Source organism: Nerophis ophidion, linkage group LG16 (assembly GCF_033978795.1).
Source record: "Nerophis ophidion isolate RoL-2023_Sa linkage group LG16, RoL_Noph_v1.0, whole genome shotgun sequence".
NCBI lineage: Eukaryota > Metazoa > Chordata > Actinopteri > Syngnathiformes > Syngnathidae > Nerophis > Nerophis ophidion.
The window spans coordinates 14,973,617-15,117,795 of NC_084626.1; the positions used below are offsets into that span (position 1 = coordinate 14,973,617).

At 41.0% G+C, this 144,179-nt stretch overlaps 5 protein-coding genes across 13 annotated transcripts; 2 read left to right on the forward strand and 3 right to left on the reverse strand.

The window, feature by feature from the left end:
• Positions 1-16,986: 16,986 nt before the first annotated feature.
• LOC133535009 (protransforming growth factor alpha-like) lies at positions 16,987-37,598 on the forward strand. Of its 2 annotated transcripts, none has more exons than XM_061874405.1 (7): positions 16,987-17,249; positions 17,916-18,047; positions 25,140-25,289; positions 26,622-26,736; positions 31,411-31,560; positions 31,626-31,738; positions 36,480-37,598. In XM_061874405.1, exons 1-7 carry the CDS (start codon positions 17,210-17,212, stop codon positions 36,485-36,487), a joined length of 708 nt encoding a protein of 235 aa, XP_061730389.1. In that variant the 5' UTR covers positions 16,987-17,209; the 3' UTR covers positions 36,488-37,598. The 2 variants fall into 2 exon arrangements, with proteins under 2 accessions (XP_061730389.1, XP_061730390.1); XM_061874406.1 differs by having other exon boundaries at positions 25,158-25,289.
• Positions 33,396-52,654, reverse strand: LOC133535008 (haloacid dehalogenase-like hydrolase domain-containing protein 3). Of its 3 annotated transcripts, XM_061874404.1 has the most exons (5): positions 52,366-52,487; positions 51,516-52,248; positions 49,194-49,528; positions 48,703-49,113; positions 33,396-33,780 (listed from the first exon to the last, which is right to left on the reverse strand). In XM_061874404.1, exons 3-4 carry the CDS (start codon positions 49,521-49,523, stop codon positions 48,712-48,714), a joined length of 732 nt encoding a protein of 243 aa, XP_061730388.1. In that variant the 5' UTR covers positions 49,524-49,528; positions 51,516-52,248; positions 52,366-52,487; the 3' UTR covers positions 33,396-33,780; positions 48,703-48,711. The 3 variants fall into 3 exon arrangements, with proteins under 3 accessions (XP_061730388.1, XP_061730385.1, XP_061730386.1); XM_061874401.1 differs by lacking the exons at positions 51,516-52,248; positions 52,366-52,487 and adding an exon at positions 52,499-52,654; XM_061874402.1 differs by lacking the exons at positions 33,396-33,780; positions 51,516-52,248; positions 52,366-52,487 and adding exons at positions 36,881-38,109; positions 52,499-52,654.
• Positions 52,095-70,534, forward strand: trub2 (TruB pseudouridine (psi) synthase family member 2). The gene is made up of 9 exons (XM_061874400.1): positions 52,095-52,597; positions 52,751-53,068; positions 55,769-55,897; positions 62,179-62,253; positions 63,130-63,191; positions 63,261-63,342; positions 66,612-66,684; positions 66,766-66,902; positions 69,130-70,534. The coding sequence occupies exons 2-9, from the start codon at positions 52,951-52,953 to the stop codon at positions 69,402-69,404; spliced, it is 951 nt and encodes a 316-aa protein (XP_061730384.1). The 5' UTR covers positions 52,095-52,597; positions 52,751-52,950; the 3' UTR covers positions 69,405-70,534.
• rab44 (RAB44, member RAS oncogene family) lies at positions 67,119-96,943 on the reverse strand. 4 transcript variants are annotated; one of them, XM_061874397.1, is made up of 10 exons: positions 96,656-96,943; positions 91,960-96,541; positions 88,121-88,176; positions 87,863-87,951; positions 85,974-86,099; positions 85,807-85,888; positions 76,223-76,337; positions 74,339-74,440; positions 74,206-74,282; positions 67,119-74,130 (listed from the first exon to the last, which is right to left on the reverse strand). In XM_061874397.1, exons 2-10 carry the CDS (start codon positions 96,508-96,510, stop codon positions 74,046-74,048), a joined length of 5,283 nt encoding a protein of 1,760 aa, XP_061730381.1. In that variant the 5' UTR covers positions 96,511-96,541; positions 96,656-96,943; the 3' UTR covers positions 67,119-74,045. The 4 variants fall into 4 exon arrangements, with proteins under 4 accessions (XP_061730381.1, XP_061730380.1, XP_061730382.1 ...); XM_061874396.1 differs by having other exon boundaries at positions 91,948-96,541; XM_061874398.1 differs by lacking the exon at positions 76,223-76,337 and having other exon boundaries at positions 91,948-96,541.
• A 153-nt stretch (positions 96,944-97,096) lies between these two features.
• Positions 97,097-117,333, reverse strand: LOC133535010 (serine/arginine-rich splicing factor 3-like). Of its 3 annotated transcripts, XM_061874408.1 has the most exons (8): positions 117,196-117,333; positions 114,007-114,109; positions 105,520-105,573; positions 99,278-99,488; positions 99,060-99,194; positions 97,521-97,559; positions 97,365-97,451; positions 97,097-97,278 (listed from the first exon to the last, which is right to left on the reverse strand). In XM_061874408.1, exons 1-8 carry the CDS (start codon positions 117,202-117,204, stop codon positions 97,251-97,253), a joined length of 666 nt encoding a protein of 221 aa, XP_061730392.1. In that variant the 5' UTR covers positions 117,205-117,333; the 3' UTR covers positions 97,097-97,250. The 3 variants fall into 3 exon arrangements, 2 of the variants coding, with proteins under 2 accessions (XP_061730392.1, XP_061730391.1); XM_061874407.1 differs by lacking the exons at positions 114,007-114,109; positions 117,196-117,333 and adding an exon at positions 106,250-106,403; XR_009802122.1 differs by lacking the exons at positions 97,097-97,278; positions 97,365-97,451 and adding an exon at positions 98,211-98,660 and having other exon boundaries at positions 97,519-97,559; positions 117,196-117,219.
• Between the last annotated feature and the right edge of the window lie 26,846 nt (positions 117,334-144,179).

Genomic DNA, 144,179 nt, shown 5'->3' on the forward strand with positions numbered 1-144,179 from the left:
CTGGATCGGTTCGCAGCTGAGTGTGAAGCGACCGGAATGAGAATCAGCACCTCCAAGTCCGAGTCCATGGTTCTTGCCCGGAAAAGGGTGGAATGCCATCTCCGGGTTGGGGAGGAGACCCTGCCCCAGTGGAGGAGTTCAAATACCTAGGAGTCTTGTTCACGAGTGAGGGAAGAGTGGATCGTGAGATCGACAGGCGGATCGGTGCGGCGTCTTCAGTAATGCGGACGTTGTACCGATCCGTTGTGGTGAAGAAGGAGCTGAGCCGGAATGCCAAGCTCTCAATTTACCGGTCGATCTACGTTCCCATCCTCACCTATGGTCATGAGCTTTGGGTCATGACCGAAAGGATAAGATCACGGGTACAAGCGGCCGAAATTAGTTTCCTCCCCCGTGTGGCGGGGCTCTCCCTTAGGGATAGGGTGAGAAGCTCTGCCATCCGGGAGGGACTCAAAGTAAAGCCGCTGCTCCTTCACATCGAGAGGAGCCAGATGAGGTGGTCCGGGCATCTGGTCAGGATGCCACCCGAACGCCTCCCTAGGGAGGTGTTTAGGGCACGTCCAACCGGTAGGAGGCCACGGGGAAGACCCAGGACACGTTGGGAAGACTATGTCTCCCGGCTGGCCTGGGAACGCCTCGGGATCCCCCGGGAAGAGCTAGACGAAGTGGCTGGGGAGAGGGAAGTCTGGGTTTCCCTGCTTAGGCTGCTGCCCCCGCGACCCGACCTCGGATAAGCGGAAGATGATGGATGGATGGGCTCAGGAACACTTCATAAAACCACTGTCAGTAACTACAGTTGGTTGCTACATCTGTAATTGCAAGTTAAAACTCTGCTATACAAAGCAAAACCCGTTCATCAACAACACCAAGGAACTCCGCTGGCTTCGCTGGGCCCGAGCTCATCTAAGATGGACTGATGCAAAGTGGAAAAGTGTTCTGTGGTCTGACGAGTCCACATTTCAAATCATATTTGGAAACTGTTGATGTGGTGTCCTCCAGAACAAAGAGGAAAATAACCATCCGGATTGTTGTAGGCGCAAAGTTGAAAAGCCAGCATCTGTGATGGTATGGGCGTGTATTAGTGCCCAAAGCACTAGTAACTTACACATCTGTGAAAGCACCATTAATGTTGAAAGGTTTATACAGGTTTTGGAGAAACATATGTTGTCATCCAAGCAACGTTATCATGGACCCCCCTGCTTTTTTCAGAAAGACAATGCCATGCCATGTGTTATAACAGCGTGGTTTCGTAGAAAAAGAGTGTGGGTACTTTCCTGGCCTGCCTGTAGTCCAGACCTGTCTCCCATTGAAAATGTGTGGCGCATTATGAAGCGTAAAATACGAAAGCGGAGACCCCGGACTGTTGAACAACTAAAGCTCTACATAAAACAAGAATGGGAAAGCATTCCACTTTCAAAGCTTCAACAATTAGTTTCCTCAGTTCCCAAACATTTATTGAGTGTTGTTAAAAGAAAAGGTGATGTAACACAGTGGTGAACATGCCCTTTCCCAACTACTTTGGCACGTGTTGCAGCCATGAAATTCTAAGTTAATTATTATTTTCCAAAAAGAAAAAAAGTTTATGAGTTTGAACATCAAATATCTTGTCTTTGTAGTGCATTCAATTGAATATGAGTTGAAAATGATTTGCAAATCATTGTATTCCGTTTATATTTACATCTAACACAATTTCCCAACTTATATGGAAATGGGGCTTGTAGAAAAACACGTGCAAACTTGTTAGGACACAGAAAGCTGATCTATAGGGACAGCATGGCGAAGTGGAAGAGTGGCCGTGCGCAACCCGAGCGTCCCTGGTTCAATCCCCACCTAGTACCAACCTCGTCATGTCCGTTGTGTCCTGAGCAAGATACTTCACCCTTGCTCCTGATGGGTGCTGGTTAGCGCATTGCACGGCAGCTCCCTCCATCAGTGTGTGAGTGTGAATGTGTGTGTGAATGGGTAAATGTGGAAGTAGTGTCAAAGCGCTTTGAGTACTTTGAAGGTAGAAAAGCGCTATACAAGTACAACCCATTTATCATTTATTAAACGTATGCCAAGTGGATCATGTCTCTTAGGTGAGCAGAATAAGGTGTGCAATCCATTTTGCGCCCACAATACTGGGAGTAGAACAGGTAAATATAATTATTTATATGCAATGTGATTTGTTGACACTCCGTTTTGTGAGCATAATTGTAGGTTTTATTTAGTTCATTCTGCAAACTGACAGTTAACCACACGCTGCAGGTTCAAGGCTCGCAATGCATAGACACATGATGGACAGACGAGATTCCTGTGATGACTCTTCTTCGGCATGGTAATGCCGGTGTGGTTTTCCCGTGGATGCGTCGAAGCAGAACACAGCATAGGTAAGATAAAGGGTATTTATTTAATAACAAAAGTCTATGAACAAAAATACTGGTGTAAAGAGAAAAAAGTAAACAAAAGACGCTAGCGTGAAAAGCTAGGATAAAACAAGGAAAACTAAAACTTGGTACGAGGACACAAAAGAGTAAACAAAACATTTAGCATGAAAGCTAGACAATAAAGTGGCTTGGCGTGAGAGCTAGCGAGAAAATACATACGAATGATGAGAGTCGTCACTGATGCGCGTGGGCAAATTAGGATCCGAGAATGAGTAAACAGAAAAGGTGAGCTTAAATAGGAGGGTGAAAATTAGTAGCAGGTGTGCGGGGCGAGACTAACAGGTGGACTGATGTGTAACCATAGTGATGGACAAAAACAGGAAATAAACGGGTCAGACTGAGAATGAAAAAACAAACACGTGAAGATCTGAGCAGCAGATCGCAACAGTATTCCCCCCCAACAAAAGACAGATACCAGATGTCTTAAAAAACAAACAAAAACTTGAACCCCCCTCCCCAAAACCAGAAAGTTCACAAACGAAGGGAGGGCGGAGGGAGGCCACGGTGGAGGGTCGCCAGATCGCATGTCCCCGAATCCACCGAGGACACATCATGTGGCGGCGGCGGGTGGAACGCTGCTGCCGAAAAAGTTTTGGCGGGCGACCTCGAAAAGGCCACATTAGTGGCCGCATCGCAGGAAGAGGTGCCCGGCGAGGCGGACGACCCGGGCACGGCCACATCCGTGGCCGACATGGAGGAGGGAGTGTCTGGCGAGGAGGATGACCTCGCAGAGGCCACGCCCGTGATCGACGTGGTGGACGACGCCTCAGCACCGAAATCCCAGCAGGCTTGGAAGCAGCAGACGAGGGTGCGGGGACTGCAGCCAAAGCAGGCCCGAGTGCAGCTGGCGAGGATGATGCGGGTGCTGCAGCCGAAGAAGGCGTCGGAGGCGGCCTGGGAGCCGCAGGAGTCGTCGGAGGCGGCCTGGGAGCCGCAGGAGTCGTCGGAGGCGGCCTGGGAGCCGCAGGAGTCGTCATCGACGTGAATGCAGGCGTAGTCGTCGGTGGTGCTGGTGTGGGTTCCAGCCCCGTCGTCGGCGCTGGTGTGGGCTCCAGCCCCGTCGTCGGTGCTGGTGTGGGCTCCAGCCCCGTCGTCGGCGGTGCTTGGCGGCGCGGAGCTGGCACCGGTGCTTGGCGGCGCGGAGCTGGCACCGGTACCTGTCGTGGTGCTGGTACCGGAGTGGGCTCCAGCCTTGGAGTTTGTGCTGGCGTGAGAACCAGTTTAGAGTCTGAAACTGGCGTGAGAACAAGGCTAGAAACATTTTCTGGTGTGAAACCAGGCGAGAGTCTAATTCTGGCGTGAAAACCAGGCGAGAGTCTAATTCTGGCGTGAAAACCAGGCCAGAGTCTAATTCTGGCGTGAAAACCAGGTCAGAGTCTAATTCTGGCGTGAAAACCAGGTCAGAGTCTAATTCTGGCGTGAAAACCAGGTCAGAGTCTAATTCTGGCGTGAAAACCAGGTCAGAGTCTAATTCTGGCGTGAAAACCAGGTCAGAGTCTAATTCTGGCGTGAAAACCAGGTCAGAGTCTAATTCTGGCGTGAAAACCAGGTCAGAGTCTAATTCTGGCGTGAAAACCAGGTCAGAGTCTAATTCTGGCGTGAAAACCAGGTCAGAGTCTAATTCTGGCGTGAAAACCAGGTCAGGAGCAGGTGTCGGCTTCAGCCGAGGAGCAGGTGTCGGCTTCAGCCGAGGAGCAGGTGTCGGCTTCAGCCGAGGAGCAGGTGTCGGCTTCAGCCGAGGAGCAGGTGTCGGCTTCAGCCGAGGAGCAGGTGTCGGCTTCAGCCGAGGAGCAGGTGTCGGCTTCAGCCGAGGAGCAGGTGTCGGCTTCAGCCGAGGAGCAGGTGTCGGCTTCAGCCGAGGAGCAGGTGTCGGCTTCAGCCGAGGAGCAGGAGTCGGCTTCAGCCGAGGAGCAGGAGTCGGCTTCAGCCGAGGAGCAGGAGTCGGCTTCAGCCGAGGAGCAGGCACAGGGGTCTGCCGAGGAGAACTAGGGGACTGGCTGTGAGCAGGACTAGGACTATGATGAGTGATAAGACAAACACTAGGACTCGGGCAAGGACTTGAGAGAGGACCAGGACTTACAATCACACTAGTGCTTTGAGAAGGGCTTGGGCAATGACCAGGACTTACAGTCATACCAGGGCTTGGGCAAGAACTAGGACAAACGGTCAAACTAGGGCTTGGGCAAGGACTGGGACTAACAATCAAACTGGTGCTCGGGCAAGGACTAGGACAAAGACTAGGACTTACAGTAACACTGGGGCTCGGACAAGAACTTGGGTAAGGACTAGGGTTCGGACTAAGACCACGAGGGGAATCAGTACTAATATTACAAAGGCAAGAAACAAGACTCGGGACCGGACTCGAAACAGGACTCGGACTACGGATCAGTCTACGAGTGGAACTAGGACTACGACGACTACGAGAAAGACTAGGACTACAACTAGAATCAGAACGGAAACTCGGACCAGGACTTGGACTACGACTCAGTCTACAAGTCGGTCTACGAGTAGGACTAGAGCATGGGCTACGAAGAAGGCTGGGACTCGAACTCTGAGAGAGACTGTGACTAAAACTAGAACTAGGGCACGGACGGAACACAGGTGGAGGCGGTCTAAGAGGGCGTGACTTGACCGGGGAGAACACCGGTGGAGGAGGTCTAGGAGGCCGTAGTGGCTTAACAGGTGTAAACACCGGTGGTGGAGGTCTAGGAGGCTTAGTAGTAATACTGGCCCTCCCCTCGAGACCCGGATTCCAGACGGGGTCCCGTTGGATAGAGGCTGACCGTAAGGGCGGGCGGTGGGAGGTTTGGAGGAGGGCAGACTCCACCCCATTAGTCTGTATGAGGAGAGGATTGTTCTGAGCAGCAAGAAATTTCTCCTCCAGCTCCAGTTCAATCAAAACTCTCCTGTACCACTCGTCCATCCAGGCAGGACTATATTTTTCTAGGTCAGTTTCAAAATCAGGTGACGTAGGGGTAGGACGTGAAATAGGCTGAGATGTGGGCGGGGCCAAAGTAATGGGAGGCTGATCTTGACAATTAACAATATACTGAGGGTGACTAGAATCAATATAAATGTCCTGATACTGTGTGAAAGTATTATTACTGTCCAAGTCTTTGGAAAATGGCTGAGATATATCGTCCACAATAAAAAAATCTTCTGAAAAAATGTCATCAACAGAGGCCGGTGTTGCGACACCGGTGGGCGTTCCCCAAATGACGTCATCGCTTGTGTCAGAAAAAGTGTCATGGCAGCTTAAAGAATGATTTGAAAAAAAACAAGCAGGATTACCGGTAATGACGGGTGAATCCTGGACGGGGTGAAACTTGCTGTGTCCATGGGGAGGAATAAGTGGTGCTGGAACATTACTGCCGCGCGGGGGACCTCTCCACTGGACCCCCCGCTTCTTCGGGGCAGCGCGAACGGCTTCGGAGGAGACTTCAGGCCCACAGTCGAGTCTTTCCTGCTCCCAAGCCACGAGCTCCAACCACAACCCTAAGTCGAAGGGTTCCTCCCGTGGTTTCGACGCGGAAAAACAACTTGATGCTCGGATCCTACTGTGATGACTCTTCTTCGGCATGGTAATGCCGGTGTGGTTTTCCCGTGGATGCGTCGAAGCAGAACACAGCATAGGTAAGATAAAGGGTATTTATTTAATAACAAAAGTCTATGAACAAAAATACTGGTGTAAAGAGAAAAAAGTAAACAAAAGACGCTAGCGTGAAAAGCTAGGATAAAACAAGGAAAACTAAAACTTGGTACGAGGACACAAAAGAGTAAACAAAACATTTAGCATGAAAGCTAGACAATAAAGTGGCTTGGCGTGAGAGCTAGCGAGAAAATACATACGAATGATGAGAGTCGTCACTGATGCGCGTGGGCAAATTAGGATCCGAGAATGAGTAAACAGAAAAGGTGAGCTTAAATAGGAGGGTGAAAATTAGTAGCAGGTGTGCGGGGCGAGACTAACAGGTGGACTGATGTGTAACCATAGTGATGGACAAAAACAGGAAATAAACGGGTCAGACTGAGAATGAAAAAACAAACACGTGAAGATCTGAGCAGCAGATCGCAACAATTCCCCCATCATATTTGTGTGTGTATCAACGTTTTTGGATGATCAGAAATTTAGTTTATTCAGCAACATATTTTATAGCTGCTAGAGGACTGATTAAAACAAATTCAATTGATATGTTTTGGTGTCCTTTAGTATTTTTTTTTTAAAATGATGTTAATTTTTTTTCCACATAGAATATATGTTATTGAAATATTTTCTTATACAAAAAAAAATATTGAAGTATGCATTTTTGTGTATTGAGCGGAGTACGTGCAGCCTCCCTCCCATACACCTTCAGCAGTAAAAAAACAAAAAAAGAAAACAAAAATGGGATCAATGTAGATACACTGCACAACTGCTTCTAAAATGTCCATAAAAAGTAGTCAATGTCTCGTGCATGTTTGACAACATCGCAAAACGCCACAGGTAAATGTGCATTAAATGATAGCGTCTCTGTAGTGATGCACCGTTTAGTACATGCAAAATCCTCATTTAAATAAGGCAGTCTGCAACACTTTACAATTGCACACCCAGTCTTAGTAAATCACACGCAAAACGCCCACTAATAGTACACGCTATTTTATAGATTGATCACTCCGTTTAGTGACTGGTATTTGGTTCTTAATAAATCAGGCCCATATTGGAGCTAACAACCAAAACCTATGAAGAAGACAATGTTACTACTGTGTTAGCCATACTTGCCAACCCTTCCGATTTTCCCGGGAGACTCCCAAAATTCAGTGCCCCTCCCGGAAGTCTCCCGGGGCAAACATTCTCCCGAATTTCTCCCGATTTACACCCGGGCAACAATATTGAGGGCGTGCCTTAGAGGCACTGCCTTGGACGTCCTCTACAACATGTCGTCACATCCGCTTTTCCTCCATACAAACAGCGTGACGGCCCAGTCACACAATATATGCGGCTTCAACACACACACACAAGCGAATGCAAGGCATAATTGGTCAACAGCCATACAGGTCACACTGAGGGAGGCCGTATAAACAATTTGAACACTGCAATATGCGCCACACTCTGAACCCACACCAAAAAAGAATGTCAAACCCATTTCGTGAGAACATCCGCACCGTAACAAAACACAAACACAACAGAACAAATAACCAGAATCCCTTGCAATAATACCTCTTCCGGGACGCTTCCATCTCCTGAATTCGGAGGTCTCAAGGTTGGCAAGTATGGCTGGAGAGTGATGGATCTGCGTGTACACATGATGTCCGTTTCTCATTTCTGACTGGCCCCTTATATGTGCCTGCCTATGGAACCGCCTAAAAATAGAAACCGTTATTGACTGCCACAATTTATATTCCTGGTTTATTTTAGTGTATCTTAAAGCCCCAAAGTTGCCATTTAAAACTACTACAGTTGTGCGTCATGTCTCCTCGCTGCTTTTTTGTACAAAATTAAACTACTGAATAAACAACCTGTAAGTTTGTTGATTTCATCATTTTTGTCCAGGGCTGTATCATGCAATGCTTCAGATCCATATGGAGGAAAACGTGGTATGAAGCGTGAAAATATGCCCCCTGGTGGCCACAAGCAACACAGCGATGTCAGTGCAGCAATCAGAGAGGATGACTTTGTTAGTTATTTTCCTACTTACTATGTAACTTTATTGTCTCATCCCAATACGATGACTCTTCACAATTACATTGTGTAGATCTTGGTGGGGCAGTACAGATCGGTTGGTAGAGCGGCCGTGCCAGCAACTTGAGGGTTGCAGGTTCGATCCCCGTTTCCACCATCCTAGTCTCTGAGGTTGTGTCCTTAGGCAAGACACTTTACCCACCTGCTCCCAGTGCCACCCACACTGGTTTAAATGTAACTTAGATATTGGGTTTCACAATGTAAAAGCGCTTTGAGGCACTTGAGAAAAGCGCTATATAAATATAATTCACTTCACTTCAATTCTCATCGTTCACCTGGGCGGAGCAGAGAAAGACTAAAGGCTGAGAAGACATTGCTATGAAAAACGAGTTGAAGGATCATCAATAGGAGTTCTATTGTGACTATACCAGCAAAGCCTTCTCTGCTGGCCTAACATAAACAGAATTCATGATCATAATTAAAGTGATTTTTAATTTACTTTCCCTTAATATCTAGAAGTATTCATATACTCCTCATGTCATATTATGCTCCTTCCAGTGCTGCTGTTTTTAGGTTATAGTTTTTAGAGTTAGAGTTTGCCATGCTGTACGAAATCTGCCCGGAGCTTTTAGAATCAACAATGTGCACTGTAGGTGAACGGACACAAACAGCTGATAGACTATTGTGATAACCAATCAGATCACAAGTTGTTGTCAGTAAGGTCTTCTTGATAGCCTCATGTTCAACGTGACATTTACGCGTCCTGTGATTGGATACTCACTTGTGAGTATCCAATCACAAGTTGCGAAAACAGGAAGTGGCACCGGAGCCATACGAGCCACAGAAAACTCACCGGTACTCACAAAGAGGGAGAGCAAAATGTTATTACGTGGCAGATATATATTTGCAAGACCATTTTCAAGAAGGACACTTAAGAGAAACTACATCTTGTGAGATGAGGTCGGCCGACACCGGACGCTATCCCGGCGGTGAAATAGTTTGCCCGCCACTTTCACACGAATCAGCCGACTACGACTGGTTTTTACGGCGTCAGATGGGTGCTACAAATTGTAAGTTCAAATGTTTTATTTCTTCCATTTTTTCATGTTTCATTTGTTTTATACACTTCTTTTAATTGTGACAGTACCACGTAAGATATGTTTTAATTGCTGAAGCGGATTTATTGAATTTTTAATGTGCCGAAATATAGGCCGTTTTGTACACTGTTGAGGGGATGCAATGCGCAGTAATGTGCAAGTGTGTTTTAGTATAGTATCTCCAGCTGTGTGTATGGGGTGACATCAATTGTGGTATTTTGAGAGGTGAAGTCAGACAAAGTAGGACATCACTGAAGGCCTAGGTGAGAAACGCACGGCCGGCCACTGAACTATGCACATTGTAATGTGTATGCTGATTGTGTGTGTATACACCAAAGAATCTACCGTTGGAGCCCAAAAAGGTCAAAAGACTGTGAGAGCCAATTTTGCATGAAATAATATGTGTGCTTGTTATTCACCTGTTTAACCAGCGCAGTGGCCTTGTGGTTAGAGTGTCCGCCCAGAGACTGGGAGGTTGTGAGTTGAAACCCCAACCAAGTCATACCTCCTGCTTGGCACTCAGCATCAAGGGTTGGAATTGGGGGTTAAATCACCAAATGATTCCTAAGCACGGAGCAGGCTGTTGCTCACTGCTCCCCTCACCTCCCAGGGAGTGAACATGGGGATGGGTCAAATGCAGAGGACAAATTTCACCACAATCGTTGGGACTTTAACTTTTAACTTTAAAAAAAAAAAGGGACTTTTTTCTGATCTTTAAAAGCAATGATGATGGTTCTCTGCCACTGGGAGGCATCTATATATATATATATTTTTTAGATTTTTGTGATTTTATGTCCTGTGCTTTTGTTTACTTTTTAAATAATGTATGTCCTGTTTTGTTAACATTTTAAGCACCTCGTGGAGTTGCACTAATAATTTTGTTGTTTGTAAAACAATGACAATGAAGTTATTCCATTCTGTTCCTTGCGTTAAGCATATCTCATGGTTGATGACAATAATGAATTCTATAAGCAATCTCAGCTATTAAATAAGATAAATGTGTTCACATTAAAAAATATAGACTAAAATACTAGAATGGTTTTCACTTTATTTACAATTGTATGAATAGTATAAACTGTGCATTCTACCTTTATTACTGACTTTACATCAGGTGTGTCAATTTGACATTTTTAAACAAAAGAAACAGCTGTTCTAAATGTGTCCACCGGATGTCGCAATAACAATTCTTTGTATCTTTGTAGACCAGTGGTTCTCAACCTTTTTTCAGTGATGTACCCCCTGTGAACATTTTTTTTAATTCATGTACCCCCTAATCAGAGCAAAGCATTTTTGTTTGAAAAAAAGAGATAAAGAAGTAAAATACAGCACTATGTCATCAGTTTCTGATTTAATAAATTGTATAACAGTGCAAAATATTGCTGACAGCCGTTGTCCTTGGACAGGATACAAACCGTACTTTACCAACCTGCTCCCGGTGCAATCCATACTGGTTTGAATGCAATTTAGATAATGGGTTTCATTATGTAGAGCGCTTTGAGTCACTAGAGAAAAGCGCTATATAAATATAATTCACTTCACTTCACTTCACTTCATTTGTTGTGGTCTTTCTTGAACTATTTGGAAAAAAAGACATAAAAATAACTAAAAACGTGTTGAAAAATAAACAAGTGATTCAATTATAAATAACAATTTCTACACATAGAAGTAATCATCAACTTAAAGTGCCCTCTTTGGGGATTGTAATAGAGATCCATCTGGATTCATGGACTTAATTCAAAACATTTCTTCACAAAAAAATAAATCTCTAACAACAATATTTATGGAACATGTCGACAAAAAATCTAGCTGTCAACACTGAAAACTGCATTGTTGCATTTCTTTTTACAGTTTATGAACTTACATTCATATTTTGTGGAAGTATTATTTAATAAATATATTTATAAAGGATGTTTTGATTGTTGCTTTTTTTTAGAATATTTAAAAAAAATCTCACGTACCCCTTGGCATACCTTCAAGTGCCCCCAGTGGTACGCGTATCACCATTTGAGAACCTTTGTTGTAAATGATGCTACATATGTACAAAATAATCCATATGAATTTAGTACATCAGTAGAGGAAAATGATCAATCTACATAAATAACACACTGTAATTTTATTTTGACATCATTTTTTATCTTGATAAATTGAAAATTAACACCAATGAGAACTGATGAACACATAATTTATTCAGAAAACATTAATAACTACAAATAAAGTATGTATACTGTTAACCGCACAGGAAATTATAAAAATAACCCAACAACATTATGATTTGTACAATTTCAAAATGTGCGTGTTCTAATTTTAAACAGATAAAACAATCTAAAGTTGTCTTTATTTTAAAGTTATCATGCCGTGATTTAACTAGTCTGGCCCACTTGGGAGTAGATTTTTCTCTATGTGGCCCCCGATCTAAAATAAGTTTGACACCCTTGCTTTTCATGAAGTCAGTCAGCAGTGACTGCATTAGTTTGTTGCAGTTTACCACTTAATCCAGTAGAGGTCCCTGTTTTTCTTTATTTGTTTCTCCCATTCCATGGTAGTTAAATCGTATGTGTTTGTATACATATCGAAATGTTGTGGTGTCGTTTCTCGAGTATGTTCCTTATTGTGTTTTACTGAAATATTTCCGTCACTCAATCCTTAGTTTGACATTAAGGCAGCCTAGTGGGCGTGACGACATATGATGCATTTTCTCATTGGCTAATATAGGAAGCAACACGTGGCCAACCAAGGAAAAGAAACAGCTAGTTTGCTAGCTTTTTATGGTAGATTCCTGGAAACAGCAGTACACTCCTGTTATACACAAAAAGTATATTATTTCAAAACAGTCCTGTCATATAGTGGCTTTTTAAATATTTTTTTGCAGTAGGTCCTTTAAACAACGTAGCGCTCTTGTCATATATGAGGATCTTTTAGTTTAGTTTAGTTTAGTTTTTCTGCGGTCAGTAGTCAACAAAATAAACAAACAATTTTACATAAACAAACAGTTGTACATTCATAAATTGACAATTTTACAGACCGAAAGGGTTTAGGCTGAAGTTGAGCACTTATTTCGCCTAACCGTATTAACAATCCCAAATACAAGATGAGCTTCCTAGAGATTTGAAATTTCCTTTACACAACATATTTGAATAGCGTTTTTACAGTAGGTTCTTAAAACAACATAACACTACTATCATATAGAGCAGGGGTTCCCATTACGTCGATCGCGAGCTACCGGTCGACCGCAGAGGTTGTGTCAGTCGATCGCCAGCCAGGCTTTTAAAAAAATAGACCTAAAAATTAGCGATTATCAATCTTCACCAAGACGTCACTTGATTGGCATTCACGGCACCCAAGGGTTTTGTGAGATGATGCTGGCTGTTGCGAGATCATTATCAAGAAAAAATGACCGAGAAGAAGGCGAGAAACACTTTTTATTTCAACAGACTCACGCGCCGTACCTTCCGTCAAAACTCTAAAGGCCGACTGCACGTTTCCTATCTTCACAATAAAAGCCCTGCTTCATGCTGCCTGAGCTAACAAAATAAAGAGTCTCGGAAAGCTGGCGTGCACAAGCGATCGCTCGGAAAGCTGGCGTGCACAAGCGCTCGGAAAGCTTTCCGAGACTCTTATTTTGTTAGCGCAGGCAGCATGAAGCAGCGCTTTTATTGTGAAGAGGAAATGTGCAGTCGGCCTTTAGTGTTTTGACGGAAGGTACGGCGTGAGAGTTTGTTGAAATAAAAAGTTTTTCTTGCCTTCCTCTCTGTCATTTTTTCATAATAATGATCTCGCAGCAGCCAGGGTCATCTCACAAGACCTTCGGGTGCCGTGAATGTCAATCAAGCAAGCTAAAGAATTTGCCGCCAATGTTTTTCTTGTAAAGTGTATGGAAGCTGGATAAATAAGATGCCAAAATCCAACCACTTTCATGTGGTAATGTACGGAAAGGAGGACTTTTTTCTCCTCTATTCGAAAATGTGGGCGTTATCATCACCACTGTCTGATTCCAATCAATGCAAGTCATCAGAATCAGGTAATACACCAAAGTCTATTCTTGTCTACGTGAAAGAAAGACATCTGTATGTGTTACACATGCTTGTATTATCATTAAACACATTTCATTTGTTAACAAAAATGTCTCTTTCATAAATAAATAAATATAAATGATATATATGAATGAGGTAGATCCCCTCGAGTTGGTCAATTGAAAAGTAGCTCGCCTGCAGAAAAAGTGTGGGAACCCCTGATATAAAGTATTTCACTCTTTGAGAAGCATTTTTACAGTAGGTCCTTAAAAACAGAAGAACGCTTTTGTCATATAGATTAGAGGTTCTTAACCTTTTTGACCTCGGGGCCAAACTTTTGTTACGACACAGGGGCCCAATCAAACATTAATACTGAATTAGTACTCTTAAAATACAATCGATATGTATATCTAACCTATATGTACAATATACAACCTTGTCAAAGGGTAAAGAAAGCATCTTTTGATCACAAATTGTATTTTTTTCTATAACACCTAAATGTTAGGCTTCGTACTAAAGAAATATACTGCATAAGAAGGGACTTATAAATATCTGACAAAAAGACAAACATTTACATAAACTTAATCTGTGCTAAAATAACTACACTAAATTAATAATTAATGTTTATGAACTAAACTGTCAATGAAATTTTAGTGCAAATGAAAATACAGTTTTACCACTTAAATCATCATTTTTTAACTTAAACTTCTCTATGACTTAAACTCCAGTTTAATATGGTCATTACTGCCACCATGGTGGAAAAGTGTATCACTGAGTTCCTCTGCGGACCCTCCAGACCACAGGTGTCTTGTGGCCCAACAACGGCCCTATGGTTAAGAACCACTATATAGAGGATCTTTGACAAGTGTTTACAGTCCATCCATCCATCCATTTTCTACCGCGTGTCCCTCTCGGTGTCGCAGGGGTGACTGGGGCCTTTACCAGCTGCAATGAGGCAGAAGTAAGTTCTTAAAAACTAGAGCAGCGGTTCTCAAATGGGGGTACGCGTACCCATGAGGGTACTTGAAGGTATGCCAAGGGGTATGTGAGATTTTTCAAAAATATTCTAAAAATATAGCAACAATTCAGAAATCCTTTATAAATATATTTATTGAATAGTATTTCAAGAAAATATGAGTGTAAGTTCATAAACTGTGAAATAGAAATGCAACAATGCAATATTCAGTGTTGACAGCTAGATGTTTTGTGGACATGATGCATAAATATTGATGTTAAAGATTTATTTTTTTGTGAAGAAATGTTTAGAATGAAGTTCATGATTCCAGATGGATCTCTATTACAATCCCCAAAGAGGGCACTTTAAGTTGATGATTGCTTCTATGTGTAGAAATTTGTATTTATAATTGAATCACTTGTTTATTATTCAACAAGTTTTTAGTTATTTTTATATCTTTTTTTTCTAATAGTTCAAGAAAGACCACTACAAATGAGCAATACTTTGCACTGTTATACACTTTGATAAATCAGAAACTGGTGACATAGTGCTGTATTTTAGTTCTTTATCTCTTTTTTTTCAACCAAAAATGCTTTGCTCTGATTAGGAGGTACTTGAATTAAAAACATGTTCCCAGGGGGTACATCACTGAAAAAAGGTTGAGAACCACTGCCCTAGAGGATTTTTCACAAGCGTTTTTACAGTAAGTCTTTAAAAGCAGAAGAACGCTACTTTGTTATAGAGGATGTTTGACCAGCGTTTTTACAGTAAATGTAAATGGGTTATACTTGTAAAACGCTTTTCTACTTTCAAACTACGGCTTCCTCCCACCGCCAAAAACATGCAACTGGGGATAGGTTGATTGGCAAAACTAAATTGGCCCCAGTGTGTGAATATGAGTGTGAATGTGAGTGTAAATATTGTCTGTCTATCTGTGTTGGCCCTGTGATGACGTGGCGACTTGTGTGGGGTGTACCCCGCCTTCCGTCCGAATGCAGCTGAGATAGGCTCCAGCTCCCCCTGCAACCCCAAAAGGGACAGGCGGTATAAAATGGATGGATGGAAGTACTCACAGAGCTTTGACACTATTTCCACAGTCACCCATTAAGACACTGATGGCAGGAGCTGCCATGAAAGGCCCTAAACACGACCCATCAGGACCAAGGATGAAGTGTCTTACTCAAGGACACCACCGACGTGAATGGGGGAAGCTGGGGATCGAACCAGGAACCCTTAAGTTGCTGGCACGGCCGCTATACCACGTGAGCCACAACGTCCCAAGTAGGTTTTTAAAAACAGCAGAATGCTTCTGTCATATAGAGCAGTGGTTCTCAACCCTTCTTCAGTGATGTTCCCCCTGTGAAGATGTTTTTAATTCAAGTACCTCCTAATCAGAGCAAAGCATTTTTGGTTGAAAAAAAGAGATAAAGAAGTAAAATACAGCACTATGTCATCAGTTTCTGATTTATTAAAGTGTATAACAGTGTAAAATATTGCTCATTTGTAGTGGTCTTTCTTGAACTATTTGGGGAAAAAAAGATATAAAAATACCGTATTTCCTTGAATTGCCGCAGGGCATATAGTATGTGCCTGCCTTGAATTACTGCCGGGTCACGAGTGACACTTCCCCTGTCATCATTTTCAAAATGGAAGAGGCTAATTTCAATACCGGTAATTTGAAATCCCATAAAGGGAAGAAGATTAAGAGCTATTCAGTAGGATTTAAGGTCTAAGCTTACATCAAAATCAAATTAAGTGCCGGAGTGAGAAGAGGTTTTAAAATATTTAGCGCATGCTTACTTTTACCGCATGCCTTTGGTAAGTGCCGGAGTGAGAAGAGGTTTTAAATTAATTAGCGCGACGGCGGCAATTCAAGGAAATACGGTAACTAAAAACTTGTTAAAAAATAAACAAGTAATTCAATTATAAAAAAAGATTTCTACACATAGAAGTAACCATTAAGTTAAAGTGCCCTCTTTGGGGATTGTAATAGAGATCCATCTGGATTCATCAACTTCATCCTAAAGATTTCTTCACAAAAAAGGAAATCTTTAACGTCAATATTTATGGAACATGTCCACAAAAAATCTATCTGTCAACACTGAATATTGCATTGTTGCATTTCTTTTAACAGTTTATAAACTTACATTCATATTTGGTTGAAGTATTATTCAATAAACATAATCTATAAAGGATTTTGGAATTGTTGCTCTTTTTAGAATATTAAAAAAAAATCTCACGTACCCCTTGGCATACCTTCAAGTACCCCCTGGGGTATGCGTACCCCCATTTGAGAACCACTGATATAGAGGATCTTTAACAATATTTTTTGCTGTTGGTCCTTAAAAACAACAGCATAGTCCTGTTTTATAGAGAATCTTTGACAAGCGTGTTCATAGTAGGTCCTTAAAAACAGCAGTGCGCTTTTGGCATATAGAGATTCTTTGTGTGGGTCCTTAAAAGCAACACAAAACAAACAAGCAAGCAACAAAAACAGTGCACTCCTCTCATATAGAAGATCTTTGAAAAGTGGTAAACAACCTGAGCATATTTTCCCAAAATGATGACTTTAGCGTGGTTTTATCTTATCCAATCTTTGGAGATGCCTCTGTTGATTCCAATCAAGACAAATTTTGCAGGTTAAATAAAAGTAACTTTGAGTAAAAAAAAAAATAGTTGCATGAATAATGTACATAGGCTTGACAGTATTTATTATTAGACAATAGGAACAAACAGAGTAATGCTCTTTTACTGCTGGTTAAGATGGGCGGGGCTTGGAAAACTCCGCCTGTACAACAAGGTGACTTAAGGAAGTCCCAGTGAAGTCCCGCCCCTCCCAATATCCTCTCCTGTGATTGGTCATCCTCTGAGGGCATTTCCTTGCTGTCCAGAGTTGCCCACACTCTTAAAGAAACGTCCCGTTGAACAAACTTACTATATGAAGTGTATGTCGCCAGCAGGTTTAAATGTTGACCCGCGCCAGCTTACGTGCACCTTCTAAACACCTTTGCCTTTCAAAGTGGCCGACCAATTGCCTCAGTTGACGCCACTAAGTGGTCACAATGATTCGGATATTATGGGATGCCATTTTCCTCATTAGCGGTGAGTGAGCTATTTTGCTTTGTGGCTTTTGTTTTAATGTCGTTTTTTTTAGGTCCAACATTTTACCACGTACTTTAAAAAGTAACATGAAACGTTTTGGACTTGAATTTTTAATTAAACATCCCCTGTCAACTTTTGCCATACACATTTGAGCTTTTGTATTAAAAATATATATCTGTCACTGAGGTTGTTGACCTTTGTCAATCACACTGAAAACGTAATATTTTCTTTGTCATGTAATGTAATACAAGTATTAACAAACACCTCTCATAAATGATACAAATAATAAAACAATACCCCTCTGAAAGTGCCAATCAAAACAGAGCTGTATTATAGCTTGGAAATAATAACAATGTATTTTTTGTTATGGGTCAAGTTGTTGTCCCCATGTGATGGTTTAACTTGATGGCGTGTCAGGCACTCCAGTATTTTTAGTACTTTGCTCTCATCCTTTTAGTGGATTCTTGACCTTGTTTGTTATATTGTTAGGATCCTAAATAAAGCTTACTATCACACACAAATACCAGCTCACAGGCTCATAAACAGCACAATACAGTAATACAGCCTTTTTATATTTCATCAGTGACACTCAATGTTAAGTTTTGATTGCACTTTGTGTTGTGATAACAGTATTGTGTTTCACATTGGGGCTTTTCTTCCCTAAAGGATCGCTGTTTACAATCGGAGCAGGACAAAGCAACTTGACAAGTTTTGAAGGTAATATCACAGTCCATGATGACGCTGGCGCAGCTCTTAACGCCTCGGCGAGCCGTCGTGCGGCCGCCTCCTCTATTGCAAGTAAGTCTGGCAACAACTTAGAGAGTTAAGAAAAAAACCTCTGCATTAACATCAAAAGTGTCAGAGGCCCCACTATAGTGTAATGGAAGTGTGTTAGTCTTCGTGCTAGAATTTAGACTTTTAGTTAAGTCCTACTAGGAACATGTCATTTTTGTGTGTCTTTTGCTTTAATGCTAATGAGCTGCGTTTTTTCTTTGTACAAATGACATTGTTTACAGTAATTGTAGACTTCTCCAGGCTACATATCACATATAACAACATAACATTAAGAGCGGGTCAGGAGGACACAAACGTTAGCAACACTAGCATAGCCGTGCGACCCACATGCGTACATTACGTTTTAACCATGAATTGATTAACGTGGACCCCGACTTAAACAAGTTGAAAAACTTATTCGGGTGTTACCATTTAGGGGTCAATTGTACGGAATATGTACTGTACTGTGCAATCTACTAATAAAAGTATCAATCAATCAATCAATCAATCAATCAACGTCATGCTGGGTTAGCATATTTGTTGAAGAGAAACAACATCATCTCCCACATCTACAGACGACTCGTGGAGAGCTTTATTTTAAGACACGTAGCGAAGCCTGCTTCTTTTTTTTTTTAATTAATGGGGAAAGCTAATCTAGCAGAGGGTTAGAGGAGAGAGGTTTTCTTCACTCAAAGTGGAACAAACGTAAGGTAGATGATACATTTTTCTCATTTTTGTTCCTCATAAATAGGCTTAATTTTCGCATGCCTCACTTTTCATATGATTTGGTTTTTGACCAAAAACTTTTGACAAAATATGCACTAGTTTTCCTACATCTTCTTTCTTATAGTGCGACCAAACATTGCGCATAACAAATTAGTCTGTTTGCTAGCGTATCATTTCGTTAAATGAAATGCCCAAACAAAGAATCCATGCGTTGGTGACTAAAGCATACTTGCCAAACCTCCCGATTTTCCCGTGAGACTCCCGAATTTCAGTACCCCTCCCAAAAATCTCCCATGGCAACCATTCTCCAGAATTTCTCCCTTTTTCCAAACAAACAACAATATTCCGGGGCAACCATTCTCCCGAATTTCTCCCGATTTCCACCCGGGCAACAATATTGGGGGCGTGCCGTAAAGGCACTGCCTTTAGCGTCCTCTCTCGGCTGATACCTTCACCCCTTAACAGCCGCATGCTGTCCTGGCGTCTGCTTTTCCTCCATATGAACAGCATGCCGGCCCAGTCACATAATAATGTAGCGTTGGACTGGTTTAACAATGGTCTTTACGCGAAGATGTCAAGAAATGAAGACACATTGTATGATCTTTTAACTGGTTTAATGATAACGTTAATTTCAAGCACACACACATGTATGTAGCGTCTCGGAAGAGTTAGTGCTGCAAGGGGTTGTGGGTATTTCTTCTGTTGTGTTTATGTTGTCTTACGGTGCGAAAGTTCTCCCGAAATGTGTTTGTCATTCTTGTTTGGTGTGGGTTCACAGTGTGGGGCATATTTGTAACAGTGTTAAAGTTGTTTATACGGCCACCCCCAGTGTGACCTGTATGGCTGTTGATCAAGTATGCTGTGCCTTCACTCGTGTGTGTGTAAAAGCCGCATATGTAAGGTGACTGTGCCGGCACGCTGATAGTATGGAGAAAAAGTGGACGTGACGACAGGTTGTAGAGGACGCTAAAGGCAGTGCCTTAAGGCACGCCCCCAATATTGTTGTCCGGGTGGAAATCGGGAGAAATTTGGGAGTGGTTGCCCCTGGAAATTTTCGGGAGGGGCACTGAAATTCTTGAGTCTCCCGGGAAAATCGGGAGGGTTGGCAAGTATGGTCTCAAGGTTGGCAAGTATGGACTAAAGCCTAACACATGGTGTATACTCTCCAGTCATGTAACTTGCATTAAGCAACACCGTCGTACCTTCCCGCAAGTCTTGTGTGCACCTCCCAAAAATCTTAGCTTCACGTCAGTTGCAACGCAGACTGCAGAGTTGTGATCGGTGTAGACAAAGATGTCAATGTTTTGGTTGTCATCATTCTTCAAAAGAAGGTAATATCTAGTCAAGGACAGCTGCGATTTCTCCTTCAGGAGACACTGCCCCATTGTGTTTTGGAAGACAATTACAAGTCTGGCGCCACCCTCCATGGAATAACTATAAATAAAAGAAGACGCTGTCAAATATATTTGAAGCCACCAAAGCTAAACATCAGTTTGTAAGGTATTACATTATTAAACGGTAAATTGTTCGGTACATTTTCTGAGAAATAGCATATTCCAGACTGATATAAACATGTCCACTTGGGAGAACACTGCTTCTCAGAAATTAAAAGTTGAAAGACACTAAAGTGAACATTTTTGTTTTACACTGGATGTTTAAATATGTGCTTGACACAGTGGATGTTCCTGCACAATTATTTGCACTCAAAAATAAATATTTGTAGTAATAAATATGATTAGAACATTTTTAGCACTATATTTGTGTTAAATTACAATAAGTGTGTTTATCCTAAGCATTCCTGCTCCTCTCTGAGCTGCCACCTTATCGTGGTAGAGGAGTTTGCGTGTCCCAATGATCCTAGGAGCTATGTTGTCCGGGGGCTTTATGCCCCCTGGTAGGGTCTCCCAAGGCAAACAGGTTTTAGGTGAGGGATCAGACAAAGAGCAGCTCGAAGACCGTTATGAAGAAGACAAAACATGGACCCAGATTTCCCTCGCCCGGACACGGGTCACCGGGGCCCCCCTCTGGAGCCAGGCCCGGAGGTTGGGCACGATGGCGGGTGCCTGGTGGCCGGGCCTGTTCCCATGGGGCCCGGCCGGGCACAGCCCGAAGAGGCAATGTGGGTCACCCCTCCAATGGGCTCACCACCCATAGCAGGGGCCATAGAAGTCGGGTGCAATGTGAGCTGGGCGGCAGCCAAAGGCAGGGCACTTGGCGGTCCGATCCTCTGCTACAGAAGCTAGCTCTTGGGACGGGGAACGTCACCTCACTGGGGGGGAAAGAGCCTGAGCTAGTGCGCGAAGTGGAGAAGTTCCGGCTGGATATAGTCGGACTCACTTCGACGCACAACAAGGGCTCTGGAACCACTTCTCTCGAGAGAGACTAGACCCTCTTCCACTCTGGCGTTGCCGGCAGTGAGAGGCGACGGGCTGGGGTGGCAATTCTGGTTGCCCCCCGGCTCAAAGCCTGCACGTTGGAGTTCAACCCGGTGGACGAAAGGGTTACCTCCCCCCGCCTTCGGGTGGGGGGCGGGTCCTGACTGTTGTTTGTGCTTACGCACCAAACAGCAGTTCAGACTACCCACCCTTTTTGGGTACACTCGAGGGAGTACTGGAAAGTGCTCCCCCGGGTGATTCCCTTGTCCTACTGGGGGAATTCAACGCTCATGTTGGCAATGACAGTGAAACCTGGAGAGGCGTGATTGGGTAGAATGGCCGCCCGGATCTGAACCCGAGTGGTGTTTTGTTATTGGACTTTTGTGCTCGTCACAGTTTGTCCATAACAAACACCATGTTTAAATATAAGGGTGTCCATATGTGCACTTGGCACCAGGACACCCTAGGCCGCAGTTCCATGATCAACTTTGTAGTTGTGTCATCGGATTTGCGGCCTTATGTTTTGGACACTCGGGTGAACAGAGGGGCGGAGCTTTCTACCGATCACCACCTGGTGGTGAGTTGGCTGCGATGGTGGGGGAGGATGCCGGACAGACCTGGCAGGCCCAAACGCATTGTGAGGGTCTGCTGGGAACGTCTGGCAGAGTCTCCTGTCCGAGAAAGTTTCAATTCCCACCTCCGGAAGCACTTCGAACATGTCACGAGGGAGGTGCTGGACATTGAGTCCGAGTGGACCATGTTCCGCACCTCTATTGTCGAGGCGGCTGATCGGAGCTGTGGCCGCTAAGTAGTTGGTGCCTGTCGGGGCGGCAATCCTATTACCCCCTGGTGGACACCAGCGGTGAGGGATGCTGTCAAGCTGAAGAAGGAGTCCTATCGGGTCCTTTTGGCTCATAGGACTCCGGAGGGAGTGGACAGGTACCGACAGGCCAAGCGGTGTGCAGCTTCAGCGGTCGCGGAGGCAAAAACTCGGACATGGGAGGAGTTCGGGGAAGCCATGAAAAACGACTTCCGGACGGCTTCGAAGCGATTCTGGACCACCGTCCGCCGCCTCAGGAAGGGGAAGCAGTGCACTATCAACACCGTGTATGGTGCGGATGGTGTTCTGCTGACCTCAACTGCGGATGTTGTGGATAGGTGAAAGGAATACTTCGAAGACCTCCTCAATCCCACCAACACGTCTTCCTATGAGGAAGCAGTGCCTGGGGAATCTGTGGTGGACTCTCCTATTTCTGGGGCTGAGGTCGCTGAGGTAGTTAAAAAGCTCCTCGGTGGCAAGGCCCCAGGGGTGGATGAGATCCGGCCGGAGTTCCTTCAGGCTCTGTATGCTGTGGGGCTGTCTTGGTTGACAAGACTCTGCAGCATCGGGGGCGGTACCTCTGGATTGGCAGACCGGGGTGGTGGTTCCTCTCTTTAAGAAGGGGGACTGGAGGGTGTGTTCCAACTATCGTGGGATCACACTCCTCTGCCTTCCCGGTAAGGTTTATTCAAGTGTACTGGAGAGGAGGCTATGCCGGATAGTCGAACCTCGGATTCAGGAGGAACAGTGTGGTTTTCGTCCTGGTCGTGGAACTGTGGATTAGCTCTATACTTTCGGCAGGGCTCTTGAGGGTGCATGGGAGTTTGCCCAGTCTACATGTGCTTTGTGGACTTGGAGAAGGCATTCGACCGTGTCCCTCGGGAAGTCCTGTGGGGAGTGGTCAGAGAGTATGGGGTATCGGACTGTCTTATTGTGGCGGTGCGCTCCCTGTACGATCAGTGCCAGAGCTTGGTCCGCATTGCTGGCAGTAAGTCGAACACATTTCCAGTGAGGGTTGGACTCCGCCAAGGCTGTCCTTTGTCACCGATTCTGTTCATAACTTTTATGGACAGAATTTCTAGGCGCAGTCAAGGCATTGAGGGGTTCCGGTTTGGTGACCACAGGATTAGATCTCTGCTTTTTGCAGATGATGTGGTCCTATTGGCTTCATCTGACCGGGATCTTCAGCTCTCACTGGATCGGTTTGCAGCCGAGTGTGAAGCGACCGGAATGAGAATCAGCACCTCCAAGTCCGAGTCCATGGTTCTCGCTCGGAAAAGGGTGGAATGCCATCTCCGGGTTGGGGAGGAAACCCTGCCCCAAGTGGAGGAGTTCAAGTACCTAGGAGTGTTGTTCACAAGTGAGGGAAGAGTGGATCGTGAGATCGGCAGGCGGATCGGTGCGGCGTCTTCAGTAATACGGACGTTGTACCGATCCGTTGTGGTGAAGAAGGAGCTGAGCCAGAAGGCAAAGCTCTCAATTTACCGGTCGATCTACGTTCCCATCCTCACCTATGGTCATGAGCTTTTGGTCATGACTGAAAGGATAAGATCACGGGTACAAGCAGCCGAAATGACTTTCCTCCGCCGTGTGGCGGGGCTCTCCCTTAGAGATAGGGTGAGAAGCTCTGCCATCCGGGAGGAACTCAAAGTAAAGCCGCTGTTCCTCCACATTGAGAGGAGCCAGATGAGGTGGTTCGGGCATCTGGTCAGGATGCCACCCTAACGCCTCCCGAGGGAGGTGTTTAGGTCACGTCCAACCGGTAGGAGGCCACGGGGAAGACCCAGGACACGTTGGGAAGACTGTCTCCCGGCTGGCCTGGGAACGCCTCGGGATCCCCCGGGAAGAGCTAGACGAAGTGGCTGCGGAGAGGGAGGTCTGGGTTTCCCTGCCTAGGCTGTTGCCCCCGCGACCCGACCTCGGATAAGCGGAAGAAGATGGATGGATGGATTCCTGCAACTTAATTTTACACACTGTATTATTTTGAAGTCTTCATTTTTGTTAACATTTACAACAAAAATATTGTAGCGTTGTCCTAATACCATGATAACATCGTACCATGAGATTTTGATACTGTTACATCCTTAGTGCATGTCATTGAAAGTCAAAATCTAGAGCATCTAACACACTAAGATCTATTTAAAGTTTGCGTGTAAAAAAACATGTGCAAACTTGATAAAACACACAAAGCAGATGTGAACAAAATAGAACATTTTTGTTTCATCACATGGACAAATATAAGACCTTCTGGAGGAAAGTCCTGTGGTCAAATGAAACAATAAATTGAGCTCTTTGGCCACAATATCCAGTAATATGTTTGGAGGGGAAAAGGTGAGGCCTTTGATGCCAGGAACACCAAACCTACCGTCAAGCATGATGATGGTAGGATTATGCTCTGGGCCTGTTTTGCTGCCTATGGAACTGATGCTTTACAGAGAGTAAATGGGACAATGAAAAAGGAGGATTACCTCCAAATTCTTCAGGACAACCTAAAATCCTCAGCCCAGAGGTTGGGTCTTGGGTGCAGTTGGATGTTCCAACAAAACGATGACCCCAAACACATGTCAAAAGTGGTAAAGGATTGGATAAATCAGGCTCAAATTAAGGTTTTGGAATGGCCTTCCCAAAGTAGGACCGCTAAACAGAGTAGGATGCATATTTCCGCCAGAAATAACAATTGAGAATAGATTTTATTTATTTTACTTTTCATTTCAATACAAACCAATATTCCAAACAATAAAAATATTGCCATCAGACCAGATAAAACACTAAGACTACAACAGTGAAGCAAAAAAAAACAACACAAATTATGTAAAATAGTGTGTCTATTTATTTTAGTAACTTGGTCAAAAGATTTCAGTGTGTGTGTAAATACGTTTTGAGCACATTACTGCGATAATAATGATAACCATGATATGACAGTTTCACATGGTTATATCCCTAATAGATGCAAAAGCCTCATTTAAATAAGGCCGTTTGCACCACTTGTGTGCTTGTTATCAATTGCCCTCGTAGTCTTAGTAGATGTCCCCCAACACAGCCACTAATAATACACGTAATTTCATAGTTTATGTAGACTATTTAGCATGTGTTATTTGGATCCTAGTAGATCCTAATTGTTAAGCATTGTTGGAGGTAGACTGGGTGTTGTTGTTCTACTGATATTTTCCATCTGACACTCACTCCTCTTGACAGGTTCTACCTTCTTATTAGGAACAGACCGTCGTGGTTCTGGCAGCGCTATCACCACCCCTACTAGGTCGGCTGCTTGGACCAGCGGCTCAACAGCGACCGCAACAATCACTGCGACAACAAGGACCACTTCTAACGTCCCCCCAGTGAAAAGTAGGTTTCCGAACAGTCCCGGGCTCTCGGTTTAGTTTAGACTTGTGCTCGTCCACACAGACAATGTGTGACACGCTGATAATCAATTGATCCTCTTAGCCTTGTGGTGTGTCAACAATGATGTGGCATTAATATGAGCTGCTTTTTCCACACAAAAGCTGTTGCAACGCGAGCCGTACAACACCTTGAGTATCCCCAAATGATTGATGGATCCTGTCCCAGTGCTCCTCTTCTGTCTCTGTGAAAGGTGGAAGAGGAGAGGGGCGGGGAGGCCGATGGCTCCCAGACAACAGCGGGCTTTCACAGAGCCCGACAGCAGCAGACAATGATGCAGGCTGCGCTCCTAGACTATTTAGCCCTGGAATGGAATGGGAGCCAGACGTGTCATGCTGCTATCATGCTAACCTGAATGCCACACTGTTGACATTGTGGTTTGAGTCAGCCGTGTGGGAATTTGTCTGACTGTACGGCTAACTTGGAAAAATGTCGCCCTTTTCAAATCATGTAATCACTTTTCTTTGTCCCATTGTTTGGGTGAAAACCGAAGCTCCTCTTATTTGTGCCTCTCCTCACCCCACATACTCTTTCTTATTGTCTTCTTTGACTTCTCTCTGCTCCTGTTGTCCCTCCCAGGTAGTGCGGTGGATCTAAACCAGCACAAATCCACACGCAACTGAGAACCAAAGGCTTCAGTGGGTGGGCTAGGTGTCGGCTTTAGGGTTTAGGACAATGTTCCAGGCTAAAGCTATTTTTACATTTATGACAGTCACCTGTGCCCCATCTCTTCAAGTTACCCACACGTTCTGTATAATTAATCAAATCTGTCCCTGCATCGTCACACTCACGTCCTCACTTCTTCCTTTACATTGACCAACATGTTAAAGTGTGATCATAATCTCTCATTGTCCAGCCAAAATCACCGCTACAGATCGCAGAAAACGGTTTGCTAAACTTTACGATGGAGAAGAAAATTTCAACCTGGTAATATCAGCGTAACACATCCTGTAGCCTTTTAAATAAAAGCCTTGTACGTCAGGCCTGTTGACGGATTATGTGTGGTCCTGGAAAACAGACATCTTATGGGGGGGGTCCTCAATTTTTTTAATACCCCCCCCCATAATTTTTCCACAACAGTGTGTAATAACTTTTTTGCTCCCCTCCCGCATAGCTCAAACCTACATACTGGTTCTATCAACAGCGCCAAGTAAAGACAAAAACATAACTACACTAAAATAACCACAAAGTATCTTTTTTTTTGTATAAACTACAAGTATAATCTCATTTGAAAAACAGACATTGTGTTGTTTTTTGTTTTTTTTAATCACCTCTCAGAGTTCGTGGCAGCGGCTGTTCGCTCTCATTTCGACGACTGTCCGGACTCACATCGCCACTTTTGTTTCCATGGAACTTGTCGCTTCCTGATATTGGAGGAGACGCCAGCATGCATGTAAGTTCATGAAAAAACAATATTCAAAAAAACCTACTGACTTATTGATCCTATATGACAATATTTGAGGTTCATATGTGCCAAGGCTTGGTGTCAAACAACTGCTCCTGAAGCGAGTCAGAGCGTTTATTTTTGTCACACACACACGCACACGCACGCACACACACACACACACACATGCACACACACACACACACACACACACACACACACACTCTTGTATTTGTTACCTTCTTAAGACCTCCGAAAATGCCCTACTTCTTTAGGACAACCCCATGTAGATTTTTGAATATTTGTATTTGTATTATATTTAGAAATATATACATATTATGCAAATATATAAAAGCTTGTAGTGAAAAATGAGTTGGAATTTTACAAGAAAAAGATAACACTCTCAAAAGAAAAACTTAAAATTTTGGTAGTAATATAATAAAAGTTGGAATTTTACTCAACGCAAGTCAAAATTTTACAAGAAAAACTGAACATTTGTGCAATATTATGATACAAGTTGGAATTTTACTCGACAAAAGTCACAAGTTTATAAGAAAATTAAAAAAATTTGGCAATATTATTATAATAATCGGAATTTTACTTGACAAAAAATGTCAGTATTTTACAAGAACCACAGAACTGACCATATTGTGATAAAAGTCAGAATTGGATATGACAAATGTCACCTTTTTGCATTAATATATAAAAATTTTACATTAAAAAAGTAATTATTTTAAGAGAAAATATTGCAGAAATGGAAAGAATATGGGAAATTGTTCCCAATGTTATAAGAAAGAAGTCGACACATCGTGAGTAAATAAAAGACTGCTTTTAAATAATTATTTTTGGGGGAAGTTTTTGTTTCTAGTTTGTTTTTAATCTTCATTATTTACTTCAAGTTCTTGCAGTATGTCTTTATGTACATATTTATTGTATTTACATTTTTGTTATTTTGGCCAAAGGGGACGCATTTCAATGTTTTACACACACTTGTTATTTTATTTGTTGACCAGAGGGGGAGCACTTTTAAAACCGACACACAGTCAATTTGAAAAATCTCTCCTTTTTGGGACCACTCTCATTTTGATAGATTTCACCACCGGGGCTGCAAATGAGACATTCTCTATTGGATGCAATGGTTTTCCATATTGAGACCATGATTTCGGTCCTAACTTGTTCACCAGTCCTTATGTGGACAGTACCTTTCCTTGTTGATGTCTCAAGAAGGGTAGCAATACAAGAACACACACACACACATACACAGCCACACACAACACACACAATTCAGTGGAGATGGAAAAAAAAATCAGCCCTGAACTGCTGAAAAATGGATGAAAAACTATTAAACAGAAAAGGAGTTATAATGCTAATTTGAAAATAATACTGATAATTAGGCATAGTCATTAAACAACTTAAAAGTAAGACCAGCTGTTATTCACCGATATTGAAAACACATTGTAAAAACAAGAAACATGAACACAAGATTCCTTTTGTCTTAAAGCTTTTCCCCCTAAACAGGTCTTGAATATTACTTCTATTCAGGGTCATGTTTTTGTATTGTGGTCAGTGAGATGTGTCATATGTATACATATACCTTTTTTCCCCATGTGTTGCATGAATGCTGAAAGCATTCACACGAACTGTAGTCTTTTTTTGTCTGCCTTCTTCTTCCACATTTTTCATCCGATTCAAACAATTCCACTTTCAAAATCGTCTGCTTAATCTCTGCATGCAGACAACCATTCCTGCCCCCAAATTTCCATATTATCAGGACATTTTTCATGTCCAAAATATTTTTTTTCCCCTCCATTTCCCATTTTTCTCTCACTTGTTTTACTACTGAAATGTATCACTACTTCCACATTTCTCAACCAATTCCAAAGTCAAATGGTTCCTTGCTAATGTTAATTAACTGCTAGCATGCTCAAAAAGTTTTGATTCTGAAGTGTATACCTACAAAATTTGCCAAAATACTAGAATCCTAATATTAGTATCCTAGTATTTTGACAGTAATTTATTACCTGACACATGCTGTTAGCATGCCACACTTTATTTGGGTAGCTTGAAAAAAATGTTCACATTTAAACTTATAATTTAAAAATTATTTAAATTTTTTTATTGTAAAAATAATTTTTTTAGACCATCTCTGTCCTTATGGCTGCGTGTATATTTCACACATTAGCAGCCTAGGCGAGGCTTTGTAACCTGTAATCGGTTTTGAAAAAGTTTTATATTTTTTTTATACCATTTAATATATTGCAAGAATCTGTTGCAATCAAATTGTGTTGAATCGCGAATCCATTCTGATTTAAGTTGTCTTCTCAAGAATCAAAATCGTGAGTTGTTGTAAGAATCACAACCATTAATTATTACAGCTTACAGAGTCAAACATTGCGTTACCTCATGCTCGTTAACTGTTAGCATGCTAACTTTTTTTACTCATTTTATACTGTATTTATATGATGCCAACAGAGGGTTTGATGATTTGTTTTTTTTTACAAGGACAACAAAGATATTCAATATAATCTACAAACCCCGTTTCCATATGAGTTGGGAAATTGTGTTATATGTTAATATAAACGGAATACAATGATTTGCAAATCATTTTCAACCCATATTCAGTTGAATATGCTACAAAGACAAGATATTTGATGTTCAAACTCATAAACTTTATTTTTTTTTGCAAATGATAATTAACTTAGAATTTCATGGCTGCAACACGTGCCAAAGTAGTTGGGAAAGGGCATGTTCACCACTGTGTTACATCACCTTTTCTTTTAACAACATTCAATAAACGTTTGGGAACTGAGGAAACTAATTGTTGAAGCTTTGAAAGTGGAATCCTTTTCCATTCTTGTTTTATGTAGAGCTTCAGTCGTTCAACAGTCCGGGGTCTCCGCTGTCGTATTTTACGCTTCATAATGCGGCAGACATTTTCGATGGGAGACAGGTCTGGACTGCAGGCGGGCCAGTAAAGTACCCGCACTCCTTTTTAACGAAGCCACGCTGTTGTAACACATACCGAATGTGGCTTGGCATTGTCTTGCTGAAATAAGCAGGGGCGTCCATTAAAAAGATGGCGCTTAGATGGCAGCATATGTTGTTCCAAAACCTGTACGTACCTTTCAGCATTAATGGTGCCTTCACAGATGTGTAAGAGACCCATCCTTTGGGCACTAATGCACCCCCATACCATCACAGATGCTGGCTTTTGAACGTTGCGTCAATAACCGTCTGGATGGTTCGCTTACCCTTTGGTCCAGATGACACGATGTCGAATATTTCCAAAAACAATTTGAAATATAGACTTGTCAGACCACAGAACACTTTTCATCAGTCCATCTTAGAGGATTTCGGGCCCAGAGAAGCCGGCGGCGATTCTGGATGTTGTTGATAAATGGCTTTCGCTTTGCATAGTAGTGCTTTAACTTACACTTACATATGTAGCGACGAACTGTATTTAGTGACAGTGGTTTTCCGAAGTGTTCCTGAGCCCATGTGCTGATATCCCTTAGAGATTGATGTCAGTTTTTGATACAGTCTGAGGGATCGAAGGTCATGGTCATTCAATGTTGGTTTCCAGCCGTGCCGCATACGTGGAGTGATTTCTCCAGATTCTCTGAACCTTTTGATGATATTATAGACCGTAGATGTTGAAATCCCAAAATTTCCTGCAATTGCACTTTGAGAAACATTGTTCTTAAACTATTGGACTATTTGCTCACGCAGTTGTGACAAAAGGGTGTACCTCTCTCCATCTTTTCTTGTGAAAGACTGAGCATTTTTCGGAAGCTGTTTTTATACCCAATCATGGCATCCACCTGTTCCCAATTAGCCTGCACACCTGTGGGATGTTCCAAATAAGTGTTTAATGAGCATTCCTCAACTTTATCAGTATTTATAGCCACTTTTCCCACGTTTCTCACGTGTTGCTGGCATCAAATTCTAGAGTTATTATTTGCAAAAAAAAAATGTTTATCGGTTTGATCATCAAATATGTTGTCTTTGTAGCATATTCAACTGAATATGGGTTGAAAAGGATTTGCAAATCATTGTATTCTGTTTATATTTACATCTATCACAATCTCCCAACTCATATGGAAACGGTGTTTGTAATACACAGAAGAGTCATATATTTTGTTACTTAAAGCTATCTGTAGAATGCCAACATTTCAGTTCAGCTTTTCAGCATTCACATGCAATTGAGGGCTGTGTGGCTCGGTTGGTAGAGCAGCCGTGCCAGCAACTTCAGTGCTCCAGGTTCGATCCCCACTTCTGCCATCCTTGTCACAGCCGTTGTGTCCTTGGGCAAGACACTTCACCCAACCTTCTCCCAGTTCCACCTATACTGGTTTGAATGTAACTTAGAGAATGGGTTCCACTATGGAAAGCGCTTTTAGTCACTAGAGAAAAGTGCTATATGAACATAATTCACTTCACTTTCTACTAAAATTGCTTTTTATGGTTTATTTTTAGTTGTGACTTTTTCATACTTTATTCACTCATATTACTTGCTTATGCATTTGTATTTCTCACTTAAAAAAGAGGATTGTTTAGTAAAAATTATTGGATCTTAATAATTTCAATAAAACCTTTTCACTAACTAAAACTAAATTCACATATTAGACGAAATCATCAGTCAGGCGGAAGCGAGTGAGTCTAATCCATCCTCTCATCTTGCAGATGCCATTCTGGCTTCGTTGGGATGAGGTGCGAGCATGCAGACCTGCTGGCCGTTGTTGCGACCAACCACCGTCAGCAGAATGTCGCCACAGTGCTGGTGATATGTGTGATCGGTTGTGTCCTCATTATCGTCCTGTGCACACTTTTAAAGTGAGTGACGGAAAAATACAAAACACAATTTGGGTGCACTGACTGCTTTCTTGGATGTGCTGCAGTTGCTGGTGGAGGCATGAATGTCGCAGGAGGAGACGTCCTCACCACTTCATCCCGGAAGAAAAATCAGTTTACATGCTGAAGCATGGACCGCCATGCTACCCTTCTGAGAGTGGTACGTCCTTTCTGTTTTTGTTTACGCGTGCATACTGGTGTTATCCCGGTACCAGTTATTTTTGGTGCTAGTACTAAAATTATTTTGACACTTTTCTAAGAAAAGGGGACCACAATTTTTTTTTATTATTGACTTTATTTCAACCAAAAAACTTAGGGTACATTAAACGTTTCTTTTTGCAAGTGTTTCCTTAAATAAAATAGTGAACATACAAGACAACTATTCTTTTAGTAGTAAGTAAACAAACAAAGGCACCTAATTAGTCTGTCATTTTCCATGTTATTATTTTTTCAAAATTTTTAAGGACCAATGGTAGAAAACGGATTATTAATCTACTTGTTCATTCACTGTTAATATCTGCTACTTTCTCTTTTAACATGTTCTATCTACACTTCTGTTAAAATTTAATAATCATTTATTGTTCTGTTGTTTGATGTTTTGCATTAGTTTTGGATGATACCACAAATTTGGGTATCAATCCGATACAAAGTCGTTACAGGATCATACATTGGTGATATTCAAAGTCCCTGTGTCCAGGAACATATTTCCTGAGTTTATAAATGTAATATAAATAAATAAAATAAAAAAACGAAAGAAGATGTTGTGATGCCAAAAAATATTGACGTAATCATAGTTGTATCCACTAGATACGCTCCTGTACTTGGTATCATTACAGTGGATGTCAGGTGTAGATCCACCAATGGCGTTTGTTTACATTTTGATGCCGGTGAGCTACGGTGTGTAGTGAAGCATGTTTAGCTATTCCTCGTCCTGCATTGATGATACTTGTAAGAAACTTACTTTATTTGTTGCCATGGAGGCGAGAATTAGTGGTTTAGAAGTAGCTACAACACTGCTGACAGCGGCTGGACTTTAGCTGCAAGCTCACTAGCCATGTCTTAAAGTACCTCTTCCTGAGGGCGTTTCAGTGTTTTAACTTCACCTTTATTGTTAGTTTTTAAGCCAAAATGCATCCGTTCTCCCTTTTCTGTCTACACACTGTGTCTGCTTGTAAGTACTCCGTGATTGCGCGCTACCGAGCAAGCTTGTCTGCTCGTAAACCAGCAATGACACGACGTGACGACGACGGGGGGGTGGTAGACCAGTACTTTTCAAAAGCGGTATAGTACCGAATATGATTCATTAGTATCGCGGTACTATATTAATACCGGTAAACCGTACAACCTTAGTGCATACACTAGACTAGAGAAGCGATCGATGATACTTGCAATTAAGAATGACTGGCCATGTCATTAGGTACACCCGCACAACCTCAGAAGCTACAAAACAATCAAGCCACAGTTTTAAAAATGGACCTTTGTGTAAATCTTCAAAAATAAATCAAAACAGAAATGTCCACAATGTTATGTTGCATACCAAAAAACATTTGAATTTAAAAGTTATTTCTGCCATTGACGAAAATAAAAATCTGACCCAGTGTCAAACGGTCATCACCATAAAAGCTTTTCATACATGTGTAAAAAAAGATGACCTCTATTCACCATTACTTTGGTTGACATGTGACAGACACTTAGAAGTGCCCAGGGCAAGTGACACATTCTCTACTGTCTTTCAAGTGTAAAAAGCGTGTAGTTAAACTTATAAAAAAGTTTGTACTCACTATGAGATGACCTGAGAAGACGAAAAGGCATTTCAATTTGCGGTGTACATTTTGTTCTTTTATTATTGAAGTTGTCTTGTTGTAACTGCACTGCACTGAGCAGCCGCAAATGTTCTATGATTATCTTCACTGGCATACAACACAGCTAGCCATAGAAAAAAGCAAAAACACACATAGTTGACTGTGTAGATCCAGGTTATGGTAATCTGCAAAGGGTGAAGTCGAGGCAACCGAGTTCTCTTTGTTTGTTGAAAAGGTTTAATCTTTAAGTCCAAAAAGGCTTCTGCAGTTCTAAACTTGAGGTGTGGCGCCTTCTCATTGATGTCTTAGGTGGGGGGATCACCGTGGGGTTGTTGTTGTTGATACAGCTCCATGTGCGAGACAATCAACCGTCCCGCATGCCAATAGGTTGTTCTCCTACCTGGTGGCAAAATAACTTGTTAGTGGGCTCTCTTCCTGTAGAATGAGACTATATTTGGGGGACACACGTCAGGTCGTTATTGTTGTTCCTAACATTACCTCTTTACGACAATGTCCTGACAACTCTGACATCCAACTTTGTGGAACACAAAAGCCTAAATTCATTCAACGAAAGCTCACTGATTTGAAGTCCCGGAATATAAGTTTTAGTGCGCCTTTTAATGCACTTTTTGTCTCCAAGGGCCAAAGTGAATATGTGTGGGCCAAACAGTGATTTTAAGCGTACAGCAGCCATGAATTGATTAACGTGGACCACGACTTAAAAAAGTTGAAAAACTTATTGGGGTGTTACCATTTAGTGGTCAATTGAACGGAATATGTACTGTACTGTGCAATCTACTATTAAAAGTTTCAATCAATCAATCAATCAAAGATGGCATGGCTCGGCTGGTAGAGTCTCCGCGCAAGCAACTTGAGGGTTCCGGGTTTGATCCCCGCTTCCGCCAGCTTAGTCACTGCCGTTGTGTCCTTGGGCAAGTCACTTTACCCACCTGCTCACAGTACCACCCACACTGGTTTAAATGCAACTTAATGTAGATATCCCTATTCAAAGCACATTGATTTTCTGGAGAAAAGTGCTACATACAGTTGTGGTTAAAAGTATACATACACTTGTAAAGAACATAATGTCATGGCTGTCTTGAGTTACCGATAATTTCTACAACTCTTATTTTTTTGTGATACAGTGATTGGAGCACACATTTGTTGGTCACAAAAAAACATTTGTGAAATTTGGTTCTTTTATGAATTGATTATGGGTCTACTGAAAATGTGACCAAATCTGTTGGGTCAAAAGTATAAATACAGCAGTGTTAATATTTGGTTACATGTCCCTTGGCAAGTTTAGCTGCAAGAAGGCGCTTTTGGTAGCCATCCACAAGCTTCCGGCAAGCTTCTGGTTTAATTTTTGACCACTCCTCTTGACAAAATTGGTGCAGTTCAGCTATATGTGTTGGTTTTCTGACATGGACTTGTTTTTTTGGCATTGTCCAAATGTTTAAGTCAGGACTTTGGGAAGGCCATTCTAAAACCTTCATTCTAGCCTGATTTAGCCATTCGTTTACCACTTTTGACGAGTGTTTGGGGTCATTGTCCTGTTGGAACACCCAACTGCGCTCAAGACATCACATTGACAAAGATAAGACCTTCTGGAGGAAAGTTCTGTGGTCAGATGAAACAATAAATTGAGCTGTTTGTCCACAATACCCAGCAATATGTTTGGAGGAGAAAAGGTGAGGTTTTTAATCCTAGTTAACACCATCCCTACCGGCAAGCATGGTGGTGGTAGTATTACGCTCTGGGCCTCTTTTGCTGCCAATGGAACTGGTGCTTTACAGAGAGTAAATGGGACAATGAAAAAGGAATTACCTCAAAATCCTTCAGGACAACTTAAAATCATCAGCCCAGAGGTTGGGGCTTGTGCGCAATTGGGTGTTCCAACAGGACAATGACCCCAAACACACGTCAAAAGTGGTAAAGGAATGGCTAAATTAGGCTAGAATTAAGGTTTTAGAATGGCCTTCCCAAAGTCCTGACTTCAATGTGTGGACAATGCTGAAGAAACAAGTCCATGTCAGAAAACCAACACATATAGCTGAACAGCACCAATTTTGTCAAGAGGAGTGGTCAAAAATTCAATCAGAAGCTTGTGGGTGGCTACCAAAGGCTCCTTATTGCAGTGAAACTTGCCAATGGGTCTGTTACCAAATATTAACATTGCTGTATGTATACTTTTGACCCAGCAGATTTGGCCACATTTTCAGTAGAATCATAATAAATTCATAAAAGAACCAACGCCAATCACATTTTTTACAAGTGTATGTAAACTTTTGACCACGACTGTAGATATAATTCACTTCACATGAGTGAGGAGTTTAATCTAATATTAACAACTGTGTCAGGTAGTGGACATTGTCACGTTCAAAAAATTACAACTACCATCAATAATTGTGTGAGCTTTAAAGAAGTCCATTTGAATATTTGTTACAATTCGGAAGCCAAAAGAAACAACTTTAGGCTCCACTTTGAACACCCCAGTCTTCTCGGCGCTCTATCAGATCCGAGGACCTCACCAAACTATCCAATCTCTGCCATGTTTATTTCTTCATCTGAGTGTTTTTGAGCTGGAAAAAGTAGCAAATGAGATTTTTATTTGTTGACATTTGTATTAGCTCAGCTCTTGCTATCATACATGCTAGCTTACAAATAAATCATTTTGCCTACAGTTGACTGATGGGTAGAGGTGGGTAGAGTAGACAAAAATTGTACTCAAGGAAGAGTACCATTACTTCAATATCAACACGGACACTTTATAAACTCATACTTATCAGTGCATTGTCCACACGCAAATGCATAATTTTGTCTTTAAAAATGTACACTTTTGCAAACGCTGGCCAAGGTGAAGAGTAAATTTAGCACCTTACTACTACCCACAAATCGAAAAAATAGACAATGAAAATCATTAAACAAAGACAGCATTAATGTCTTGATTTTTTTTTATTCATTCTAAATCATTTGACTTAGAAGACGAAACAAACTGCTCGGGCAGCATTGCAGAACAGTATTTAGACAACGTTGGGGGAGTTTTCCTCTTGCTGACATTACGATCATCATGAGACAGAATGTTTGTTTCCCTTTCAGTGGTGTGAAAAAAGCAACATTGCAGAGCGTCATCCCAGGGCTGACTTTGACAATTGGGCCTCAATAGAGTCTTAAGACTGCATTCAAAGAGATACAAAAGGAGACCCAGTGTCTTCAGTGGGACTGATGCAGGACTTCGAAAAAATAAGGTAGGCCGTTCCTTCCACTTTTTCCACTGACTTTGTGCAACGCAGCAACGTGGAAATAAACACTGAACTGTGAAGACATAAGACATCTTCTACAAGGACATCCTTTGCGGATTTGGGAGAAAAAAATGAAAGACTACTTGACTTAACCTCCGTCCCATGAACCCCCAATTCCTATTTACATCTTTTATGAACATTGTGCACTTTCCAGAGCACAGAAGATGCTGAAGTTTTAGTGTCTGTTTTTAAACACAATTCACGTGACAGAAATGGGAATTGATGGACTGAACAGCTGAAGATCCCTGGATGTCCGTCAAACAGAGCGTGTTTCATTTCCAACGCCATGTTTCCAGTTATGATAAGAGTAAAATATCTGTCAGTTTTAGTTCTGTAATGTTGGCCAGAGGTTTTTAAATGGAAGAGCCGGAGAGGGAAAACACACCACTGGTGCACATCGGGTGTTTGGTCCTCCACTACGTTTAGTTCACATGGCACTTTTCTGCAAGCTTGCTCAATGCTTCCTAAAATCTGCACTTTTCTTGTAAATCACAGATTTTATCTTTTTTGGTGCACCTATTTCATCTAAATCCACTATTGGTGTGTTTTGGAATTGCCTCTTAATTTCAGATCTGTCAGAAAAAGACAAAAGAAATGCTCCTCCAAAATTGGCAAAGCAGCAAAGAATGTTAAAACTGACAGTTAAAACGCGGCAGCTTCTACCATTTAAAAATTGATGTGGTGGTAAGCCGATGCCAAAGGAGAGGCACGGAGCGATACACAAACTTTCTGTGTCTGATGTTTACAGAGTAATGTTCCTCCGTCTCCTATTACAGCTTTGATGTGTGTAAACACACACACAATGTTGTGTATTTACATGTATTTCCAATACAAAAGAGGGTCCAACTGATGCTTAACCTGTCTTTTGGACGGACTCTTGGTCTATATTTCTTTTCAAATGAAGAATTAAATTAAACAGTCTGTGTGGCCTTTTTTTTGCTTACTATAGGGAAAATTAATGATCATTTAACTAAATTATTTTCTCTTACAGTTTGGGAGGCAAAACAAAGGGTGCACGTCCGGTTTATGTGACGTCACACGGGTTCACTTCCTGTTTATGTCTCTTAATATCACAGCCTGTTGGTTCAATGTGCACAAATTAATATTTTAGTTCAGAGTTGTTCGAAGTGCAGTCCAAAGTTTGTTTTATATTGGCTTGCGACAGAGGCAATAAAACACATGTTGGATTAGAACATTACACAACTAAGAAAAAATGTAACTGGTGTTCAAGCAAGACAAGCTCCCTTTGGAATTCCTTCATTCTGTGTGTGAATGTGAGTGAATGTTGTCTGTCTGTGTTGGCGCTGCGATGAGGTGGCGACTTGTCCAGGGTGTACATCGCCTTCTGCCTGAGTGCAGCTGGGATAGGCTCCAGCAGCCCGAAGAGGGACAAACGGTAGGGAATGGATGGATGGAAGTGCATCAATCTAGAATGCGGAAATTTAAAAGCACATTGAAGGAATGTTTCACAAGACTACAAGCATGAGACTTGAACTGCTTTTATTCAAACTCCCTTTTATTTGAGTCATTTTTTTAAGATCATATTTTATCAGATATTTTTATTCCTGAATACAGTTTATACTTTACTTTTGTTTTTAAATTATACTGTATGTGAACGTGGGTTTTATGTCTTTGCTTTTATGCTTTCCTATATTTTTAATTGATTGTACAAAACCCCAAACCAGTAAAGTTGGCACGTTGTTTAAATCGTAAATAAAAACAGAATACAATGATTTGCAAATCCTTTTCAACCTATATTCAATTGAATAGACTGCAAAGAAAATTTCTTAATGTTCGAACTGGAAAACTTTATTTTTTGCAAATATTAGCTCATTTGGAATATGATGCCTGAAACAGGTTTAAAAAAAGCTGGCACAAGGGGCAAAAACGAATGAGGAAGTTGAGGAATGCTTATTGAAGACTTTCTGCTACTTCCCACAGGTGCAGAAGCAAATTGGGAACATGTGGGTGCCATGATTGGATACAAAAGAGACTTGCATGAAAAGCTCAGTCATTCACAAACAAGGATGGGGCGAGGGTCACCACTTTATGAACAAATGCGTGAGCAAATTGTCGAACAGATTAAGAACAACATTTCTTAACCAGCTATTGCAAGGAATTGAGGGATTACACCATCTACGGTCCGTAATATCATCAAAAAGTTGAGAGAATTTGGAGAAATCACTGCACGCGAGCGATGATATTACGGACCTTCAATCCCTCATCAAAAAGCGACATCAGTATGTAAAGGATATCACCACATGGGCTCAGGAATACTTCAGAAAACCACTGTCAGTAACTACAGTTTGTCGCTACATCTGTAAGTGGAAGTTATGCAAAGCGAAAGCCATTTATCAACAACACTCAAACACCGCTGGCTTTGCTGGGTCCGAGCTCATCTAAGATGTTTTGATGCAAAGTGGAAAAGTGTTCTGTGGTCTGAGGAATCCACATTTCAATTTGTTTTTGGAAACTGTGGACATCGTGTTCTCCGGAACAAAGAGGAAAATAACCATCCGGATTGTTATAGGCGCAAAGTTCAAGAGCCAGCATCTGTGATGGTATGGGGGTGTATTAGTGCCCAAGGCATGGGTAAATTACACATCTGTGAAGGCACCATTAATGTTGAAAGGTACATACAGGTTTTGGAGAAACATATGTTGCCATCCCAACAACGTTATCATGGACGCCCCTGCTTTTTTTAGCAAGACAATGACAAGCCACATGTTACAACATCATGGCTTCAGAGTAAAAGAGTGCGGGCGCTAGACTGGCCAGCCTGTTTTTCCAGACCTGTCTCCCATTGAAAATATGTGGCGCGTTATTAAACGTCAAATACCACAACAGAGACCCTGGACTGTTGAACAACTTAAGCTGTACATCGAGCAAGAACAGGAAATAATTCCACCTGAAAAGCTTCAAAAATTGGTCTTCCCATTTCCCAAACGTTTACTGAGTGTTGTTAAAAGGAAAGGCCATGTAACACAGAGGTAAAAATGCTCCTGTGCCAACTTTTTTGTAATTTGTTACAGTCATTAATTTCTAAGTTAATAAGTACTATTTGCAAAAAAAAGGGCGGCTCTATAAAATTGATATGGTACAATATTTACACGAAATAACACTTTATTTTGTCATTTAATATGCATTATAAACATACATACACATACACAGTCCAGACACAGGATCTCAATCTATTATGTTTGTAATCTATTCCTATTAACGTAAAATATTTATAATCTACTCTATAACCTATTGTATTTAATTTATCATTAAAATAATATTGTTCTTGTGATACTCATGTGGCTAAATCTGGGACCTCAGGTACCAAATTTAGTGTTGTCTTATTTGTGCTGTATGACAAAGCTCCTTAAATATTTCACACAAACTATTGATGTAATGTACGATTCATTAGATTATGGATTCATGTAGGAATGTACAAATATGAAAATGTCATATCCCTGTTATCATGACCAAAATCATCCCGGTTATTATTATTATGGTAATGTTGAATGTACTCAGAAAATAGACGCTAAAATTTTTTGACCAAGTTTTTTTTTTGTATTAAACAAATACTTTAAACTAAATAGAAACTAAAACAAAACAAAACAAAACACTATTTTGGATGTTTTGGGTTTTTTATGCTTCACTGATTGTGTTTTAGTCTCAGTGAAGTGAATAATATTTACATAATGCTTTTTCTTTAATGACTCAAAAGTCTTTACATTGAGAAACCCATTATCTACATTTCAGCTACATACTGTATGCAGACACTGGGAGCAAGGTGGGTGAAGTGTCTTGCCCAAGGACACAACAGCGATGACTAGGACAGCGGAAGCTGGATTCACAAACCAGGAACCCTCAACTTTCTAAACGGCCACTCTCCCATCTGAGCAACGCCACCAAAGTACTTCATGTGGTTTAATGGTTAAGCTTTTATTATTTTAAATATAGGCTTGTTTTGTAGCACTTTAAGATTTAAATGAAAAGTGCTTCGCACATTTAATCTATTATTATTATTTGTGGCGAGCATTGTGGCGTCCTGTGTGAAAACACCGCCGTCTCGTATTCCTCTGGGTATAGTCAAAGTTTATTTCTATAGCCCTTAATCACAAGTGTCTCAAAGGGCTGCACAAGCCACAGCGACATCCTCTGCTCAGATCCCACACCAGGGCAATAAAAAACTCAACCCAATAGGATACAATGAGAAAACCTTGGAGGGGACCGCAGATGTGGGGGCTGGGCGACCGGTGCAATGGACGTCGAGTGGATCTAGTTAATAGTATGGGAGTCCAGCATGATCACTCTGTACTAAGAGAGCACAGCTTTAGGTTCTGTGTGCACAATTGAATATATTTGTTGCTCAGAAAGCAATGTGTTTATACAGTTTTATATTGGGGCATGTTGTTTCCTAATGGGGAAAGGCATCAATGTCTTATTTTCATGTTAGCACTTATGCTAGCAAGCTAGTGGCAGTCGGTCTGTGTCTTAATCAAAGTGCAGTTATCAATCACGTTTTTTCTACCATTTCATTTTAAAACTGTAATACTGTCCAGAGTTTTACTAGGGTTAACATTAATAGTGTTTATTGTTACATCCCTAATTTCACATTCGCATGCTGGCAGTGCTTTCAATTTGCCAGAAAAAAACCCCATCTTCTTCCGCTTATCAGAGGTCGGGTCTCGGGGGTAGCAGCCTAAGCAGGGAAGTACAGACTTTCCTCTCCCCAGCCACTCCGTGTAGCTCTTCCAGGGGGATCCCGAGGCGTTCCCAGGCCAGCCGGGAGACATAGTCTTCCCAACGTGTCCTGGGTCTTCCCCGTGGCCTCCTACCGGTTGGATGTGCCCTAAACACCTCCCTCGGGAGGCGTTAGGGTGGCCTCCTGACCAGATGCCCGAACCACCTCATCTGGCTCCTCTTGATGTGGAGGAGCAGCGGCTTTACTTTGAGTTCTTCCCGAATGACAGAGCTTCTCACCCTATCTCTAAGGGAGAGCCCCGCACCCCGACTCAGGGAACTCATTTCGGCCGCTTGTACCCGTGATCTTATCCTTTCGGTCATGACCCAAAGCTCATGACCATAGGTGAGGATGGGAATGTAGATCGACCGGTAAATTGAGAGCTTTGCCTTCCGGCTCAGCTCCTTCTGCACAACAACGGATCGGTACAACGTCCACATTACTGAAGACGCCGCACCGATCCGCCTGTCGATCTCACGATCCACTCTTCCCCCACTCGTGAACAAGACTCCTAGGTACTTGAACTCCTCCACTTGGGGCAGGGTTTCCTCCCCAACCCGGAGATGGAACTTCACCCTTTTCTAGGCGAGAACCATGGACTCTGATTTGGAGGTGCTGATTCTCATTCCGGCCACTTCACACTCGGCTGCGAACAGATCCAGTGAGAGCTGAAGATCCCGGCCAGATGAAGCCATCAGGACCACGTCATCTGCAAAAAGCAGAAACCTAATCCCGCGGCCACCAAACCGGAACCCCTCAACACCTTGACTGCGCCTAGAAATTCTGTCCATAAAAGTTATGAACAGAATCGGTGACAAAGGACAACCTTGGGGGAGTCCAACCCTCACTGGAAACGTGTCCGACTTACTGCCGGCAATGCGGACCAAGCGCTGACACTGATCGTACAGGGAGCGGACTGCCACAATAAGACAGTCTGATAAAAAAAAACATAACCTAATAAATCATACATATTGTTCATAGTGTGAAATGTGCACCATATATTAAATGACACAATACAAAAATGGTGTTATGTAGTGTAAAGATTGTACTTGCGTGAAATATTACTTCAATGTGCAATTCCGTTTTCGCATTGGGATTTACTAAAATTCATACACATGCGCAGATGCAGGGGGTTCATGAATTCCAACTGGAAGCAGATCTCACCAGAAAACCGTCAAATGCGACCGTAAAACTAAAACGACTGACGAGCTGTGAGTGTTACTGTTTATGGTCATTGATGTTATTCATGCGTCCTAGCACCATGAATATTTGCATATTTCTTGCAAGATTTGTTACGTTTTTGAGTGTGCAAAAGCCCTTAAAAAAGGTTTTAGTTGGTGGAATCGTGTTAGTAAAGAAGAAGAAAAGGAAATATGTCATTGGTGTTAGATTAGATGTTAAACTCATTTTCTCTGTCAGCTATAACACAAAGCTGAGTTGCTTTGTTTTGTTCAGATAGTTTAACATTTATTGACTGACATTGTATTGGTTGTAGCATCTTCAATGTACAAAATGTATTAATGTGGCCCCCACTGAAAAAGGTTTGAGCACCCTTGACTTAGTTGCTGAGACAGTACAGTGTTTACACAAGTTTAGATTGGGGTCTGTAGTTTGTAATACGTTCTCTTGTATTCATGTAGCATTTAAGCTAGATAGCGATTCGCGCGCTGGCTTGCTTCTACATTAAATGAGCAGTCTCACCATTCTCGGAGTTAATCAAAGTGCGGTAATCAATCAAGGTTTTACGCCCATTTGATTTTGAAACAATTTAATACTGGTAATCGTTAAAACCCTAGTTCTGAACTCCTGCTTTGATGCTAGTGGTCAATAGCACAACAACATTAATTTTAGGGATTGACAAACCTCCTGAGGAAATTGACAAGTCAATTAGTTGAGAAAATTGTTCAATAAATTCAAAAAGCACAGACATGTCCTCTCATAACAAACTCTGTCCACAAATGTGCCTCATTTCAGCACGCGTGAGCTTTTATTCCCCGCTTTTACAATCCCATTATGTGCACAATTGGATTTCTGCGGAGCCTTTTAGAGCCGTCTGGCTGAGCTACTAAACCAGCTTTGAAGTAAGCAGCTCTTCCCCAGAGATCGGTAACATCCTTTAACATACAAATGTCAAGAGGTGAAAATTCAGGTGGAGAAAACAAATCAAGGAAAAGCCTCAACAGTGTTTGAGAAGTCACATTTAAAAGCTCTGAGTTAAAGTTTGTAGTAAACTACAGTGCTTTCCTCTTGAACTCTTTCAATCAGATTTTGGACTCTTGTCAATCCCCATTCCCCATAAGAGGCTCTGCTCTCAACCAAACAGCCATTATGGTCTGTTCTTTTCCCTGCCAGTTTGATCCTCACAGTCCAACACTCGCACTATCTACTCAGGACCAGATGGCTTCAAATACGAGTGTTTACAAAGCTATTAAGCTGAAGAAACGCTGCCTCGCTAACTACTAGCACAAACATTTGGCACGAGAACAGACCGCAACCATTTGTCACAAATGTGAAGGGAAAAGAAAACCCAGCAAGACATCCAGGACAACGAATGCTGGAGGATATTTAAATTTTGAGTGACCCCTTGTTACCGAAACTGTCATTTAATTAGTTGGTTAAGGCTAACATTTTGATCAAAGTTTTAGTAAATGTCAGGAATTGGATAAGAAACAAGTGATCCTTTCCATTAAGTTATTTTATGTTAATGTTACCAGGCTTAAGACTTCTAAGTGTATATGCCAGCAGCTCCACCTACAGAGACAAAGACAGTAGAGAAATGACAAGAGGGTTCGTCTCCGGGTGTGGGAAATATGGACTAAAATAAATATGGTGTACAGTTGTGATCAAAATTATTCAACCCCCACAAAATTTTGGTGTTTTAGCAAGTTGGACATTTATTCCGTATTTTGTTTATAGTCATATCAAATAAAGATGTGTCAAATAGACAAATGCAACTTAAATTGTAACACTGTATTTTACAAAATACCAAAAAAGGACATTTTTCTTATCTCATTGACAAAATTATTCAACCCCCTAGTTACATGCATCTTTAGTACTTAGAAGAACACCCTTTGGCAGTAATTACATTCTTCAAACGTGATACATAACCGGACACAAGCTTCTTGCAACGATCTACAGGTATTTTAGCCCATTCCTCTTGGGCAAAGGCCTCCAGTTCATTCATATTATTGGGCTTGCATGCTGCAATTGCCTTCTTCAAGTCCCACCACAGGTTTTCTATGGGATTTAGGTCTGGCGACGTTGAAGGCCGCTCCAGAGTCTTCCAGCCCTTCTTCTGCAACCACTCTGATGTTGATTTGGAGGTATGCTTGGGATCGTTGTCCTGTTGGAAGGTCCAACGTCTCCCAAGCCTCAGCTTCGTCACTGACTTCATGACATTTGCAGCTAATATATCCTGGTAGGAAATAGATATCATAATGCCTTGAACGTGCTGGAGATTCCCGGTACCTGAGGCAGAGAAACAGCCCCAGAGCATGTTTGATCCCCCACCATGCTTAACAGTAGGGAAGGTATTCTTCTCTTTGTAAGCTTCAATTTTTCTCCTCCAGACATAACATTGATTCATAGGCCCAAAGAGTTCCAGTTTTGTCTCATCACTCCATAGAACAGTTTCCCAAAACCTTTGGGGTTTGTCCAGATGATTTTTGGCATATTGGAGTCTATTTCTCTTGTTCCTGGTAGTCAGAAGTGGGGTGCGCCTGGGAGTTCTGGCATGGAGGCCTTCATCTCGTAGTGCGCGCCTTATTGTCTGGGACGAAACCTGCGTTCCCCCCTCTGCAATGTCCTGTTGTAGTTCCTCAGCTGTTACCCGGGGGTTTTTCACCACTGTATGCTTTAAATACCGGACAGTAGTTGCACACAGCATCCTCTTTCTACCACGCCCAGGTAGTGTTTCCACTATGCCTTTTGTGCCTTTAGCTTTAAACTTGCGAATTATGCTCCCAACTGTGTCTCTTGGAATGTGTAATGTCTTTACTATTTTCTTATATCCATATCCTTTCTTATGAAGAGAAATTACCTCCTCTCTTGACTTCTTTGACCACTCCCTGGACTTCTACATGTTGCAAATACACCATTGACCATCTACAAGAAGCTGAGCATCACAGTCTTTTTCAATCAGTTTAATTGTTGCTCGTTATGGTTCTAATCACATCTACAGGTGTTTTCAACACCTGATTGAAAAGACCTTATTCAAATTCTGTTCTTAAGAGTTATGATCTTCAAGGGGTTAAATAATTTTGTCAATGAGATATTAAGAGAAATGACACTGTTTGGTATGTTACAAAATATAATGTTGTAATCCAAGTTGCATTTGTCTATTTAATGCATCTTTATTTGATATGACTATGAACAAAATACGGAATAATTGTCCAACTTGCTAAAACACCAAAATTGTGTGGGTGTTGAATAATTTTTATCACAACTGTACATATTGCAGCCTCCAGCGGTAACAAAATATATATCACATTATTTTACTTGGTATATACATAGAAGCAATTAAAAATGGGTTACAAAGGCTACTAAATTAGCTGCTGGGGTATTACATCAATTCCGGTTGTATTTTCTCAAAACTATTATTAATAGAATGGTTAATTTACTGTTTGTATTAGGTTACTTTATGTTGTATCTACACTTCTCTTAAAATCTAAAATCACTTATTCTTCTGTTGTTTGGATAATTTACTTTAGTTTTGGAAGATACCATAAATGTGGGTATTGATCCATTACCAACTAGTTACTGGGGCAGTATTGGTCATACCAATGCTGATACTTCAAATTTTTAGGATCGCTGAATGATTGCAATTTTGATTAGAAAAAAACACAGGATGGTGGTGTAGGAATATCAAAACCCTTTTTTTTAAATTTATGACCACCTATTGGCCTTGACTTAAATAGTTAATTTTTTGTTCTTAAAGCCCTCTTACTTACCAGTATTTCCTGAGTTTGTATACAATAACAACAACAACAAAATAACTTTTGATTGTAAGTAATATCAATCAAACACTGTGGTATCAATCTGGTACTATGTTTGGTGTTGTTACTCTGATATTTGTATCAATTCACCCACTTAACATATCCTCTTAATGTTTAGTTATTCCTCGTCCTCAAGAGATGATGTTTATATGAAAATTTACTTTATTTGCCGCCATGGAGGCGAGGATTACTGACTTAGATAGTGCTTTGCAGTTGAACTGTGGACAAACATTAGCCCCCAGCAAGAATGCTTCATTGCTTTGAGGACGCGGTCATTTACTTGTGCTAATGTGTCAGCATAAGGGATGTGGGAAAAAATCGATTCGAATTTGAATCGCGATTCTCACATTGTGCGATTCAGAATTGATTCTCATTTTTAAAAAATCTAATTTTTTTATTTTTATTCAATCCAACAAAACAATACATAGCAATACCATAACAATGCAATCCAATTCCAAAACCAAACCTGACCCAGCAAAACTCAGCACTGCAATAAACAGAGCAATTGAGGGAAGACACAAACACGGCACAGAGCAAACCAAAAGTAGTGAAACAAAAATGATTATCAACAACAGTATCAATATTAGTTATAATTTCATTTTAGCAGTGATTAAAAATCCCTCATTGACATTATCATTAGACATTCATAAAAATAAAAAAAAAAGGACATTAGTATCACAGTGGCTTACACTTGCATCGCATCTCATAAGCTTGACAACACACTGTGTCCAATATTTTCACAAAAATAAAATAAGTCATATTTTTGGTTCGATTAAGTTAAAACAAAAGTACATTATTTTAATCAGTTGATAAAACATTGTCCTTTACAATTACAAAAGCTTTTTACAAAAATCTACTATTCTGCTTGCATGTCAGCAGACTGGGGTAGATCCTGCTGTAATCCTATGTATTGAATGAATAGAGAATCCTTTTATATCGGGAAACTAATTGTTTTTTAATCAAGAATCGTGTTGAATTGGGAAAAAAAATCGATTTTGAATCGCATTGTGACCCCAAGAATCGATATTGAATCGAATCGTGGGACACCCAAATATTCGCAGCCCTGGTCAGCATGCATTATCACAATATAACGATACTATTAAAAGCTCTAAATGTATTTCATCTCGTCCATGTCACGCATCAATAGTTCATTCTGTTTATTTCATTGCGCGACTGAAGGAAATTAAGGTGCTGAGATCGATGCAAAGAGTGAACCCTCTTGCAGCTTGTTTGGTGGAATTTGGTGAAAACTTTCAGGAAATGTTTTTGAAGTAAAATATTGTGATTAGATTGTGCAGGTAACAGATCACTGTCTGAATTCAGTATTTTTAAAAGGATTCTTCACCATTGAGAGGTAGGGCCTGGCGGTGGTCTGCGCTCTCAGAGTGCTTTTCTAGTTGTCTTTGTTTTTCATTGAAAATGTTCCCACATACTGTAGTTATGAATTGTAATATCCTCCTATAAACCCATGTCTTCTGCAGTAGTTTTTGGTCTATTTATTTTGTCAGAAATACACATTTTCTGGGGAAAAACAGCCCAGTTGTGCAAAACACAATTGTCCATAGCAGAGGACGCTAGTTCCCATAAGGATACATAAACCACAAATGAACCTTAGTTATTTTTGTTTGTTATCAAATATCTCTCATTGTGTGAAAGTAAAAAGTACTACGGCAGGTGAAAAGAAAAAATAAGTCTTGAGAAAAATGTTGCAATGCTTGGAGAATAACATTGTGATACCACAAGAATAAAGTTGTATTTTCCGTGGACAATGGAATACAACATTTAAATGACTACAGCAGGGATAAATAAAAATGGGCTTCCACAAATGTTTTAATATAAATTAACAGGTCTGGAATACGGTAAATATAATTCATATGACGTGTAGTAAAAATGGCATAAAAAGACTTATTGGAAAATGGATACAGTAAATAATTTCATTTTTCCTTCAACAAACTGCAGCTCTCCAGTTCCGGCAGTACTTGTGTAACCCAAGACCATGCTTGACTGAGGGCAAGACCGTTTTCGTCACTTTATACTGTTATACAAGCTGTACACTGATTATTCTTAAGTATATTTGTTTTCTATATTTTACTGCCCCGTTTGGAAAGTATACTGTAATAATAAGGCCTGCTAAATGTGAGTGTGCTCACTTTTGTCACATACTGTACTTCTTAATTTGCGAAAGGCTCAGTAGCGGACTGGAGATGCTGCAGGTCCAATGAGTAGGGGACAGAAATTCCACCACTGTGTTCTCTACAGGTGTGAAAGCACTGCGTGACACGTATACTTACAAAATGATGCTATTGTGCGTCCATGTGCTGTTTAAGTCGCACAGGCAGCTCATCCAGCGATGACAGCCGATGCTCTTTAGGGACATCACGTCGCTCAAAGGGGCTTTTTCGGTCCAAAAGGAAGCCATGGATACCGACCGAGCGTGACGCCAGGTAATCGTTCACGTAGTGGTCCCCGACGTGCGCTACGCTGGCAGCCGGCACGCCGCACTTCTGCAGTGCCTGGTTAAAAATGGCCGCCTCGGGCTTCTCTACACCTGCTCCTTCTGACGTCACCAGGAAGCTGAAGTGAGACAGCAGCCCACAACTGTGTAGGATGGCTTCAAGGCGGTTGTCAAAGTTGGAAACCACTCCCAGCTGCAGTCCCAGCAAGGAGCAGTTCTCCAAAGCCACCTTTGAGTCTGGAAATACCTCAAATGAGACAACACGAATTGTCTTTTGGGCCCTGTAACTTGCATATGGATGGAAGAATCACATCATACTTCATTTACCTCCCAGTTCTCTGCTTTGCTGAAGTTCTGGTATAGATGGTGGGCCATCGTATTCAGTATGGCCGGGTCCCGCACCTTGCACAGGGAGAAGGTGGCTTTCACCACTGCCTTCCACCAAGACTGTCCATCCAGTCCGTGAGTGATGCCGTAGTTTGGGAATGTGCTGGAATGATGTCGATACGCCTGACTGAAAGCAGCATTGACCTCCGCAGGGTTGAGGCTGAGGCCCATTCGTTTAGCCTCATCACAGTATTGTTCTCCGACAGAGGAACGCACCTTCAGCAGAGTGTCTTTTACATCCCACAGCACCCACCGCAGAGGAGCGCGCATGACACCTGCAGAGGTGTGACACAAGACAACTTAATCGATGGAAATCCAATGTCACTGAGAATCCTGCACTGTGGAGAAATGAAATAGCAGGAAAACTCTCAAACAACCCAAACACTTAGGGTAAAACTATTTAGGAAAATAATTACATTTGCTGCCATGACGTCTTAAAAAGTCTAATATGAAAATGTAGAATGAGGGTCTGTATTAGATGCATAGTACTTTATTGATTCCTTCAGGAGAGTTCCTTTAGGAAAATTGTTTATATATGTATTGTTTATGGGCAACTGTCTCTACAATGAGTAATAGACCGAGAATGATGGCATGAAGACTGAATCACGTAAATGGTCTAAGTGGACAACTATTCTAGTTCCCTGCACTGAGAACATGCTTGTTATTCCGTGGAAATTCAATTAAACTTGAGTGTGGGAACATGCAGAACTTTTATTAACTGACAAGCATCCTCAAGTGGGTTGATGAATAACACTATTGATGCATCTTCCATCTGTAACAATTAATTAAAGCACACATATGTTATTTTTACCTTAAGTGTTTATTTATCTAAATCAGGGGTGTTAAACATACGGCCAAAGGGCCGGATCAGGCCAGCGAACAGGTTTTATCCGGCCCGCGGGATGAGTTTGCTAAGTATAAAAATTAACCTAAAATTTTGGAAGGAATGAAACAACTGTTCTAAATGTGTCCACTGAATGTCGCAATAACAATTTTTTGTATCTTTGTAGATGATGCTACATATGTACAAAATAAACCACATGATGACAGGGGTCGGGAGCCTTTTTGGCTGAGAGAGCCATGAAAGCCAAATATTTTAAAATGTATTTCCGTGAGAGCCGTATAATATTGTTAACCCTGAATACATCTGTCAGGTTCAAACACTGATGACATATTAAACAGACAAGAAGCAAGGAATTAAACAGAGACAGGATTCAGTTTAGCTCAATGAGGAGAAACGCTTAGACCTGTACTCTTGTACAGTGTCGCCCCACGCTCTGACAAGAGAATTCTACGCCTCCTCTTTTATTTGGACTTTCCCTGATTACAACAACTAAATGTGTGCATCTCGTATTCTTTTTAATAACATTGTTATTCTGAAGCTGACCAATTATAAATAAAATACATTTGACCATTAATGCGACTTCTTGAACAGGTGCGATAGAAACGGATGGATGGATTAAAATGCATGAGAATGTTTTATATTTTGAACTTTATTTTTGACACTGTGATTACTAGCAGACATATTCATTACTTATCGTGTTAAACAATGTCAGCTAAGATTTATCTGACAGCCAGACGCAATCATCAAAAGAGCCACATCTGGCTCTAGAGCCATAGGTTCCCTACCCCTGTGTTAGTACATCAGTCGAGGAAAATTATCAAACTACACAAATAACGCTCGACATCTATTACTTTCGGTCCCCCCTGGGGGTGCGGGGGGGTTGCCCACATATGCGGTCCTCTCCAAGATTTCTCATAGTCACTTTAACCGACGTCCCACTGGGGTGAGTTTTTCCTTGCCCTTATGTGGGCTCTGTACCGCAGATGTCGTTGTGGCTTGTGCAGCCCTTTGAGATACTTGTGATTTAGGGCTATATAAATAAACATTGTTTGATTGATAATTTGATTATATATAATTTTTTATCTTGATAGGTTGAAAATGAACACCAATGAGTTGACTGATGACATTATCACAGAATTTATTCAAAAAATATCTATAACGACAAATAAAGTATATATATACTATTGACTGAACAGGTAATTGTAAAAAAAAAAAAACATGATTTGTACAATTTCAGAATGTGCTTGTTTTATTTTTTAACAAAGAAAACAATCTGAAGTTGTCTTTATTTTTAAGTTCTCGTGCCGTGATTTCAGCAATCCGGCCCACTTGGGTGTAGATTTTTCTCTATGTGGCCCCCCACTCTAAAATGAGTTAGACGACCCTGATCTAAATGCTTAATATTTATTTGAACTCACAATAAATGTTGGCCCTGCGATGAGATGGTGACTTGTCCAGGCAGGGTGTACCCTCGCCTTCCGCCCGAATGCAGCTGAGAAAAGCTCCAGCGACCCCAAAGGGGACAAGCGGTAGAAAAATGGAGTGATAAATGGTATCCGCTGCACTCTACTGGTTAAACTGCGCGACAATGGGAGATCAGACCAGCTTTTGGTCAGCAAAGCACACAGAAACGTCACCGACTATTTTAAAACACGACAAGCGTTGCTATACCGCACATAGCCACATGGTTGATGTTTACACAAGTTGACAGGGTGCCGGTTTGACTTCAGAAGTTGTTTTCCCCACCGATTCGCAGATTCGTCACGCCTGCTGTGTGAAACTTTTTTGTCAGTCGGTGAATATAAATAAATATTTGGCCGCAATGTAGAAGTCTAGCTTTTATCTCTCCGAAAAAGTTGTTTTTTACGTTTTAAAACACAACTGAACATTAATTTAACTTAATTGCCAAGCACGTTTGTGATTGACATTGTACGTTTCGACAAATCGGAATCCAGTAATCCATCCATCCATTTCCAACCGCTTATTCCCTTTGGGGTCGCTGGTGCCTAACTCAGCTACAATCGGGCGGAAGGCGGTTTACACCCTGGACAAGTTGCCACCTGGAATCCAGTCATGAAACTTGTCAATCACGTCGTCATGGCTACAAGTTGTAGTTTTTGACGTAGCCAGTCCGACACAGCAAGTCAGCAACTGCGCTACAAAAATGATTGTTTTCGGTGCTAAGCAATATTGCGTGTTAAACATTGTTACATGTTAAACAATATTGCGTGTTAAACAATGTTACATGTTAAACAATGTGTCGTGTACCAGCAGATTCACAATAACACAGGTCGAGTGGATGTCTTCATGTTAGCTTAGCAGCTGCCAAAGGTCATGAAACTCCTGGCACAGATAAAGTATAAATATTAAATTCCATGCGTGGACAGGGAACCCTACCTACCTACGATAGAGTTGTGAACGTTCAGCAAAAATATGTATTATGTTGTCTGTTTAGCAGAAGAATGTGATGTCGACCGCGTAACGAGACAAGACTGTAGCTGTAAGTATCCTCCGTGTAAGGTGGCACAAGATCTCGCGAGATTGTGGTAAATAGTCAAAACCACTCCAACCCGATTTTTTTGTGATATATGTCAAATTTAATGACGTAGCATTTATATATTCAACAAAATATTTATGTTTTTCATGAATACAGTGTTTGTGCTTGGAACCAACGCCGTGTACACCCCGGTCCAGCAGGAGGCGCTGTGGTCAGTCAGCAGCTGTCAGCGCATGCGCCAAAGCGTGCAATCATCACATGTTAGTTTGTGCAGCTGTTGTATTTATCAAGCAAGCACGTTCGTCTTTGTTTTGGTACTTTTATACTAAAAATGACTCCTTAATGTAAATGTCCTGATGGCATCTCCTGCTGCTCGCATGTTTCGAAGGTTAGAGGGTTTGTTTTGTGTCTACAAACCTCCTGGTATGCCATGGAAAGTCGTGAGGGACACCATCGAGACCAAGCTCCTCAAAGGTCAGACTTGCTCTACTACTCCTCATACATTTTCTAAATGTACACAAGATGCACGTCATGTACACAGGGGCGGCATAACTCGGTTGGTAGAGTGGCCGTGCCAGCAACTTGAGGGTTGTAGGTTCGATTCCCGCTTCCGCTATTCTAGTCACTGCCGTTGTGTCCTTGGGCAAGGCACTTTACCCACCTGCTCCCAGTGCCACCCACACTGGTTTAAATGTAACTTAGATATTGGGTTTTACTATGTAAAGCGCTTTGAGTCACTAGAGATAAGCGCTTTATAAATATAATTCATTTCACAGCATTATTTATTACGATTCAGGCGCGGAACCTGCTCATTCCACTAAATACAAAAAATAAGTATATGCCACAGCATAGGGCTGGGCGATATGGCCTTTTATTATCTCGATATTTTTGGGGCATGTCACGATACACGATATATATCGCGATATTTTTGCCTGAGCCTTGAATGAACACTTAATGCATATAATCACAGCAGTATGATGATTCTATGTGTCTACATATTAATATTTTTGTTCATACTTCATTAATATATGATCATTTTAAACTTTCATGCAGAGAGGGAAATCACAACTAAGTCAATTTAGCAAAACTGTATTAAACAGTTATTAAAGGCCTACTGAAACCCACTACTACCGAACACGTAGTCTGATAGTTTATATATCAATGATGAAATATTAACATTGCAACACATGCCAATACGTCCTTTTAGTTTACTAAATTGCAAGTTTAAATTTCCCGCGAGTTTCTTGTTAAAAACGTCGCGTGACGTCACGGACTGTAAGGAAATATTAGCGCTTCACCAAACAAGGCTAAAAGTCGTCTCTTTTCATGGCGTAATTACACAGTATTTTGGACATCTGTGTTGCTGAATCTTTTGCAATTTGTTCATTTATTAATGGAGGCTATAAAGAACAATACTGTTGATGGAAAACGGTGGATTGCAGCTGTCTTTAGCACCGAGACACAGCCGGTGTTTCTTCGTTTGTTGTGAAGCGGAGCGGTCAAGCGAACATGTTTTCTCTACGTCAACCAGCATGTTTTTGGATGGGGAAATTGTGATATATATCTTACCGGAGACATCAATGTATTATTCGTTGTCCTGCAGCAGCTGTCATGTCAAAAAAGGCAGCTGTGAGCTTGGCTCCTCGGCTTCTATCTGAGACACTGCGTGTTCACCGCAGCCATCCGACCTCGAGGTATGTCTTTACAATCTTTAAAATCTCACTAAAACACTATTAAAACAGTAAGCAGATAAGGGATCTTCCAGAATTAACCTAGTAAATGTGTCTAAAAACATCTGAATCGCTCACAATGCAATCGCCTTTTTTTTAAACTTTATTTATTTATTTATTTTTTCTAGTCCTTCGCTATCAATATCCTCAGCCACAAATCTTTCATCCTCGCTCAAATCAATGGGGGAATTGTTGTTTTCTCGGTCCGAATAGCTCTTTTTGTTGGAGGCTCCCATTATAAACAATGTGAGGATGTGAGGAGCCCTCACACGGGTGACGTCATCATCTGCGACTTCCGGTACAGGCAAGGCTTTTTTATTAGCGACCAAAAGTTGCAAACTTTATCGTCGATGTTCTCTACTAAATCCTGTCAGCAAAAATATGGCAAGATCTCGAAATGATCAAGTATGACACATAGAAAGGACCTGCTATCCCTGTTTAAATAAGAACATCTCATTTCAGTAGGCCTTTAAGCAGTGGCACAAAAATTCATGTATTTTCCAAAACAGAAAGTGCAAGATTGTCAGAGACATTTTAAAACAAGCTATTAATGCTCTTTTGTGCATGTCACCAAGATGACATGTCAAAGCAACACTAAATTAAAGTGCACTTTTTGTTCAAAACGCCACTACAATAGTTTAAAAAAATAAAGTGCCCTTTTGTGCATTATGTTACACAGGATATTTTAAAAAAAAAAGTCAAATAAAAATGAATTGCATAACAGGAAATCAATTAGTGTGTGTCCTTCGTTCCCGCGGACGTTATCTCCTGTTGTTGATTTCTTTTTTCATACGGCGTTGTGGAAATGGTTGCTCCGGGATTTTGTTAGTTTGGCACCGAACGGAGATGTTGACATGCAATTTCAAGCACTCTTCATTCTCCAGCGGGTGACTTTTCAAATGATGCTACAAAATAGCAATAATGCTACTTTTTGCAGCAATGCTTTTGCCGCATAATGTTCAACATATTCCCACTTAAATCTGTGAGAAGGAGAGACAAGAAAAAGTGGGAAATGCATGTAGTGTAATACCCGCAGCTAACAGCAACATTGTGAGAACATATACTCGAATATCTCGATATAGTTATTTTCCATATCGCACAGAGACAAACCCGCGATATATCGAGTATATTGATATATCGCCCAGCCCTACCACAGCATATCAAATATGTGTAGTAAAAGTTTGCAAGGGGTTTAGCAAGGAAGTCAATGTAGTAAAATGAGCCAGTTGAAGTTAAGTTAAAGTAAGTTGATTTCAACTAAACCATTACCATCCACGCCCTGCGATGAGGTGGCGACATGTCAAGGGTGTACACCGCCTTCCGCCTGATTGTAGCTGAGATAGGCACCAGCGGCCCCCGCGACCCAAAAGGGAATACGCGGTAGAAAATGGATGGATGGCATTCCCATCCACTATTCTACTTGACCTGTTCTTTCCCTTTGCAGGTTTGGATGCGTTGCCACCGCTGCCTCTTCCTGAGCAGATCCGCTTTTTGGCCCAACCAGGCAGCAACGCTTTGATGCCCACAGAACTGTCAGCATCCTCTGTCCCAGTCTTGTCCAAACACCCTCTGGGTATGCACCGCTTTCTTATAAGGCTCACACAATCTCCTCGCTGCAGTAGGGTCGAAACGGTAACCCTAGTCATGGTTTCGGTATGTATTGCTTTTAAGGTCACAGCGCATTTAATTTGGGGGTACAGTCAGGGGAAAAAGGCAAAATATAAAACCGATTAGTGTTTGTGTAAACAGCATTAATATGTTTTATATGTAACTAGGAATGATGTCTGAAACCGGTTCTCCCGATTGTTCAATAAAAAAAGAACCGATTCCATGGATTTGAATCCCCTTTTGAGAAACGGTTCCCGTTATCGAAGCCACTATAGTAAAGAAAGAAATGTGGTTCTTTATTCGCATCCCTGGGAACGAATCTCGTGTCACAGGAAACAACGTAGCTCAGTCATTCAGCGGCAGATACAGAAGCAGCAACAACAATAGACCGGAAAAAACGCTCCGAGGTCTGGCCTCACTTTACTAAGAAATACGACGCGGAAACGGCTATCTGCAATTATTGCCACGCTTCGCTTTCCTGTAAGGGGAGCAGTACAACAAACATGTTGAAACATGTTCAGGCCTTTCATAACCTGAAGGTTAGAGAAACATGTCGCGTCTTCGACATGTGGAGAAGCAGCGACAGAAATGACGAAGCACGGCCCTCTGCTTCAAACTGCAGTCCCAGTGATAGTGCCGGTGAGTAACTAACGTTTACTGTTGCCGGTTAATTTCCATATCTGCTCACTTGTAGCCTTTAGGCTAAAATAACGTTACATCTTATGTCAACCAGGACTGCAGTAATGTTAGCTAGACTAATGTTACCTAAGCATAGTCAGTGGCTAACGGTAACGTTAACGTTAGCCTTTTTGTATGTGCCTGATAACGTTAACGGTATCTTGTTGCCTACACCACTCCAGAGTTTTCAGGTCTGTCTAATAAACTTTAGATGATGACATTCATTACAGCCAGACTGACCAGGGCAGTGTTTGCCCTGTAGCACAGAGCTTTAACCCATTTACCATATCGAAGAATAACTCAGAGCGCAGCAAGATGAGTGAGGAGGAGAGTAACAACATTACTCGCAAAATAACGAGAATGATGGTGAAAAATCTCCTCCCCTTCAACTTGGTGAACACAGACGGATACAAGCAGGTTAATAATTGTATTTTGTTGACATGTAATGGAGAAAAATGTAAACTACACCATTACTCTTGAGATTTGTTTCAAATGTAAAGTGCTCTAGAATATAAAGGAACGCAGTATTTTCCCTGGATGTATTTTTCTTAGGTGGCCCACTTAAAAGGGCACTAACAGTCAACATTTATTTATTTTATTTAATTTTTTGGGTAACAACAGTCAATATTTATTTATTTATTTATTTTATTATTTTTTTCTTAAAAAAATAAGTGAGCTTTTGTTAAACTAAGTATTGTGTTTTTTTCCATATACAACAACCTATCTGGATTCGATAAGGAATCGGTTCGATAAGAAGATTGGATAATGTCATCGAAATCGATCATTTCTTAACAAAAATCATTCCTATATGTAAGATAGAATACTGAAAAGTGCTGTCAAAATAACTATAGATTATCGTATACAAAAAAATTGAAGGATGCAGTGGTCATTTTGGCTTTTTGCAAATTTAAGGTGCTTAAACTAATCTGAATATGTATGTATGTATGTGTGTGTATATATGTATGTATGTATATGTGTGTGTATATATATATATATATATGCCAGTATGTGTATGTATGAATATATACATACACACGCGTGTGTGTATGTATATATGCAGATGTATATAGTTGTATATGTATGTGTGTGTGTATGTATATATGTGTAGGTATATTTCTGGGGATACGCTCTGGGCATGCTGGTCAATCGGGGTCGGCGCCTCAGCCTACTGCATCCGGGCTGCATGTCTGGGGCCCCTGGGTCCCGTCGTCCATCCCTTCCAGGTGTCCTTCTTGGTCTGGGTCTAGTCCCCTCATCCATTGTGGTAGCTTGGTGCTGCAGGGTATTCCGAGTTGCTGCGAGTCGGCCAGCTGCTGGGGTAGTGATGTTGTGTGTCAGCCTGTCTGTGAGCTTATTTAAAAAAAAAATTTTTTTTTTAATTTTTGTTTTTGTTTTGTTGTGTATATATGTATGCGGAGGTATGTGTGTATATGCATGTATGTGTGCATGTATGTATATATACGTGTGTATGTATGTGGGTATATATATGTATGTATGTGTATGTATATATGTGTATGTGTGCATGTATGTATATATATGTGTGTATATGTGTGTGTGTGTGTGTGTGTGTATATATATATATATATATATATATATATATATATATATATATATATATATATATATATATATATATAATTTTTTTTGTTTTTTTGTTCTGTTTTATTTTAAATTTTTTTTTTCCTTTTCTCCCCTCCCTCAGGGGGGGACTTCGACAGGGCGGTTGCTGGTTGTTCCATCTCCATCGTTGGGGTCCCTGCGGGTGGGGTGGGTGGTCCCCGCGGCCCTGCGCTGGGTGGTCCTGTGACGGCCGGCTCGGGTGGGGTGGCCTGGTGTGGTGGCCTGGTGTGGGCCGCGCCGTGCTCCCTGGGGGTGGAGGTGGGCTTGGGGGGGGCCCGGGTGCTGGTGGGGCGGGAGCGGTCTTCCCGTCCGACTGCGGGGAGTCTCTGGGTTCCCCCGGGCGGGGCGTCCCGTCTTTCTGCCCGTGTGGGGGGTTCTCTCTCGCTGGCTTGGGGTCTGGCCGTCCGCTGCTTCTCTCGTGCCCTGTCCTCTGCCGGGCGCGTCTGTCTGTGGCCTGCTGCCGGCTCTTCCGGGCGGCGCGGTGGGCCGGGCTCTGGGGTTCCCGCTGCCGGCCGCCCTGGCTGCGTGGGGCGGGTAGTCCCTGGTTCCCTGGGCGCCACACCTGCTGTTGGGTTGGGCTCTCTGGGCGGCTGGGTCCGCACTCTGGCTCCCATGCACACTAGGGGTCAAATATATTGTACATACAAACCCACATATACTAACACAACACACACCGTTACTCATACATACAAACGTCCATACATTGGTACCTACGCTCCCACATACATACACAAATACAGTACATACCTACATACTCCAAGTCCGTCCATCCACGCGCACATTCACGGTACGAACATATATATACATTCACTGTACAAACAAACATACATATACTGTACATATACATTTACTGTACAAACATTCATATACACATTCTGTTCATACACAAGTACATATAAATACATACACTCATGCACATAATCATGTTTCATCAAACATATATCAACGTGTTGCCCTAGGGTAATCTGGGTAACACAAGGCATATTGACAGAGCTTAAACCATTGTTACTATAACAATCTACAAGATTAATATAGGTTGTCTCTCTCTCTTCCCTTTCATCTTTCGGTATTCCTTTTTTTTCTTTTTTTTTTTTCCTTTTTTTATTATTATTATATATATATACATATATTTTTTTCATTTATTTATTTATTTTTATTATCTTTCTAGCTATCATGTATACGTATTGTTGCATTTGAACAACTTTATTGTTGATAATAGAGGTAAACTATTGGTTTTGTGCATGATCAATAGCCCTTTTTCTATTGGTATTTGTATTGCTCCAGTTTTAGTGTAAAAATGCTCATTGTCATTACTATATTATTTATTTCACTAACTGCTTATTTGCTATCACTATTACGATCATATTTGTACATATTATGTATGTGCTGGTGTTGTTCTATTGTTGTTGTTGTTATTGTTGTATTTGCTGTTGTTGTTTTTGTCTCTCTGTCTAATCCCCCTCTTATCCCCACAATTTCCCCCTCTGTCTTCCCTTTTTTCTCTTTCTATCCCCTCATGCTCCGGCCCGGCTGCACCAAATGATAATATAAATACATTTAATAAAGTCACATTCAAATAAGACAAAAAGAGAAGTATCCTACACTTCTCTTTTGTAAAGTAAATCTGAACAGCCGATATGGGCATCTACATCAACTATATTATTTGCCTGAGAAGCTGGACAGGACAAAAAAAACAAAAAACAAAACAAAACTAATCTGAATAAAAACTGGACATTCTAGCTTTGTGACAAAAAAAAACGAGTGTAATATCTAGGATCCCATTCATAATTGATTTGATTGTAGCTTTACTTTATGCCTGAGGCCCCCTAAAAAATGCTGGAAAATTAGGGGTGTCCCGATTTTATATTTATATCGGTCCGATATTAGAAAAGACCTTGATATATTGGCTTGCATGTTAAATCTCCGATATGAGCAGTCCCAATACCTAAATGTCCTCCAAAAAGCACAGAAGTTGGATCTTTTTTTGTTTTTAAGTGGTCATTTACAAAAAGTAAACATGGTAGGCTATAGGATATTATGAGCTAGCAGCTAGACATATGTAATAAGTGTCCTTAACTAAACGAACTTGCAGATCCGCCTCCATCTTTGTTATAATGCGGCCTGTGGCACGTTCTTTCTGATGTCTTTTCCTGTGTGGAGCGCGGGCTTTATGCCGTCATTTCCTGTGTGGGCGGGGTGTTTCTGGAGTCACTTTCTCTCTGAACTCGCTTTGTAAACGATCAATGAGTCCACACAAGGCTAAGTGCCGGAGATTCAAGAAATACAGGGCTGACTTACCCGTGTAAAAATTTGTCCGAGGGGTGGGACCTTAAGCGGTGGTTTAGTGTGGCTGAAACGGGGCTTAGGCTAAATAATTATTTCTTTAAGGGGTTAAACAACTTAGTGTAGACATGGCCTAAGTAGACATGGCCTTAAACTGCACATTTGTCAGTATAAGGAAGTATTAAATAATTATATTTGCATATTACTTACACATACTAAGTCTCCAAGGCAGAAGTGTATTAGAAAGTATGCAATAACAAATGTGTCAACATCAGTCAACTTACTGCGTCCATCCAGTTTTTACCACTTGTCCCTTTCGGGGTCGCATTTGTGCTGGAGCCTATCCCAACTGCACTTGGGCAGAAGTGTGATGAAACAATTTAAATAATTATTGTGACTTTTAGGTGTGACCCAAAAGTCAAATTACCTCTCCACTTCAAAAAACATAAATCTGTCCTGTGTTTTTGATACCAATCACTTTTCACTTGATCAAGTCTTTTCAAACATCCATCCATCCATCCATTTTCTACCGCTTATTCCCTTTGAGGTCGCGGGGGGCGCTGGTGCCTATCTCAGCTACAATCGGACGGAAGGCGGAGTACACCCTTGACAAGTCGCGACCTTATCGTAGCTTTTCAAACATTCCACACTACAAAATGATACAAGTATGTATGATTTGTGCTAACTTCGTATCAGGTTACAAATATTGCAGTCTAAAACGGCACATTTGTCAATATAAACAATGACCAAACATTTATAGTTGGGCTTACGCACACACAGTCTCCTAAGCAGAAACTTATTAGTTAGTATCCAGTATCATACGTGCCCGCAACTTTCAACTTACTGCGTCGTGAGCTTCTTAATAAATGATTGTGGACACTAGGTGTTGCCAAACTACAATTAACACTCTACTTCAATTTAAAGACAGCATTAATCCATTCCAGGTAGTTGATAATAAACAGGTTAGTCTTTTTCATACCTACCATTGGGATCTGAGCCGAGGATGTCGTTGTGGCTTGTGCAGGCCTTTGAGACATTTGTGATTAAGGGCTGTATAAATAAACTTTGATTAATTGATTGATTGATTGTTCTCTTTGACTAATTTTATTTGATTGAACTTTTACTAGCATTCCTCGATACAAAATAATAAAAGTACATATAATTTCATGCAAGGCGAATGCAAAAGTGTATGTTTGAATATAGATTTGTCTTATATTTTTTTGTAAATTTCCTTATTAGTTGAAGTGTAACATTAATAGCTCTAGCTTGTTGTTCTGTTCTACATCTCTACTGAACAATGGCAGCACACTACGGAAAAAGCCAGGTGTTCCCAAACAAGAGACTTTATAATCGAAAGCGTGTTTTCAAGCTCTGACCTTTCCTTGGCACTCCTGCTAGCCAAAACCGGCATTGCACTATTATTTGTTTACAGAGTAGATGCATGTCATGACTCATGACAAACTCTTCTGCACCCTCACTTTTAATGTATACCATGTAGGGAGTTTGTACGCCTGTGGTGAGGTTTTGTTCTGAACGGTCTAATTACACATACATGTACTTTTAAGTTTATTACATGCACACATGATCACATTATGGTTTGTTGAGTTGATCTGTACTACTGTGTATAATCCATTTAAATAAAACTAATACAATGTTTTGTTGCAGTGACTGGGAGTGAATTCAAGTATATTCCAGTCGGTGTAGGACATCGCTTGGATACATCATCTTCTGGTGTTATGGGTATGATATTCATTGTCGGGCTGGGCGATATATCGATATAAACGATATATCGCAGGTTTGTCTCTGTGCGATATAGAAAATGACTATCGTAATATTCGATTATATGTTCTTCTACAGTTGCTTTTAGCTGTGTGCATTACATTACTGGCGTTTATCACTCCTTCTTGTGTCTGCTTCTCACAGAGACATAAAACAAGCCTGCCTTCTTACATACGTCACATACTCTCGCACATGTAGCGTCACACGCTCTTGCCGACCAGAGAGGTAGCAGCATGGCTAATGTTAGCTGAGGCAGGTCGAGCGGAGCGGAACTTGTGACAATACAAGAGAGAGATGGTGTGAAACTGATCACAAATGGAGGAAGAACAATAAATGCCCAAAATAAAGAGCTGGGGGTCCATCATCTGGCGATGGTTTGGCTTCAAGTCGGAAGATATTCAGCAGACAACAGCAATATGCAAAGTATGCAGCAGAAGTGTTACTACAAAAAGGTAGCAGCACTACTAATTTGTTCTTTCATTTAAAAAGTCACCCGCGAGAGAATGAAGACTATTTAATAAATACACTTTTGGTCAATTGACTTAGTTGGGATTTCCCTCTCTGCATGAAAGTTTAAAAATAGCATATATTATTAATGCAGTATGAAGAAGAATGTTTTAATGTAGACACATAGAATCATCATACTGCTGTGATTATATGCATCAAGTGTTCATTCAAGGCCAAGGCAAGATATCGTAATATATATCGTATATCGCAGTATGGCATAAAAATATCACGATATTAATAAAAGCCAATATCGCCCAGCCCTAATTCATTGTCTTTTTCTTTGTAATCCAAGCATTGTTTTTAACATCACTTGTGTCATTTTCCTTTTAGTTCTCGGTGTTGGGAAGGGAAACAAAGTGCTGAATGGCCTCCAAAGCCTGCAAGTAACCAGAGTGAGTTTCCTGTACTGATAAGCAATTGGAAGAAAACACATGAATTTATTTCTACTTTGCCATTTCCAGGATTACACATTGGAGGGCGAGTTTGGCTACGCTACTGATAACTTCTCCCACACAGGACGTGTTGTGGAAAGATCCACCTATGGTATGGATTATTGAAAACTGCAGTGTTTCCTACAAGACCGCCATCTCGTCTCATTTGCCGTGACGCATGTGCGTGTCATTTGATAGACACTGTAGAAGAGACCTAAAAACATGACAAGTTCAACAAAATGTGAAAGATGCTGTTTGCAACTACCTCACAGCAATATTTTTAAAAGCAAAAAACATAAGAACACCACTGGTAAGCTTATGTTACCATTTTTGGTTAAACACAACACATTTTTTTGACAATTGTCTATATTTTTCACATCAACAAAGTCTATGTAATGACATAAGTAATCACTTGGTCTCGTCAACACGGCACACATTAAAAAATGTAGTCCAAGGGAAGCAACAAACAATTTGGAGTCATGTTGTTATGATAGATGATACATTCAATAAAAGCTAACACTAGTGATCTAAATTTCTATTATTAGCTAACGACAGCTTAAGATAATGCGTGTGCACGTGCATACGAAAAGCTGTTAGAGGCAGGGATATACTGTGTAAATTACATTTGAAAGTTGGCTCCCTCTAGGCATCTGTGTACATGTTGATAACAGACCCTTTAACAAATACAAATGAAATTTGATTTTTTTCAAAGTTGCTGTATGTAGTCTCAAATAAAAATATCTAAGGGAGTCTTTAAGTTCTCCTGTAATATAGCGACAAAGTTGCCAAGTTTGCAACACTGTTTCCTTTCATTATTGACGTGTTAAAGGTCTACTGAAATGAGATTTTCTTATTCAAACGGGGATAGCAGGTCCATTCTATGTGTCCAACGTGATCATTTCGCGATATTGCCATATTTTTGCTGAAAGGATTTAGTAGAGAACATCGACAATAAAGTTCCTAACTTTTGGTCGCTAAAAAAAAATGCCTTGCCTTTACCGGAAGTAGCAGACGATGTGCGCGTGACGTCACGGGTTGTAGGGCTCCTCACATCCGCACATTGTTTACAATTATAGCTACCAGCAGCTAGAACTATTTGGACAGAGAAAGCGACAATTTCCCCATTAATTTGAGCGAGGATGAAAGATTCGTGGATGAGGAAATTTAGAGTGAAGGACTAGAAGAAGAAAAAAAGAGTTAAAAAAAAAGGCGATTGCAGTGGGAGCGATTCAGAGGTTATTAGACACATTTACTAGGATAATTCTGGAAAATCCCTTATCTGCCTTTTTTATTGCCAGTGATTTAGTGAGATTAAATAGTACCTGAAAGTCGGAGGGGTGTGGCCACGGGTGTGTTGACCGCCAGTGTCTCTGAGGGAAGTCACGCAGCTGCAGCAGGACGGAAGCTCCGCTGATGTCTCCGGTAAGGGCCGACTTATTACCACAATTTTATCACCGAAAACTGCCGGTTGACATGTGGTCGGGATCCATGTTCGGTTGACCGCTCTGTTCCATAGTAAAGCTTCACCTTCGGGAATTTTAAACAGGGAAACACCGGCTGTTCAGCAACACAGATGTCCAGAATACTGTGTAATTATGCAATTAAAGCACACTACTTATAGCTTGGATCGGGCTGGAAAATAATGTCCGCTACCACCCGAGACGTCAAAGGCACGCGTCATCATACGCGTCATCATACCGCGATGTTTTCAACACGACACTTTGCGGGAAAGTTAAAATTGCAATTTAGTAAACTAAAAAGGCCGTATTAGCATGTGTTGCAATGTTAATATTTCATCATTGATATATAAACTATCAGACTGCGTGGTCGGTAGTAGTGGGTTTCAGTAGGCCTTTAAAGGGGTCCTATTATGGAAAGTCAACTTTTTTTTTTTACCTGTTTGCACCTGTTGTGTATTTGGGATTCCCATAAGTCCTGAAAAGACAATCAGAAAGCGGCTTGAAGATGGTGTGTAAACAAAACCTATGCAAACGATAGAGCAAAGGACTACCATTACATGTTGTGTAAAAAATACAAAAAATCATATGACATCTTTAAAAAGTGGAGTTAGGAATTCAGCTACTGTGCAATGTTGTAATCAGAAGCTAAATTCACCAATGTTTATGAGCGAGGGCGAACAGGTAGCCCCAAATATATTTTATCGCAAATTAATAAAGTATATGGATAACATTGATGTATTTGAATTCCATGCTTAAAGAGGAACTGCACTTTTTGGGGGAATTTTGCCCTATCGTTCACAATCATTATGAAAGACATGATGACGGATGTATTTTTTTTTACGCATTCTAACTTGAAAATAAACGTAAATAAAAGTCTGTTTACAGCGGAGCTAATGGAAAGTCCTCTATTTTGTCCATAAAAAACATTGAAAAATCCACTAACAAAACTTAATTTACATTTCTTGACTTGAATATTAAAAAAGTATTAGTGATATTATTATATGCTCTAACGCAGACAAACTATAGCGGAGGTGTGACCACAAGCCTGTGTTCAATTTCGACAAGATCGACTGGCGAGGTGTTTCCTCGCTTCCTTGCTCCCTGCATGTTTATTGTAGATCATAAATCATGCATCTCACCTAGACAGAAGAAGGCCGAGGACGTATTCCGACAAGTTTGTACACTTTCTCAGTTATTTGGGGCCCTAAAATGGCAACAATGACACGATTGGTCCCCCTGCCTCTCCACCCTTTTTTTTCGTGAGGATTATAGTCATTCTTTATGTAAATTGTAATATATGAACATCCTAGTAGTCGGCATCCTAAATACAACAGACATTGCACAGTAACTGATGTTTTATTGTGTTTGTTGGCTCTCATTAAGTCTGCAGTGAGCAAAAATAAGTGATGGGGAAAAAAAAGCTAACGTAATGCGTTTTTAAAATGAATGCGCCACGTTTGCTTGAAATTATCAAAATAGATAAATATTAATGTTATTATATATGTGCCCATGACTACATTACATATATACTTACATATAATAACCTCAATGGAGGTGTTTGGATGCTTTATAGGCGGAATAGACCCATTGGCTCCATTGTAAGCAGACATTTGATCGCCTTTAATATTTAGAATGCAATATATTATATATATATATATATATATATATATATATATTGCATTCTAAATATTAAAGGCGATATTAAAGTCCTTTAAAGGCCGAATATTAAAGGCCTTTAATATTTAGAATGCAATATATTATATATATATATATATATATATATATATATTGCATTCTAAATATTAAAGGCGATCAAATAAATATATATATATATAAAACTTTCTCAGGTGATCTGACTGAATAGATGTTGAATGACTCTTCATAATTTACTGGATTACCATGTTTACATTTTGCTCAACAGATCACATTACGCAAGATAAGCTGGACAAAGTTTTGGCAATGCTGCAGGGAGCAAATCAGAAGGCTTTGTTAACGTAAGAATATTCTACATTACCCCATTAACTTGTGTTGAAACGTCATTCAGTCCTCACTAGGTCATATTCCTCCTCTCATAGGTACGCCAACGTAGACATGCGTTCCCAGGAAGCCTACGAGATGGCTGTGCAAGGTTTACTTGGCCCAGATGGGAAGTCACCGCCCATTTTGACGGGCCTGAGGTGCATTCGCTTCCAGCCTCCAAACTTCACTCTGGGTAAAAAAACTTCCTCTACTTCAATTGCTATGTTGTGGATAGTTTTGACATTATTTTACATACCAGGAAATAAACTGAAACAAAGATGCTATAAACCTGGTTATCGGTCTATAACAGTGGTTCTCAAACTCAGAAAGCTCTTGGCTGTACAAGTACCACCACAATGACCAACATTACAATTCAGTAGCTTAGAAGGCCTAAGTATTCATCAAAAACCAGGCAGAGGTTTTATTTATTAAGTAGATTGTAACATAACACACAGTTTCAGCAGTAACACTGTGAAAATAAAACTTATATTCCAATATTTAAAAAAGTTATTCTTTGGTGCACCACTGGTTTATACTGTATGGTGACAAAACAAATATTTTAACAAACTCATATTTGAATATTGATGAAAACTAATAAAGCACTTGTTCCAGGATCTATTTCGGACATTTTCAGAAAATGTTATCCTAATCCGTACATTAGTTATGTTAACTATCGAATTCCTCAAATGGTGAATGTTTTTTATTAAGCAGCACACTTTTTTGGAACACTGTCCAGACCAACGTGATGTCCCTTTTGTTTTTTGTTTTCAAGAAGTTGGCAACCCGTAGCGGTTAACTTCCATCCGCAGTCGGCAGTGTATAAGCTACTTCTGAATCACTAATCCACATCTCCATGGCGACAAATACGTTTCTTAAAAGTATCATCCTTGCAGGATGAGGACTAGCTACACACTGTAGGAGGATACAATACCTCACTGCTAACAAAAAGAAAGTGCTCCTGAATGTAAACAAATGGGTGGCTCTCTATACTTAGGATCGACTGTAACGATACCAAGTACAAGAGCCGTATCTAGTCGATACTACAATGGGCGGTTTAGCTCGGTTGATTGAGTGGCCGTGCCAGCAACTTGAGGGTTCCAGGTCCGATCCCCGCTTCCGCCATCCTAGTCACTGCCGTTGTGTCCTTGGGCAAGACACTTTACCCACCTGCTCCCAGTGCCACCCACACTGGTTTAAATGTAACTTCGATATGTTAAGCGCTTTGAGTCACTAGAGAAAAGCGCTATTCAATTCACTTCACTTTATACTATCACAAAATCCTTTTTCCTTTTTTTTATTTGTACTTTAATTATGTATGGTCCTTTAACTACTTGGTATTGGATTGATACCAAAATGTGTATGATCACTTAAAACTAATGTAAAGTACCCAAACAACCAAAGCATGAGCGCTTATTACATTTTAACAGAAGTGTAGGTAGAACATGGTAAAACAAAAAGAAAGCAGATATTAAAAGTAATTAAACAAGCGGATTAATAATTCATGTTACTGCTTGTCCCTTATAATTTTAACAAAACAACAGAATGGGAAATTACACAATCTGCATACGTCTGCAGCCATATTAGGAGCTTTTGTTTGCCTATTTATTATTAAAAGAGCATGTGTTTAGGGCAATGTTCTCTCTTATTTTATGAAAATGTTTCTATCTGATTGCAATAAAAAACATATATTTAATGTATCATAAGATTTTCTGTTAAAATAAAGCCAATAATATTTTTTTTTGTCTTCGCCTTTCTTTGAAAAGTAACAAAATACATTTGGTACCGGTACCAAAATATTGGTATAGGAACGACCCTATCGGCAACAAAACAAGTTTCAGATGATATCGGCTTGCATCTAAAATCTTTTAAACTGACAGTTTAAAGCGGGGCAGTCATTTAACATCTAAATGTTGCAGTCTGAAACAGCACATTTGTCAATGCATCACAATAGGAGCGTGGACGATACTGAATTAATAGACAAATGTCCAAATATCGGTTATTTATGTATTTAATTACAGACTGTCATGAAAAGCAGAAGTAGCGTGGATACACACACACCCAAAGAATCTAACCTCTATAAAACAGTTATCAAATAATAATTACATATAACCAACACATACGAAGTTTCCAAGGCAGAAAGAATGGTGTCAGAACGTATTCAATAACAAACATATGAGGTCAAGTTATTGGTGTTGCCAAAAAAATTACTTCAAAAGCATTAATGTGTCATGTGTTTTTCATAACAACAATTGTTATTGGACTAATTTCACTTAATCAAAACTTTTCCAACATTTTAAAAAGTATGTACTATAGTTGGTGCTGCTAGCTTATCCAAGGTGAAAAAGATACATCATGACATCCCTGCTTTTGGACAACATATTTAACCGTTTTAACTCACCAAATTGTTTTTATGTTCTTAGAGGTACAATGCCTAAACGAAACGCAGAACTACCTCCGCAAAGTGGTGCACGAGATCGGACTGGAGTTGCGCAGCACGGCCTTCTGCAAGGGAGTTCGCCGTACGAGAGATGGCACTTTCACCCTGAGGGACGCTCTTACCCGCGACCGCTGGAAGCCCGCTGATGTCTTAAGTGCTATCCGACAGTACCACGCTGGTCACAGACAAAGGAAACAAGAGTACAAAGCCCAGGAGCAACAAGACGCTACGGCCAGAGAAGAACTGCATTCTAGATGAAGCTTCTCTGAAGACGAAGGTATGCTGAAAAGCGGATGTGACAATCCTGAGATCCGAACTTAAGGAGTACTTTTCGATATTGTGGTTCTGTTGGAGGCCTGATGATGCCTTCGCAGGACTAGTCGCTCTAAGGGAGGACACCGTTGGCTTTGCTTGTCTGGAAGTACGACCACATCAAATAGAAGAACAAGAGACATTTTAGATTAGTTTGCAACACAAATTAGATACAATTTACACCAGAGTTTTATTGCCATTAATTATTGAGTGACCTGCATCTGTAATATAGTCACCACGAGGTGTTTTGTCTTATCACTCTAATTCAAAAATATCCATCCATCTTTTTCCTACCGCTTATCCCTTTTTGGGGTCGCGGGGGTGCTGGAGCCTATCTCAGCTGCATTCGGGCGGAAGGCGGTGTACCATCTCATCGCAGGGCCAACACTGATAGACAAAATTTACATATTTATCTAAAAAATCATCACAGTTCCTCGTTGTTTCGCATGACAGCACTGTCTGTATTTATTAGTCAAAAATATTTATATTAAGCACATTTTAGTTCCTAGGAATTCATGCAAACTCAACCAATTTTGAGTAGTATGTGCAACCTTGCAACTTTCCTCCATATTCTGCCAAATCAGCGTAATTTTTGCCAATCAAATGTCTTAGCGGCGCTCAAACGCGCACGTCAACTGTCTAGTCAAAACTTATGTTTGTTTCTTGTGTAGACAAAGTTGTTGATCCAGGGTTTGCCAAGAAAATATTTGGTATGGGGATGTTACAAAGAGACAGCATTTACATTTGTTAGAGATGTTGAAGTGTGATGATCCCTCATTGGCTCTTATTTACCATGAACATTTAGTGCTATAGATTGGTCTCAACGTGCACAGTATGTGTTGGACCATAAACACATTTTCACCTAAAGCAAAACAAAAAATAAAGTTGACAGAACAAGTGTAAGTTGCAGACACGACACAAAGGAAGCCTTTGGTGGTGTTTCTATCTGTAATTATAAATAATTAAAATGGTATGGTAATTTGACAATGAGTTCTGAGTATGTTGATCATGTATTTGTACTACCATTGGATGTTTACTTTTAGGTCTGTGCTGTAATAAAATTAGTAAAATATCAATACCATATTTGTTTCAAATTTGTGTTGTAACCTCAATCTCAAAAACACAAGATTGCAAGGAACACTTAAAAACATTACTAGTACATTCATATAATAAGAAGTTGATTCAATGTTATTAAAAAATTAAAAATGCCACAAAAAATTGCAACTTTTTGAGAAAGCTACCACATCAAAATAGCCACATGTTGCCTGTTTTTGGTCTAAATTGAGCATTCAAGCATAACAATGGCTAAATACACTTACAATATCTAAGATAAATCTTAGCTATTGTAATATATTGCACAGCATATAATCATTGAACAATTTACTGTATTTTAATAGGTTTGTGGTTGTGGCTCGAGGGGAGGGGAGGCTGTGCCAGCAACTTAAGGTCTCCAGATTTGATCTATGCTTTCGCCATCCTGGTCACTGTTGTGTCCTTGGCAAAGTCACTTTACCCACCTGCTCCCAGTGTCACCCACACTGGTTTAACTGTAGATAATGGGTTTCACTATGTAAAGCTCTTTGAGTCTCTAGATCAGGGAGTAGGTAACCTATGGCTTGCAAGCCAGATGTGGCTCTTTAGAAGACTCTATCTGGTTCTCAGATAAATCTTTGCTGACATTGCTTAACACGATAAGTAATGAATAATTCCGCTGGAAATAACTTTTCAAAATAACGTTCAAATAATAAAACATTCTCATGCATTTTAAACCATCCATCCGTTTCCTACCGCACCTGTTCAAGGTTATGGGTGGCTCAACCAACCCCAGCTGCCCTTTGGGGTACAGGAGGGTCGCATTAATGGTAAGAAGTATTTAAGTTATTATTGGTTAGCTTCAGAATAATGTTATTAAAATGAATAAAATATTTATTATCCTCTAAAAAATGTTAGTCTTACTTAAAAATGCACGTATTGTATTCAGTGTTAAAAAAATATTATATGGCTCTTACGGAAATACATTTTATAATATTTGGATTTCATGGCTCTCTCAGCCAAAAAGGTTCCCGACCCCTGCTCTAGAGAAAATCGCTATATAAATATGATTCACTTTTTAAAAAAATATGAGTATTAGTATACAATATGTCATACATATTACAGATTGTATTTTATATCCACTATTGGGTAAAACAAGTGTAAATGTGACTATGTGTGTTACTTCATGTCGAGAGGACTAGTAGACGTTTTATGCTCTATGAAAATGTTCAAGATACAAATACAATATTTTACATTGCAAAAACTCACTTATACAGTACAGGCCAAAAGTTTGGACACACCTTCTCTTTCAATGGGTTTTCTTTATTTGCACGACTAATTTACATTGTAGATTGTTACTAAAGGCATCAAAACTATGAATGAACACGTGGGGTTAAAATAACTGAAAATATGTTTTGTATTCCAGTTTCTTCAAAATAGCCACCCTTTGATCTGATTATTGCTTTGCACATTCTTGGCATTCTTGATGAGCTTCAAGAGGTAGTCACCTGAAATTTTTTTTCACTTCACAGGTGTCATAGTTGTGATGCCTTTAGTGACAATCTGTAATCTAACTAGTCCATCAATCCATCCATTTCCTACCGCTTGTCCCTTTTTGGGGTGGCGGGGGATGCTGGAGCCTATCTCAGCTGCACTCGAGCAGAAGGCGTTGTACACCCTGGACAAGTCGCCATCTCATCACAGGGCCAACACAGATAGACAGACAACATTCACACACTAGGGCCAATTTAGTGTTGCCAATCAACTTATCCCCAGGTGCATGTCTTTGGAAGTGGGAGGAAGCCGGAGTACCCAGAGGGAACCCACGCATTCACGGGGAGAACATGCAAACTCCACACAGAAAGATCCTGAGCCCGGGATTGAACCCAGGACTATTCAGGGCCTTCATATTGTCAGGTACATGCACTAACCCCTGTTCCACCGTGCTGCCCCATGTAAATAGTCATGAAAATAAAGAAAACGCGTTGAAATGAGGTGTGTCCAAACTTTTTGGCCTGTATTGTAGGTCTGGAATTAATAGCGATAAGCGAAGGATGACTTCATCTGCACACACGGTAGAAGACTGTACAAATACATGATGGCCACAACAATGTGTACACATTAGAGATGCGCGGATAGGCAATTATAACATCCGCATCACCAAAGTCGTTATCCACCCGCCGTCCACCCGAACCAACATTTTATCAGGACCGTATCCGCCCGCTGAAATACATCAGAGGTTGTTCACCTTTACCACTCACAGAGCTATTTAAACATGTTTCACAGAGCAATGATGACAATTGGAGCCGCTAACGTTCCCGCGACTAACCAATTGCGTTCATCCTGATTACAAGAATATGGGCGTGATGTGAAGCCATTACCTTAGACACCTTCAACAATATGTACGAACCGATTGTTGGTTTGGCAACATGAGTGCAGCTTCCGCAATTACACGTTCAAGATTGAAAGGCATACTGGGTGATAGAGTACACTGATGGTTGTGATATAAACAACTTTAACACTTACTAATATGTGCCATGCTGTGAAGCCACACCCAACAAGATTGACAAACACATTTCGGGAGAACATCCTCACAGTAACACAACACAACAAATACCCATAATCCTTTGTAACCGTGACAGTTCCTGAATATATTTTACACCCCGCACCCCCAACCCCGCCCACCTTACCGACGCATGGGGGGGGGGGGATTGTGTTACTGTGAGGATATTCTCCCGAAAATGTGTTTGTTGTTCTTAATTGGTGTGGCTTCACAGCGTGGCGCATATTACTGAGAGTGTTAAAATTGTTTATATCACAACCATTAGTGTACTTTGTGTCACCCAGTATGCCTTGCAGTCGTGTGCGTGTTGCCGCGGAAGCCACACACAACATGATGCTGGACTGACGAGCAGATCGTACATGTTGTAGTAGGCGACAAAGCCAATGGCTTCATAGCACGCCCTAATACTTATTATTTCGGTGACTGCCGGCAGTCATTCAGTAGAATAATAGCGTCTCTTATTGTCTTCTTCGCTTTATGACACGGGTCTTAAATGGCACTTTGAATGGCAAAGGATACCGATCACAGAACCATGCATATCAAATATTTCCGGATGGTTCAACCGCCACCCGCTCAAATATAATTAAAATCTATTTTTTCGTCATGTCAACCGCCGACCCACAGACTCTGCGGATGAGACCGCAAACCACGCATCTCTAGTACACATGCAGATGTTGTACAGTATGTATGGTAATATGAGGTCTACTTTCACAAGTATAGATAACAAAATAGGCGGGAGAAAGTAATTAACTTGTTCACCAGGTGGAGCAACTACACTTAAATCAAATTTATTTTAGCCTACATTAAAAAGGAGCCAAAAAGATGTCGGGTGGGATATTATTGACATCACGAAGGAGCATGCAATTCTGATAAGCGCAAAGCAGCGCAATTAGTGCAAGCGTACCTAAAGCTGCGGCCAGTAAAATGGCTGAAATGCACCTTTACAGAGCAAACCAACCCCGAGATGTAGCACATTGCACCACTTCATGCCTTCAGCAACATCCTGATGTTTTCTTTGCGGGCTCTTTGTGCAACACCCCGCCTTCCTCTTGTCCACCAACCGTCTGACTCAACAACCTGACGACAAGAAGTCACACTTGAATATTAAAGACATACCGTGCGTCTCACACACACACACAGGCGGTGTATTACCTGGCAACTGCCTCCAAAGACTGAATCACGTTGTCACCAGTGACCGCGCTACACTCCATGAAATCTGCGTTGTACTCCTAGCAAAGCCAAAGTTACCACTAAAAGTATTTTCTGCTTTTCCCAGAGCCATTACCTTTGCAACATTCTGCCCATCTTCGGTTTTAACGCTGCGTCGCACGTCGTCGCTTTTATTTCCAAGAAGTAAAATGGGAATGTTCTTTTCCACAGCCCCTTCCTACAGACAAACAGGACACAAGATGGATCTTTACTTGGATGGGGAGGCAGGTTTTCTGATCATTTTATTTCATGTGGACTTTCTCAACTCAGCGTTTTTCATACTTTACAGGCTAACTTGCTTCAGACTTACAGCACAATATGCCCGTTAATTACTCTACACTTCTCTGCTTTGGAGGCCTTCATAAGCCTCTAAAGCAGACCTGCGCAAATTAAGCCCAGAGCCGTAAAGTTTTTCAATCTGGCTCGCCGGACATTCCCAAATATATTTTTTTAGATTTTTAAGACGGAAACAGTAGCTGCCAATATGATGTGCAGTGATGTTTTCAAATGACTGGAAGTCTTGAGCTGTAAAGTATTTAAATTGTGGGAATCTTTTGCATGATATTCTAATTACTAGGGGTGTAACGGTACGTGTATTTGTATTGAACCGTTTCGGCACGGGGGTTTCGGTTCGGTGCGGAGGATTACCGAACGAATTCAACACGAACTAATGAAGTAGCCGCTTATGCTAAAGTCTTAACAAACAGCTCAGCTCCTTTCTGCCTCTGTTTCCTACACAGCACCCAGCATTGTCCCTCCCACACAACCATCTGATTGGTTACAACCATAGCGGTAACAAGCCAATCAGCAGTGCGTAGTCAGAGCGCATCTAGTCAGCGCTTCAGCGTCGAGCAGATAGGCGTTTAGCAGGTGAGCAACGGACTCTCCGAAAGTTATACTAAACACTTCCAAGTCAACTACTCTCTAAACATCACTATGAGCCCGTTGACCTTCTAGAAACAAACTGCAGCTCAGCTCACTCGCAGTCCTGGCTTTAGGTGAAGGCTAGTTAGCTTTTAGCGTAACGTTAGCTCATTTTGCGGTGTGTGTGTGTTACGGACAGTGTTGATTGAGGTGTGCTGAAGCAGCAAAAAAGGACATGTTAAATGAAGAGTTTCTGTCTCTGATAGTGTATATAATGTAAATGCATCATAAAGCCTACATGAACTCCATGGTATTTAGGGATGAATAGTCTCTCCTATTGCTATTGTACTATTTTTTAGCTATAGATACATTAATCATTAGTAATGTAGCAGCCTAGTTTTGAATGACAGGGTCCCTGCTATCACATGTTGATAAATATATAACATTTACATTATAAAAAAATCAACTACAGGCTTACCCAATACTGTAATAAATTAAGCATGATGAGTTGACATGAAACTGTTTGTTGCACTTTTTATATGTAGAAGAAAAGTTGTCATTTTATTTCATCTAAGCAACAACTTGAGGCAGTTTAATGTTGATTAACGTGGGCAGAATTATTATAGTGTTCCCAATGTTAAAAGGATCAAGCCATTGTTTACAAATTTGGTAAATAAATAACCAAAAAATTTATATTTTGTTGTTTTTTACTGTACCTAAAATGAACCGAACCGTGACTTCTAAACAGAGGTATGTACCGAACCGAAATTTTTGTGTACCGTTACACCCCTACTAGTTACTATGGTAATCTAAGTCACAGCAGCTCAGACGAGGCACCAAGCAGTGTGCCTGGGGAGCGTTTCCACAGAGTGTTTCCAGAGCAGCCAGCCTGAAATGCAGGTTTCAGGGACAGACGCGGAAGGAGATTTCTACTGTGAAGTTCTAAAGCTTAGTGATATATCAAATATTAGTTGTTTTTTTTTACCCTTCGCATTCATATTTCGCTGTTTGTAGCATTTTTTTTGCATTTTGCTTTATTGTAAAATATGTTGTCAATATTCAGTGTTTTATCTGTCATAAGTGAGCAAGCACTAACCTGAATGCAGCTTGCCCAGAAGTGAACAGAGGTGAAGCTTTGCCAGGAAGTGATGTCGTACATCAGGAGAAATGCATGCGCTTTATGAAAGAGCTGCTTGGTGACACTGTGAAACCTTACAAATGAAAAATTAATGAATGTCAAAAAGATTAGGTGACATTAGGGGTGTCAAACTCAGGGGCCGCGTGGAGGAAAATCTATTCCCACGTGTGCCGGAGGAAAATCATGGCATAATAACTTAAAAATACAACTACCACAACTTCAATTTGTTTTACTTTGGCTCTAAATATAGCAGGCATATTCTGAAAATGTAAATATCACAAATAAAGTACCAATGATTGCCACACACACACACACTAGGTGTGGCGAATTTATTCTCTGCATTTGACCCATCACCCCTTGATTACCCCCTGGGAGGTGAGGGGAGCAGTAAGCAGCAGCCAATTTAACCCCCAATTAAATAATCCTCTTGACAAAACCCTTCAAGTTAACATTCTGAGGAAAAAAATGGTGTGGTCTCAAAAACACCATGAAGAACACAATGAATTCAGACTTAATCTCACTGTTTCCACGAAGCAATTCAACATTAAAGGCCTACTGAAATTTGATTTACTTATTTAAACGGGGATAGCAGGTCCATTCTATGTGTCATACTTGATCATTTCGCGATATTGCCATATTTTTGATGAAAGGATTTAGTAGAGAACATCCACGATAAAGTTCGCAACTGTCGGTGTTAAGAGAAAAGCCCTGCCTTTACCGGAAGTCGCAGACGATGACGTCACATGTTTGATGGATCCCCACATATTCACATTGTTTTTAATGGGAGGCTCCAAAAAAAGTGTTACTCAGACCGAGAAAACGACAATTTCCCCATTAATTTGAGCGAGGATGAAAGATTCGTGTTTGAGGATATTGATAGCGACGGACTAGAAAAAAAACAAAAAACGCAAATGCATTGGGACGGATTCCGATGTTTTTAGACACATTTACTAGGATAATTCTGAGAAATCCCTTATCTTTCTATTGTGTTGCTAGTGTTTTAGTGAGTTTAATATTACCTGAAAGTCGGAGGTGTACGTCCACGGGTGTCTTGACGCGCAGTGTCTCAGGGGAGTCGACGGCAGCTATGGACGGCACAAGCTCAGCTTTTCTCCGGTAAGAACTGACTTTTTAACCACAATTTTCTAACCGAAACCTGCTGGTTGACATGTGGTCAGGATCCATGTTCTCTTGACCGCGCTCTGATCCATAGTAAAGTTTCACCTCTGGGAATTTTAAACAAGGAATCACCGTGTGTTTGTGTGGCTAAAAGCTAAAGCTTCCCAACTCCATCTTTCTACTGTGACTTCTCCAATATTAATTGAACAAATTGCAAAAGATTCAGCAACACAGATGTCCAAAAAACTGTTTAATTATGCCGTTAAAGCAGACGACATTAGCTGTGTGTGTTCGCACCGCTCATACTTCCTAAAAACCTGTGACGTCTTGCGTACACGTCATCATTACATGACATTTCGAAGACGAAACTCCCGGGAAATTTAAATTGTAATTTAGTAAACTAAAAAGGGCGTATTGGCATGTGTTGCAATGTTAATATTTAATCATTGATGTATAAACTATCAGACTGCGTGGTGGTTAGTAGTGGGTTTCAGTAGGCCTTTAAGACACAGCCCATCTAGGATTGAACAAAAAACAAAATAAAGCATAAAATAAAAACGCTTCTATGTATAAACTACCTCATTTGTCATTTCCACTGTTACATTTTGGGGGGACGGTGTGGCGCGGTTGGTAGAGTGGCTGTGGGGGCAACCTGAGAGTTCCTGGTTCCATCCCCACCTTCTACCAACCTCGTCACGTCTGTTGTGTCTTTGAGCGAGACACTTACCCTTGCTCCTAATGGGTCGTGGTTAGCGCCTTGCATGGATGTGTGTGTGTGTGTGTGTGTGAATGTGGAAATAGTGTCAAAGTGCTTTGAGAACCTTGAAAATAGAAAAGCGCTATACAAGTAGAACCCATTTAACATTTAAATTTGCAAAAAGACAATAATTTTCACAGAAGTATATCAAGGTGCAGTGTCTCAAGCAGCATTTTTAGTGGAGTTACCAATTGTTTATTGTACTGATGTTTGTTTTTACATTGGGTTGAGGGGGAGGAGTCACAGCCCCACTTTAGCACTTAAGTCCTGGTATACTTTCTCATCCTATGTGTAACACATTTTCCTTGCATACTAGAAATGCTATTGCGACATCCAGTGGACACAATAATAACAGCAGTTTCTTTAGTTTAAAAATGCAGCTCAATTCTACACTTGGCAAACTCATCTCGCGGGCCTGATTCGGCCCGTTGGCCGCATGTTTGACATCCCTGTGTTGTGAGAAATAAAAGACAAGTAGTCTGTGACAAATGTAAACCCTTAGAAGTTGACAAGGATTTTAATGCGCCAATAATTCAGGCTTGTCAAGTTTGAGGCAAAAAAGACAAATTCCCAGGAAGTGACATCATTTTTCCTTTCTTGGAAATTTGAGACAATGAAATTACTTTAAATTATTTCCTTTTAACAACACTCAGTAAACGTTTGGGAACTGAGGAGACCAATTTTTGAAGCTTTTCAGGTGTAATTCTTTCCCATTCTTGCTTGATGTACATCTTATTATTAGTTTATTAAGGATCCCCATTAGTCTACACCGCAGTGGAGACTATTCTTCCTGGGGTCCAGGCAAAAAACATCACACAACCACAGAACAAACGATTAAAATGCAGTACAACATGATCCAATAATAAATTGACATAATACAAAAATAGGAACAACAAAGAACCAATAAATGTTGTTACATAATAATTTTCATACCAAAGATAAAAATAGCAATATAAAAATAGATATACTGTATACATTTTTGCAAAAATAAAACAAAGAACCAATGGCCTAAAATATACACATTAGTGTACCAAAGACAAACAATAAGTGACGAAAAAAGTATCATCCATCCATTTTCTGCTGCTTATCCCATAGTCAATAAAATACTCAATAGTCAATAAAAACAGTCATGACATTAGGTACAATCTAAAATAATCTCTACGCAATACTTCTCCTTTTAGTTTATTCTTAAAGCCCACTATGCTGGTGATTGATAGCAGATATTGTGGAAGTCTATTCCAGTAAGTGATTGCCCGATACATTACAGTCTTTTTCAAAACATCACTTTTGGGTTTAAGACGGGTGAAAGCACCTCTTTGGGCTAGCCTGGTACTGTAGTTGTGACTGTCACTGGCAAGCAAGAGCTGAGAATACAGATATGAAGGTTTATGGTATGTTTAGATGTTTTTTAAAAATAGAATCAAACTACAAGCCAGTCTTTCATCAACATTCATCCATGACAATTCATGATGCATGAGCTCAATGCCAGTCCTAAATGAGCAATGGAGAGCTAGTCTGGCAGCTCTGTTTTGGGTAAGCTGGATTTTATTTAGATCTTGTTTAGATGCATTAGACCAGATTGCTGGGCAGTAGTCCATATGTGACAATACAAGGGATTGTATAACTTGCTTCATAGATGTGTTAGTTAAAAAATAGGCACTTCTTCTTATGATTGAAATGCTTCTGCTCATTTTTGTTACTATGTTTTTAATGTGAGTGGCCCAAGATAGTCTTTCATCTATTGTAACTCCCAGCAACCTGGCCTCTTTAACTTGTTCAACATGAACTCCGTTCAGAGAAACATTTAATATGCGTTCCTTTCTATGAGCATGTTTTGAGCAAATAACAAGACATTTTGTTTTGGAAATATTAAGTTTCATCTTATTTTCTGTAACCCATTTGGAAATCCGCATGACCTCATCTTGTAGTAGAGTGCTCAGGTCGGTGCAATTATCTGCATGTGCATATATTGTTGTGTCATCTGCGTAAATTGCACAGCAACTATTCTTTAAAATACATGACATATCATTTACAAATATTGAGAATAATAAAGGTCCCAGGCAACTTCCCTGTGGAATGCCACAATATAATGTTTTAATATTTGAAAGGGTTCCATTGAACATGACACGTGGTAGCTTTTCATCCAGTTAATCGCTGAGAGTTTAAAACCATAAGCAGACAGTTTTATAAGTAGTAGTTTGTGATCAATAATAGCAAAAGCTGCACTAAAATCTAGTAGCACTGTGCCAACTAATAATTTACTGTCAATTTGTTTTAGCCAGTCATCTGTTAATTGTGTGAGAGCTGTGCATGTTGAATAGCCAGTTTTATATGCATGTTGAAAGTCTGAATGAATGTTATTTATAGAGAAATACTTTTGAATTTGCTTAAATATAATTGTTTCCATTAATTTTCCTAATACTGGTAAAATGCTAATGGGCCTACTATTTAATCCAGTGAATGCTTCATTCCTATTTTTTGGTAGAGGAGTCACGCTTGCGACCTTCCATACTTGAGGATAGATTCCTTCTTTAAAACTTAAGTTAAAAATATAGCATATCGGACTGGCTATTATTCCAGCTGACAACTTTAAAAGTCTACTATCTATATTATCATGACCACAAGGTTTGTCAGATTTCAATTCAGACAATAGATTCTCAATTTCCAATACATTGGTGACTGAGAATTCAAATGTACATTCTTTGTCCTGCATGATATCATTTTTAATAAGTGACTCAGATAGAATACCACTTACAGGCAGCATGCCATTTCTTATAGTATCAACTTTACTTATGAAATAATTGTTGAAGTAATTAGCAATTTCTTTGAGCTTGGTGATAAATCCTTCACCTGATTCTATAAATGCTGGTGTTTTTCCCATTTTATCTCTACCCATGATTTGATTGAGTACTCCAAAGTTTTTTGCCATCATGTTTAACTTCTTCAATTCTAGATTGGTAGTACACCCTTTTTTTCTGTTTATTTAGTTTGGTCACTTTGTTTCTTAAAGAGCGATATGCTAGCCAGTCCTCTGAGCTACCTGAATCTACAGCAACTATTTTCCATTTATCTCTATCTTTCATCAAGTGTCTCAGATCAGAGTCAAGCCAAGGGGCTTTGACAGATCTGACGGTGAGTTTCTTGATGGGTGCATGCTTATCACAGACAGAAGAAGATGACTTCATGAATTCATGCAGAGCTGCTTCAGTATGCTTTGACTCAAATACACTGTCCCACTGTATGTTATGTACATCTTCAATAAAGGCATTATCACTGAAATGTTTGTAGAGTCTCTTGTATATAATTGTAGGTCCAACTTTAGGGACTTTCACTTTTCTTGCCATTGCAATCATGTTATGATCACTAAATCCAATTGGCACTGAAACAACCTTTGAGCATTTATCTACTGAATTAGTAAAAAGATGATCAATGCAAGTTGAAGACAATACACCAGAATTGTTCATATTTATTCTGGTTGGTAGATTTATCATTTGAGCTAGGTTACATACAGTGGCAGTGTCATCAAGCTTTCTTTTCATAGGGCAGTTTTTTGAGAGCCAGTCAATATTTAAGTCTCCTAAGAAATAAATTTCTCTGTTTGTGTCAGAAACATTCTGAAGCATTGCACATATTTTTTCAAGATGTACTGCATCAGAGGAAGGTGGTCTATAGCAGCAGCAGATTAGTAATGGCTTTAGATGTGGCAAGTGAACCTGGATCCAGATTGCCTCTACATCTGTCAAGTTGAGATCTCCCCTTTGTTCAACAGTCCGGGGTCTCCGTTGTGGTATTTGACGTTTAATAACACGCCACACATTATCAATGGGAGACAGGTCTGGACTGCAGGCAGGCCAGTCTAGTACCTGCACTCTTTTACTACGAAGCCACGCTGTTGTAACACATGGCTTGGCATTGTCTTGCTCAAATAAGCAGGGCCGCCCATGATGATTTTACTTGCATTGCAACATATGTTGCTCCAAAACCTGTATGTACCTTTCAGCATAAATGGTGCTTTCACAGATGTGTAAGTTACCCATGCCTTGGGCACTAATACACCCCCATACCATCACATGGGGCGGTTTAGCTCGGTTGGTAGAGTGGCCGTGCCAGCAACTTGAGGGTTGCAGGTTCGATTCCCGCTTCCGCCATCCTAGTCACTGCCGTTGTGTCCTTGGGCAAGACACTTTACCCACATGCTCCCAGTGACACCCACACTGGTTTGAATGTAACTTAGATATTGGGTTTCCCTATGTAAAGCGCTTTGAGTCACTAGAGAAAAAGCGCTATATAAATATAATTCACTTCACTTCACAGATGCTGGCTTCTGAACTTTGCGCCTATAACAATCCGGATGGTTCTTTAACTCTTTGGTCCACAGGACACCACGTCCGCAGTTTCCAAAAATAATTTGAAATGTGGACCTGTCAGACCACAGAACACTTTTCCACTTTGCATCAATCAATCTTAGGTGAGCTCGGGCCCAGCGAAGCGTTTCTGGGTGTCGTTGATAAATAGCTTTCGCTTTGCATAGTAGAGTTTTAACTTGCTCTTACAGCTGTATCTACAATCTGTGGTTACTGACAGTGGTTTTCTGAAGTGTTCCTGACCCAATGTGGTGATACCCTTTACACATTGATGTCACTTTTTGATGTAGTACCGCCTGAGGGATCAAAAGGGCATTCAATGTTGGTTTTCGGCCTTGCCGCTTACGTGCAGTGATTTCTCCAGATTCTCTGAACCTTTTGATGATATTACGGACCGTAGATGGTGAAATCCCTAAATTCCTTGCAACAGCTTATTGAGAAATGTTGTTCTTAAATTCTTGGACAATTTGCTCACACATTTCTTCACAAAGTGGGGACCCTCGCCCCATCCTTGTTTGTGAATGACTGAGCATTTCATGGAAGCTGCTTTTATAACCAATCATGACACCCACCTGTTCCCAATTAGCCTGCACACCTGTGGGATGTTCCAAATAAGTGTTTGATGAGGATTCCTCAACTTTCTCAGTCTTTTTTGCTACATGTGCTAGCTTTTTTGAAACACACTGCAGGCATCAAATTCCAAATGAGTTAATATTTACAAAAAATAAGTTTTCCAGTTCGAACTTTAAGTATCTTGTCTTTGCAGTCTATTCAATTGAATATAGGTTGAAAAGCATTTGCAAATCATTGTATTCTGTTGTTATTTATGATTTACACAACGTGCCAACTTCACTGGCTTTGGTTTTGTAGATGATTTGGATCCTATTTTTGTGATATTTCATAAAAAGACGTAAACGCCTCCCTGGGGAGGTATTTAGGGCGCGTCCGACTGGTAGGAGACCACGGGGGAAGACCCAGGACACGTTGAAGAGACTATGTCTCCCAACTGGCCTGAGAATGCATCGGGCTACCCTGAGAAGAGCTGGAAGAAGTAACTGGGAAGAGGGAAGTCCGGGCTTCTCTGTTTAGGCTGCTCCCTCCGTGACCCGACTTCGGATAAGCGAAAAGAAGATGAATGGATGGATGGATGAAGTTAAAAATATTGTATTTTCGCAAACTATATTTTTAAACACGGAAAAATGAAGTCAAAAAAATTCTAACGTAAAAAACGTGGTCGCATAAATTCAGTGTAACCTGCTCCGTGGCCTTGTGTTTTGAGTGTCTGCCCTGAGATCGGTAGATCGGGAGTTCAAAACCCCGGCCGAGTCATACCACAGACTATAAAAATGGAACCCATTACCTCCCTGCTTGGCACTCAGCATCAAGGGTTGGAATTGGGGGTTAAATCACCAAAAATGATTCCTGAGCGCGGCCATCACTGCTGCTCACTGCTCTCCTCACCTCACAGGGGATGGGTCAAACGCAGAGAGTAATTTCACCACACCTAGTGTGTGTGTGTGTGTGTGTGTGTGTGTGTGTGTGTGTGTGTGTGAGAGAGAGAGAGACTATCAGTGGTACTTTAACTTTTACCTTTAAATTAAAAAAAAAGCTTTCAAAATAAATACACAAATTAACCACCACAATCAAGGGCGTAGAATTGGGTAGGGACGCTAGGGACACGTCCCTACCAATATCCAGCCGCTACTGTGTTGTCACTATCAATACAAGCGCTGCCCGTAATGTTTAGTCAATGATTATGGCACAGAAAGGGTTAAATGTCCGTCTCTGCTAGAAGTCCCGCCTCTAACCTAAATATCGCTCCCTGATTGGTTGCCAGTTTCATGCTAACTTACGTGTGATTGGCTGTCCCCGCTGTCACTCCTTCTGCTTGTAAAAGCTAGCCTACATGCTGGTTGCTAGCGAGCGGACGAGTGTCACGCCAAATTTCTTCCCCCCTACAAAAACCTTACCCCCCATTTACTTCCGGGGTCATGAATAATACAGACGTTTTGTTAACGCTATAGTATGAAAATATAACGCTATATTATAAAAATACAGACGTTTTGTTAACGCTGTATTATATAAAAAAAAAAAAAAAAAAAAAAAAATTACAAACACAAGCTATGGGATGACGCATTTACTTCCGGGGTCACGTTTCCTCTAATGTCATCCCATCGTCTTTACCTCCGCTTTTTTTCAGGTGAAAGTCAATGCTTAGTCCCCTTTACCATTGTTAACCCTCCCCGGATGTGAAAGTTAACCTTAAACATGTGAATTCAACTACTTTAGTCCGTTTTTTAACATCGTAAAAACATCATCTGTCTTTTACTACGGACTGCAACAGTCCGTTGTCATGGATACATGACAAAAACTTCCATTCATACCAGTCATGCTTGCCTGAGGCGGAGTGATAGCCTGCGCTGTGATAAGGCTTTAGAATATTTCAACCACGGTTAACAGCCAATCAGATCGCCGGATTTCACCTTTCCGTTTTATTTTTGAAATTATTTTTTAGTTTCATGTATTTGTGTAGAAGTGAGCAACGGTTTGAAAATACCAAAGAGGTGGAAATACAATAAGCCCTCACTAGATGATCATGTGATTTTACAATGCTAAAATATAATTCATTAATATGAAGTAATATTCATATTTAGTAAAAGCCTTTTTGCTCAGGCAGTAACTGTACCATCAAGCTCTATGGTCATTGTCCCTAATGTATCTGTTATGCATCAACATATTTTTGGCCAGCAGTTCATTTCTGTGACAGACCGGCGGAGGCATGTGTTTGGCTCTTTCAAACAGGAACAACCAGTGGAAACTAATCTGCTTGTATTTGAGTATTAGTGACAAACATATTTACAGTACAAAAGCAGCAATAGAAAGAAGTAGTTGAAGGGAAAAATTGTGAGTGATTTAAACACAAGTTGGGGCAAGATTATTACAGTTCATTTATGTTTATTTACAATGTTGTATTGCATGAATGTATTTCTAATGTTGTTGTTGGACAGTAAGCTATGTTAATTGACAGTATGATGCACAGTTGCACTACAGCCCTACACTAAAGAGTAAAGATGAGAACTCTTCCATTTTGTCTCCTTTGCTTTCATTTTAGTTGCTTTACCCTATAACATCTGCATGACGTGAAATTATGATTACTAATGTAAAAAAAAAAAAAAAGTAAACTTTCAGAGTGCTGCCTTGGAGCACTTTTGTGTCCCCACCAATCTCAAAATCAAACCTACTCCCTTGACCACAATAGTGTGTAAACTAATTTCTGTAGTGCAGATATATTTTGATCTCACCTTTCTTGACCTGCTGTATCCCATAACTGGAGCACCACAAGTTTCTCCTCCACGACCACAGTCCACATACATGTATCCAGACCTTCAAAACACACAAATGACATAGTTCTAACTGTTTTTGTACTTTGTATTCGTGATACGATTGTGAAAATGTTCAAAGGCCTTACCCACAGACGCGGGCATATCCGGATAAAACTTGCCATTCTGAGCTCGCCTCATGAAGGAGGTCTTGCCCACGCAGCTGTCTCCGATCATGACAACGTTGTAGGCTTGTGCTCTAACGTCAAAATGACCTGCAGAAGCCAAAAATGGAATTAAACCATTTTTAAAATAACAGTGTTAGTAATAACATATTGTTCAAATAACAGTTCTCACACAGCAGAATTAGCTTTGGATAGGCAACATTGGTAATATGTTCCTCTTCTACTGGATTTAATTACAAACCTTGTTTCATTATGAGTTGGGAAATTGTGTTAGATGTAAATATAAACGGAATACAATGATTTGCAAATCATTTTCAACCCATATTCAGTTGAATACGCTACAAAGAAAACATATTTGATGTTCAAACTGATAAAGAAATTTTTTTTTTGCAAATAATCATTAACCTTAAAATTTGATTCCAGCAACACGTGACAAAGAAGTTGGGAAAGGTGGCAATAAATACTGATAAAGTTGAGGAATGCTCATCAAACACTTATTTGGAACATCCCACAGGTGTGCAGGCGAATTGGGAAGAGGTGGGTGCCATGATTGGGTATAAAAATAGCTTCCTAAAAATGCCCAGTCCTTCACAAGAAAGGATGGGGCGAGGTACACCCCTTTGTCCACAACTGCGTGAGCAAATAGTCAAACAGTTTTAGAACAACGTTTCTCAAAGTGCAATTGCAAGAAATTTAGGGATTTCAACATCTACGGTCCATAATATCATCAAAAGGTTCCGAGAATCTGGAGAAATCACTCCACGTAAGCGGCATGAATGACAGTGACCTTCGATCCCTCAGATGGCACTGTATCAAAACCGGTATAAATCTCTAAAGGATATCACCACATGGGGTCAGGAACACTTCAGAAAACCACTGTCACTAAATGCAGTTCGTCGCTGCATCTGTAAGTGCAAGTTAAAGATCTACTATGCAAAGCGAAAGCCATTTGTCAACAACATCCAGAAACGCCGCCGGCTTCTATGGGCCCAAAATCATCTAAATTGGACTGATGCAAAGTGGAAAAGTGTTCTGTGGTCTGACCAGTCCACATTTCAAATTGTTTTTGGAAATATTCGACATCGTGTCATCCGAACCATCCAGACTGTTATCAACGCAAAGTTCAAGAGCCAGAATCTGTGATGGTATGGGGGTGCATTAGTGCCCAATACATGGGTAACTTACACATCTGTGAAGGCACCATTGATGTTGAAAGGTACATTCAGGTTATGGAACAACATATGCTGCCATCCAAGCGCCGTCTTTTTCATGAACGTCCCTGCTTATTTCAGCAAGACCATTCCAAGCCACATTCAGCACGTGTTACAACAGCGTGGCTTCGTAAAAAAAGAGTGCGGGTACTTTCCTGGCCTGCCTGCAGTCCAGACCTGTCTCCTATCGAAAATGTGTGGTGCATTATGAAGCGTAAAATACGACAGCGGAGACCCCGGACTGTTGAACGACTGAAGCTCTACATAAAACAAGAATGGAAAAGAATTCCACTTTCAAAGCTTCAACAATTAGTTTCCTCAGTTCCCAAACGTTTATTGAGTGTTGTTAAAAGAAAAGGTGATGTAACACAGTGGTGAACATGCCCTTTCCCAACTACTTTGGCACGTGTTGCAGCCATGAAATTCTAAGTTAAATATTATTTGCAAAAAAAAAAAAGTTTATGAGTTTGAACACCAAATATCTTGTCTTTGTAGTGCATTCAATTGAATATAGGTTGAAAATGATTTGCAAACCATTGTATTCCGTTTATATTTACATCTAACACAATTTCCCAACTCAAATGGAAACGGGGTTTGTAGATGACATTGCTATTTTCAGTACTACAACAATATTCTGTTTACCTGAAGAAATATTCTTCTGGGTATCTTGACCTAGGAGGACTTGATTATAGGGGTCATGAGATGAAGTGACATCCTGAGAGGTCTTGCTTCTGTATAAAAGCACAAAAACAAAACATGCCAGCTAGTACTAGCAAGATCACACAATAGTGAAAATGATTTGTGCAGCTGTAACCATGTGTCTGTGTGTGTGTGTGTGTGTGTGTGTGTGTGTGTGTGTGTGTGTGTGTGTGTGTGTGTGTGTGCATGTAGGACACTGACCTGGCAGACTTTGTGGTAGTGATGTCGGATGATGGCTTGATGTCACTTTCATGACTCTGAAGAAGCACAATGTTTTATTTGCAGCATTTATTTAATAAATGTGACTTTGTAGGGAGGGGAAAATACAAATATATGTTGTACATTTGTATTATAAAATAAACTATTGTTGTATTGTATGTCCATTAGGGGCGCACGATTTTGAGGAAAAAAACCGGATTGCATTTTTTTTCTCCAAAATTGCGATTCGATTTGCAATTTTTGATTTTATACATAAAATTGCAAAACTAACGAGTGATGGAAGACATGTTACCTTTAGACCGTCAACATATACTTATCTCAAGGTGCAACACATTAGAACAATATGCAATAATTTATTTTCAAAAATATTTGGCTATATGCAGACGGACTCAGAACTTCTGTCTACACCATGCTCTTTAACTGAAGAAATATTCAATAAAACTAATACAGTATTTATAATGTATGTATAATAATAATGCAGGTAACCATTTAAAAGGATATATACTTTTTTTGTCATTACTGCAAAATTATTTACCGTTGTACTGTAATTGTAAGGTAAATAAGTGACTCATTTCTGTCAGCCAAAAATATACCTGAATAGTTATTGTACATATTGAAGTGCATTCTTTTACCTGTTGTCTTTTTGTTAATTGCTATCACGTGATCGCAATGGCATTTTCGCTCATTCCTCCGTGAGATGAGTTTGAATCGTTCAGCCAACATTTGGCTTTCTAATTACATGTTTTTTCCTCCTAATTTTTGTTAGTTTGCGGCACTTCTAACAGGGTGAGTCACATGGCTCCCTGTACTGTGTGCAGGTTTTGTACAGGTATCAGCAGATCTAATTTAATGCTTTTTAAAGCCACTTAAAACATGGAAAACCCATGTCACATGCACACAGTTATTTACAGTCCAAAGTTTACAATTTTCTGTATACAGACAATTGTAAGCATTTGACAATAATAATGTTGAATAGTTTACATGAAATGTTATCTAGTGAATTAGAATTATCTCACTATTAACTTAGACTTAGAGTTAGAACTGCACCTCCATTGATCCATTTTATTTATGGCCTCTAAATAAACTTCCAAATCTGCATTAGTTGATCAATATAACATACCCAGAAGTCATTTTAAAAATGTTATCCCTTTGAAACTGCAGTAAACATGCATATCCTTTAAAAATATGCCTTAAAATAGCCACAAACAAATAGTTAAGGTTTTATGAAATAATAAATGAACATCATACTTAAGAATGCAAATTACACATATGTTTGAAAATGGTTGAATGATGTAAACAATAAAAAAAAATTGTCATGGAATTACATTTGGAAAAATTACAATAAGCCCTTTAGATGCATTTAAAAAATGATTACATCCTATCGTACACCCTCACACTTGTTTAAAATGGGTACAGTAGATAGTAAGTTATGTTGGAAGTGTAGGAGGAACTATTATTATTAATTTACTGTGAGAATGTCAAAAAATAAGAGTGGAGGTCTGTTGTGAGAATTGCCTTGTTTGTTCGTCCTCGGTCATGTAGGTACCTGCGTCACGACTGTTGCTAATGTTCGCCAAGTTAGCTCGTGTGTTGAACTGGAGAACACTGAAATAAATGAGTCGTGCTCAGCTTCTTCATTAACATGACAAAATGTCTGAGTTAAAGGCCTATTGAAACCCACTACTACCGACCACACAGTCTGATAGTTTGTATATCAATTATGAAATATTAACATTGCAACACATGCCAATTTAGTTAATAAATTGCAATTTTAAATTTCCCGCGGCGTTTTTGGTTGAAAATGTCGCGGAATGATGACGCGTGAGTGTGACGTCACGGACTGTAGAGGACATATTAGCGCAGCACCGGTTGCGGCTAAAAGTCGTCTCTTTTCAACGCGTGATTAAACAGTATTCTGGACATCTGTGTTGCTGAATCTTTTGCAATTTGTTCAATTAATAATGGAGAAGTCAAAGTAGAAAGATGGAGTTGGGAAGCTTTAGCCTTTAGAACCACACAAACACACGGTGATTCCTTGTTTAAAATTCCCGGAGGTGAAGCTTTACAATGGATCAGAGCGGTCAAGCGAACATGGCTCCCGACTACTTGTCAACCGGCAGGTTTCGGTGAGAAAATTGTGGTAAAAAGTCGCTTCTCACCGAAGATCAGCTGAGCTTGCGCCGTCAATGCAAATGCCGTTGACTTCCCTCAGAGACTGGCCTCAAGACACCCGTGGACACACCCAGCCGACTATCAGGTACTATTTAATCTCACTAAAACACTAGCAACACAATAGAAAGATAAGGGATTTCACAGAATTATCCTAGTAAATGTGTCTAAAAACATCGGAATCCGTCCCAATGCAATCGCTTTTTTTTCTTCTGGTCTTTCGCTATCAATATCATCATCCACAAAACTTTCATGCTCGCTCAAATTAATGGGGAAATTGTCGTTTTCTCGGTCCGAATAGCTCTTGCTGCTGGAGGCTCCCATTATAAATATTGTGAGGACGTGAGGAGCCTTCACCCTTGTGACGTCATCGTCTCCGACTTCCGGTAAAGGCAAGGCTTTTTTATCACCACCAAAAGTTGTGAACTTTATCGTCGATCCATCCATCCATTTTTATACCGCTTATTCCCTTTTGGGATCGCGGGGGGCGCTGGCGCCTATCTCAGCTACAATCGGGCGGAAGGCGGCGTACACCCTGGACAAGTAGCCACCTCATCGAAGGGCCAACACAGATAGACAGACAATATTCACACTCACATTCACACACTAGGGCCAATTTAGTGTTGCCAATCAACCTATCCCCAGGTGCATGTCTTTGGAGGTGGGAGGAAGCCGGAGTACCCGGAGGGAACCCACGCATTCACAGGGAGAACATGCAAACTCCACACAGAAAGATCCCGAGCCTGGATTTGAACCCAGGACTGCAGGACCTTCGTATTGTGAGGCAGACGCACTAACCCCTCTGCTGGGGGTTAGTGCATCTCTACTAAATCCTTTCAGCAAAAATATGGCAATATCACGAAATGATCAAGTATGACACATAGAATGGATCTGCTATCCCCGTTTAAATAAGAAAATCTCATTTCAGTAGGCCTTTAAAGACTAAACACCTTCAGTGACAAAAGAATGGCAAAGTTTGGACCCCCAGTCTTTTGATTTTGTCGCCCTGTGGAGTGTCCGCTATTAAAGCCACGCTTTTCTCGCCTCTTTTTGTTATCTACTTTTAAAGGCAGAGTCGAAGAAAAACACACAGACGTAGCAATTTATTGATGACCGCAACGTTAAGTTCATTTTCATTCATCGTTTGATTGACGTATTGACGACCGGCCAAGTCCTACAATTTTTTTAAAGCTTCTGGACATCACATTTAATGCTTCTTGATGCTATATTAGGCCTTCATTTTCTTAAAACCCATGTAAGGATTTTTAATGCTTTTTAATGCACCGTGGAAACCCTAGTGTGTGTTGGCGGCGGCGCCCAGCTCTAGTCTCTATTGAGACAAAGATTGATGACTGAAAAGAGGGGTCGCTCTGTTCAGTTAATTCCACAGGTAAAAAAAAGCACTCAGGGACTAAACGCGATGCACAAAGTAAGACTTCTTCCTTCCTGTTTGAAGCAAGAGACGAACAAACGCGAGGCTCAACATTTCTGAAAGGCGAACATTGCTGTCACTCAAATGCCTGTGATGGCAGACAAAAAAAACACCTCAGCCTCTTGCGGTGGTTATTTACCGCACCAATTAAAACCTTGATGTTGATTAAATTTCGATTAATCGTGCAGCCTTAATGTCCAGTACGTACTTTTCCTCTTACCTGTGAGTCTTTGTAGCTTTGAATGATTTCATCAGCATGTTCATCTGTGATTGTTGTCAAAGCTTGTGGCTGACTTTTCACCAACGAGTCCTCTCCTTGACTAAGTTGAGTTTGGTGTCCCCCTCGTGACTTCCGGTGGGATCCTAGTTTCCTTCTTCTCCCTTCAGGTGCCAGTTCCGACAGCACTTTTAATTCAGGCGGAGTTTCTTTAAAATCCTCGCGTGGAGCCAGATGATGCTCTGAAGTTATATGTTCCTTGTTTTTTCCATGTATCGGGGCTTTGTTTTGTGTGTCACTAGTGTGGCTGAGGACAACATTCTCTTTGGCTGCTGTGTTTTTGTGTCGTACAAGAAGTGTCAGGTCTTTGTCTTCACTCTTACTGGCGCTTTCAAACATGACATCTTGGACATGGACGGCGACTGAAGCCTCTTTGTCCATATCCAACTTTTGATCCAAGTCCCCTTTTGACATGGTCCCCAAATTTTTGCGACTGGAACCCATCCTTCTTTTTCTGTGTGTCGAGCTCAAATTTGGACTCTTTGTCTCTGTGTTTTTATCAGGAGCTCCGACACTCTCAGTCTTTGATACTTGTGTATTTGTTTGAGCTTCCACATGCTCTTCAGAACGTGAGTTCTTAAGGTCTTTGAGCTGTGGTGCACTTCCCTTATTTTGTGTAGTCTCACAACTTGAATACAGCTCAGTGTCAACCGAGGTGTTAATGTGAACCTTAAAGCCTGCATCATGATCAGGTTCAAATGTGTCAATGCATTTCACATTTCCACTTAGACCATCTACAATTGTGTCATTGCATTTGTCATTTTTGCTTAGATCATCTACCTGGAAAGTAAGGGGATTAGCATCTTCTGTATGACAGTAAGACGCCTGTTCTGGAAGGACAGCCAGGGACTCTGTGGCTGATATCATGTGACTTTCACCAGAAGTGCTGTGAAGCTCCTGGTTATCATCATCCTCGTCCTTGTTCGTTTCCTGCCCTTCTTCACACAATGAATCTGTCCTTTGATTTTCAAAAGCTTCCTTCTGTGATACATCCTCCAGCACTTCCATGTTCTCCAAACTTCTCATATCAAGTTCTGCGAGCAAGCTGTCCATCTGTGCTTCTTGCTTCCTGTTTATTTGACACTTACGAGTGGAGCCCATTTTTCTTTTATTGGCGTTGTTTTTTACTTGCCAGTTCAGACTTTCCTCATGTAGCGCCTGCTGGTCCTGACATGTATCCACTGTCTTAGGGATGCCAGTGTCACATGCACCCACTTCTGGTAATATAGTGCAGTTTTCCTTCAAATCAAAGGCTTCGCTTGGTTTCTTCTCAACTCCTCCTTCAACTTCTTCGTTGTCAGCAATGGGCACATTTTTTTTTAGTTCATATTTTTCAGGGACCATCACATTATCTGTCAGCAACTCTTTCTTCAGAGACACAGCCTGTAGGTTTTGGTGCCGAAAGGTTTCCTGTGCCTCTTGAACATTCAAAGTGCTATTGGTGCAACACATTGGATTGTCTGTGTCTTCCCCCTCAGGTTCAGGAAGATCTTCTTTGTCCAACTTTGGAGAAATGTCTTCCTCTTGATCTACTTTACCTTCCAATTGCTCAGTGGATTTAAAGCGTGCATCAATTTGTTCTTGGGACATTTGTTGCACTGTCATCTCAATTGTCACTGTGTCATCTCCAGTATTCGAAGTGCCTTCTGCCAGGAGTTCTTTGTAGGATTTATGCGTAAAAGGAGCATCTGTTTGCATGGTTTCAACAGAAATGCGAGCCTGTGGTAGGGAGTGATCAGTCCGATCAACTTCATTTATTTCTACAGGGTAAACCATGTGCATTTTCTGGGCATCTTCCTCTAACCTCTGAGCATTTTGGCTTTCAGAAGAGATAAAACAGTGACACAGCTTTGTTGACATTTCCTCTTTAGGTGACACAATTGTGGTTTTTGCTCCACTGCTCTCAGTGTGTGCATCTTTATCACAGCTTGTGTTTTCTTGATCTGTAGTTTCCAGTGTAGATGTGACAGTCTCTTGAAGATCATGATCATCTCCTGCCTTTCTGGCTATATAGTTCTGCGATTCAATGTATGTGTCAAAAATCTTTACAGGACTTATTTTGTTCCGTCGACTAGAACCAAGTTTTCTCCGGTTTTTATTTGGATGGAAAAATTCTCTTAGCTCATCTGAACTTACATTGGTGTCTTCGTTATGGTGGGTAATGTCAAAACTTTTGTCTTGTTGAACACTTTGTGAAGTCAATTCACTCCCCTCAATTCCACTAACGACTCTTTCTGCATTTAGTTTGTCATCAGACATAATTTGAGGTTCAATGTAATGTTCCTGGGGTTGTGAATGTTCTTTTCCATCTCTGTTAATCGAATCCATCATTTTTATAATTGAAGAATTTGTGTCGCTCTGGTTCAAAAGCTCCATGTTGTCTCCTTTCATTGATCCCTCCTCAGATATATGATTTGGATTCAAATTTGCATCATGAGATTGATTAGTTTCCAATTCCACAATTTCCTCAACTAAATGATTAATATGTTCATTAATATCTTCTTTAACCTCAAGAATCAACATTTCAGAATCCACTTTTTGGTCTGTTTTTGGTGACCAAAGCTCATGAACTAAAACTGTGTCAACCTGCTCATGTTCCACATCATATGTTGAGGTTTCTGCTTTAGGTGATAAAAGTGTTGCTTTTGCTTGATGGTCTTCAAATTCTGCATTATTTAGGCTGTGTAACTCATTTGCATCCACACGTGGTTTATTCACCAAACAGCCCTCCTCTCGGGCTCCATTTCGTGTCAAAAAAGTTGGGTTTTCCTTTACTTGTGTTTCAATTTTAACTTTAGAAAGATGTTCCTCCACTGGAGTCTCTCTGGAATTGGATTGTTCAGTTAAGGGTTGGGCTACAGTTGAATGTATGTTTGAAGTTTTTAAATTAGGGCCTACATGTGCACTTTTAACTAAATCACACACATTTTCACTTTGAGTAGTTTCTAAAACATTTTTTATTGGCAATGTTTCCCCTAAATTAAATTCAGCTGCAACACTTGCTAATTCAGGAAGATTATTATCATGCATCTTTCCAACAGCATCACTTTTGGAGTCACTGTTTGTGTCAAATACCTCTACACTACTCCATTTGTTCCGCCGACTAGAGCCCATTTTTCTCCTGCTTCTGGTTGGACAGGGGGACGCTCTTTGCTCATCTGCACTCAAACTGTTGCCCTCACTTTGAGAGTTGACAACAAACCTTTGTAAAACCAATTCACCCTCCTCAATTTCACTACCAGCTCTATCAGCACACAGTTCATCATATGCCGCTTGAGCATTAACGTCATGTTCCTGGGGGGGTGTATGTTCTGTATTGTCAACATTGGTCAATACGTCTATATTGGTATTAGAAATTGGATCATTTTCATCTCCCTTGTGTGGAACCTCTACTTTGACATCTTTTGAAAGATGATCTTCCTGTTTTTCATGTGAATGTATATCTGAATCATTACGGCTTTGCACAACCAATTCAGATCGATGCATGGCCATATCCATAATTTCATTTTTTGAATGTTCAATAGTTTCATCAGTATGTTCTCTATGGTCGTGTGTCAATAAATCAAAGCGTTCATCTTGGCCCATTTCTGATGATTTAACATTTTCATGTACTGTGTCGGAATGCTGAGCACCTTGCACTTCTGAAATGTCAAAATGCTCATGTTCCTCATTTGCAGGATGTTCCTTAATTGCTAATGAATAGTCTGGTTGCTCAACACAACATTCATTTTCATCATTTTCACTGTAGTCATAGTCACTATTGTAAAGGGCACTCTCTGGTCCTTTCCGAAAGTTGCTGCCCTCTGCTGAATGTTCGACAAGAGGTAACAGATCCGTTCCTTTAATCATTTCCTCTTCTGTGTCATTTGTTATTGGATTAGTATGTACCTCTGCTTGCTCTTTCTGCTGTTGCTCATCAGTAGAATGTGTACTGGAAACATCCACTTCGGCAGTACTGCCTGTGTTTTCCACTGGCTTACAGGGCTCAACAACCAGTCTAAAGCCACTGTCTTCTGCATTGTGATTCAAATGCAATGTCTCATTTTTTGGTTGAAGTATTTCCACATCAAATGCTACAGCATCCAAAGTGTCATCAAATGTGGTGGCTGTATAAATATGTGCCCCATACATTGCATCATACTCATCTGCCTTATTAGATCCCCCTTTTAGAGCTTGTTCCGTTGGTATAATTTGAGTTGCTTGGAGTTGTTCTCTATTGGCATTTTGCTCAACTTCCTCCGGAGGTTTGTGGTATGATACAGTAGCAGTCTGCTCAACTTCATAACTTCTATGACTTTGTGGATTAGAGCCCAGCCTACTTCTGTTGGCTTTCTGCACTGATGAAAGTGTATCAGTTTCCAAAAGTGTATCATCAGTACTTTCTTCAGCTTGTGGTACAGGTGACTGGTGTGATGAAGTAAATTTCTCAGGCATTTCGTGTTTGATCATCTTCCGCCGAGAGCCAAGTCTCTTTTTCCCACTGGGGCCAGGCATGATTTAGCTCTTCTCCTGTGACTTTTGCAGCCTAGAAAAAAAAATTAAGGCAGTATTTCTAGCCGGTATAAATCTATTTCAAAGCTATTAAAAGAATATTGGCTTGCCAATTTCATCACTTGAACAAATAATCCATTGCACTTACCCTGATAAACTTCTGTTGCCTCGGACAGTTCTTGCGTTAATGAAACAGCAGTCCCGACTGGGCGATGTTAAGTCATTCATGTGGGCGTTTTTTAAAATGACTTGACGCTTCCTGTGGTTGGCTTGCACTTGAAGCAGGCTCACAACTTAGTTTTACATGCTTTTATGTAAACATTGTCAAATTGAAAAAAGACCAACTGTTACTTGAGAAAAAAAAAAACATTTATTGCCGAAGATGTTTACCTTCATTTGTGTGTACTATTGAGAATATGACAACATAAAGTAGCTTTAAATAGCACCCCAAAACTTACATTTGTGACTTTCCCAGTATGACTTAGCAAAATAAAACCAACACATAAACTTAAGATTGAGTAACAGGGCGCACATGTGAAATTTAGACATTTAAAAAAAAATAAAAAAATCAACCGTGCACTCAAAACAATCATGCTGAAAGAATCAGAATCCTTTATTGTTAACTGACTGTAACAACTGTTTCTTGAACACCTCTATCACCACCTTGAGTCGGCAAAATTCTAAAAAGAAAGCATAATTATAAAAATTTGGAGTTCCCATACACAAGCCATTTTGTGATGTCCTCATTTTCTGTCGTTTGACCGAGAACGACTGAAAGACAAAAAAAACAAAAAAATGACATGATAACTCAACGTGGGTGATTGTAAAACCGTTTGTCAATATCATCAATAGCTTACCTCCTTGATCGCGAAAATGATCTTGAGCGCTTACGGTTCTTGTCTCTGGAAAGAGACCGATATCTGCGTCTGTCTCGTGAAACAGACCTGGAGGACAAAAAAAAATTAGGTTAAATAATTTATAAACACTGCCATTAAAAAATAAAAATAACTTGCCTGCTGCGACTGCGACTCAGGCTTCTCTTCCTTGGTGATCTAAAGTGTAGGTGAAGTTGACAAAAAAGATGATTTAAGGGTTATCCTAACCAACACATACAACCTCATTGGGATGCATGTGAAAAATTGGGTTATGCGTAGTTCATTCTAATTGGATCATTCTGATTGAACGCCCCAAAAATGACAACGCTCTTTTTAACCAAACGCCAATTTTGTCCGGCAGGAACTAAAAGATGAGCCACGTCAAAATTGCTATTGATATAGTCAATGCTTGACACCAAGGCTCAATTGGAGAAAAACTAGATTACATCCCTATAATGGGAAAATAGAATAAAAATACATTTAAAGCCATTTTATGCTGTTTGCTGGGTCTAAAATAATTTTAGCAAACCAATTAGGTGCAGTGTTATTGAATTATTAAAACTGCTTTTGTGTTACACAGGACACAATTGCACTTGAGGTGAAATAATATTGCACGATTGATGAGACCAAAACTGTAAGGTCACCCCACAGGGCCAGTAGTTCAGCCATGCAACATAAGATCTACATTGTAATATAATTTGTTGACGCTTCACTGGGATGTTTGTGTGAATATTTAACCTACACATCTGTCAAGTGTAAAATGTCACTGAGCTTTGGAAAGGAAAAGAAAAACGCATAACTACAAAGAGCATGATAAAAGCAACTTACTATTTTGGGGGGTTTGGACAAGAAAGAAATGGCGCATGGTAGCCATGGACAGGGAGGTCAAATTGCAGAGAGGATCTGCCACATGCTGCAAATGTTGGCGATATGAAGTTGCTTGTTTGCTGGTTGACGGGGATGGTTGTAGTTTCTCTTTAGGGGGAGGGATGTAAGCCAAGGGCAGTTCCCGTTGATACAGTGGTCGCATGGCGAATAGTACGAGTAAAGACGGCGATTGGTTGATAATGTGAGGTGGGCCGCTGTTGATTGGGTTAAGGTTGGAGAAGAAGGAGGATGCCGGGAACTGCATGCTCAGGAACCAAAAGCTTGGTGGAACCTGACGACTGGCGGTGCGCCTGGATCATGTGACAACACCAGCCAAGCAGGTCAGCAGTCACATGATGCTGAAAGAGGACTAGTTGACTGACTCAGATGGTGAGAAGCGTGGTGGTGACTCTGCAACGGGGTTCAGTTTTATTAATAAATGGAAAACTGAACTCAGCAAAACAAAATTAACACCTACAGAAATGTACCCTAAAAAATTTAAGTTGGTAATGAAGGCAATTTAAAAATAAGTGTAGTGGATTTCTACAAAATATAAGTTAAAAAGCTTTTGACAGATTATCAAAACTTCGCACTGCCAAAATGAAGCATTGTACTGAGACGAACTGGTAAAGCTGAAAGCAAACAGATCATTGTGCATAATCACAAGTGATCATCTTGCCAGATCAGTCAACTTACATTTCTATGGCATTGTCAAACATTTTGAGGTCATTTGCTGCAGTGGGTGTGGGAAAATCAGCCATATGTGTAAGACATGTTAAAAAAATGCATGCTTTAGGTTTAGGAAGATACCTGCGTCTAACTACGGGGCTTCGGCGCCTGACGTCATCCCTTGAGTGTCGACTCCATGATGGAGGAGGACCACGGCTTCTTGAACGCTTTTCTCCAGTGGATAATTCAACACGGACTCGACAGCCACACAATGTTCTGCCAAATAATAAAGATAGCATTAATATAATTTCAAAATGGTGTGTATACAACAAGCTAATTTTTTGGAGAAAATGTATTACCTCCCATCCAGTTCTCTCACTGCATCAGAGGCATCTCTGGGATCTTCAAACTCAACAAAAGCAAAGCCAGGGGGGTTCCGAGCAACCCATACACTTCGTAAAGGACCGAAGTATCCAAAAGCCTGTTCTATCTCAGACTTGTTTCCATTGTTTCCAAGATTTCCAACATAAACTTTGCAGTCCAGTGGACAGTCCCTGTTGAACGATGGGTCTGACAGGAAAGAATACATCGAGAAAGTGAGGGCTTCAGACTCACCGTGCCTCCATTTAGTAACCCAAGTTTAACTATTAAATATGATGTATAGATGTACAACAAAAAAGGTGAGAAGTCAGCAATGCCCTACACGAGGAACACTTAACTAGCAGAAGCATCAACTTTGCTGAACTGGGCTTTTATTTGGTTTGGTGTCATTGCTTCTGCACTACGGGATCACGTTCTATTCTACTGTACTACTTATTGTGATCTATTTGTAATCTACTCTTATTAAGCAATTATGTTTATAACACACTCTACTTATTTGGGACGGCCTGGCTCGGTTGGTAGAGCGGCCGTGCCAGCAACTAGAGGGTTCCATGTTTGTTTTCCGCTTCCGCCATCCTCATCACTGCCGTTATGTCCTTGGGCAAAACACTTTACCCACCCACACTGGTTTGAATGTAGCTTAAAATATGTAGATAATGGGTTTCACTACATAAAGCGCTTTGAGTCTTTAGAGAAAACAGCGCTATATAAATAGAACTCACTATTCCATATTCTATTGAAATTACTGTTGTACTCATGAGCTAAATCTAGGAGCTGGGGTATCAAATTTCGTGCCATCATGTGTGTGCTGGTATGACAATAATATTCCTTGAATATTGGTGTAACGGGCCCCTTTTAATCAAGGTTTCTGCAGTTGCCAGTAAGTCTAATTTAGTGATTTTTAATGCTACTTAAAATAAATGTTATGTCCATGTCTTACTGCAGATAGTTGTAGTCAAACACTTACAATTGTCAGTATAGCCAAAATTGTGAGCATCTGACAACGAATAGTTGAAATGTTTACATTATATATTACTCTTGCGAATAAGAATTTGCTCACAAGACTGTTTAATGTGATGATGTGTTTCTATTAGGGATGTAACGATAAACGATATGATAAACCGCAATAAAATTCCAGATGGTTAGTAATATTGTTTAAAAACCGAAAACCTGTCATTTATTAATACATTTTAGGCAACACTGCTTATTTCCTTGAAATTGAAGCGCTGACTGAGTTGTCAATGAGGCACAAAGATTGTGTATTAGACATAAGAGGTATCAATCCTGTTTATTTTTGTTGGCCAAACTGTTGCACCAAACCAACGGGTTGTTACAGAAAAACATAGCTTTATTTTCACTAGCCAAACTACTGGGTTTACTATTGATCTCAAAAAGTAAACATGTTTTTTATTTTTTTTACTGTACTTGTTTTTTTCATTCCATAATATTATTTGAATAACTATTCATGTGACATAGCATTTTATTAATGTTTTAAGGTGTATGGTTAATTCTTATGCAACACATTTCTGCTCAAACTCTCAATGGATCTGTCCGGAAACAGCTTGTACGTGTACACACAGTGCATCCAAAATATGTACATAACTTAAAAAAACACCTCCGTGAAAATGTATAAAGGCATCATGTACTAAAAAAAACTGACACGTTGATAATATTAATGAGCAAAAACAGAAATATTTCTATTTAAATAAATTGATAACGTTTATCCGTAGCTTTTTTATAAGAAATTACAAATTAGATGATGGCATCACGTTCACACCGACACTGTTTTACTAAACAATGGATAATCCTGACCAATAATGGTGATTTCCATATTCCATTCATCCATTTTCTACCGCTTATTCCCTTTTGGGGTCGCTGGCGCCTATCTCAGCTACAATCGGGCGGAAGGCGGTGTACACCCTGGACAAGTTGCCACCTAATCGCAGGGCCAACACAGATAGACAAACAACATTCACACTCACACACTAGGGCCAATTTAGTGTTGCCAATCAACCTATCCCCAGGTGCATGTCCTTGGAAGTGGGAGGAAGCCGGAGTACCTGGAGGGAACCCACGCATTCACGGGGAGAACATGCAAACTCCACACAGAAAGATCCCGAGCCTGGGATTGAACCCAGGACTGCAGGACCTTCGTATTGTGAAGCAGACGCACTAACCCCTCTTCCACCTTGAAGATTTTTTTTGCCCATAATCGTGCAGTCCTATGTGTAAGACTAGACCTCATATATGAACAGTACTTTTATCTATATGGACAAAAAGTGCAGTTACATCGTATGGCCATTGGGTGACACCTTGCAAATTTTCACATAAATTTTATACATTTATGTTTTTATTTAGTTTCTACCATATTACTTTGTTTATAATGCTTGTGTTGCTTCCATATGCACATTAAATTTTCTACTTCAGCTACATACATTTTGAATGCATTTGTGTTTTAAATTAAACTTGGTTAAAAGATTTCAGAAGTTTTGATGCTTTCTGTAAGTAGTTTTTGAAAATTTTAAGCACATCTATAATTATTGCGATAACAGCCGTGATATCGGTCATAATAATGTGATAAGAAATTGCAACACCGTGACATTGCTAATTTCTATTCTCATTTATTTTACACAGCAGACGTGGCTTTATTGGCCACGCCAAAGAAATGGGACACTGCCTTTAATCAATGACTTATTAGCGTAGACCAGTGGTTCTCAAATGGGGGTACGCGTCCCCCTGGGGGTATGTGAGATTTTTAAATTTTTTTTAAAAAATAGCAACAATTCAAAAATCCTTTATAAATATATTTATTGAATAATACTTCCACAAAATATGAATGTAAGTTAATAAACTGTGATAAGAAATGCAACAATGCAATATTCAGTGTTGACAGCTAGATTTTTTGAGGACATGTTGCATAAATATTGATGTTAAAGATTTATTTATTATATGAAGATATGTTTAGAATTAAGTTCATGAATCCAGATGGATCTCAATTACAATCCCCAAAGAGGGCACTTTAAGTTGATGATTACTTCTATGTGTAGAAATCTTTTATAACTGAATCACTGGTTTAATTTTCAACAAGTTTAGTTGTTTTTGTATTTTTTTTTCAAAATGGTTCAAGAAAGACCACAACAAACGAGCAATATTTTGCACAGTTATACAATTTAATAAATCAGAAACTCATGACAAGTGTTGTATTTTACTTCTTTATCTCTTTATTTCAACAACAAATGCTTTGCTCTGATTAGGGGGTACTTGAATTTAAAAAAATGTTCACAACTTAAAAAAGGTTGAGAACCACTGGCCTAGACCATGTATGATTTCACCGCATTGATGCCCATTGAGCGTTTTCACATGCTGCAAAACACCCCTCAGAGTTTGAAATCGACACGCTTTAACCAAGGTTCACTAATGATGAAGTAACAAAAAGGTAATGAAAACTTCCGACATCCTAAAAGACATACAACAGACCATTTCCATCAAAGATAAAATAAAAATTAAATATGATGCTTTTGTTTTTTGGCCTTTTTTTTTGTTGCCATCCCGATTTGTGTTTCTTTAATTTATTCTTTATTTATGGTGGTTTTGTTTAAATTTTTTAATTACCAGTTGAAAATCTGAGAAAAAATATTTGGAAATACATATTTATCTAAAAGTATAGAGACATGTTTACTTGTATGTTCTGATTGTTTGAATTGTGTGAATCATTTTGGCGGTTAAATAAAGTTAGAAAAAAAGAAGTTAGAAAAAAAGACCTGTGATTGGTCAACTTACAGCCTACCTTCTTCGCAAACGCTTTCTCCTACGGTTTTGATGGAACGTGCACATTAAAAGTGACTGTTGTATTAAAAAGGGATTAGAGCACCAACATTAAAGTAAGTGTCGCTAGCACTACTACTAAAACATGTGGAAGAGAATTGCAAGTATGGCATGCCTACATGTACCGAAACAAAGATTGTGGATGACTGACAAGAGGTTTACTCGGTTCGTGCTATTCCATTGTCAAATAAACGTGCAAGACTGGTGAGAGCGATGCACAAAATTATATCTCTGTATCCAGTTTGAAAGCCGAAAAAACAAAGAAACAAACACACGGACATAGCAATTTATTGATAACGGCAGTTATTAAGGTTATTTTTTCATCATTCCATGAGTTGGTCCTGGCCTACAATTGTATGAGTTTTTAAATACCCCTGGACACCAAATATGACGCTTTTTAATGCCATTTAAGGCCTCAAATCTCACAAAATTAATTTAATGACTTTTAATGCATTTTAATGACACCTGGAAGTAGGACTGGGCGATATTGCCTTTTTTTAATATCGCGATTTATGATATATATATTACAATATTTTGCCTTGGCCTTGAATGAACACTTCATGCATATAATCACAGCAGTATGACGATTATATGTGTATACATTAAAACAATCTTTTTCATACTGCATTAATATATGCTACTTTTAAACTTTCATGCAGAGAGGGAAATCACAACTAAGTCAATTGACCAAAAGTCTATTTATTAAAGTTATTAAGCAATGGCACACACATTGAAGTCATTTCCAAAACATAAAGTGCAAAATTGTCAGAGACATTTTAAGTGTCAAATAAAAATGAGCTGCATAATTGGAAATCAAATAGTATTCGTCCTTCACTATGTGGTATGTTACTAAGGTTATGAAATTCTCTTCATTCTCTAGTGAGTGACTTTTCAAATGAGGCTACATATTAGCAGTAATGCTACTTTTTATAGCAACGCTCCCCCCCCACACTTGACAAATTACGGTTGTCTGTTCGACATATTCCCACTTGAAGCCGAACCACCGCCAGACGATGGACCCCGTGCTGTTTTTATTGGGAATTAAGTCTTCATTTGTTACCAGATCCGCACCTTCTTTCTCTTGTACGGCTACGTTAGCAGCTAATGTAGCTCAGTCTGCTACGTCTCTACTCTGCGAGGGTGGACACGTACGTATGTGACGTATGACGTGACAGTATGTGACGTATGTAAGAATGTGCGCCTGCTTGTCTGTGAGAAGGAAAGACAGGAAAGAGTGACAAGAGCCTAAAGTGTACGCCCGCAACTAAAAGCAACTGCGTGAGAAAGTATACTCAAATATTATGATAGTCATTTTCTATATCGCAGAGACAAACCCGCGATATATCGTATATATCGACATAAACGATATATCGCAGGTTTGTCTCTGTGCGATATAGAAAATGACTATATCGTAATATTCGAGTATATGTTCTACCACACTTGCTTTCAGCTGCGTGCATTATATTAATTACTGGCGTTTCTCACTCCTTCTTGTGTCACCTTCTCACAGGGACATTAACAAGCCCGCCTTGTTACATACGTCACATACTGTCGCGCTTGTAGCGTCACATGCTCTCGCCGAGAGCTAACGTTAGCATGGCTAACGTTAGCTGAGGCAGGTCAAGTTGCTTTTAGCTGCGTGCATTACACAACCGGCGTGTTTCTCACTCCTCATCTCTCATTCTCACAGAGACGGAAAACAAGCCCGCCTTCTTACATACGTCACATACTCTCGCGAGTGTAGCGTCAAACGCTCTCGCCGACCATAGAGGTAGCAGCATGGCTAACATTAGCTGAGGCATGTCAAAAGATGGTGTGAAACTGATCACAAATGGAAGAAGAACAATAAATGCCCAAAATAAAGAGCATGGGGTCTATTATCTGGCGGTGGTTTGGCTTCAAGTGGGAAGATATTCAGCAGACAACAGCAATATGCAAAGTATGCAGCAGAAGTGTTACTACAAAAACGCAGCAACACTATTAATTTGTTCTTTCATTTAAAAAGTCACCCGCGAGAGAATGAAGAGTATTTAATAAATGCACTTTTGGTCAATTGAATTAGTTGTGATTTCCCTCTCTGCATGAAAGTTTAAAAGTAGCATATATTAATGCAGCAGGAATAAGAATGTTTTAATGTAGACACATATAATCATCATACTGCTGTGATTATATGCATGAAGTGTTCATTCAAGGCCAAGGCAAAATATCGTAATATATATCGTATATCGCAATAGGGTATAAAAATATTGCGATGTTAAACAAAAAGCCAATATCGCCCAGCCCTACCTGGAAGCCCTGTAAAATTTGGCATATCTTAAATTGCTGGTATCACATTTAATTTGATTATGTGGGACAGTGGTATTGTATCATGACGACATGGAAGAACTTCTCATACCTCCCATTTCAGCAAGTTCAAAAGTTCGAAGTGATGTCCTGCAGTGAAAACGACCTGAAATGCAATACAGAAATATATAAATTATCATTAGTCTGGCCAACGAATACTATCAGGCATTTATTGGACAAGTAGCGCCTACTTTGTAATATTGACTGCTGTTGTCACCAAAATGGAGAACCCAACTCTGATGTGACGTTACAGAATACTTTTCTTGTGTATGTCTTTCTGTTTATAACACTTTTTAGGGAATCAACAGATGACATATAAAGATAATGATCTTACTTTCAATAAAACAGGATGTTGGCTGTAAGTGGAACAGAAGCCATTAAAGCAGACCATTCTAACATTGCAATCATTCTTGACAACATTAATGAAACGCGGCAGTGCTGCTACTCAACACTACACACACGCTTGCGGAAGCGCAATTTATTCACAATCTTCAAAGAAAAGAACCGCGTGGGTTTAGCCTTTAATGTAAAGACGTGTACACAAACTGGATATTCTATAAAACTTCAACATTGAGTATGAATTCAACGAGCAAGTCCCGAATCCCAACCCATCCCCCATCTCCTCAAACATGCGCCGCTAACGTTACTTAGCAAAGTTAGCATCTCTCACGACGTTCGATTTAGCCCTTTGCCGGACCCAAATACATACTAACTTTACTCGACGTCAACCTCGAGAAACATGAGTGCAGAGTGTTTTAAATGTGATTTGAATTTGACTTTACCCTTTCTACGGCAGTGTGCGGTGAAAAATATCAGCGAGTGCACTGGGACAGCTCCTGCTAGCTTGACTTGTTGTTAGCGCCGGTATCCCGGCCGGAAAAGGAGGTGCCTTTCTTCTTCGTCTTCTCCTCGTAAATCAAGGACTCACTTGAACATAGCGCCCCCTGAGGATTTCTTCGTTTTCTTTTTCTTTTTTTCTTTTCTTTTTGCTTTTCCTTGTCTTTTTTTAAATGTAATTGTATTTTTTTATTGAACAACAAACATACATTTATGATTCGCCATATAGTGTTATTCATGCATATATATTTTTTTTACAAAAAATAAAAATACTTAAATATCTGCTTGTCACTCTAACTCAGGGGTAGGGAACCTATGGCTCTAGAGCCAGATGTGGCTCTTTTGATGACTGTATCCGGCTCTCAGATAAATCTTAGCTGACATTGCTTAACACGATAATTATGAATAATTCCGCTGGAATTCACAGTGCTAAAAATAACGTTCAAAATATAAAACATTCTCATGCATTTAAATCCATCCATCCATTTCCTACCGCACCTGTTCAAGAAGTCGCATTAATGGTAAGAAGTATTTTATGTCATGATGGGGGGGGGTCACAGCTTGCTGCGGGGTCGTTCTCCCAGGAAGGCAGACGGACTACTCGGGACATGGCATTTAGGTAAAAACATGACTTAATTTAAACTAAAAAAAGATACAAACAAAAATCGCTCACAGCGGAGGCATAACTTGGGGTAAGGAAGAAAGCTAACGCATAAACAGACTATGAACATAAATCAAACAAAACTTACTTGGCATGGCATGAAGCACGAAACTATGGCAAGGCATGAAACAAGTCAGCACAGAGCAAGAAAAGATCACATTGACGCCAGGGCGACTGACTGGCAAAGACAGGCTTAAATACTGCCTCTGATTAGTGCTCAGGAAGCAGGTGAGGGGCATTTTGTCCACCAGAAACAGGTGGACAAAATGAGTAACCAAGGAAACCAGACAAGGGAGTGGAAAAAAACAGGAACTTAAAGAGTCCAAAAGACAAACAGCACATGGCCAAACAAAAAACAGACATGACATTTGATTTATTATTGATTAGCTTCAGAATAATAATGTTATTAAAAAGAATAAGATACTTATTATACTCAAAAAATGTTGGTCTTACTTAAAAATGCACGCATTTAGTTGTATTCAGTGTTAAAAAATATGATATGGCTCTCACGAAAATACATTTTGAAATATTTGGCTTTCATGGCTCTCTCAGCCAAAAAGGTTCCCGACCCCTGCTCTAACTCATGAGTGTCAAACTCTGGCCCGCCGTGTAATTTAATTTGGCTCTTGAGGCAATATCAAATGAACATTAGAGCTGGCCCACCGTTGTAACACCGCATTCACCGCTGATACTCTTACTTGCCAACCCTCCCGATTTTCCCAGAAGACTCCCAAAGTACAGTGCCCCTCCCAAATTTCATCCCACAGACGGATAGACAGACTGGATTAACTTTTAACATCCTTATTATTAAATTTGTTAAACTTCATACAAAGTCTTCCGTTGTTAAATCCAATGGGTTTTTTTTCTAATGTTGTTCAAATTAATCAATTGACTTTTAAAACAATGTTGGATAGATGCCTATCTTCTGGAAGGCAGACTTGCTGAGTACGGATTGATGTTGTCGTATGCTGGCATGTATGATAAATCTTACCTTGTCAGGTATGATAAATCTTTACTTGAATTTAAACACATGACGAAAACCCCACAACTTGGGTTTTAGTTCAAACTAAAATGGAGATGAGGTTTAGTATAGGTAGTGTGAAAACGAACAACAAAACCAACAAACAAACCGCCATCTGTAGCAAACAAAAGACCAGTAACTAAGACAGGAAGACACCAGAATATAAGGGCAGTTATTAGGGGACGATACAGGTGAGAACGCTAATCAATAAACAGAAAGCAGCTGCGGCTAATCAGCCACCTAACAACAAGAGTTGGCTGAAAGTCACCAGGCCAAGTGTACTCGACTCCATCTAGGACGAGTCACATAGCGGCGGCGAGTCGAACGCCGCTACCGCTGGCGAGGCGGGCATACTTGCCAACCCTCTCGGATTTTCCGGGAGACTCCCGAAATTCAGCGCCTCTCCCGAAAACCTCCTGGAAGAAATTTTCTCCCGAAAACCTCCCAAATTCAGCTGGAGCTGGAGGCCAAGTCCCCTCTAGCTCAAACATGCACAGTTCGAAGCTTGAAAAGGAGGATTACTGGGGTATCTGACGGCATTTAAAGTCATTTTTAAAAACGACTGCTGATCCTCCTCCTTTTCGACCAGACGACCGCGGAGAATTAAAGTAGGAACACTCCGGAGGCAGAAGTTCATTAAGAGGGGTGGACTCACCGGCTCTCAGCCATGTTTCCGTCACACAGAGGAAGTCAAGTCCGCCGCCCACGGGAAGTGAAGAGATCCATCAGGATAAACGTTTTGTTTGTCAAAGATCTTGCGTTGACAAGACCGAACCTGTCGGGGGCCAGCACGTCCAAGGGCGCAGTTAACCCAGGTCGGGCCCGATACACAGCCCGCAGGTGGCGGGGGAGAGGAGTCACAAGCAGTGAGCTGACGGAGATGAAAATAGACGCAAACAACACAAAAACAAAGAGAGCTGACAGCAAGAGACGGCAGGGCAAAGCACATACTGGCGCCATCTTCTGGAAACTCGGAAGTGACGTTACTCAAATAGTGAAAGGTAAGTGTTGTATTTTTTTTAGTACCCAGCAAGCACAGTACAGTTAGTAGAACAACTGTGTTTTATTACTGTGTATTTGATAGGTGCCGTCTGAAATTCAATTATTTATTTATTTATATATATAATAAAATAAATATATATAGCTAGAATTCACTGAAAGTTAAGTATTTCATACACACACACATATATATGTATATATATATATATATATATATATATATATATATATATATGTACATATATATATATATATATATATATATATATATATATATATATATATATATATATATATATATAAATTACAGCCAATATAAAAATATTGGCTGTAAATATACTCTCCTCTTAACCACGCCCCCCGCCCCAACCACACACCCAAACCACGCATCCGCCCCACCCCCACCACCGACTACACACCCACCCTGCCTCCCACCACCTCCCTTAAATCGGAAGTCTCAAGGTTGGCAAGTATGGAGGCGGGGGTCTATGGACTGGTCACATCCTTGGCCAAGGAGAAGGCGGACATGAGTGGCACCAGAACACCAGCAGCCAAAACGTTTCATGCCCAAGTGTTGGGCATCAATGCTGCTGGCGGTGAGGGTGTCCATGATTTTGGCACATGCATGGCCGATGAGGAGGTGGATGTGAGCCGCAACAACACCTCAGCAGCCGCTGAAGTCCATGCCCGGAACCAGGGCGTCGCTGCCGATGGCGCGGATGGAGTCCATGGAACAGCTATTACCACGGCCGACTAAGAGGAGGAGTGCGAGCACCGACCAGGTGCCTCCTCAGCAGATGAGGAGGTCTAGTATTAGATGGGTGATTCTGCAGAAGGCGAACTTGAGATGAGGCCGGCAGTAGGACTTGAGAGGAGGCTAGGGCTGACTGCAGAGCTGGAGGTGTGGATGTATCTGACTGCAGAGCTGGAGACGAGGATGGCGGCATCATGGGAAGACCCGCCTGTTACATTCCACGTAGTGGTGGTTTTTGTTTTGTATTTCTTTTTCTATTGTTTGTACAGGTCACACTCAATCACTGCCTCTGCTGCCAATCCACCGGTTCCTATTCCCAGCTGCTCCTCATTTCACCTGTTGATCAACCAGCCAATCCCGGTCCACCATTCATCCTCCTGTGCTGCTTAAAAGCACCTGCTCACAACTAGATAACGTGGATTCTTATTCTGACATGCTGTGTGGAGCTTTGATTGACGCTACTTTTTCTTTGACGCTACTTTGTTTTGTAATCATTTTTGTTAAGCTCTTTGCTAAACTTGTGCCATTAGTTTTTTTGTTTTCCTTTTTGTTTTACCTTTCAACTTTTGTAAGTATCTGCAGCCCAGTCTTGGGGAAGGTTAGACAGAGGCCTCTATACACTACACACATAGGATTTGTTGTGTATAGAGACACCAGGCTTAGTGGTGGCTGTAACTCTTGTATGTTTTGGACCCCCTCTTTGGCTAAAGTAGGTAGGTAGGTTTTTTTGGTTAATGCTAATTAAATAGCCCTAATTGGTCAGCTTACCTTTCTTTTTTAGAGGTGTATTTTGGTATGTTTTGTTCATTTCTTTGACATCACCTTTATTCCCAAGCTAGTTTATTATTGTGTTTTGTTGTACCCCCCACGGTTTCTTTTCAATAACACTAGTTTTTGTTTTCAATTCTTGGCTTCGGTGTCTTTAATTTACAACTTATTTGGTTTATACACTTTTATGTTGCGTGCCCCTACGATCCCTAGACTCTGAGACATTTGGGGACGTAACACCGCCGGAGAAGAAGATGGCGGCGTGTTGGGAAGATTCGCTGGAGATGAAGTTGGCAGCGTGGTGGGAAGACCTGCTAGAGACGAAGATGGCGGTGTGGTGGGAAGACCCACTGGATATGAGGATTGTGCCGTCGCTGGATGACCCGGTGGAGACGAGGCTGGCAGCGTCGTCGGCACACCCACTGGAGACGAGGATGGTGTCGTTGGCAGACCAACTGGAGACAATACCTGCGTCGGCGGAGCTGGGTGTAGCGGTCTTGCTGAATGAAGAGCTGCAGGCCCTTCCAGCTGCACAGCTGCTAGTCTCAGCCCCCACTTCAAGAAGTGGATGCCAGACGCTCTTTCTTTGTGCAGGCACAGAGACCAAGGGTGGGAGGAGGTTTCTTGCTCCCTCCTCCCACAATGTTTATGTAAGATTCCAACAGGGGGTTGTCGTGGAGACAAAAAGGTAAAAGTAAGTGAAGAGGGCAGAGAGTGGTTTCCTGGGGCCGTAGCTTGATCATTTAGGGGCGGGGCTCAATTATTGCGACCATGAAGCTTACAGTTCAATTTTCTCCAAGAAAAAAAATGTTCTGATAGTCAGCTATTGTTAACCAGGGAGGGGAGGCCAACAGAAATTATTGGAAAAAAAGTTGTTGTCACGATCCGCTGTGCGGATCGTTTATTGTTTTGTTGTTTATGTCTTTGTCATGTTTAGTTTTACACTTGGCCGATTCCTGTGTTTGTGGACTTCCTGATGTAGCTCGTTGCCATGGTTTCTTATGTTGTCCCAGCTGCTATTCCTTTGTCGCACACCTGAAGGCAATTATTGTTTGAGTATATAAGCCTGCGTTATTCCTTAGTTCGGCCTCGGCTCATTATTTGCTAACGGCAACATTCACGTATGTATCCTCTGCTTATCTCTGCTTTAGTTGTGCTAAGTTCCGTCTTAGCTTCGCGTGCGTTCGGCACGTCACCGTTTTGGACCCTTTTTGTATCCTGCTAAGTTTAGCGTTAGCTTCCGTGAGTAGGCACTTTTGTGTCAGTGTTCTTTTGTTTGATTATATTAAAATAAGTTTCTTACCTGCACTCCTGCTGACTGGTCGTTGTCCATCCACAAAGTGGCAACTCCGCGCAATCAAGTGCGCCGAACGTGTGACAGAATGAGCTGAGCCAAAAGCCACTTCGCACTCCTCCAGCCCCAGCCAGAGCAGGTGTTCCTCTCCGAGGAAGAAGAGATGGAGATCTTCCGGGAGCTCCGAGCAGACTCTTGTCCATGGGAAAGCGAGGACGACATTGAGCTGCCGGAGGAGGATCTCCCGGCCGAAGCAGTGGTGGCCTGGGGGCTATTCATGGCGAGGATAGCGGACGCGGAGGAACGCTTTCGCTCCCAGTCTCAAGCCACCCAGACGTTCCCCTCAGCGCGTTGCACGCCGCGCGGTGACGTCACACCACCCAGGAGAAGAGGGCTCCAGCGGCGGCCAGGCGCCGCGCAGGTGCGTGCACAAGAAAGAAAGTGCAGGACTTTCCCCTCAGCAGCGACTGCCAGGCGCTTTCCATGCGGCTTTTCCTACCCGGCACTTGCTGACAATCTGCCAGAAGGACGCGTGCGGCGCACACGCAAAAGGCCATCTCCCAGGCTTCCATGTGCCCACCCTCCCATGCCCTCGACTACCACCAAGCTCGTACAAATGCCTCCCCCACCCGCTCCATCTGGCATCTGGAATCTGCTTCCTGAGGGGGGGGGGCAAGGCTGATGGCGTGTCAGTGGGACAGGCAGACCTCCTCCCATCGAGGTTGCTGCCTGCCTTGCCGCTGGCTCCGCCCGCACCAACAGACGAGCCACCTGCACCAATACTAGCACCTAGCCCAACGCAAAGTCCACGGCTAAGGCTAGCCCCAGTGCCAAAACCACGCCACCCTCCCACGCCGGCACCACGCCAACCTCCCACGCCGGCACCACGCCGAGCTCGACTGCCAAGTCATAGCCGGCCTCCAAGTCCAAGTCATAGCCGGCCTCCAAGTCCAAGTCATAGCCGGCCTCCAAGTCCAAGTCATAGCCGGCCTCCAAGTCCAAGTCATGGCCGCCCTCCAAGTCCGAGTCATGGCCGGCCTCCAAGTCCGAGTCATAGCCGGCCTCCAAATCCAAGCCCGAGTCCAAGCCGGCCTCAAAGTCCAAGCTGGCCTCAAAGTCCAAGCCCGCCTCAAAGCCCAAGCCCGCCTCACAGCCCAAGCCGGCCTCAAAGCCCAAGCCGGCCTCAAAGCCCAAGCCGACGTCCTAGTCGACGCCCGGGTCCAAGCCCAAGCCGACGTCCAAGCCGGCCTCCTAGTCGATGCCCGGGTCCAAAACGACGCCCGGGTCCTAGACGACGCCCAAGTCGACGCCCAAGTCCATGCCGAGCGTCAGGTCCAAAACCACGCCGGGCGCATCTTCCTCCGTGTCGGCTGTGGGTGTGGCCATGCCCAGGTCCTCCTCCTCGCAGGGCGCTTCCACCACCACGGGTGTGGCCGTACCCTGGGCGTCCTCCTCGGCGGGTGCGTCTACCCCCACGCCGGCCATGGTGGTGGCCCTACCCAGGGCGTCCTCCTCGCGGGATGCGCCCTGGTCCTCGTCAGCCACGGATGTGGCCTCTGCAGGCCCGCCCGCCTAGACTTTTGTGGTGGCGGCGTCCCACCCGCCGCCGCTGCCTGTGGTGTCCTTGGTGGAGTCAAGGATGCAGGACTTGTCAGCCCTCCACCAGGTCCTCCCTCTGCCCTCCCTTCTCTTTTGGACTGTCTAGTTTTGGGGGGGGGTTGTACTTCAGGATTTTTGGGGCATCTGGGATCTGCCCCTTGGGGGAGGGGTAGTGTCACGATCCGCTATGCGGATCGTTTATTGTTTTGTCGTTTGTCTTTGTTCATGTTTAGTTTTAGACTTGTCACTTGTGCACTTCCTGATGTAGCTCGTTGACATGGTTTCTTATGTTGTCCCAGCTGCTATTCCTTTGTCGCACACCTGATGGCAATTATTATTTGAGTATTAAAGCCTGCGTTATTCCTTAGTTCGGCCTTGGCTCATTATTTGCTAACGGCAACATTCACGTATGTATCCTCTGCTTATCTCTGCTTTAGTTGTGCTAAGTTCCGTCTTAGCTTCGCGTGCGTTCAGCACGTCACCGTTTTGGACCCTTTTTGTATCCTGCTAAGTTTAGCGTTAGCTTCCGTGCGTAGGCACGCACTTTATTTTTCCACTTTTGTGTCAGTGTTCTTTTGTTTGATTATATTAAAATCAGTTTCTTACCTGCACTCCTGCTGACTGGTCCTTGTGCATCCACGAAGTGGCAACTCCGCGCAATCAAGTGCGCCGAACGCGTGACAGTTGTCTTTACTTGGAGCCTCTGCCGCTTTGGTGAGGGGAAAAAAAAAAATCAGTGTATGGCATGACATTATCTGAGCGAGCCACAGACACTGGTGGGATGCTGTCATCACGGCGTGGCGGTTGCTTCTGTGCATGTGTCCTTTCCGCGTGTCTTCAAAAACACTGGCCTGACGTCATCCAGCCCCGTCTGCTTCATGCTTTGTGCTGCAGCCCAAGTCATGACAAGTTTGGCGAAATGATCAATTAGATTACCAAACTCTTGCTGTTGTGTTGAGGTAATAAAAGCTTTATTTTTTGCCCCTCTCTTTGACTTGGTGGAGGAATTCCGGGATTCTGCCTGTCGCCGTGGCAATGAGGCATTCGTCCGCGCTGTGACGGGGTCGTTAGGCAACACATGGCATTCATGTGCAGGGCACAGACATTTTACATGATATATAATGTCATATACATAACATAGGTCAATTTAATCAATTCGCATGTTAGGTGGGTGTGCATTTTGTAACAATAGAAATTGTTGTTTTTATTTACGTTGCACATAGATGTATTTGAGTGACGAACTAGAAGCCATATTGAGTGTTGACAGCTACCCATGGATATGTGTCTTTGTTGTGTGTATTATACAAATAGCGATGGTTATTTCAATTGTTTATTTTTTTGAGTGAATTAATATTGGCCTGTGGATTACTGGTTTGACGGTTGATGAAGCGAGATGGTCAAGAGTAAAGTGTATTCACTTTAAACGGATGCCAACTCTTATTAGTGTGCGTAACTTTGTGGGACTACAAGAAAATAATACAGTCGTTTGCTTGGTGTTGCTTCCTTATTTGTGATTATACCAAGCTGATTATTCCTGTGTCTTTTTTTATGCGTAGCAGCGACACCTGAACTGAATGTGACAGCAAGTCATAAATATAACAGCCAGCTGGATTAAAAAAAGCAAAAAACAATATACAGTGGGGCAAAAAAGTATTTAGTCAGCCACCGACTGTTTAGGTTCTCCCACTTAAAATGATGACAGAGGTGTTTAATTTTCATCATAGGTACACTTCAACTGTGAGAGACAGAATGTGAAAAAAAAATCCAGGAAATCACATTGTAGGAATTTTAAATAATTTATTTGTAAATTATGGTGGAAAATAAGTATTTGGTCAACCATTCAAAGCTCTCACTGATAGAAGGAGGTTTTGGCTCAAAATCTCACGATCCATGGCCCCATTCATTCTTTCCTTAACACGGATCAATCGCCATGCTTCACAGTAGGTATGGTGATTTGAGTTTATACCAAAATGGATACATGGATGATACAGCAGAGGATTGGGAGAATGTCATGTGGTCAGATGAAACCAAAATATAACTTTTTGGTATAAACTCAACTCGTCTTGCATCCCAAGAACACCATACCTACTGTGAAGCATGGGGATGGAAACATCATACTTTGGGGCTGTTTTTCTGCTAAGGGGACATGACGAGTGATCCGTGTTAAGGAAAGAATGAATGAGGCCATGTAACGTGAGATTTGGAGCCAAAAACTCCTTCCATCAGTGAGAGCTTTGAATGGTTGTCCAAATCCTTTTTTCCACCATAATTTGAATTCCTGGATTTTTTTTTCACATTCTGTCTCTCACAGTTGAAGTGGGAGAACTTGCTCAATCGGTGGCTGACTAAATACTTTTTTGCCCCACTGTATGTATTATTGATAAAGAATGTTAACAGCCTTCCTGGACCGACCCAGTTATAGGAGCCGGTATAAAAAAATACACACCTCTGTGCAACCTAAATCAACAATGATTAGAGCTGCACATATGAATTTAAGTAAAACAAGAAGAAGAAATACCTCCTAAATTATCTATGACTCACATGGTGTTTAGTTCACCGCACGTCACTGGAATTCAAAGAATTCAAAGACAGCTAAAGCTGGCTATCCAAATTGCTATTATCAGCTAAGTACACCTAAAGCTAATGCATGTGCATATGTGACGCACGTGCGTAATTACGTCATTACGTACGAGAAACCGTAAGAGGGCGAATATACTGTGTAAAATGCATGGGAAAGTTGCCGCCGTCGAGGCATCTGTATGAATGTTGCAGACAGCACCTTTAACTACACCTTTTTTCCATCCCTCCATCCATTTAGTAACGCTTATCCCTTTAGTTTCTCACAGTCTAAAAATAGTGCAAAGGTGTGAATGTGACCGTGTACAAACACTTCTGTTTGACTGGTGATTGTCAGCTCGGATAGGCTCCAGCCAACCCGTGACCCCAATTAGAGCAAGCGGTATAGAAAGATGCAAATAAATAAAGAAATGTATGCTTTAGGCCTGTAATGCATTGGTACATGTTGTTGTAATGATACCAATATTTTGGTTCCGGTACTAAAATTATTTCGATACTTTTCGGTACTTTTCTAAATAAAGAGGACCACAAAAAATGTCATTATTGGCTTTATTTTAACAAAAAATCTTAAGATGTGCACTTAAGATGTGACTTTAAGGTTTTACTACTTATGTATAAAATACTACACGGTCTAGCTCCAGCCTATCTTGCCGATTGTATTGTACCATATGTCCCGGCAAGAAATCTGCGTTCAAAGGACTCCGGCTTATTAGTGATTCCCAAAGCCCAAAAAAAGTCTGCGGGCTATAGAGCGTTTTCATTTCGGGCTCCAGTACTCTGGAATGCCCTCCCGGTAAAAGTCTGCTCGCAATTTAAAATTTTGCGCGGAAGTATCATGCTAAAACGTCACGGTATGATGACGCGTGCGCGTGACATCACTCATTGTAAAGGACATTTTGGTCCAGCACCGTTCACAGCTATAAGTCGTCTCTTTTCATTGCATAATTCCACAGTATTATATACATCTGTGTTGCTGAATCTTTTGCAATTTGTTCAATTAGTAAATGGAGACATCAAAGAAGAAAGATGTAGGTGGGAAGCGGTGTATTGCGGCCGCCTTTAGCAACACAAACACAGCCGGTGTTTCCTTGTTTACATTCCTGAAAGATGACGGTGAAGCTTTACTATGGAACAGAGCGGTCAAGCGAACATGGTTCCCTACCACATGTCAACCGGCAGGTTTCGGTCAGAAAACTGTGGTAATAAGTTGTCTCTTACCGTAGACATGAGCGGAGAGCTTGCGTCGTTCCTTCTGCAGCTGTCAAAGAGGCAGCTGCGGACTCTTTTGCCTCCTCCCACCGGCCGCCCCCGACCCTCGAATGCTTCCACTGCGGAGGAGGGGGAAAAAAATAAATCTCAGCCCGGCCCCACTGGCTGCCTTCGCCTCGTCGAGAAACATGGCTTCCCTCGGAGACACTGGCGGTCACCACACCCGTGGCCACACCCCTCCGACTTTCAGGTTGTACAGGTACGACCATATCATCTCACTAAAACACTAGCAATACAATAAGCAGATAAGGGATTTTCTAGAATTATCCCAGTAAATTTGTCCAATAACATCTAAATCGCTCTGCCGTCTATTTTTTTTCTTTCTTTTTTTCTAGTCCTTCACTCTCACTTTCCTCATCCACAAATCTTTCATTCTCGCTCAAATTAATGGGGAAATCGTCGTTTTTTCGGTCTGAATTGCTCTCGCTGCTGGTGGCCATGATTGTAAATGTGCGGATGTGAGGAGCTCCACAACCCGCACATCGTCTGCTACTTCCCGTACAGGCAAGGTATTTTTATTAGCGACCAAAAGTTGCGAACTTTATCGTCGATGTTCTCTACTAAATCCTTTCAGCAAAAATATGGCAATATCGCAAAATGATCAAGTACGACACATAGAATGGACCTGCTATCCCCGTTTAAATAGGAAAATCTCATTTCAGTAGGCCTTTAACTTGACAATGTATTGGTAGATTCCATGCGCGTTTGAAAGAACAAATATTTATTACATCTTGAGTGTGCTGTTGCCACAAGACAAGCGGTGTATCTTGTAATGCAGGGGGGGAAAAAAAGTTGCTGGGGTTTTCTTATTACTCAGCAAGGAATATGAGTAAATCAAGTAGATGGTTATTGCTCAACAGGAGATGCCACAACAAGCACGTTTCGTGTAATAGGCTGCATGTACTTGTCCTGCTGCGAGTGCTTCTAAAATGTCGTGTTGACGTCGGGGGAATACTTGTGTTTAGAGCAAGGCTGAATAGATAAGTAAAACACAGCTTGACTGTTTCAAGATGGACTCGGTTCACCGTGAGGTGATTTATTGTATTCTGTTCTCATATTTTTTGTTGACATTACCACAGACTGTACATCTTGTTTTTTGTGGTGACTGTTGAGTGGTGCCGCACCCTCGTGTGTTTAGATAAGACTCAAACTGCCATTGTGAACACAAAGTAGTTATGGCGAAATGATCCACAGGCAAGTCTCAGAAAACCTCTAATCATTCATGCTTGATGGATTCAGTTGCTTCTTGACAGGCCTTTTTCCCCTTCTGTGTTGCCAGATACTCTAATTACAAAGCTGGTGTGATGATCCTCAGGAAGAAGGGATTGGCTTCAAGTAAATTTGTACAACCCTGTGTTTTCTAAAAATACTCTCACAATGAAAGTTGTGTCAAACACTGCAAAAATAGTCAGCAGATTTTACGGTAAAAAACTGGCAGCTCAGTACCCAGAATTTTACTGTAAAAACAAGCGTGGTACTAGTTTTGAATCTAAATAATTAGATTTTAAAACCACTAAAATGTTCATGTAAAATACTGGCATAATTTCAACAGTCAAAATAAAACTGATACTTTCCCATTAACAGCAATGCAATGGCAAACAATGACTATATATACTTGCAGTTCATTTGGCGGAATCTTACTGTAAAAATAAAAGTGGTAACTTTTCCCCCATTTACAGTAATGTACTGTAAAAAAAAGGACAGTAGATATTAAGTTATAAAAAATGTCAGATCAGTCACTAGAATTTTACTGTAAGACTAAAATTGGTACTGTTCTTCCATTTAGTCTTATGTGATGTAAAATACTGGCAGCTCAGTCTCCATATTTTTACTGTAAAAATAAGAGTGGTACTGTTTTTAAATGTAAATAATTTGATGTTATAACCACTGATATTTTAATGTAAAATACTGGCATATTTTCAACAGTCAAAATAAAACTGATACTGTTTTCCAATTAACAGTAATGCAATGAAAAAACAATGACCATAGATACGTGCAGCTCATTTGCCGGAATTTTACTGTAAAAATAAAAGTGGGAACTTTTTCCCTTTTACAGTAATGTGTTGTAAAAAACAAGGACAGTAGATTTTAAGGTTAAAAAAACTGTCAGAACAGTCACCAGAATTTTACTGTAAGACTAAATGTTGTACTGTTTATACATTTAGATTAATTTGATGCAAGATACTGGCAGCTTAGTCACCAGAATTTTACTGTAAAAAGTAAGAGTGGTACTGTTTTTAAATGTAAATATTTGATGTTTACTGTAAAACACTGGCATAATTTCAATAGTAAAACTAAAACTGGTACTGCTTTCTAGTTAACAGTAGTGTAATGGAAAAAAAATGACCATAGATTTTTTTAGGTAAAAAAAAACGCCAGTATTTTACTGTGAAAGTAACAGTGATACCACATTGATTAGCAGTAATTCGGAGTAAAATACTTGCAGCTCATTTGCCAGAATTTTACTGTAAAAATAAAAGTGGTAACTGTTTCCCATTTACAGTAGTGTACTGTAAAAACTAGGACAATGGATTTTAAGATTAAAAAAAAAAGTCAAATCAGTCACCAGAATTTTACTGTAAGACTAAAAGCGGTACCGTTCTTACATTTAGAGTAATTTGATGTAAAACACTGGCAGCTCAGTCGCCAGAGTTTTACTGCAAAAATAAGAGTGGTGCTGTTTTTAAATGGAAATATGATGTTAGAGCCACTGTAGAATACTGGCATAATTTCAACAGTAAAATAAAACTAGTACTACTTTTCCAATAACAGTAATGCAAAGGAAAAACAATGACCACAGACTTTATAGTAAAAAAAAAACCTCACACATCAGCCGCCGGTATTTCACTGTGAAAGTAACAGTGATACCATATTGATTTGCAGTAACTTTTTCGCATTTACAGTAATGTACTATAAAAACAAGGACAGTAAATTTTAAGGTTAAAAAAACTTGTCAGATCAGTCACAAGAATTTTACTGTAAGACTAAAAGTGGTACTGTTTTAACATTTAGAGTAATTTGATGTAAAATACTGGCAGCTCAGTCGCCAGAATGCCACTGTAAAAATACAACTTTTTAATGTAAATAATGTGATGATATAACCACTGAAATTGCACTGTAAAACACTGGCATAATTTCAACAGTAAAAATAAAACTAGTACTGCTTTCCCATTAACAGTAATGCAATGGAAATAGTAAATGGTTGTACTTGTATAGCGCTTTTTTACCCCATTTTAAGGAGCCCAAAGCGCTTTGACAGTATTTGCACATTCACACACTGATGGCGGGAGCTGCCATGCAAGGCGCTAACCAGGTCCCATCAGGAGCAAGGGTGAAGTGTCTTGCCCAAGGACACAACAGACGTGACTAGGATGGTAGAAGGTGGGGATTGAACTAGTAACCCTCAGATTGCTGGCACGGCCACACTTCCAACTTCGCCACGCCGTCCCCAAAACAGTGACCATAGATTTTATGGTAAAAAAAACCTGACAGATAACTGCTGGTATGTCACTGTGAAAGTAACAGTGATACCATATTGATTTGCAGTAATTTGGAGTAAAATACTTGCAGCTCATTTGCCAGAATTTTACTGTAAAAATAAAGTGGTAACTTTTTCCCATTTACAGTAATATACTGTAAAAACAAAGACAGTAGATTTTAAGGGTAAAAAACTGTCAGATCAGTCACCAGAATATTAGTGTAAGACTAAAAATGGTACCGTTTCTACATTCAGAGTAATTTGATGTAAATATTGGCAGCTCATTCCCCAGAATTTTACTGTAAAAATAAAAGTGTTTTGCCATTTACTGCAAAAACAACACCTGTAGAATTTACAGTAAAAAAACACTGGCAGATCAGTCACCAGAATTTGACCATAAACGCAAAAGTACAATTTTTTTGCCCTTTATTGGAATGTACCGTAAAAACAAGGGCTGGAATTTTACGGTAAAAAAAAAAATGTCTGAGCAGTTGCCAGAATTAAAACCAAATGGTACAGTAAAAGTCTGGTAACCGATACCGATTTAAAAAAAAAACAAAACATAAAATCTACATATAGAGTGTAGCTTTATCTTGTCACAGGCTGACAGTGAAAATTCTCCAAACACAGAAATGATCCTCCATAAAAAATATACAAACACCGTCGAAACACATGCAAAATGGTGCGATCACATAAACACCGCAGGATTAAAAAACAAATGCAAAGGAAAAATGCTGCAAATGGCAAAATCACGCACAGCCCTAAAAAAACAAAACAGCTGCATGTGAGAAATGCTGCAAGTTCCCGGAACAATAAAGGAAGTTGGCGGAATGAAAAGGTACGTTTTTTCTTTATTAAACCCATAGTTGTAAAATCGATAGAGCCATAATGCTGTTTAATATTCCGTCTCTAGTCCATTGAATTGCATAATAGTACAACTCAAGCCATTGTTTACATTCCATGCTTTTTGCTATTGTTTTTAAAATCATGGCTTTATGGGGATAGGTTGATTGGCAACACTAAATAGGCCCTAGTGTGTGAATGTGAGTGTGAATGTTGTCTGTCTATCTGTGTTGGCCCTGTGATGAGGTGGTGACTTGTCCAGCTGAGATAGGCTCCTGCACCCCCCGCTACCCCGAAAGGGATAAGCGGTAGGAAATGGATGGATTTCTTTTGTCCATTAATTAAAGCTAAACCTTGCACTCCAGCCATGATAATGTCAAGAAATGAAAGAAATGTGTTGTCTGTTGTCAGCAATCATCCGTGTAGGGCTTTTTTTTTTTTGTAATGCAGAGCTTGTTCCTGCTCTTCTCGGGGGCAAAAGTTCAAGGATAAAGAGGAGCACGCAGCAGATTACACCATGTACGTAACACGCACGGCTACCACACAAAGAGCATTATGTCGCTCGGCTTATTTCCGTCGCAGTGTTTGTACCAACGTTTCTTCTCACTAAAAAAATACGAGTCAAAGTTATTTGTCATGTTGCCCTGCAGCCTTTCTCTTTGTCACTCTTTGAATGAGACGTCTTTCTCTTTTTTTTCATGCATCCACTCAGGGTCGTGTTGTTCAGTGCGATTAGTACAGCACATTCTGTTCTGTTTCACTTCCTGATGACTGTGCAGGCTGTATCCCTGAATGAACTCACCCGTGTGCTTCTGGTTGCACCGAGACACAAGACAGACGGATTCCCGCAAGCGCTGTTCTAATCCTATCTATGTTACAGCCAAACAAGATCATTCGAAAGCGGTGCAAGAGGAAAAAGGCTACAATCAAGTTGGGTTTTAAGAGAAAAGTGGAGTTAAAGGTTTTCTATAGGCCAGGAAGGCTATGGCATACATAAATAAGAAAACACATTGACACCGGAATAATTATTATTAAATGATGCACATGATGGTACAGTGCAATGAGAATAGGGATTGTCCCCAAAAGCAAAGAGAATTGACTGCTGTCATGAAATCTTCAAATAAACAGGCCGTCGCACTTTCATGCAAACCGGGAATGGGCTCGACGCGTTTGTATTGAGGTGGAAGGAAATTTTCACATCCAAACAAAGTAGGCAGTAGGTGGCACCATCCAAGTTGATGCATACTATAGGGCAGTGGTTCTCAACCTTTTTTCATTGATGTACCCCCTGTGAAATTTTTTTTAATTGAAAGCATTTTTGGTTGAAAAAAAGAGATAAAGAAGTAAAATACAGCACCAGTCATCAGTTTCTGATTTATTAAATTGTATAACAGTGCAAAATATTGCTCATTTGTAGTGGTCTTTCTTGAACTATTTAGAAAAAAAGATATAAAAATAACTAAAAACTTGTTGAAAAAAAAAACAAGTGATTCAATAATAAATAAAGATTTCTACACATAGAAGTAATCATCAACTTAAAGTGCCCTCTTTGGGGATTGTAATAGAGATCCATCTGGATTCATGAACTTAATTCTAAACATTTTTTCACAAAAAAAAAATCTTTAACATCAATATTTTTGGAATATGTCCACAAAAAATCTAGCTGTCAACACTGAATATTGCATTGTTGCATTTCTTTTCACAGTTTATGAACTTACATTCATATTTTTTTAAAGTTTTATTCAATAAATATATGTATAAAGGATTTTTGAATTGTTGCTATTTTTAGAATATTTTCAAAAAATCTCACGCACCCCTTGGCATACCTTCAAGTACCCCCAGGGGTACGCGTACCCCCATTTGAGAACCACTGCTATAGGGATATGAATCTTAACACAGCTCAACATTCCATTAACGATTAATATTCTTGAGGTGAAGATCCAATTCAAAACGTTTCTTGCAAAATATTATTTGGTATATATATGGTGTTTGGGAATCATACATCCATCCATACAATATTCTACCGCTTATTCCCTTTGGGGTTGCGGGGCACTGGTGCCTATCTCTGCTACAATCGGGCGGAAGGCGGTGTACACCCTGGACAAGTCGCCACCTCATCGCAAGGCCAACACAGATAGACAGACAACATTCACACTCACATTCACACACTAGGGCCAATTTAGTGTTGCCAATCAACCTATCCCCAGGTGCATGTCTTTGGAAGTAAGAGGAAGCCGGAGTGCCTGGAGGAAACCCACACGTTCACGGGGAGGACATGCAAATTCCACACAGAAAGATCCCGAGCCCGGGATTGAACCCAGGACTATTCAGGACCTTCGTATCGTGAGGCAGACGCACTAAACCCCCTTTCACCGTGAAGCCCGGAATCATACATACTCTTATTATTTTGTATTATTTTATTGTTCTCTGTTTTTCTCTGTTTCACTGTTTTTCAATTACTGTTTTCATACTATAAAATAATAAAAGTGTGAAACAAGTGAGTAAAAAATAGACAATAATGGTAGGTTAAAAAAACAAAAAAACACTGACCTATTTTATTACTAACCCATCAGACACAAGACATTGATACAACATTGATTATACATACATACCGTATTTTCCGGACTATGAGGCGCACTTAAAATAATTTTTTTTCTTCTCAAAACTTGACAGTGCGACTTATAACCCAGCGCGCCTAATGTATGGAATAAGTTTAGTTGAGCTTATCCAACTCAAAATTTTTTTATTTGGTACATGGTTTAATGATAAGTGTGACCAGTAGATGGCAGTCAAACATAAGAGATAAGTGTAGGGTGCACCGTTTCATGCGCTTCAATATACGAGTATTATTATAGTGTGTCTAAAAAGTAAGACATACTATCTAGCGCAGGGGTCGGGAACCTTTTTGACTGAGAGAGCCATGAAAGCAAAATATTTTAAAATGTATTCCTGTGAAAGCGATATATTTTTTAACACTGAATGCCTGCATTTTTTTTTAGTAAAACCAACATTTTTAGAGTATTGTAGATCTCTTAATTGTTTTTAATAACGTTGTTATTCTGAAGCTAACCAATAATAAATAAAATACTTCTTACCATGAATGCGACTTCTTGAACAGGTGCGGTAGAAAACGGATATTTTGACACTGTGATTACCAGCGTAATTAGGTAGGTAGGTATTGTTATTGCCCAAGTACAAAAAATTGTTGTTGATATACTGATGGATTTGATTAGACAAACAAACAGTGTTTAGGGTCACAGAACAGCTATGACAAAAAACTCAAGAGCATATATACAGTACGTATCACAACATACAACTCCAGACTTGCCACAGAGGGGAGGGAGTGGGGGCTACGGTGGCGGGCTGCAGCTCTTCAGGCACTGCCCAGCCGCCCATCACCCCTAAGGGATTCGCGTCGAGGGCGTTGGATGAATTATTCATTACTTATCGTGTTAAGCAATGTCAGCTAAGATTTATCTTGAGAGCCTGTTGCAGTCATCAAAGGTGGGGCGCTGGAGCCTATCTCAGTTACATTTGGGCGGAAGGCGGTGTAGACCCTGAACAAGTCACCACCTCATCGCAGGGCCAACACAGATAGACAAAAAACATTCACACTCACATTCACAAGTTCAGCCCAATTTAGTGTTGCCAATCAACCTATCCCCAGGTGCATGTCTTTGGCGGTGGGAGGAATCCGGCGTACCCGACGGGAACCCACGCAGTCCCGAGGAGAACATGCAAACTCCACACATACAGTTCTTGAGCGCAGGGTCGAACCCAGGACCTTCGCATTGTGAGGCAGACGCACTAACCCTTCTCCCACTGTGGTGCCCTTTTTGTAAACTTCTTTATTAAAATGGAAGAAAAGACCAAACCTGTGGGCTTATTGAGGGATATTTAGATGTTAACTGGCTTATCCAGCCTTTGCACAAATAACCACGCTCCAGGACTGCTTAAATCAGAGATTTTTTTAATGCAAAATTATATAATCCCATACTTGTTTTTTGTTGTTTTCGTGCTTATATTGGACCTATATCTGATACCAATAGTGGATGTGGACACGGTGACTGGTTCTACATATTCACAAGTAGGGCGCACCACTGGAGTCCATTTAAACATTCAGTCATGTTGGCCATTAAATTAAAATCAGACCCCGATCTGCATTTCAACATGATTGCATTTGAGACAAATTTAAACTGAGTCTTTTTTTCCAAAATGTCATCACATCAAAATAGACAGCAATAAATTGCAGGTGACCTTTGAACACCCTGATTGTCTGCCTTTGTGTCACGCGGAGCGTTTGGCCATAACAGATCCAGGATGTTGAGAATGGAACACACCGCCTTACGCACGCACACTCGCAGTGCAACATTTGTTCCAGCGTTTCATTTCACGTTAGTTCAGATGAGTTCATTGTGGCCTCCACTTGGGCACAGAAAGACACGGCCGCAACGTAAACAGACCCTCAAAAACATTTGCTATCAGCAGTATCAGGTGCTGCTTCTAAGATTACTGTTCATCCTGCAGCCCTTTTTGTGTGTGGGTGCGTGTGTGTGTGTGTGTGTGTGTGTGTGTGTGTGTGTGAGAGAGAGACTGTCTTTCTCCTGACGCCTCACCAGATTACTCATCTGGGTGACAACTTCCTGGGGGACCTTCTGAATCAGATTCACTGGTGTTATGTCACCTTTGTAAATAACAGGATCACCGTGTTCCTTTCGATTCGCCGTCTGGCTGTGTGCCAACAATGTAGTCAGGCAGCGTCATAGACGCCTACGAAGTCTCAGTGCGGGTCACAGGACGTCATACCCAAACGTTTTAGTACACAAGTTTATGGAAAACTGAGTACAACTCTCTAACATTTAAGCAATGACTTCTCAAGAGAGGGTCCTAATTAAGGAAGTAAACCTGGATATATTTTAGAGCAGGGGTCCTTAACCTTTTTGACCTGGGGGTTCAGGGCCCACTCAAATATTTACACTGAATTTGTTATCTTGCTCTTGATTTTGATTGTATTCAATATAACCAACTTACAGTTTAGCAGGATACACTTTGTCAAATGATATGAAACTGTTTGTTGATCACAAAGATTATTATGAAAAATAAATACTATCCAAATGTACTGCATAATAAGGGACACCCATATTTTGATACTGGTACCGGTACCAAAATGCATTTCGAAACTTTTCGGTACTTTTCTAAATAAAGGGGACCACAAAAAAATTGCAATTTTAGCTTTATTTTAATAAAAAAAATCTTAGGGTACATTAAATATATGTTTCGTATTGCAAGTTTGTCTTTAAATAAAATAGTGAACGTAAAAGTAAGCAAACAAAAGCTCCTAATTAGTCTACTGACATATGTAGTAACATATTGTGTCATTTATCATTCTATTATTTTGTCAAAATTATAAAAGGACAAGTGGTAGAAAATGAATTATCTACTTGTTTGTTTACTGTTAATATCTGGGTATTCGCTCTATTATCTACACCAGTGGTTCTCAACCTTTTTTCAGTGATGTACCCCCTGTGAAGATTTTTTTTCAATTCAAGTACCCCCTAATCAGAGCAAAGCATTTTTGGTTGAAAAAAAGAGATAAAGATGTAATATATATATATGTATTAGTGGTGTGGGAAAAATTTTTACCGTATTTTCCGCGCTATAAGCCGCACTTAAAAACCAAAGATTTTCTCAAAAGATGACAGTGCGGCTTATAACCCGGTGCGCCTTATATATGTATTAATATAAATATTTATTTTCATAGAGTTTAGGTTTCGCAACTACGGTAAACAGCCGCCATCTTTTTTCCCCGTAGAAGAGGAAGCGCTTCTTCTTCTACGGTAAGCAACCGCCAAGGTAAGTGCCCGCCCACCTGGAAAGAGGAAGCGCTTCTTCTTCTACGGTACGCAACCGCCAAGGTAAGCACCCGCCCCCGTAGAAGAAGAAGCGCGCGGCTAATCCGATTCATTTCATTTGTGTGTTTCTGTAAAGACGACCACAAAATGGCTCCTACTAAAAGACACGCGTACAACGCAGAATTCAAACTCAAGGAAATAAGTCACGCAGAAGAACACGGAAATAGAGCAGCAGCGAGAGAATTGAACATAAATGAATCAATGGTGCTTAGGTGGAGGAAGCAACAAGATGACCTGCGCCAAGTAAAGAAGACAACACAGAGTTTGAGGGAACAAAGCAAGATGGCAACAGTTGGAGGACAAACTCGAGCAGAGAGCAGCAAGCAGAAGTGTCAGTACCATCACTATTCCAATGAAAGCAACAGCGCTAGCAAGCGAACTTCACTTGGATGATTTTAAAGGTGGTGCTTCTTGGTGTTTCCGGTTCATGAAAGGACGCAATCTCTCTATCCGCACACGGACTACTATTTCACAGCAACTGCCAAAAGACTTTCAAGAAAAGCTGGCTACTTTCCACGCATATTGTAAAAACAAGATAGCTGAAAAAAGATCCGGCCAGGAAGGCAGGATTCATGGAACTGCCGGACAGCAACAGCGACACTGACTCTGATGACTTCGACAAGACGGAGCCCACCATTTTGGATGCCGTATTCGCCCAATTTTTTAATTCAGACACCGAAGAAGAAAAATTCGAGGGATTTATGGATGAGGAATGACTTCTGAAGGTGAGCTTTAAATGTTTATTTTGTGTGCTGTGACATTAACGTTCGAGCAAAGTTGAGTTATTGATGTTGCTATTGCTCTGCAATATTTTGAGTGTCACTATTGTTGTGATTGCACATTCGCACACTGGTTTGTATTATTAAAGTTTGACTGACCTGACTGTTTTTTTTACATTCCCTTTAGCGCAGCGTGGGCGCGGCTTATGACCCGGTGCGGCTTATAGGTTTCCAAAGTTTTTAAATATGCCATTCATTGAAGGTGCGGCTTATAACACGGGGCGGCTTATAGCGCGGAAAATACGGTATTCAAATTTGAATCGTGATTCTCACGTTGTGCGATTCAGAATCGATTCCCATTTTTAAAAATCGATTTTTAAAATATTTTTTTTTTTTGTAATTATTTTTTTTATCAATCCAACAAAACAATACACAGCAATACCATAACAATGCAATCCAATTTCAAAACCAAACCTGACCCAGCAACATTCAGAACTGCAATAAACAGAGCAATTGAGAGGAGACACAAACACGACACAGAACAAATCAAAAGTAGTGAAACAAAAATTAATATTAACAACAGTATTAATATTAGTTATAATTTCAGAATAGCAGTGTATGTTAAAAAAAAAAAGAATAGTGTCACAGTGGCTTACACTTGCATCGCATCTCATAAGCTTGACAACACACTGTGTCCAATATTTTCACAAAGATAAAATAAGTCATTTTTGGTTCGTTAAATAGTTAAAAGAAATTTACATTATTGCCATCAGTTGATAAAACATTGTCCTTTACAATTATAAAAGCTTTTTACAAAAATCTACTACTCTGCTTGCATGTCAGCAGACTGAGGAAGATCCGGCTGAAATCCATTGTATTTGTTAGGTCTGGGCGAAAATGAGGACTCGGGTGCAGAAGCGTGACAATTGACTCAGACTTTATTTAATTAGTTTTCTTTGCTATCTATCTTGAGGACAGAGTGATCAGATTGGCTACAAAATCTGATATATTTGAGGAACAAAGGAAATGTAACAAAGGGCATAAGGCAATAAACATAAAATCACTCCATAAAGAGGAAAAGGCAATAGCAAAATTTCTATATGAGTCTAATAACAAAAACCCAACAATCTACAATTATCTGCAAAAAGGAAAATCGATCATGCAAAGAAGTCGAGAAGCCAGCAAACTAAAAGCGCTCCAGAGGGAGGAAAAAGGAAGACAAGGCACTATGAAATAGATACAAAAGACAAGACCGAAAAACTTTGGCAACAGAAAATCACTCTGAGGAAACAAATAAATCATTAAATAAAGCGAGACAATACTTATCAAACGTGGTACAAGTCTGGAGGTAAGTAGCGAGACGATATACTCTGGCACAAGACAAGAGGAGGAAGAGACATTTATACACATGAGGGAGGGTGACACAGGTGGGCTCAATCAGGCAATCAGGAGAGACATCAGACCAGTGAAACAGGAGGAAGGGCAAGTGACCTGAAACGAGAGGGAGAGTTAACCTTTCAAAATAAAACAGGAAATGACAAGACAACATGAAACCAGACCAAACTTCACCCAGGTGTGACAGTATTGAATGAACAGAGAATCCTTTTAAATCGGGAAAAAAATCGTAGAAGTCCCTGATGAGAGTGGGGTCGACAATGTGGCGGGACGGAACCCAGTCTCTCTTTGGGTCCATATCCTTCCCAATCCACCAGGAATTGTCAGCCCCGGCCCCGGTTGCGTACTGCCAACAAGCATTTAACCTTGTACACTGGTCCGCCTTCGATCATTTCGGGTGGTGGAGGGGACGTGGTGGTTGGGACCATGGTGCTTTCTTTGGCTGGTTTGATCTGACTGACGTGGAAGGTGGGATGGGCGCGGAGGGATCGGGGAAGACGAAACCGCACCGCTGCAGGTCCGACGAGCTTGGTGATTGGGAACGGACCTACAAAGCGTGGTGCCAGTTTTTTTGATGTGACCTTGAGACGTAGGTCCTTGGCTGAAAGCCGGACTCTCTGACCGGGTTGGTAGGCAGGCGCAGGCCGTCTCTTGCGGTCTGCCGCTCTATTCATCCGATCTCCCTGTCTGGTCAATACTTGACGGGCGGCTGCCCAAATGCGGCGACAACGTTGGACCATGGCACGGGCGGAGGGGACCGACACTTCCGAATCATTTGTTGGGAAGAGAGGGGGCTGGTACCCTGAGGCACAATGAAAGGGGGAGAGGCCGGTGGCTGATGTAGGCATCAAATTGTGCGCATACTCTACCCAGACCAGGTGTTTGCTCCATGTGGCGGGGGTTCTGGCCGACCAAGCACCGGAGGCCGGTTTCCAGCTCCTGCTTAAGACGTTCGGTCTGGCCGTTAGCTTCCGGATGATATCCTGATGTCAGGCTGGCCTTGGCTCCAATGAGTCGGCAGAACTCCCTCCAGAACCGTGATAAAAACTAAGGTCCCCGATCTGAAACAATGTCTTTGGGAAATCCATGAACTCGGAACACATTAATCATCATAGTCTCTGCCGTTTTCCTTGGCGGATGGTAATTTAGGCATAGCGATGAATCTGACCATTTTGGAGAATCTGTCGACCACAGTGAGGATGGTGTTGTTACCTTGTGATGCCGTAAGGCCTGTAACGAAGTCCATCGAGATGTCTGACCACGGTCTGGAGGGGATGGGGAGCGGCTGGAGAAGTGCCATGCGAGACCTGGAAGACGTCTTGTTCCTGGCACAGACCGAACACGCCTCTACGTACTCCCGGACCTCCTTCTCCATGGCTGGCCACCAGAACCGCCGGGAGATCACAAACATGGTCCTATTAACTCCCGGATGACATGAAAGCAGCGAGGTGTGGCCCCAATGAATCACCTGGGGACACAGCTCAGTGGGGACAAACAATCGATTATCAGGGCATCCCCTAGGTGGTGGGGCCACACCGTTTGCTTGTTTTACCTCTGTTTCTATTGGCCAAGTTACCGCTCCTACCACACAGTTCAGTGGAAGGATGGTCTCAGGTTGCTTGGCCTCAAGCTCGGGGTCAAAAAGTCCTGACAGGGCATCTGGCTTGACGTTATAAGACCCCGGCCTGTAGGAGAGCGAAAAGGAAAAACGGTTAAAGAAAAGTGTCCACCTGGCCTGGCGAGAGTTGAGTCTCTTAGCTTTCTTGATATATTCCAGATTCTTGTGATCCGTCCAGACGATGAATGGGTGTTCGGCCCACTCGAGCCAATGCCTCCATGGCGAGCTTCACCGCCAGCAACTCCCTATTGCCGACACCATAGTTTCTTTCAGCTTTGTAAAGCCTCCGCGACAGAAAGGCACAAGGATGCATCTTACCGTCCTGCTGAGAGCATTGAGACAGGACGGCTCCAACTCCTTCATTGGAAGCGTCCACCTCCACGACGAACTGGCGCTGCGAGTCTGGAATGGTGAGAATTGGCGCTGAGTTTAAGCGGTGTTTGAGCGTCTGGAAGGCCTTCTCTGCCTCTGGAGACAAATGGAACCGCACCTGGGGGGAGGTAAGAGCATGGAGAAGAGCAGCTATGGCGCTGAAGCTTCTGACAAACCGCCTGTAAAAGTTAGCAAATCCCAAGAATTGCTGAAACTTCTTGCGGTTGTCAGGTGTAGGCCAATTGGCCACAGCGCTAACTTTAGCCGGATCCATCTGCACTCTTCCAGAAGCTACAATGAAGCCCAGGAAGAAGACAGTGTTGGCATGAAAAACACTTTTTCCAGCTTTAACGTACAAGTAATTTTCCAAGAGTCCCTTTAAAACCTGAGTTACATGTACTTGGTGAGTGTCACTGTCAGGTGAATAAATCAATATATCGTCAAGGTAGACATACATGAAATGGTCCAGGAAGTCTCTTAGAACTTAAATGATCATGTTTTGGAATACGGTGGGAGCATTGGTGAGTCCAAAGGGCATGACCCTGTATTCATAGTGGCCACTGGGTGTGTTGAATCCGGTCTTCTACTCATCTCCCTCTCGTATACGAACCAGATGGTAAGCTTTGCGTAGATCGAGTTTGGCAAATATTTTGGCCTGTTGGAGTTGGTCGAAGACAGAAGACATGAGGGGAAGAGGGTAACGGTTCTTGATGGTAATGTCATTGAGTGGGGTGTAATCAATGCAGTGTCTTAACGACCCATCCTTCTTCTTCACAAAGAAGAACCCTGCTCCTTCTGGCGATGATGACTGTCGAATCAAGCCAGCTTCCAGTGATGCCGAGATGTAATCGTTCATGGCAGCCCTTTCTGGACCACAGACGGAGTACAGACGCCCCTTGGGAAAAGTGGCACTGGGAAGCAGGTCGATGGCACAGTCGTAGGATCAGTGGGGATGAAGTTACAGGGCCTTTGTCTTGCTGAAGACTTGTCGAAGATGGTGATAACAGGAGGGAACGGACTTCAGGTCCGGAAATTCAAAGTCTGTGGCAGGGTTGGCAGAAAAAAGATTAATTTCCTTGACACGTTTTCCCTGGACAGTAGAAAAAACACAGTTCTTGGTGCATTCCCTTCTCCATTCGCTGATCTTCCCTGTTTTCCAGTCAACCCGAGGATTATGCCGGTATAGCCATGGATGCCCTAAGATCAGAGAATGAGAGGGTGAAGTTATCAAGTACAGGCAAATATTTTCCTGATGGCAGTCAATGTTCATTTGGACTGGTTCACTGATGTGTGTGATAGTGAAAAACTCCTTACCATTCAGTGACCTGGCCCTAATGGGTTTAGCTAGCGGTTCTACCTTGAGTCCTAGTCTCTTAGCTAAACACCAGTCCATCAGACTCTCATCTGCCCCAGAATCTATTAGTGCCTCAAGATCTGTAGCCGTGTGATGTGTTATCGTGACCTTAGTGAGAATGGTTGGCGTCTGAGGCACCGCCGTAACATGACACAGCTTGGGATCCCTTGGTCGGACACGAAATGATAAGATGGTTGCCCTCCCCACAGTAAAAAAATCTCCCCTCCATCAGCCGGTTGCGTCGCTCCTCTGGGGTCAGTCGGGCTCTCCCCAGCTGCATGGGTTCCTCATCCCGATTTTTGCGGGGGTGAGGATGTAGCTCCGGGGGTGAGCGCTGAGTTGTCGACCAGTGAGGTGCGAAAGGTCGGGTGGTTCTTCCTGCAGCTTCCAATCCTCCACCTCGCTGTCGTTTGAGCTGAGTTAGTCGGTTGTCCGTCCTGATGGCGAGGGCGATGAGGGCATCTAGATTGTCGGGTAGGTTCAGGGGAACGAGGAGGTCCTTTATGGAAGCACTGAGCCCGTTCAGAAAAACATCGTAGAGAGCCGTGTTGCCCCATCTGCTTTCTGCTGCCAGCGTGCGGAAGCGGATGGCGTAGTGACAAACGGAACCATTGCCCTGCTTTAAACTACTTAGTTATTGTGCCTTTTCTCTGCTGGACGTCACCGGGTCAAAAGTTTTGGTTAGAGCAGCCTGAAAGTCTGAAGGAGTGGCAGAGCGAAGAGTTCCGCCCCCATTCGGCAGAAGCCCACGCCTTACCTCTATCCGTAAGGTGTGAAATCATGAAAGCAATCTTGGAACATTCAGTGGGGAACGCATGGGGCATCAGTTCATAATGAATGGCACAGTCAATCAAAAATGTTTTGCACAAACCAGGAGCACCAGCATATGGCGTCGGCAGGGCCAGCTTGCATCCGGCTCCGGGAGGAGGTGAAGATAGAGTGGGAGGAATGGGTGGCGTGGGGGGCTGGGATGCCGGAAACGGTCGAGCAAACTGCTCAAGTAGCCCTTGTAGCTGGGAGGAAAGGTGACCCATGTTTGCTGCCATTGCCGTCTGAAAATCTTACTGTCGGGCGAGACGTGATTCCTGGGTGCGCAGGATTTCCGTCAGTTGTTTAGCCTCTGCTGAGTCCATACTGGCCAGAGTATACTGTTAGGTCTGGGCGAAAATGAGGACTCGGGTGCAGAAGCGTGACAATTGGCTCAGACTTTATTTAATCAGTTTTCTTTGCTATCTCTATGAGAGAGTGATCAAAACAAAGTGGCTACAAAATCTATGATATATTTGAGGAACAAAGGAAATGTAGCAAAGGGCATAAGGCAATAAACAGAAAATCACTCCATAAGGAGGAAAAATGCAATAGCAAAAATTTTATACGAGTCTAATAACAAAAACCCAACAATCTACAATTATACATCCATCGATTTTTCTACCGCTTATTCCCTTTCGGGGTCGCGGGGAGCGCTGGCGCCTATCTCAGCTACAAAAAGGAAAATCGATCATGCAAAGGAGTCGAGAAGCCAGGCAACTAAAAGCGCTCCAGAAGGAGGAAAAATGAAGACAAGGCACTATGAAATAGATACAAAAGACTAGACTGAAAAACTTTAGCAACAGAAAATCACTCTCTCACAGGAAACAAAGAAATCAATAAATAAAGCGAGACAATACTTATTAAACGTGGTACAAGGCTGTGGACAAGGCTGGAGGTACGTAGAGAGATGATACACTCTGGCACAAGACAAGAGGAGGAAGAGACATTGAGGCACATGAGGGAGGGTGACACAGGTGGGCACAATCAGGCTATCAGAAGAGACATCAGACCAGTGAAACAAGAGGAAGGGCAAGTGACCTGAAACGAGAGGGAGAGTTAACCTTTCAAAATAAAACAGGAAATGACAAGACAACATGAAACCAGACAAAACTTCACCCAGGTGTGACAGTATTGAATGAACAGAGAATCCTTTTAAATCGGGAAAAAAATCGTTTTTGAATCGAGAATCTTGTTGAATTGAAAAAAAAAAAATCGATTTTAAATGGAATGGTGACCCCAAGAATCGATATTGAATCGAATCGTGGGATACCCAAAGATTTTCAGCCCTAATATATATATAAATATATATATATATATATATATATATATATATAGGTGTGGGAAAAATCACAAGACTACTTCTTGTGATTTTTCCCACACCTACATATTGCGCTCTACCACAGTATCGAGCACTATTCTCTGGATAATCCAATCAAGATATATATATATATATATATATATATATATACATATATATATATATATATATATATATATATATATATATATACATATATATATATATATATATATATATATATATATATATATATATTTATATATATATATATATATATATATATATATATATATATATATATATATGTATATATATATATATCCGCCTGATTGGCGACTGCAACCAGGTGTGCCCGGCCGACAATCAGGAACAGGTGAGGGGAACGAGCACTCAAGGAGACAAGCAGGAAATGCAACACAAATGACAGGAAATAAATATCAAACAAGGAAACGAACAGAAATGAAGTGACAGATCGTCACACATTCCACAATACTGCAACAATAACCGTGCTAATTTTGGTCACAACAACCGTGATATAGAATAATTTTATTGTTACAAATATAATTTCAATGTGTCTTCTACAACTGGAGGAAATAGAAGACCTATGAACACATTTCACCTTTGTGACAGTAAACAACAAGACATGTTGCAAACCCTGTGGCTTGATTTTGTCCAGTAAAAATACAACCAACTTGAAGAGCTATCTGCAGGCTAATTATTAGGACATTTACATCACAATAAGTAGGCCTAAACTAATATTTTCAAATGACTAATACTCTACTGAATTTTTGTTACTATTAAAAACAGTAGAGAAGGAGCAAGGCAGCTTTCTCAACAACTGCTTGTCTAGTACTGATAGGATCGCCAATCTAGAATAAAACTAGTTTGTTTTCTTTATGTGACATTTTAGTAGTATATTAATCAACATCTCAAACACTGGAGACGCAGAAAAAGATGTACAGACCAGAATCGGAAAAGCTGTAGGAGTCTTCCAACGCCTCCGGAACATCTGGTCATCAAAATCTATCAGTACGTCCACAAAGCTGCGCCTCTATATGTCAGCGGTCATCCCTACAGTGACCTATGCCTGTGAGATGTGGATGAAGACATCAAGCATTACGAACAAGCTGGATGTCTTCCACCGACAGTGCCTCAGATACAACTTGAGGATCTCATGGATAGATCACATCACCAATGAAGAGGTGATGAGAAGGGCAGGGGTAGCACCATCGTCCGACATAGTCTCTGACAGGAGAAGGAGAATGGCTGGACACGTACTCTGAAGGCCAAGAGAGAGACTGGCAAGTGTGGCAATGGACTAGGTGCCAGAAGGGGGAAAGAAGAAGAGAGGACGGCCAAAGAAGACGTGGACACAAACAGCCAAGGAAGACCTGAGAGAGATGGGAGTCAGCTGGCATGGAGCAAGAAAAATCGCCAGAGACCGGAACAAATGGAGGGGACTCGTCGGCCAATGTTCCAACAGGAACGGGAGGAACTAAGTCTAAGTAAGTAAGTAATCAACATTTGCAAAAATGCCAAATTTCAATTAAAATAATGAAACAATAATGTTAGTGTGAAATGTACTTTAATGCATGGCGTGCAGGTGTTGTGAATTTAGTTTTTTGAGACGCTCTGCAATAAAAATCAATAAAAGTGCTTTCGAGACAACTTCAAAGATGCACTGTCTGTTATGCTTTTTACTGTATTTTAGTCGACAACATTTACTGTTTCCACTGAATGCAGCTGGGAAAGGCTCCAGGCACCCCCAAGCCTCCGAGAGGGACTCGCAATAGAAAATGGGTGGATGGAAAATGTACTGTAATTTTAGTTGACCAAAATGTTGAGGAATTTAGTTGACTAAAACGTTCTGGTCTGAACACACATGTGCACTTTATTGGGACATCAGTGTACTTGTCTGGCACCCCACATTAACCCATATCACCTCTAGACCCCTTACCCCACCACCCTGGGGGATGGAACGGCCAACAGGGTGCGGTGGAACAGGTCACAACTGGGATTTGCATAACAAAAAATAATAATAATAAAGGACCAAGATTTGTTTTAAGGCTGAAAGTACAAAAAAAACAGACATAATTTACATACAAGCGATAATACCACCATGTTAAGTATGCACTAACCACTGGGCAGCCTTCACAGAGGAAAATACGTGTCTGAACAATGCAGTTAACATTTTGAATCGTGTGTCATATGCAGTTAGACATTTGGAATGACTCAAAGAAAAAAAACATGTCATTTTTTAAGTCCCAGGATGCAAGTAGAGATCGCTGGGCTGCTTTATTTAAATGTATATTATATAAAACTTGACTAAAACAAAATGTATTTGCATGACTAAAATATGTCTAAAACTAAAATACATTTTCATCTAAAGACTGCGACTAAAATTAAATAAAAAGCTGCTGTCAAAAGTAACACTGGCCGATGTTATGATAAAATAGAAACCTACTTGTTTAACAAGAGTCGGAATGTTCCCAAATTAAGATAATTGAATTACGTGACATGATGCCTGCTTGGGACAACTGGTAAACAGGAACCTCCTAAAACAGTTGACTAAAAAGTTTGTCCCCACTGAAAGTCATGGGTGAAGTCAGGATGTATTTCCAGAGGAACAGGCACAGTATGTACTTTGAGAGCCTGGTCGTGGAAGACTTTGACTCTGATGTGCTGGCAGGTATTCCATTCATGGAAAATAATGATGTCTTGATCAGATCCGCCAGGCGACATATTCATCTGGGGGAGGACGTGTTTTACTATGGCTCTGGGACAGCTCAAGTGGACAGACATGCTGCACATGCGCATGTGCTCCGTTCTGGTGAGGTCCACCGTGTGTCCGGGGGACTTCATCGAGTTGGAGCTTCCAACCTGGACAGGGAGCTGTTGGTCGAACCACACGACCATGCCCTGCACGGCAAGTTGGATAAACATCAATGGCCGTGCCCCACACTGTTATGGAGCTCGGCAGACAAGATCCTTGTCCTCAACCTCACCAGCTCATTTGCAAAAAACACTATCTGTGGCAACGGCAACGTTTGACCCTATCTTTGAGACCAGAGCACTCTCCACGTCGCCGATGTGTGACCACCTGGGCCTTCCCTGTTCGGAGGCTTCATTCTGTCTCATTTCAGCCGACCCAAACGGCATCATAAAAAACGGTTTCTGGCGCTGCAGAAACCGTGTGCAAATGTGAGTGTGGATGTTGTCTGTCTATATTTTTGGCCCTGTGATGAGGTGGCGACTTGTCCAGGGTGTACCCCGCCTTCCGCCCGATTGCAGCTGAGATAGGCTCCTGCACCCCCCGCGACCCCAAAAGGGACAAGGGGTAGAAAATGGATGGATGGATGGATAGCTTGAAGCATCCCTCTGTCTCCAACTCCCTCAGCATCATGAGACATGAGTGTTTGTCTGTTATAATTTCGCTTAATAGTTTTGATGACTCACCTTATCTTGATCAGCTCTAGACTGGACTAATGTAATGCCTTCCATAATGGACTAAATCCGTCACTCCTCCACAAGCTCTAGTTAGTAAAAATGCGGCTGCTCAACTCCTCACTCATGCTTTAAAACATGCACATATTACCCCGATTCTCTTTGCTCTCCATTGGCTCCCAGTATGTTTTAGAATACATTTTAAAATCCTTCTTTTTGTTTGTATGGTCATTAATGGTCTCGCACCATCATACTTGGCGGATATATTAACTGTTCGCCACCCAGCAAGGAATCTGCGCTCATCTTAACACACATCTCTGGGAGTACCAAGGACTAGAGTTAAAAAATGGGGGGATCATTCTTTTTCCGCATCCACACCCAAGTTATGAAACTCCCAACTCACCTGAGTTGCAAGCCATCATGGAGCTAGAAGTCTTTAAATCTCAACTAAAAACATGTTTGTTTAATTGGCTTTTAACAAACAATTGCCATATTTTGTTTATTATTACTGTTTTAATATGCGGGATTGTAGTTGCTTTTTAACTATTTGTGTCTTGACGGGGGGTGGGGCGCAGCGTACTGCAAGGTTTGTTCTCCCGGGATGCAAACGGACTATTCCGGACAAGGGTTACAGGTAGGAACATATTTAATAATCATTTAATCATACTATTAAAGAACTATATGGATAAATTGATGTTGTTGTTGTTGTGCTGGGACTCTTCACCCGTGAGCATACTCCGGTAAGGGAATAAGGACACCGTTTTTACGTTTCAACTTCTCTATATGTAACTTTTAGCAGCAGCAGTTAAGTACACTCTAACATACACACTGTTCTACACACCTTCTCAAGGACCCCGAGAAGCAAACATAGCTGCCCGGTAAACTGCCTGACATAAACAGACTCAACTCAAAGGTGCATGACTATATAAATAGCTTGTTACGCCAACAATAAAAGTCAATTATATTTAACAATTAACATATTAAATAAGGAACTTTATATTCTATCTTAATCACTGAGAAAGGGAATTTGTAACACCTACACAGCAGAAATGATAGGAACCAAAACAAAAGGAAAGCGTGTCGTTCACACGAAAAGCTAAGGCAAAAAACTTAGGACATAAAACATGAAACTATGGACATGAACCTCACTAAACTATGGCATGAAACAAATATCATTAGCTATGGAATTGCATGAAATAAGCAAGACTTACTATGGCAAGAAAAGAACATGAAACAAACAATGACGCCAGGCCGACTGACTGGCAAAGACAAGCTTAAACACTGCCTCTGATTAGTGCTCGGGAAGCAGGTGAGCGGGCGAGCACTAATCAGAGACAGGTGAATACAATGAGTAACCATGGCAACCAAAAACAAACAGGAACTAAAAGAGTCCAAAACTTACAGAAAATACAAAAACATGATCCAGTCCACAGAGCATGACATTTGTCCTGTAAAGCACTTTGTGCACCATTGTGATGTTGTAAGGTGCTATGCCAATAAACCTTCAGTGATTAATAAAATTAACTCCTTATGGCAACTATACTTGAGGTTTAGTTTCTTAAAAAAAACAACTATTCACACTTATTTGTGCCCCTGTGCATTTTTACTCTGTCCTACTACCCTGACACATTACTCCTTCTGAAAAATATTGAATATTCCATATGTCACATGGGTTCATACTGTCTACTGGAAAATTAATTTTTCTGTATAGTCCACAATAATTCAACTGTGATGGAGTGGGTGGTCGTCACATCTCAGCAAGTTCTGTTACCTAATTTTTGGTTAATGTTTTGTTGTTCGTTTTTCAGCACAAATTGTTGGCGGATCACTGTAATGTCTTTCTTTTTTTAATTACACCTATAAGGGCTTTGAACAGTTTTCCTACATATTACCCTGAAAGGGAATAAGCGGTAGAAAATGGATGGATGGATGGATTATATGTCATAGCCTTGCGCTGTGATCATCAATCTCCTCTTTCTACCTCTAAGCCATAGCAACATTGTTTTATTTGTTACAACGGATCATGTTTTCTGTTTTATGTTTAGCCTGAGGAGAAATGCTTGTGTGGAAAACGCGCACACACACACACACACACACACACACTGTACATCCTCATCACATCAGCAGAATGAAAACCATGTTTTGACGTAAGGGTTTACCTTATATGTAGCGGATCATGCCAGCCTGCCAGGGCAAAATAAAATCTGCCACACCTAATAAGGTTTTTTTAATGCTTAAACAAGTTTAAGTAATATAATGTATTGTAGCCTCCAAAACAAGTCACGCAAAGTCCGAAGCTCTTTCTAACTTTTAATGCCAATCTAATGCTAATAACTGGGCCAATTGTAACATTTCCTCATTCGCCGCCAATCCCCTTTAAGGCGCGGTGTGTTCATAATCATGGGAACAATGGACAGCAATAACGGGAACATTAACATTAGCAACAGCAGGTCATTACGGTATGAATGGATTTATATATAGCCTATTATTTGCACAATTGACTAGTGATGCACAGGATATGTACAGGACTATCTGGAACGGAGGCAACATGTCTGCGAGTGGATGTACTTTGATACATATACCGCGGACAGTAATCCACAAAATATGCAACGTGCAAAATGTTCAGAGAAGGGTGGTGGCTTTTAAGGAGAGAAAAGGTTTGCAGCAGCGTGAAGCAAGCGTGAGGTCAGTGAGTCACCTAAGGTTTGATCCTCATATTGCCTTAAATTACATCAGACAAGCCCAGGGGTGTCCAAACACTTTTCATCAAAGGATGCAAAAGCCACTTGATTTTTGTACTTTTAAAACAAGAATTGAACATAATAGAATAGAATGCCTTTAATTGTCACTATACACAGGTACAATGAGAATAAAAGCAACTCCAGTATCCAGCTCGACAGTACACAAATATGCAAAACATAGGAAGGAAAGAAAATAAAAATAGTGAAAAAGGAGGTAAGGTGCAAAGTCCAGTCCTGACAACAAATGTTCTGAGTGTGTTGTTTAAATATTAAATTGAATACATATATACAGAAGCTTTCAGACTGTGGGTGGAAAGTAAAAATTACACACAGAGAGGTGCTAAACTATAAAATCAGTGCCTATGAGAGTTTACTTTGGTTATGGCTTTAGGGAAAAAAATGTTCTTGAGCGTGTTTGTCTTAGACCTGATAACCCTGTAGCGCCTTCCTGAGGGCAGCAGGTCAAACAGGTCAAAGCCAGGGTGGAAGCTGTCCTTGATAATGTTGGTAGCTCTGCTGAGGCAGCGGGAGGTGTAAATGTCTGTCAGGGAGGGGAAAAGGTAGCCGATGATCCACTGTGCTGCCTTTACCACTCTCTGGAGCCTCTCCCTGTCTGCAGCGGTGCAGCTGCTGTACCATGCTGTATGTCAGCAGGCTCTCAATGGATGAGCGATAGAAGGTCAGCAGCAGGTTGGAGTCCAAGTTGTACTTCGTGAGGACTCTCGTGGAGTCTCAGTTGTACTTCTTAGTGATGGCAGTAGTGTTATCTGACCAGCAGATGTTGTCAGAGATAAGGACGCCAAGAGACCGTAAGGAGTGGACCCTCTCCACAAACTGATGCAATATATACATTTTTTAAAAGAAAAAAAACAACCTTTATGTAAGATTACTGTTACTGGCGTCAACATTTCAACTTTATGTGACATCAGCTGTTTTCTCTTTTATTTCAATTTTTTATAGTATTTTTAGAATGTGCCACCTGCCATTAAAGAATTGTCTGCGGCCATTTGGACACCCTGGACTCGCCTTTATGAATATCAAATGTAACAAAATACTACACTACCTATTGACTCAATAATATTTCTATTGAGTTAATACATAAATCCATCCAATTTCTACCGCTTGTCCCTGTCTGGGTACAATTTTGAATTTTTGTTTTATTTGTGTTTGCCTTCAGGGAAGGATTCGGAGTAGCATACAATCCTGAGTGAACGCTCCTGCACGATGCTGTGCTGTACATGAATGTGTTGACTCTTTCACATCTTTCATACTCGACTCCACCTTAGAGGCTCGGAATAACCCCAACCCTAACCCCAACAAGTTCCACGGCATTTCACATTTCCGCTTTTGATCAGTGCTACAGTTTCAAAGAATATAAAACATAATGGTTTGGGCAGTAAAATCTGGAAGAATGAACAAAAATGTTTCTTGCATCAGCTTTTCTTAGTTTAACGCAAGCCAACTTCTCTGCCGGTGAAAATGTATTTAATTGGTTGATTTTGAATGGCGTCGCTATGCTTTTTGTAATGTCCTTTGTACGTTATGCGACCATTTGTATGCTTTGATTTTATATTATGTTGGTAAATGGGTTATACTTGAATAGCGCTTTTCTACTTTCAAGGTTCTCAATGCACTTTGACACTATTTCCACATTCACCCATTCACCCACCGATGGCAGGAGCTGCCATGGAAGGCCCGATCCACGACCCATCCCTATACCTCCGTCTTCCCATCATCCCTCGATGCGAATAATAATGGGGCAGCTGCTTTAGTTTAGAACTTTTTTTTTTAAAGTTGCTTTGTCATTTTATGTCTTTCATCTCCTGACACGATGACACTTGAATGTGTCATCACCTGCCTGTTCATATTATGTGTTTTTTTAAGCTTTTACTAAAAGCCTTTTAGTCAGTTGTCCATCCAGTTGTCTTAGCTGAACAGCCTTTCTGAACATTTATCTTTTGCATCACATTATGATCTGTTTACTTCAATAGTACACTGGCAGAGGTACGTGGAGTAGGCAAAAAATATAGTCAAGTGGGAATATGGTCTTCTCTCGCCACATTGCGCTTTAACAAGTGCAGTTTCACCTCATTGCAGCATATTCTGCAACATGTTTGCCCTAAATTAAGCTTTTGAAGCATAAAAATGGCAAAATGGAAAAAATGTATTACTACTACAGTCGTATAGCCACTAGAATAAACCAAACAATCAGCGCGCGCCGTTTTACCAAAGACTATAAAAATGGGACCCATTACCTCACTGCTTGGCACTCAGCATCAAGGGTTAGAATTGGGGTTTAAATCACCAAAATGATGGTGCCCACTGCCCCCCTCACCTTCCCGGGTGGTGATCAAGGGGATGGGTCAAATGTGTAGGACAGATTTCACCACACCTAGTGTGTGTGTGACAATCATTGGTACTTTAACTTTAACTTTTGACTTCATCCCCGCCGATATTAGGGATATTGCTGTGTAGCTTTATTGGCTTTTTTTTTGCAACAACAACAGAACTACATCAGCAGACACAATATATACACACATGACAGCAGTATTTAGTGTTTAAAATGTAATAATTACTAAAGTACATTGGAATAACAACTGCTCAAACACCAGCTCTTTTGCCCTGCATGTAAAAAACTCCTTTTTGGCTGGAAACCAATCTTTTTTTAAATCGTTTTGATATCTGGCAAACATTTACTTTAATGAATAATAATTCTTTAATACTTTAATACTCAGCTGCTTTTACGCAGCAACGGCCAACCTTCGTTGTAAGTTTCTTCTGCTTACCTGTCAAAACTTTAAATTTTTGCTGGGAAATGCAGTTTTTGTCCTTTTTTTTCCTGGTGCCTAACCGGCCACGTTTTGTTTGTTTTCACTACTTCAGCGATGCTATCGCTTTACAAACCAGCGTCCGTTACACTTGGAGCATAGGCTCATTAAAGGAGCAC

Bases quoted from the DNA above. Each gene is read 5' to 3' on its own strand.
- LOC133535009 (XM_061874405.1), top strand. From the start codon at position 17,210: ATGATTCGGATATTATGGGATGCCATTTTCCTCATTAGCG. The intron at 18,048-25,139 runs GTAAGTCTGGCA...TCCTCTTGACAG, and splicing joins GGCCGCCTCCTCTATTGCAA to GTTCTACCTTCTTATTAGGA. The intron at 25,290-26,621 runs GTAGGTTTCCGA...ATCACCTCTCAG, and splicing joins TAACGTCCCCCCAGTGAAAA to AGTTCGTGGCAGCGGCTGTT.
- LOC133535010 (XM_061874408.1), bottom strand. The intron at 99,489-105,519 runs GTATGAGAAGTT...CTTTCCTGTCAG, and splicing joins TGAACTTGCTGAAATGGGAG to ACCCATCGTTCAACAGGGAC. The intron at 97,279-97,364 runs GTAAGCTATTGA...TTTGTCTTTCAG, and splicing joins TCATTTTCGCGATCAAGGAG to TCGTTCTCGGTCAAACGACA.
- LOC133535008 (XM_061874401.1), bottom strand. From the start codon at position 49,523: ATGCGCGCTCCTCTGCGGTGGGTGCTGTGGGATGTAAAAGACACTCTG. The intron at 49,114-49,193 runs GTAAATGAAGTA...GTCTCATTTGAG, and splicing joins GCAAAGCAGAGAACTGGGAG to GTATTTCCAGACTCAAAGGT.
- trub2 (XM_061874400.1), top strand. From the start codon at position 52,951: ATGGCATCTCCTGCTGCTCGCATGTTTCGAAGGTTAGAGGGTTTGTTT. The intron at 53,069-55,768 runs GTCAGACTTGCT...TTCCCTTTGCAG, and splicing joins CGAGACCAAGCTCCTCAAAG to GTTTGGATGCGTTGCCACCG. The intron at 62,254-63,129 runs GTATGATATTCA...TTTTCCTTTTAG, and splicing joins ATCATCTTCTGGTGTTATGG to TTCTCGGTGTTGGGAAGGGA.
- rab44 (XM_061874396.1), bottom strand. From the start codon at position 96,510: ATGCCTGGCCCCAGTGGGAAAAAGAGACTTGGCTCTCGGCGGAAGATG. The intron at 87,952-88,120 runs GTCAGTGTCCTA...GCTTTTATACAG, and splicing joins ACTACCACAAAGTCTGCCAG to AAGCAAGACCTCTCAGGATG. The intron at 85,889-85,973 runs GTAAGGCCTTTG...TGTGTTTTGAAG, and splicing joins GGATATGCCCGCGTCTGTGG to GTCTGGATACATGTATGTGG.